Genomic DNA, 144,179 nt, shown 5'->3' with positions numbered 1-144,179 from the left:
TATCCTTTTACGAGTAGTTCTTTTGTCGTACCCTTAGAACATGGGTGCAGTATACAAAGCCTGCCTATTCGGAGCCCGTGAAATTTCCCACGGCAACTGTGTGGTGTGACACGCTCAAGCTCATGCTACGAGGAACCGCGCGCTTTTTGGTAGAGCGCTTTCTTGTTATCAAATAACTCTTTCTACCGCGACTGTCCACGCTTAGTCTCACTAAAGGCCACGATAGCAATGGCGTGTGACCTTTAGACAAACTTTTGAACGTTATCTTGAACGCCCGATATGCACGCCCAAAAAGCAGCTGTCTGTAATTTTCCGTTTGTGAAGATGGAAAAACAAATACCGGCAAAAGGTCTTCGGAACAGTGTCAGACCTCGTCCTTTAACATGCGTCATGGCCTCCCGTGGCTCATCTGCGCATCTGCTTCGTACGTGTGCATTCCCCCCCTCCTTCCTTCCAACGTCAATTTCGCGCCGCTAGACTAATCCTCACGTGAGACAATTCCGGTTAAGGGCGCCCAACTTATTCATCACCTACGTGCAAAGAAAAGCTGGCACTGCAGCGTGCGCAGCCGACAAAAATGGTGACAGAAAATAAAATTAAAAAAACGCTCCGCGGCTTTCCTCGCGGCTGGAGCTTTTCTGAGAACGCTGACACACAGAAAGGGAAAGGAACATTCACACGCGCACTGCACTCACGCTCGCTTGGCTGCTCAGCGAGAAAACAGGGCGAAGGAGAAAGTCGGGAGGCGAGGGGGGTCGAAAACAAAACACGACCAAATTGCGGTGTTCCCTTTGGAGCGCGCTTTGTTTTCCATCGTCGTTGAGCGTTGCCCCGTCTCGCGGACAATGCAAGCGAGCCGCGCGGAGGACCTTGCGCAAGCCCTTATACGAACGAGACCGGCTACTGAGCGCGGCTATTTGCAGTCGTCCCCCGATGCACCGCCGCGGGGGCAACAAAGGCTCACTTCCTGGTGGCGATATTATTATCGCACCGGCGCGGAAACAAAAGAGAGAACTAGCGCGTGCGCGTCCATATGCATGGCATATCCGGGCGCGCGTTTCCCCGGAAAGGAAACACGGGTGGACGATAATGAACGGTGGCCGACACCATCGAGTGCCGATAGCCCGTGCGCGCGAACGTGCAGTCTCTCGAGCCGACCCGGCTGACTGATAACGGGACCGAGTTTAAGGACCACCCGGGGTTCAAGCAACTCGGCGTCTCCTTGAGCGCTTTAAGAGAGCCTTACTCATCTTATTAAAATAACGGTGTCAATCCAGGAAGCACAGGAATTCGATGGCCGTGCGCTGCATGATTACCGAACAGACGCAGCTCTACGGTATCACTCTTGATGATGTGGCTACAGACCTGCCCACTGGTTGTCGCAGATCACCGCCATGAACTACTAATTCAACGGGTACCCGACTGCCTGTGGCCGTATATAAGTATGCCACATTTTAAAGCTAGCACACGAGGACGGCGAGGAGAAAGTGGATCTCGTCGCCACAACGCAGCTTAGTTTGCCCTTGATAAATCGCACCTCTGCACTACGGATTTGGTTTATTGATTCATGTGTGGGGTTTAACGTTCCAAGACCACCACATTATTATGAAAGACGTCGTAGTGGAGGGCTTCGAAAATTTCGACCACCTGTGGTTTTTTGACGTACACCCAAATCTGAGCACACGGGCCTACAGCATTTTCGCTTACTCCGAAAATGTAGCCACCGCCGCCGTGATTCGATCCCGCGACTTGCGGGTCAGCAGCGGAGTACCTTAGTCACTAAACTACCACGGCGGGTTACGAATTTCGTACATGGCAATGATGCCGAGGCACGCAATCAGGAAGTGTATTATTGCTACGGACGTAAGGCTACCGTAGTGAAACTGCCGCTCAATATTCAGCAGTTAACAAAAAGCTTTCATACACGGCCCCATGATCCAATTTAATTTATCATCTTGCGTCGTCGTTGTCGTCGTCGTCGTCGTCGTTGTTGCTGTTGTTGTTGTTGTTGCTGTTGCTGCTGTTGTTTGCAAAACATGTTTGTTGTTACCCTCTATAGCACTGCACTTTTTCTTCCGTAGGTTCATTGCTCGAACACTGCGAGGTATGTCCGTGAATATAAGACGTTCCTTACATTAATGAGGATTCGACGCGCCACATTACTATACGCATTCGCGTTCTTTCAACATTTACTCGTGTTTTCTTTCACATCGGTACTTGCACCCAGCAATGGGAATAAGTGTGTCATCTCCTTTATCACTCTGCCAGCGCTGACTCAAACCGGGGTTCGATGGCCTTGCCGACGAAGCATGCGGCGAAGTATTCAGCATTTCTCAGAGACGAAATGCGAACATGTAGCTAAAGGCAAGCTGTATTAGCGTTTGACCATATAGCTCAGCTGGAGAGGCAGGCTTCTGCATTTCAACAAGTGTTCAGGGCGCCTACTCAATCGAATCATGATCCCCCCCCCCCCTCCCAACGCCGTCTCCTACTGCCCCATGCATACACATAATCTTTATTTGAATTAAATTTGTTCAATGTTAGTGACGCATGACTCATTCTTTAGGCATGTTCATTTTTTACACAAGACACATTCTATCAGTACACATGTCCGAAAATCAGCCCGAATCTACATGTTACACTGTAAATGTCGTTGAAAGACGATAGTCTTGCATCTGTAGAGAGTGAACAAAACGTTTATTTGATGTTCTGCGCAAGCAAATCGGTGAATAGTATTCTGCAGGCGCTGCGTTAGAGTGCCTCGAGCGTGTAACGGAGGCGAACAAGCGCATCTAGGCACGTTAGATACGAGTGCCATCTGGCAGTTATCTTCGAAAACAAAGGCGTGCGTGACCGCGGAGAAAGATGCGCGCCAGTCTCGGAGGTGATAAGGTGTAGAATTCAAAGCGACGGACAGGTGCCACCACCGTGTCGTCGTAGCAAAGCGTTGGAAACACCTTCTTGAGCATCGCGTTGCACTGTCAGCGGAGCGCGATAAACGTTACAGTCCTTCAAGTTACTTGTGTGTGCCTCTTCTAGTATAAATTCAGACACACAAAACATTTACGTGCTGTTATGGTGCCTCAGATATGCGCAATGTTTGTTTTTTTTTTTTAATTGACAATCGCACAACTAGGAACGCTAAACCTTGAGCAATATAGGTGGGCGCTGCGGATGGGGTTGGCCGTTTGATGCCGTTTGGAGTATCGTTAGAGTGAACAAACAGACAAATGTACAGACAGACAGACAGACAAACCTTTTTTCGTCGAAGATCCCCAAGAAAGACTGTCGTCCTTAAAAAATAATGCAGCTGATAATTCAAGCGTCCTAGAGCTTCCGTCCCAGGCGAGAGGTGCTTTGTCCCAGCGCCCCTTCAACCATGGACAAGTTAGAGAGGGGGTGAGGTGGGACGGACTCTTGAATGCTGCAAATTGACGCGTCAAGCTGAATGAATTCTACCCTCGACACAATATTCAGCGTCATTCCCTTACTATATCCTAGTTAAGAGTAGAGCAGCTTTTCGCCTTCAGCAGACCCCCCTACGTCCAATGGCATCGTCGTGTCACTGTGTCGGCCGATCGCCTTCGCGCCGCGGTCACGAGAAGAATAAAAAGCGGGTTCTCCTGCGCCTATAATAACCTCAACAAAAGTTGCCGCATCCACTGTTCGCGACAATCAAAAGATGCCGTTTTATAGACATCGCGCTCAAGCAAGTTGACTTCAGTGCCCTTCGTTCATATCTCAATTTGGATTCCACGAAAAGCCTTGTTCGTGTCCTCTGCCCACTGTTCTGTTACAACGATCACCATGGTTGCCAAGTAGAATCAGAATCAATTGGTTTGAGAGAAAACCCGGAAAAGCAGAAATTTACTGTCAGCAATAACGCTTCAATTCTCCAGCTGACCAATGAACTATCTCGCGGGTTGTTACGAGCGGAGAAATAAAAAAAAACAGAACTAAACCTCTACCCTTCCCCGTAATGAAGGCTTCTAGAGGAACTACTTCACTGCGCGCACGCGGCCATAAAAGCTGAGGTACAAGCGCTTTTTGTCGGCGCAAAGCGGTCGGCCGTGACGTCACGTTGACGTGGCGACATTACTGGCTCAAAAAAAAAAAAGAATAGAAAAGGGCGAGGGGGGTGTTTTGACAATAAAAAGCCGCACCTTCCTTGACTTGTAACCGATAATAACGATAATTGATGGTATTTAACGTTTCAAAGCCACGATATGAATATGATAGACGCTGTATAGTGCAGTGCTACCGAAGTTTTGACCCCTGGCGTTCTTTGACGTGCTCTTAGAAATCTAAGCCTCGAGCATTTTCACTTCCACCGAAAATGCGGCCACCGCGGCCGGGATTCGTTCCCGCGGCCTGCGGGTCAGCAGTCAAGCCCCATGACCACTAAACCACTGTAGCGAGAGACTTGTAACCGGGTATACGCAGTCTGCATTGCTACTTTCTGTGGAAAATATATGCGGACAAGGCGTCGTACTGCTATCGCTATCTGACTTACTAATTGATTGATTTGTGGGGTTTAACGTCCCAAAACCACCATATGATTATGAGAGACGCCGTAGTGGAGGGCTCCGGAAATTTCGACCACCTGGGGTTCTTTAACGTGCACCCAAATCTGAGCACACGGGCCTACAACATTTTATCTCACTTACTAGCTGTAGTATGTATGTATGTATGTATGTATGTATGTATGTATGTATGTATGTATGTATGTATGTATGTATGTATGTATGTATGTATGTATGTATGTATGTATGTATGTATGTATGTATGTATGTATGTATGTATGTATGTATGTGTTTTGGGGATGTTGTTACTACGAAATAACATGTTGCTAAGATAAAAGGTCTATGGCTAACGAGTGTTGATTTATTAAGAAAGTGTTTCTTAATGAGTGAACGTTCCGTAAAAGAATCTCAGTAAATGTTTCTTACGAATAGCTTATTGAACAAGTAGAACTTGAACCTGTACTTCCCAGGCCTCAAAAAGACGTTGCCATTTGCTTTCTCAGGAGATATCAGACAATCTCGTCGGGCGTGGTTCGCTGCGACGTTCGACCAGCGTCTACTTTGCTCGGGCATAAAAACCCGAAGTTATTAGGGCAAACCTTGCCATGGACATCTTACACTTGCATTGTTTGTGAAAGAAATTTTCAGCCAGTCATCTGATGCCAGTATTCGACGATCATATGGCCAATGCCAGCCTACAGCTTACGCCCCTTACAAACTGGACTAAAGGCTTCGTCGATTCGGGCTGATAGTTTTATGCGGGGATGTTAAATCATGTTTGTTACTCATGCAACAATTTTGTAAATGGTTATTACTAAACATTTCGCGTAAAATAGTATTGCCAAAATACAATTGTACAGCTAAGAATTACACCAATTAGCCACTTATGACGTTTGCGCCGTGTAAGTAACACTTACAAATTATTTATTTTTGTTCTTTTGGAGATGTCGCTGATCACTGCAGTGTACTGGTTGCGTCTAAGATGCTCCCTACGGTGAATGCTAAATCGGGACGTAGGTGTCGCCACCATCTGGAAATACGAGCACAAGCACCCCGTGAAAACGTGCCTATGTATAATCTGGACCAATGAACGATTTCGTCGTAAAGAACAAATGCTAAGCCCCACAGCCGTAGTTGTCACTTGTTTCCTATATGCTTGGGTGTAGACAGAATTAATGTACTGATCGATCTTAATCGAATCTAAAGTAACGGTCTTTTGCTTTTTTTCTCATTATTTTTTGTGTGAGCAGGTTTTTGATAAATTTTCCTTTATAACACTGGCAGTAACAGCCGACAAAATTTTGAAATTCATAATACCACGTTGATACAATTGTAGCTGCCGTTTGTGTATTGTAATCAGGAAACCAGCCACTATTTCCTTCATTAATATTCTATCTTTTCTTCAATGCAGAAGTTCTAATACGTTATTGATATTATAGTTTTCTACTCGAAACCTTTTACGTAAACCCCATTTGTGTACCTCGCGAATCTGCCTGAAAAGCGACCAGTAATGAAAGAAAAAAAAACATTGGCATGATTATTGCCGGCACACCTCAAGGTTACTTCATGAGTGGTGGATATATATATATATATATATATATATATATATATATATATATATATATATATATAACCTAACAAAATAGGTGTTGCATTGATGCAATGCATAACCATGCGCCGGCTTTGTACTTGAGAGTGGTATTGAGTCACCGCAGTTTGGCAATCCTTTATTTTTGTCATGTTCTTACAAACAAAGTTTGCGATCATCTCAGCTCTAAAGACGTAAATGTTTTTTTTTTCATGCTCTTGAATCACTGAATCGTGGCCTCCAGAGCACGTCAGCGAGAACTTGGCGTTGTTCTCATTTTCAAGCCACCCTTTGTGACCTCCGTCTTGAGACCCCTGTGTCCCTACGAGCGCAGAAATCTGTGAACTTCCAACTTGAGGCTTCTTGTTTCCGATGGTGATAGCAGCTGAGTGTATATACATCAATGAGTTCTCACATCTGTTCTAAATATTATCATCATCACAATGTCTAGTTTAACGAAACACCTTCAGAAAAAGATGAAACTTAGCGATCAATGGTGGTCAACCAAGGGAAACATCAGCATGTAACCAACGTTCCAAGTCACTCACCATTGATCACCCTGCTGAAGAAGGCATCCTTAAAGAATATTGTCGCCAGCTAAGATTCCATCCCAGATGCACAAATATGTGAGTGGCGGTATATATATATATATATATATATATATATATATATATATATATATATATATATATATATATATATATATATATATATATATATATATATATATATATATATATATATATATATATATATATATATATATATTCCTTAGGTTGTATACGAGGGACTATTGGTCAGCTGCCAGCTCGTAATAAGTTCACGTGCTACGTGATGCCACACAGGCTCATAAAAGAGTGGGCCACACTCACCGCCATGGCTACAGATGGCGCTGACTGACACTCCCACATTTAAATTCACATATATAACCAATAAAGTGGCTGGGAGGATAGCCACCGTGGTGGCTCATTGGTACAGCATCGAATGCGTTATTCGAAGGTCGCAGGTTCGGTTCCTGCCCAGGGCAAGTTATCTTTTCACTAACTTTTCTTTCTGCACATTTACCTTACAATTTGGTTTAATAACTTCCCCTATACTTTCCTTAACATCATGGTCTGTTACTTTTTATTTATATTGTGTCAAAAGACGGAAAAACGAGCCCTTAAGTATCGACTTCTTTCCATCATATATATATATATATATATATATATATATATATATATATATATATATATATATATATATATATATATATATATATATATATATATATATATATATATATATATATAGGGAGGGAGGAAGGAAGCGCGCTGGCTCCATAGTAAAAACGGAAACGAGAAAGCACCAATAATCACATACGTCATACGTTTCGGCTGGTGGGCCAGCCTTCGTCAGTGTGACCATTATATATATATATATATATATATATATATATATATATATATATATATATATATATATATATATATATATATATATATATATATATATATATATATATATATATATATATATATATATATATATATATAATGTATGTGTGGCAAAGAGAGAGAAAAGCAGCGCAAAAGGAGCCAAAGCACTAGTGTTAAACAGAACATTAGTATCCTGTGTGCTTCTTCGCTTGTGTTTCATCTCCTTTGGCACTGTTTTTTCTATTAAGGAAATGCGATCGGTCGTAGCAACTTCTAGGGGTTGACGCCGTCGCACCATCGTCGATCTGTCATCGAGCTGTCCTGTCTAACCTCACCGTTTGGTATTTCTCTGGTATACCCATCTACTCATTCGTTGTTATTTTTCAAGGGGTATTTTACGTGCCGAGAAAACGTACGTGCCCCGAGTTATGTCAGCGACGATAAGCAGTCGAGTTTTCGCCTTAGCGGGATGAGCGTAACAGCCACGAATGCTGTGTGTCTCATCCCCTTCGGGCCACGGGACCCGGGCTGCCGAAATAGGCGGCCGGCGTGCCCCAAGCTGCGGGGCTCCCGCGGGCGAAGTGGAGCGCTCGCCGCAGCGTGGCCAAGGCTGCGGCAACCCGGAGACCCAGAAAGCGGCCAGCGACTCCCGCCAAGGTCGCACGGCCCAGATACGCGGCGCTGGCTGCTGGCGCAATGTGCTTACGTCCCGGGCTCCGGGCCGCGGCCCGAATTGGAGAGGGGGAAGAGGGCCGCCGAACCCACGCTGTCCTCGACGATGGCGCCGTTGTCAAGGGGGCCACCCACCTAGAGATCCTCACACGCCGCGGGAGCAGCTCCCCTTTGTTGCCATCCGAGGGACATCGCGAGATGACCATCCACACACTTAGCCGGAACACGGAATCTTGATGGCACAACGACCTTGTTTGTTGATGGTTGTCGCTATAGTTCCACGGGATTCGCTGTTTTCGATATTGCTCAGCCACAGGCAAGAAATGGTCAAAGGAGAATGGAATGCAAGTAACGATATACAGAATGGATCGAAGCATTGACAGATTTCGTGGGCTGCCAACATTTTATTGGGCTGTAGGCTGACACTGTGGGGCACATCATGTTGAACTAGAGTAGCTGACGGAAAGGTAGGACATTATTACCTGGCCTCGCCGGAGAAATTTTCGACCCCCGAGAAGCAGTGGTGTGTACGACGGCTATCTGAAGTGATAGAAGACAGCATAGTGGTTCGTGTGAAATTGGGGCAAGCCCCCCGTCTTTCAGTCTCGGTTTCCCTTTTAAAAATAACTATTCTTCAGAGATTCGCACCTTTAATTTGCGTTTAATTTTATGGAATCACCTGAAGGTACACGGAAAGACAACACCCTGATATTAAAAGCTTAAGCAATGGCCTTTAAACACGTGTAATCGCGTGATCCATGCATTAACGGTACCCTATGTTGGCAGCAAGGTGAACTGACAGAATGGAGGCGCATGATTTTTTCTCTGAATGTTTGAAACCCACCCCGGTGGTCTAGTGACTAAGGCACTTGGCTGCTGACCCGTAAGTGGCGGGATTGAATTCCGGCCATGGCGGCCACATTTTATATACATGTGGTCAGATTTGGGGGCAGGTTAAAGAACCCCAGGTGGCCCCGGAATTACCGTAAACCCCATTATACGGCGGCTCTCATAAGCCTATGGTGGTTTTGGGGTGTTAAATCTTATTATATTATTATTATTATTATTATTATTATTATTATTATTATTATTATTATTATTATTATTATTATTATTATTTCACAGTGTTCAAGAAAGGAATATAGCTGGAGCAGCTATGATCCCTTCTATTGAAGTCGCGTGACGAGCATCGCTATGAATGCCACGCTGTGACCTTCCACTGTCTCTGATAGATACGATAGTGAATCATGCCTGATGAATCGTGGAACAGAAATAGCGTGTGCCATTCAAGTTTTCGTATCTCCTGTCGTCGTTCAACGTAAATTTTATCTTTCGTGCTCTCAGCGTCACGACAGGGAGAGCGAGAAAACGAGTGGGTAGGGTAGTTGTGCTTGCCGACCGACTCCGCGTCAAAGGCCTCGCTTGAATGTGAAGGATTTCGGTCTTTGGTATATATTTCAATAACGGTCTGGCGATGCACGGTACGTGAATGTTGCTAGAAGGGAGGAAAACAACGAGAGACCGAGGAAAGGCCGGGACCGGCTCAGAACAACCGCCGTCCGCACTGGGGAAAGGGATAGATGAGTCACACACGTCAATGTCCGGCGCATGTGGGCGCTGGTGAATATCATATGTACTTTCAGTGCATTTATCAAATAAAAACTGTCAAAAAAAATTCGTCCAACAAAAAAAAGTGATCAAGTGAAACTAATGAAAGAACATTCTTGAAGAAATAGAATACAAAGACGTTGGCCGCGTATCTGCCAGTTCGCTGCGATTGGTCGAAAGACGATATAGGTTTCTGCCGGCCGTGATACACAAGTCATGGTCTCCCCCGCGGCCACCCGTGATGCTGTTCTCATACCGTTTCCGTCCTGCCAGGCGCAGCACTATATTTGTCGGCCGAGCGCTTTTTTGGGCATGGCGTCGCCTTTTGAGCGCAGTGTAAGAAACACTAGCGCGTCTATGTATTTTCTAGTAAAATATAACACACACCCGCGCGCTGACGTTGCACCTCCGCTATGCGTAATATTTGCTTTTTGATCGACAATGTTCACAAGTATGAATGGCGCAACCAGTTCAAGATGGTTGGGAGTTCAGCAAGTGCACTTAAACTTTGGCTGGTTGGTTTAATTGAGTGACAGAAAGACAGTCAGGAAGAGAGGAAGACCACAATTTCTGCGTTCAACTATCTCAAGAAAGACTATAGTATTTAACAGTTCCTTCTGGTGATATTTCTTCACGTATAGTATGGAACGTCGTGGTCTCTTTTACTCCACAGCTCGTGCCTGCTTACGGCCCTAAGCAAAGCCAACACTTCAACGAATACGTTACCGCTGTTCGTGCGCTTGCGCCCATTCACCACGCGGCTCACACTTGCTTTCCTGTTTTCTAAGGACGCCGATGACGAAGACAAATTTAGTCAGAATGGATACCTGCACGGCAGAAAGAAAAAGAATGGTTGGGAGTATGATCTCCCACGTTGTCTTCGCCTTTGTTTTTGTTTTTTTTTAAGAGTGACAACTGTTATACGATCATAATACGGGTCTCGTGCGGCGCCGTAGTTGTCCAACGCCGCCGCTGTCCGTAACCGGTATCGCAAGAAATAAGAGAAAAACTTACTAACTAAAAAGAACACCATGGACACAATGGAATTCGAACCCGTGTCCGCTGCGTGCCAACCCAGTATTCTACTATTGAGCCACCCCGGTTTTTGTTTTTTGTTCCTTTTCCTTCTTTCCGGTTAAACTTCACACACGGGATGACGTGGTAAATATATTACAATACACAGCAAACATGACATAATAATTACTACGACCATCAAGATATGCTAAAGCACATCACATGTGCACATTAATTTTTTTTTTCATAGTAGGCAGGGATTCTACCCTTTCTAACCACGAGGGAACACATTCACTTGTTCTTACTACCACGAGAAACATTGATATGCTTTCTTTCAAATGCTGCCTTGGAGGTCTCATGTCAGGACCACAGTGAAATCCAGCAATTCGACATCGTCATACACTGTGCGAGGCAGTCAACATAATTGAATCAAAAGGTAATCCATCATCATTCTCTATTCCTAAGCACCTGATTCTATGAGGGTCTAACGGAAACTCTAACGGAAATTGTCCTCCGTAAGACATGCCAAAGGTATACCTCTTCCCAACAGTGTAGGAAAATATGGTCAATTGTTTCCGGTTTGTTACAGATTACACAGTCAGATCCCTATGGCATATCCACGCCTCTCTCTGAAGGTTTCATCGAAGCAAATGTTCATAAAATGCGATACAGTCTAGAATATGTTGACTTAGTGAATCCGGTGCTTGGAACTCGTTTCTTAATTGGCCTTAGGCAGGCCTGATGTCAGGAAAAAAATTACGATAATATGAGTAAAAAAGCGTTTTAGAACATCAAAGGAACACCCGGGCGTCACGCAATGCGAATTGCGTAACGAGTGGCTCGTCCAATGCTGATGCTGATGCCAATGCTTCAACTCATTAGAAAACTACTTCCTAATCGCCTATTAACTGTGGCTCATACCCACTTCAGGCATAATTTTTTTATCGTCGTCAGCCACTGCATGAAAATTGCACAGAATTCCTAACAAGTGTGTGCATACCACGCTTCTCCAAAGAATGACAAAAGAATGGCATAGTGAATGCCAATCTACCATACACAAAAACTATGATTATTTATGGTGAGGTGGGTACCCAGCAAGCGTGCTTGTAGCAGTTACCCAATGAGTAGTTTAGAAAAGGCTCTGAAATGCCACTCTTCCAGCTTTCGCTGTGACTGTGCTGCGCGTTCGCGAAGGCTTGGTGGTTTCTTGTTTGTTTTGTTGTCGTTGTTGTTTTGATCTCCATGTTTTAGATCTGATTTTAAATCGTATCGTACATTTCAGCCGCCTTCTAAACCGTAATCCTGAGAGCAGCGTGGATGACATGCGTATTTTCTTCCACTGTGTATGTGTGTAAAAGACAATGCAATGCGCAGCGTACTAAGAATTTTTGTTTTCTAATTCTGGGAAATACGGAACATTCTTGGCAGTTGAGCTACAGCTTGCCAGTTGTTGTGATGACGCGCTGGCAAATTAAGGAGTATTGTTGGCTGACCACTGCGAAGTACGTACCTTAGGAACCCGCGTGTCCACGCTCTCACGTACGCGCGCACTCGCGCAAAGAACCATTGACAGCCAGCTTTGTGCACCCGTTGTCACCCTTCAAAACGACGAGAACAGGTGCGTAAAGGGCGTTCTCGAGAGGCACTATTTTAACAATGTATATACTACACACTGTGTGTTTGCTAACGGAACGTTTTCTAATGTGCCGTATTTATCTCGATTTTGTCATACGCATTTTATTCAATGTATAGGAGCGATGTTTTTTTACTGTGCCTGTCATGGACGCTTACGGTGTAATTAGCGTTCGAGGCAGTGGTACGTTACCATCACACGCGCGCTCAACAATAGCAATGGCTTCACTGTAATTCCCAAAATAGCATTGTCATGAAATAAATAACTGAACAAAGCGCTTGCATTTCATATGGTGTTATTTCCACGATGTAAAAAAAAACATATTAAGAATTCATATTTCATTATTATGAGTTATTTTGGCTACCTTAAATGGGGGCCTAAAAATGGTGCACCAGGCATTGAACTTATCACATGTAAGAAATTCATTACACGCTGTTAAAATATGCAGCTGTAGTGCGGGATTCCTGTAATGCAGCTAACATTTAAAAAAAAAAAAGCTTGGGCTGTGTTCAAATAGAACCTGTCTGACTTGTCCATAATCATTACAGCTAACAGTCACCTTTACACCTTTTACTTGGAACTGTACAGGCAGAACTACAAAAATTGAAAAAGAGCACTGAATCGCTGAAAATTGGCTATTTGGTTTTATGAATATAGAAATTCACTTGCTTGACATCCTATCTAAAACCAGCGTTCCACGGAGCGAGTGGTGGGGGGCTTGTTGTTACGACATGGTAAACACAAAACTGCGCCTAAAAACAGGACGCTAAAAGAAAGAAGCGGACGGGATCAGAACAACCTAACAAAAGTTGTTAGTCTGCACTGGTTCCTTCTACTTCTTCCTTCTTGTGTACAGTGTCTTGGCACGGTTTTATGTTTACCAGAATCTCACTATGCACTCATGTTATTCTGAGAAATATGTAAGCTGATATCGCACAGATACATTTGAATCAGGGGCCATAGCCGGGCAGGGGGGAGGGATATTTTCTTCGTAATTCCTGGGTACCGTGATGTGATGTGACCTTTTTTTTTTTCTCTCCATAGAACAGTCTAAGAGAGGAAATTTACCTTTCAGAACCGATACACGTTGCATAATGTACAACAGTCGATATCTTATTAAACTAATTTATTATTTGGTCGTAGACTTATAACTTAATTTGTATAATTGTATTAATTGTATGATGATGCACGCGATTATAGCGAAAGCCACATTTTCCTCTGTGTTTAGTGAATTTTAATTTAGTCTTTGCGATAGTAGCTATTGCGAGAGTCGTGTGTTGCTATACTGACACGCAGCCTAATAGTTCGAATTAAATAAATAAGTAATAAATAAGTTGATTACGGTTTTGTTGCGCTGCGATCTTTACAACCAAGCACGAGAATACGCGTTGTATGCAGTAACAGCCAAAGGGAATATTTCGCAGCACCTCTGACACACACACACACACACACACACACACACACACATTTATAAATATATATATATATATATATATATATATATATATATAAAGGAAAGAAGTACATACTTAAGGGCTCGTTTTTCTGTGTTTTACACAATATTATTGAGACCTAACAGACAATAATGCCAAGGAAAGTATAGGGGAAGATATTACACCGAATTGTAATGTAAATATGAAGAAATGTGGGCGAGAAGATAACTATATATATATATATATATATATATATATATATATATATATATATATATATATATATATATATATATATATATATATATATATATACGCAAATGACGTCATATTAGATATGTTGTTCAATTTTAACCTCGAACAACTGGTGCGCGTCCCCACACGTGTACAGGGCGTATCCAGCTCTATTCTAGATGTTGTGCTCGTTAGTGATCATTTTCCAGAAGACCAGGCGCGCATCGAAATCTTAGACGGAATATCTGATCACAACTCAGTCCTATGCACACTGCCTCTATCTGGTCTTTCTAGAATCCATAGCCCCGATAGACACGTTCTTGCCTTTAACAGAGCAGACGACGCTGCAATAATAACATATCTTAATCACGAATTCCTTGCCTTCTATGATCTTTGCATGGACAAAAATTTATCAATGGATCACATATGGTTACAATTCAAGGCACGTGTCATTCATTGCATTGAGAACTTTGTCCCCACACAGCGAAAAATTACAAGAAAGCATAATGCCTGGATCACACGTGACATAATTCATATAAAACGTAAAATCAGTAGGCTGAGGAAAGCTAGGAGGTCTAGCTCACGAGCTGGCTACACCGCTCAGATCGCCACTTTATCAAGAACACTGAAAAGCAAAGTACGCTCTTCAAAAATTCACTATTTTGGTACCACGCTAGCAAAATTCATCAAAACCTCGCCAGGAAAATTTTGGCGCTATGTAAGTGGCAAACACAGTGGCCAAAACGCCTCCCCCTCGATAGACACAAAAGATAAGGCAGACAATTTCAACCGCTACTTCCAGTCCGTCTTTACGATCGATAATGGGCTAGTGCATCATCCCGAGATTAGGCCACCCACTGACAAGAAGTTATCTAAAACTCCGGAAATAACTGAAAGCGGTATACTAAATCTGCTGTTAAACCTCGATGATAAAAAGAGTTGTGGTCCAGATGGGATACCGAACGCTTTTCTCAAACGGTATGCGGAACCGGTTAGTAAGTACCTGCGCTTACTATTTACAAAATCTATTCAAGATTCGCAGATTCCCTCTGAATGGAAACTTGCAAAAATAATCCCTGTGCATAAATCTGGGGACAAATCGACTCCATCAAACTACAGGCCCATTTCCTTAACTTGCACTAGCTGTAAGCTACTCGAGCACATTATCCTTAAATTCATTACAAAGTTTGTCGAAGAAAATAACCTATTACACCCCAACCAACACGGTTTTCGGAGAGGCCTATCGACCGTAACGCAACTAGCTGAAACAATTCACGATCTGGCCGAAGCCATTAATCAACACTCCCAAATTGATATAATCTTTATGGATTTTTCAAAAGCGTTCGACCGGGTTTCCCATGAAAAGCTAGTTTTCCAGCTGGCTTGCAAACTCGGGGATGGGCCAGTGACCCGTTGGATATCCAACTATTTGTCCGGTCGCCAACAATTTGTACACTGCAGTGATCACGTCTCTGACACATTAAACGTTACGTCCGGTGTTCCTCAGGGATCCGTCTTGGCACCGATATTATTTCTTCTATTCATAAACGATCTAACAGTCAACATTAACGCAAACATAAGGCTTTTTGCAGACGACTGCATATTGTACAAACAGGTTAAAAGCTCCAGAGACCAAACTGAACTGAACGATGCCCTGAACGACGTTGTACGATGGTGTTCTAACTGGCAAATGGTGATTAATTCTGATAAAACAGTCGCCATGCAAGTAACAAAAAAGAAATCACGTCTACCTTTCCATTACGGTTACAACAGCATCGTGCTACGAAATGTAAGCCAGTATAAATATCTTGGTGTGACTATAACTTCCGATCTCAGTTGGACAGTACACCTAGAAGACATAGCCGAGAAAGCCTTAAAAAAATTATTTTTCCTTAAGCGGACGCTGCGCCACGCTGACCGCGACACTAAGCTTCTAGCATACGTCACACTTGTCAGACCAATCTTGGAGTATGCGAGCATAATCTGGTTTCCATTCACGGATAGTGGTATCAGCACGCTTGAAAGAGTGCAGCGCAAAGCGATTAGATTTATTTTTAACCGGTATCGTCGCCTCGACTCCCCAACACAATTACTACGCCACGCAGATTTGCCGACACTCGAAAGTCGAGCAAAAATTCATCGCCTAAAGTTCTTATACCTGTTATTGCACAACTGTCTTAAAATAGACCACGCTAAATACGTGAAAACCAAGACAACAAGGCAAACACGTCACACACATGATCACACACTCCAAGAGTACTCTTGCAACAATAACACATTCTATTATTCTTTTTTTCCTAGATGCATTCGAGAATGGAATGCTCTTGACCGACTTATAGCCGAACAGCGTACAGTTGATGACTTTCTAGCAAGGTTGCAAAATACACATAGCACTTAATCATAACGCTGATTACATAGTATGTATTGTATTTCCATTTCCTTGTGTACTTCCTTGAATTGACTTGCTTGCCAACATTTGTATTTGCACCAACTTTTACAGCTATGATTTATTATCCTTCTTTTCTTTTCTACGGGTGTAAAATATGTTTAATGCGCCCACTACCACTTTAACTCGTACATGCAGCCTCCTTAATTTGAACTTGTTGAGAAAGACTGCTCCGTCCAAAATTGATTGCTACTATTGATGTGAATGTTTTCTGTTTTTCTTTTGTTCCCCTTCGCTCCCACTCCTGTAATAACCCTGCAAAGGGTTAACAGTATGTGAAAATAAAAATAAATAAAATATATATGCGACAAGTTTCACTCGCTGTCTATTTTTTTCGGCCGCTAGTCCCACATATGCTGCACTGCAAGCAGCTCTATTCTTTTCACTTGACATTATAAATTACACTCTAAACGTGGTAACCGATAAAAACGATTCTATGCACTGATTGTGAGGATTACCACGTCCATAATGTATGCACCCAGAGCTAATGTAGTCCTTACTGTGCAGGTGCACAAAACCACATTTATCGGTTACCACACCTAACTGTATCCCCACTTCACTGTCGGTTTGTCTCTTACAATAGCTTACTCATGGCGGTATTCTGCTCGGTTCAAGAGAGATCATTTCTGCCGCTGAAAGGCTAAGCACGCAAACGGAATGAGATTGACGTGTAATCGTTAATCATGGGTGGGCGCCATGTTTTTTTCACTATAGGGGCGGGGAGGGGAGTATCATCTTAGCGAGCGTCCGCCCTCCCTTCTATAGGTATCGCGTACAAGAGACAACATGCTTTACAATGGATGAATGAAGCGATGACGTGGTTCTCACAATGGCCTGCCCTTGGTCGCCAGCTTTCCAGGAGCAAAGATGGGAAGTACACAGTTATTGGAATGCAATATCAGAATTCTTTGACCGCCATTATCTCTTAAAACATGCGTGGGCTTAACCCTGCTCTTTGAACAATGATTCAGCACTTACAATACGAAGCCAATTGCATCACCACTAATAGCAACTTCTTTACTAATGTGTATCCCTTACTTCGTGACCACAGCCTATTACATATATCAGGCTTGTTTAGTTATCATCTCACTATTATGTTTTATAAACTGCTTAATTAACAGCTCTCATACATGTTTATTGATTCCAGTTATCTTACTAATAAAAATATTATCAGTTTGCCCGTTGTACATTCTAACTACGGCAAAATGACGTTGACATTCGCTGCCATAAAAGTGTGTAATGATTTACCACTACCTATTATAACTTTATCATTTTTTCATCAATTCAGATATGTAAATAAGCTTTTTTTATTTTCAAATGTAACTTTAAGCAATCCAGTATACCGCCACTTATGCAAGTTGCCCTTCTTTATCATCACAATACGTCACTTATTACAATTATTTTGGTTTCTTTTTCTCCCCAATTATTGTACTTTACCACTGTGTTTCAATCGATGTATTTAGTTTTGTATATTACTTGTTTTGGTAATATCGTTTCTGTTGCTGTTCGCCTGCTCACGATTTCTTTTTCTTTTTTAGACTTCGTGTTGACTATTAATAACTGAAGGTCCCGCTGCAGTATTCTACTTTGGGAGCCTCGTCTGTATTTTTTTTGTATTAACAAACTTATTGTGTAAAAATATTAAATGACTTCGACTTTTACGGGACAGGTCCTATGACGTCACAGTATGGAGCACACTACCCCCCCCCCCCCCCGCCTTCATTAGGTTTTAGGGGTGGTGCTCCCCTACCCTTCCTACGCACGCCTATGGTCGAATAAAAAGACGAAGACGCCACAAGAAAGCAAAAAAAAAATGTCATGAGACGTTTGAAAGGCCTTATTACATTTTTTTTTTCTCTTGTGGTCAGTGTTTCCGTCTTTCTATTCAATCATTCTTCCCGACCGGACGGGCATCCGTCGAAACCTTGATTTCACTTCACGCCTATGACTGTCATTTCAAAACTACCAGTGATGTTCACCATGGTTCTGCACGTCAATGTTCTACATGACGTCACTCGATATTTTAACCCCCCTTTTTCTTTTTTTTTTTCTGCACATGATCTTTCTATATGGCGGTCTCGGCTCCATTGTTCTAGTGTACCCATTAGCACTCTTCTGATATACAAATCCATACATTACGGGGCATATAGGCAGCACTTCGCTGACTGCTTGACGTAAAGTGGACTGCCGAAATGCGTGGCCGGATCTGCCGGAATTTCTCGGAATTTCTCGACGTCTTCATTCATCGTGTGCGCATATACGTCCCGCACTCGTGACAGCCATGAACTTCTGAAGTATGTGACGTGTGTGAAATACGGCAATGGCGTGCGAAATTGAGACAAACAACTCATTCACAAGGATTGGGGCTGAAAAATTGTAGTATTACTTTTATAATAGCTAATAGCAAATGGTAGCCACGATTAGTCAGCATTAGTTAACCCTTAATTTACCAGTTAGACAAAATGTGGAAAGACCTCTATTGAGCCAGAACTGGCTGACATTGTGAATCATTGCGCAAGGGCCAAGAAACACCGTAGCCAAGCCTGGTCAGTGCTAGCTAAAGTTAGTAGTCTGCGGGAGAATACGATAGGCCACGTCACCCGCAGTCAATTGATTGATATGTGGGGTTTAACGTCCCAAAACCACCATTTGATTATGAGAGACGCCGTAGTGGAGGGCTCCGGAAGTTTAGACAACCTGGGGTTCTTTAACTTGCACCCAAATCTGAGCACACGGGCCTACAACATTTCCGCCTCCATCGGGAATGCAGCCGCCGCAGCCAGGATTCGAACTCGCGACCTGCGGGTCAGCAGCCGAGTACCTTAGCCGACCACCGCGGCGGGGCCACCCGCGGTCAACAATCTAAAACAATGGTGAGAGGGATGGGGTGACGCTGTGCTTCATCAATGATGTCTAAATCTGTGCTGCATTTCCTTATTTCTATTACCGTTATTGACATTTCCAGCAGGTAATTGCGTGGATTCGTGTTGGCGCTCTCCACAAAACGAAATTTAGTTTGTTTTTTTTTTTCTACAACCGATGGCGCACGAGAGTTGTGAAAGAGCAGGACCAGTTACACGCTGTTCATTTTTCATATACATATACATGAAACACTCTGACGCGATTGCGCATGCTCTCGCAAGTGGACGTGTGCCTTTTTCAGTTACTGCCCTGTTGTCTAATCGCAGTGTGCGCCAAGCAGAGCTGGCTGGATTTTTTTTTTTTTCGCCCATTAGTTTTGTTGCCTCATGTCACTTTCCTTTCCTCACTTTCTCCTTTGTGTGCATCGTGAGTTGTGCTTTACTTTTTAAGCACCCCAGACTCGCAATGTTGATCTAGTGGCTAAGGCGCGCTGGCTGCTGACCCAGGGGTCACGTGATCGAATCGCGGCTGCATTTTCTGTGTAGGCGAAAATGCTTGATGCCCGTGTGCTTAGATTTTGGCGCACGGTAAAGAACCTAGGTGGTCCGAATTTACGGAGCCCTACGCTCCGGCGTTTCTCATATTCGTATGATGGTTTTGGAACATTGAATTCAAACAATTATTGCCATTATCGGCGAAAGGCGAACAGCCCAGCTTAATTCTTTTTGTCAGGCAATCTTTCTGCTACAGGAATGCAAGGATGCAAACGTTTTTGCCCTTCAGCCTGCTCCTCCTGCTACACCATATAGTAGCATCATACTCGAATAATCAAGCTTAATAATCCGCCTTGAGTTGACGCGGTTTTTTTTTTATACAATACATAGTACTACGAAACTTACTATCGATAGCACTATCGACACTGATAATCATATGGTGGTTTTGAAGCGTTGAACTAAAACACTTATTATTTAAGCACATTGGCACAAAAGGTGCTTAGCTGTTAATGATATTTTTTTTAAACAGTCTTTCCTTCTTAAACGTTTGAGTGGCTGATCACGAGGCGAGAGGTAAGTCACTGCGTGTAGGCACCAAAACCAGTACAAGAATACTCTGTTTTATCAAAAAAAAAAGGACCTTAAATGAAGCCGAGTTAATCTAGTCTCCATCTAGCACACATCTGCCATTCTTCATTGAGGGGATAGATGAAAACAGTTGAAGCAATCATTCTTATGCGACATTTCTTCCGTCACTTGCACTCATGGCATTTCACACATGCAGGCGCCTCAGACATGAAACAAGGCTCAGTGTAAGTACTGCCACCGAGTTTCTCGAACAAACAAGACAAATACACTACTGTTACTAAATGTCGCCCGATATCACTAATGTATTCCTTTCTTATTCTTTTACTTCCCTTCTTTATCAATGATCAAATTGAACGTTATTGTCGAGAAGTTCTTTACTTCCTCCTCCTCAAATATATGTGCCTAATTTCTTGATATGTTTTAGTACAACGAATATATATGAAGAATATTACTCGAGAATATGTGAGCAAAAACGTATCATTCGATTTCATTAGGCATGGTATAGTACGCGCCTGTGTTGTGAAATCATTTTAAATATGTACTTTTGCATTCTTTTCTAGTTTAATTATGAACCGAGAAATCCTCGGTCATACTCAGAATCAAAGCAAAGGAATCGTTTAAAAAAAGTGTCAATAGAAACACGCGCATGTGTTTTTCTTTCTTATTTTTTTTGAAATACAAGGTTTCATCAGTTTCGGACAACCACATTTGTGCAGTAAAATAAATATCGAACTGTTGTATGTAATGCTTTTTTGCAACAGATTCGGCTTTCTCGACGACGTATACGCTATCATATAGGGCAATAGTATTTTGCTGTCTTCTGTTGCTGTTGTTTTCCTTGTTGTGGTAATCGTCGTAGTCGTTGGAAATATGAGCAAAAATAAAAAGCAGAAAGAGAAGAAAAAAGAATAGTGCTACCTGATGCATGCCGATGGGGTGGCATAAGAAGCCATGCAAGCCCGTCGTCCTGTAAGGTATTTTTATATGGAACACTGCGTCGTCATTGCAGTCAGCCATGTAAGGTGTTCTTCGACTTCATCCTCGTGTACCTTCTAGCGGCATTAAAAGTGGTTCAACGTAAAATAAAAAAAAAAAACCGCCCGGGAATGTTTACTGCCCCTCATCGCGTGTTTGTCATGTCATGCCGTTTTGTGTTCTGATAAGCACGGTAAAATGTGCTGTACACACGTCAGAGGGACCAATTTAAAGGGGAACAGCGTATCCGCGGATCGAAATCGCCGCAGCTGATGTACCGCTGCCCATCGCAACAATATTGCACGGCCCCGTAGCATTGTTCCGCAATAGACGCCGCGCGAATAATCGGCTCCGTAACGCTTGGCGTGCGCTCGCGTAACACTGCGCCGTGCACACGCTTGGGCCCAACGCTTCTGACAGTTCGGTGCCGAGTGCGTAAGAAGAAACCCGTCCTCGCTTGGGCCTCCCCCTTCATTTCTCCGAGCGCAAAGCAGCGCGCGCCGCGGAGGCGCAGAGACGGATCGGGCCACGCGGGTTCTGCCTCGCTGGAAAAAAATGAACTGCCGCCGGAGAAGCCGGGGAACGAGACAACGCGGTCAAGGTTGTCCGCCCAGTGACGCAATTATGCACGCGCTCGCCAGGCGAGCAGCGTCCCTTTCACAAATTACCCGCCCAATTAGCCCGCCTCGTTCGGTGGTGAGGCCTGCTCGCGCGTCGGGCGAACTGCCGCTATTTACTCCGCGGCTCGTACGACGCAAACAATGCGCTTCTCTCGTTTGTTGTTGGACGAGAGTAGAAGGACCGTGCTCTTCGCGGCTGACAGTTGAATGCGAAAAGCAGCGCCGGTGGACCACCGCGCGCCGAACGATGGCGGAGACATGCGTCGAACGGCCACTCCGCGGGTCCACCTCAATCGGTGACCGAGACAGGCACCGCGACACCTTCTTTATCGTGGGAGCACAATGGAAGCGCTAATACAAGCCTCCCAGGCCAGCCTTTGCTTGCTGTCCGGTGGGCGGCGCGGGAGAAACGCGTTTCGCGAATCGGGGCGGCATTCGAACGCCGTTCAAGATTTTGCGCGAACCACGGTTTTTTTTGTCGGCGGCCGCGCTTCTTAATCTGATAAACTGCTTCTTCGGCAAGCGCCGATTTGTAACATGCCAGACAACAAGCGGGGCTCTGGTTTAGATGGTGAGTGCAGAGGTACAAAAAAGCTGGCAACGTGTTCCCCGGTGCGATGATATGGGTAATATCTATAGCCATTTTTTATAGAGATCGCCAATAATACGTTATGCATTCTCTTAGATGATTTAAGCTATTTCTCTCGACAAGAAAAAAAAACGAGAATTGAACGTTGACTTGAACTTAAATTGGCAGAAACATTGTCTAACATGGGAATATTCTCTCTGCACAGAACACCAAAACTAGGTTACGCGACATGGCCAAGCGTTTTCATGGAAGCGAAATTAAGTTAAAATCATTCGCCGTTCACGTAACACATTAAAGTATATCAAATTACAGATGTGTCGTCACCGTCGAAATAGAAATCCGTCAGATCCTACCCATCGTGGGTGTCAATTTCATGCGAAATGGTCATGCAGCAAGCAACCGATGCCACTTTTTTAAAAGTTTTTTTTTCTCACTTCGAGAAAAGTGTCACGTGCCTACTATGCACGTTGAGCACACTGCAGCGTGTAATGGAGTCATGGAACGACAAAACCTCGGTACTCACATCAGAGCACAGACGTCAGTTTGATGACCACGCAGTGCAAGATCCACGATGCGATTATGTGCGTACCATACGTACGCAAAGTGTATTCGCGCCACGGGGGTCTATACAGTTGTTATGGTGCCCAATTGCTGATCAGAAAATCGCGTGTTCGATTCCCACCGTGGGGGTCGCATTTCGATGAGGGCGAAATGCTTGATCTCGTTGTGCTTAGATTTAGGTGCATGCTAACGGGAAACGGATGGTCAAAATTTTTCCGGAGCCTTCCACGACGGCGTCCTTCAATATCATGTCGTGGTTTCAATTGAGACGTAAAGCCCTAACAATTTAAAATAGGCGTATTGGCTACGCTAGATTGCAGCTTGAGGATAGTCACAGACCTCTCATCTTAGTTGCATTCATAATGGAAATTGCAATGTTTGTTACATTAAACTGAACAGCAGACAATGCAACCCCACTGGCGTTTTCCTGGCATGACGCTTGTACATGTTCTTTTTCCGAAATTGTTTGAAGCACTGGCGTAGCTTTGTGGTAAAAAAGAAGACTGCCACGAAGAAAGCCGTGATTTTTATTCTTTGTTTCTATCGGGACATTACGTGGAGGCCCTTACAAAGAAGAACCTATGCGACCCTATTAACCCAGTGTTTTCTACTCCTGCAGCATGCGATAAATGTGATGACATTAAATATATTAGTCCACGCTCAGGCTTTCCTCCTCGTTAGGCAATGGCAAGGACAACTCTGAAGAGCGCTGGTACCCAGCTCTACGCAGTATCGCACTATAACGACCTCTACGAACAGTCCAACGGGCTCGCCAAGTGGCTCAAAGGCTATCATGTCTGTAGGGCCCCACGTGGGGGCAGCAGTGTTCGGGCTCAGAAACCGGCGTGACCTAATGGACCTCAATAAAGTACTTGCATCCATACATCCATCTATCGGAATATAATGTATTTGACTCATCGACAATACCACCAACCTCAGCAGCACATTTTCTGCGACACGGGCTCCTGAACAGTGTCTTGTTAAGATTTCCAAAGTTTGGGTTGATACACGCGGTGAACCAGCTGTGGCTCATACCAGCACACAAAGGCGAGCGCAAGGTTTTCCGTCAGTGAGGACGAAGCCCCACCGCAGACCTCGCCCTTCCACCCTGGTCGAGTGGGAAAGTAAACAAGCTCCGTAAGTGACGCAAAAATGAAAATAATGTGATGTTCTTCTCACAGCGTGACCTGCCACTTGCGCACCGCTTTCTGGGGGCAACGATGAGAAGTAAACAGTTCCTTCTTGATTGCAACATCAGGGGTCCATAGTCGTCACTGTGGTAAAAAAAAAAAACATGCGCAGCCATTACCCTGCGCATTAAAAATTTGCCGACTATTACGATTCTGCCTATAACGTGAATTCTTAGCGCACGTTGCTTCGTGTTGGGACAACAACAGCGTTTGAAGCTCTGGCTCTGCGCAAAATATCTACTATGCCATAAATCACTTTTTTTTTTCATGTAGGACCCAACCGACTACGCCATTATTCGTATTTGTGTGTATAAGCGAGGTACACTCGCTAGGCATCTCTAAGGTACTGTGTGCACTTCGTTGATAACGCATTCGGCTCATGACGTTGAAGAATTATGGCTGAACACTTTCTGGGGAGTGGAACGCATTAAACCACACATTCGTTGCGCAACTATCATTGTGTGATCACTCATTTTAACTCTTCTGCCACCGTATATTACATAGGTTAAGACGATTCGTTGCTCGACATGACGCCTCTATAGGGTGTTTTTGCATATGAGTTTGTTTCAAGCACCATCATAGCTATGTGGTAGAGTACACGACTGCTACGAAGAAGGCCTGGTTTCTAAATCCCATTGGATTCTAGGTATTTCTTATTTCTCGCGTCTATCGGCTATGCGACCGAGGGCAACGGCGACGCCACTCAACGCAAGAGGTGGCGCCTGAGAGCTGCGCTGTAGAGGAGATTGCGATTCCCTTTGGGTGACTACGATTGTTAGCCATCCTAAAGTCATCCTTGGAGTGACTAAGGCGACTAGGAGTGGTGTGTGATTGAATTTACTCCATGCCTGTGGCGCACACTCGTGTATGGTGCCCTCAAGCGTTATCGTGCATCCTGAACATAAAAAAAAAGTTCTACCCATCGGAACGACTTTACTGGTGAAATTAGGGGTTCCAGCCGATATCTAAGTCCAGCCACTCTTCGTAGCAGAGTACTGTTCGACCACCTGAGGGCTACCACCGTGCTTGAACGGCCTGGGGGAACGGGACAGTATTAGGTTGCCGCGTTTCACTCTTGAAGGCGAAGCTAAAACTTCCTCCAAGCTTTTCTTCGGCTTCACTGCGAGATAGTAGATAGATAGATAGATAGATAGATAGATAGATAGATAGATAGATAGATAGATAGATAGATAGATAGATAGATAGATAGATAGATAGATAGATAGATAGATAGATAGATAGATAGATAGATAGATAGATAGATAGATAGATAGATAGATAGATAGATAGATAGATAGATAGATAGATAGATAGATAGATAGATAGACAGACAGACAGACAGACGGACGGACGGACGGACGGACGGACGGACGGACGGACGGACGGACGGACGGACGGACGGACGGACAGACAGACAGACAGACAGACAGACAGACAGACAGACAGACAGACAGACAGACAGACAGACAGATAGATAGATAGATAGATAGATAGATAGATAGATAGATAGATAGATAGATAGATAGATAGATAGATAGATAGATAGATAGATAGATAGATAGATAGATAGATAGATAGATAGATCAAATATGAGATCTGAAGAACGCGTCCGTCGAAAAAGTCGACCCCAGACGTCGCTTATCTACAGGAATATTTACGCGATAGATTTCGGCGTCACTGCTTTAAAAGGGTGCCTCTAAGCACTTGCTTTTGACGCAGGTAAATAACAATACCTGGGCCCATATTCACAAGAGCGTCCTCCCATATATATATATATTTTATGTAATGTTTCAGCACACCCCGATGCGGGCCATATTATTGGCGAGGCCGGATGACCAGTGTGAAAGCGGACTAAAAAAGTTTTCTGGACTCGGTGCCCGTTTCCATCTTTGTCGACCGAAAGAGTGCCTATTTCTAGTTTAGAATATTACAGTTTTAATTCGAGACTCGAACAGTGACAATGCCGATTATTCATTGTCATTGCTTATCTAGTTCAGCAAATAAAAGGCGATCTGTATTATCTTAATATCTTTATTATTTATGAGCTAATCTTTTCTATATTGATTATATATCCACATTGCTCATTGTCGGCTTCCGATGAGTGGCTGCGGCGCCCTGGAAGCACGACGTTCTTTAATATATATTTTATAACACGCCACCCTCCATGTAAATTTATTTCAGTTTTGTTAACAGATCATCAAGCAGTTCTGTATTATAAAAGGCACTTGGCGCCCTGGGGGTTAGTTTTCCCAACGAGGAACTACGCATTCTATGTGTGCGCTGAAATTGTTTTGCGGCGTTCAATCATCTCCGTTTGACCAAAACAGCAGAGGGAGTGTATCGCGATTCTATTAAATCTTCATGCCATTCGACAACATTAGCCGTCTGCCATTGGTCGAAATTTCTGGGCCTCACCTTTTGATGAAAAACAGACGGCTAATGGGGACCAAAAGACATGAGATTGCTACGTGATGGCACCCCAGGTGGCATTAATTTGTGGCATGTTTACCCTTCAGACAACACTGCTCTCAACAATTTCAGTGTTTATGATATACCACCAGGACTAATTGAATCTTTGCAGGTTTTTCTGAGGTCATAGCTAAACATCTTAGAAGAACAATTCTGCTGGCAAGTTGATTGTACACGTCAAACGTCCAAAAGTGCAGCAATGACACAAATAATAGGAACCGTGACAGCCGACGAAGCACTCGTCTGATGGGTTGCTGTTTGCCTGCGTCATTTTTGAGCTGTTAGCCTTTAACAAATCAGCATATTGGTGGATAAAACTCACGCGCTGTTTAAAACACCCTCGCAGATAAATGCCGTTACAATTTTTATGAATCAAGGCTAAGCCAAGCGACTAGGGATCTTGTGTAATGTACTGTGGCCATTCCTGAAATCATTACACATGTGCAGAGGCCTTTTTTGTATACGTCGGAGCATGTCGCTTTGAGCAGAAACTAAGCGTCGCACTTTTCCTCTCATTTCATTTATTTTTTTTTTAATCGCACGTTACGCCTAATCAAGCAGAGAAGTGCACGCGCTATTTTCCAATAGTTATTGGTTATCTCAGTTGTTTGGTGCTCTTAACGACTACGTGGCTTAAAATTAACTAGAATACCTACCTACAAAACAGTTGTTTTCCTGCAAGTAATTTCAAAAGAAAAGAGACTCTAGTGAATTCTGATGCGCGTAATACTGATCTCATGTGTGCTCCGATAACTGTTCTGATTCAATGAAGTGCTGCTGGACAAAATGGTTGCATATTTATGTGAACATATAAAAAATGTGCTCCTCTCATGTTTACACGAATGTGCTCGATTGAAGGTGACTCCGCTGTCTTCGTTATTATTTGTGTGTGTGTGTGTGTGTGTGTGTGTGTGTGTGTGTGTGTGTGTGTGTGTGTGTGTGTGTGTGTGTGTGTGTGTGTGTGTGTGTGTGTGTGTGTGTGTGTGTGTGTTTTCGACTCAGAAAAACAAACACTATCTAACCCGCTTCGACGACTGCACGATCTACTACCTTCCATGCACGGGCTGCTAAAAGACCTTTCCCTACGCTCTTCGACCCGCAAAGCAAGTAAGCCACTCCCGAGTTTTTCTGAGGACGATGGGCTTGCGCGAACGCCTCTGACTTTTGATGTGGTCCCGCACGTGTTTTGGTTTCCTTCCCTTTCTTCCTACCCCCCTCTCTCTCACTTCTTTATATTCCCGTTCCCAAGTTCTCCAGTGTAGAGTATAGTCAATGGGACATTTTTGTGTTTCTTTTTAAACGTTGTTATTGATATGATGTGAAAATGTTCAAGGCACCCACTCATCCTTACTTTTTGAATGGATTGAGCATACAACACAAAAATACACAAATAGTAGTATAAGAAAAAAAACACAAAAACATATCTGAGAAAACACCATCCTAACGCAAGATAAAATATACAAAATACAATTAACAACATCCCTGACAATGAATTTAGTCCACTTGGAAATAAATCCTCACATGCGGGTAACATAACAAAGAACACACAGTAATACCTAGGACATACATATTGCCACGCGTACCAAGTAGGACACACATATTGCGCAAAAAGTGGCCCTAAAGTAGTAGGAGTATAAGTGGATAATATTTTCAGCAATGCCGCTATTTTCACGAAAGTATTCTAACGCTTTGAAAACGTACATTGGTCAAGCTCTGGTTGGCCATGGTGCCACGGTGTAAATTCCTTTATACTGAACGGTCTGCAGTTTACAATCGAACTGGTCTGGTTTAAGATGGCGTGTCGGTATGTCATGATGTATATATAGTCAAGAAGGAGGTGGCACGCATATATTCGTTTACAAACCCACACTCACATTGAGGAGTTTCAGTTCTGCCAATTCTGTATGCAAAAATGTTTTATGCAAGCAGTGCATAGCCTTAACTATAGAATAGGTGTTTTTATAGTTCTTTCCCTGCCTTCTGCTTTTCTGTTTCCTTTTCGTTCATACGATTTGTTGTTTGCAACAAAACATGGCTATTAATAAGCGCGAAGAAAGAAAGAAAGAAAGAAAGAAAGAAAAAAAGAAAGAAAGAAAGAAAGAAAGAAAGAAAGAAAGAAAGAAAGAAAGAAAGAAAGAAAGAAAGAAAGAAAGAAAGAAAGAAAGAAAGAAAGAAAGAGAAAAGATTACATAACGTTACAGTACTAAATTATACGTTTCTTTCAAGTTCGAGAAAAGATTAGAATGAGTGGTCCTGCACTGATGACTAGTTCGTTGACGTGTATAAAAGGTAATAATCTGGATACTCTTTTTTTAGGGGGACGTGGTCATAGGGGATGGAAGAGCGAGATGCTTGGGAGAGCTTGGCAGTGACCTCATGGCGGCATGCAACTCGCAACTCGCAAAAAAAAAAAGAGCTACAAATAAATAAACCTATAAAACAAAAGAATAAAAAGACTAGAAGTAGCGCGTACTGGAACAGTTATGAATCATTGCATTCCCGATCATACTCCATGCTCATTCATTTGAGTGTGAAGATTTTTACATTCTAATCCACGTTCGTAAGAAGATGGTAGTACATGTTTAACCCGAGCACTTAAGCGTGCTTTGTTGCCTACGTGGCATTGTGTATATGCCAGAGCAGGGGAGGTGTTTCACAATATAAAACGAAGTGTTTAAACATATGCGGTTAACCGGATCTTAAACCAACGACATAGGCTTTGCCGTCATCTTGTGCGGATTAGTGTATATGTATATGTCGCTTAATTGATTCGTTAACTAAGATCAAATATTATAGCTATTATATTATCAAAAATTTACAACGCTCAGTTTAGGGAAAAGTGAACTTCATTAGATTGTAGAGGACATTTCAAAACAACCAATCTGATTTTTTGTGACGTCGCACAAGCTTCCTAGTGAATTATGCCAGCGTTAGAGAAAAGCGCGCTAAATATGAAATGAAACCACGGTTCTGGGCTTATGCGCTACTGTGTTGCAGTGTTCTCAACCGGGCTTCGCGTGAGACAACCACGTGGTCGCGCAGTTATCTCGTAGTCACACAACTGTCTCACTCGAAGCGTGGTTAAATGTCACGAGCCCTGTACGTGGTCATGCAGCGCAGACGCATAGACAACTTTTGCAGGGCAACTGTTTATGTACCTGTCCTCCTTGTCTGTCCATGAAGAACCGAATGAAGTTGGCACGCTTTGAGGTAATGTCCCCACCACTACGCAACCACTTCAATACAGGCAAGCCCAGATATATTAAGCATGGTCGCACCCTTGATTTCATACAGATGCCTTTAAATTCTCGTTATTCTCTTTGGCGATCATAGAATGTGAACACGTGACTCCTTCCATTACCGGTAACACATGCTTAAGCATGTTTCTCTAAACTCACCGAAAGTGATTTGACAGCCTTGCAATCATTATGCTCGTATAAGTCAAGCGTCAATGTGCGTAGGCATGTGCATGGTTTGTCATTACGGGGGCGGAAAGGCGGTGTGGGGGGGGGGGGGTATCATTCATCACAGACCTCCCACTCATCCCCCCTTGGTCGAGTTCAGCGGACAGCAGGCTTCATAGGGGATAAAAATAAATTAAAATTAAATGGTGACGTGCTCCTCAGAATTACCTGGGGGTTATTAAAAATGCTAGAAACTTGCATCGCTACCAGAAAAAACTAAAATCACACATTATGCATGCCTATTCTTACTGTTTCTTACCATAGCGCTACCTTGTTTGAATGTCCGCATGTTATGTATTACAACTTTTTGTATTCTTTTTCAGTTATACTCTTCACATTATTCATTGATTCATTTTGTTTTATTTTATGTTTGTTTTCCTTTGGTTTATATATATATATATATATATATATATATATATATATATATATATATATATATATATATATATATATATATATATATATATATATATATATATATATATATATATATATATATCAATGTTATGTTGCAATTATGCTTAGTTTATAATTTTGAATATTGCTTGTGTTGCCTCTAACAGTGTTTTACCTCAATTTGCCCTTAACAGGAGGTCCCGATACAGTCTTTGACTTTGGGACCTCCTTTTGTATACTAAAGACATGTCACATTCTTGTATTCATACCAATAAAAAATCTGAAATCTGAAGGAAAAGGCAAGAAATTAGTGGTTAATCACCTAAATCCGGTAGTTATTGTGGTAACCTGTGTTACTTTATCCTCCATTTATAATCACTGTCGTGATTGACGGCATGCGTAAATAAAAATAAGTTACCAAGTAAACAAATAGCTGTGTTTGAACAGATGTACCTGGGATCTACAGACTTAGCCCAGTTTGCTTGGTTTCTAATTGGCTTTAATCCGCACACATTTAATCGGCTGCTTCAACTGTGCACAATTGCAAACGGCGTCTTAGAGCAGCTTTTGTCCTTTGTTGCAAAGCACGCATTTACCGTCTTTGTTAATACGTTGCGACCACCACACATTGCTGTCGCACCCATTGTAAATACGAAAGAGTGTGCGATATGCGCACCTAGAGCGACAGCATAGGGCGCTATAAGACCTACCGTGGCCTATACTATATCTGGCGTCGACTTTACCACATTCCGTCTGAGCGGCTCCCTCAACTCGTGTTGAAGATAGATGGAACTTCCTCGACACACAAGTTTCTTCTTTTGTATAATGTACTGCGTAAAAGATAGCGCACATGCCACCTTGAATAAATGATCGATCTAATACATCTCTCGTAGCGTCGCTTTACGCCACGCCTTAATAGTTGCCACGATGTTCAGGCGCATTGTGCATTCTTTAGTAGCGGCCGAGTTCTCGGTGTAATGGCAAATGATATCGACATCGCGAATGAATGACGCTTCTAATGAACAAGAACATAAGCGCGTTCCACGAAGTTCAACCGTCTATATTGCACAGCCAATTTCGGGGTCACGCTAATAAATGCGCGAAACTGCGATTTCTGTGGGTCGCAAACACATTCGAGCGGAGGCGTGCTATGGCAGGATGAACCTCAAGCAGCCTATAGATACACCACCTCTGTCCTGTGTGGCAGGCTCGCCACGAAAATAATTCTGATCGATCAAACGCCGCGTGTTCTGGCTCGCTCATTAGTTATCCGGCCCGGCAGATCATGCGTGGATGCGCGCGGCAGCCCCACAGCACCTCCTGCGCAGAAGTCGCGTCGTTCTCATGACAGCACGCACAATGCAATGCACTTCGCCTCACGGGTCATAGAGCCCTTGTTCTTGCATAGCACGCGATCAAAAGCTGCATGCCAGCGAGTCCCGCCGTTGCTTATTTGCGCGCAACTGCTCGCCGAGGAGTCAGAAGCACCTCTGTGGAGCTAGCATGTTTACTTGCATTATTTTGTTCTCTCTGCCCTGTGGCTGTGCTCGAAAGTTAAGCGGAAATGCACACAAAATCGGGGAGGAGGAAAGAATTCGAGGGAGACGGCCCAAAGAAGAGGAAGGGAGAGCCCGAACGCACCAGGCGAAGATCCCGGGCCGCCGTCGCGTGTCGCGCCTCCCTCCTTTTTTTGTTTTCTTTTCCTTTTTACTTGCCGTTCCTTGCGTAGCGAGATGAGCCGTACTATTTTGCTTCGGCCAGGTGTCGCTGACCCCGCGAGGTCGATAGCGACGTTGGCTGCTCCCAAGAAGAGGAGACGGCAAGAGAGTGGGAAGGGGAAGAGAATATGCCTGCGTGTGTTTGTGGGGGAGGCTTGGAGTACTCTGCTAGCTCCTCCGCCATTGGTTGAAACGGCGGGGTACAACTCGGTAACGTCACGCGCGGCCCCTCCCCGGCTTCTTCTCGCACCCGGGGCGCGTGCCCACGGTCTTGAGTGCATCGCGGAGCAATTGTGCGGTTGCGTCGAGCTTTGCAGCCGCCTTTTTTCTAGTGGGCGCCTTACGAGACCTCTCCCCCAGCTCATACTTTCTGGAAGCCTTACCTCCTAAAACCTCCCGTCACCCTGGGTTGCCGATGCACATTTCCCTCACTTTCTTTCGCTCACTTTTTTTTTTCTGCTGCTTCTCCCTCTCTCGACAGCTATGTTTGGCCTTAATAGGAGTCCCGGAAACGGCAGTGCGAAAACACGCCAAGCACTAATGCGTGCAAACATAGCCTAAACACGCGACTCGCGTAGGGTGAGAGAGAGGAAGACCCAGTTTTCTCTTCAGATTGTTGTGTTTTCCGCTGCTGGTTGGTTGCGAAATTCGTGTCTTTCTGGCATGCTTATATTAGAGTTGACTCGCTTTAGTAATGTTGCCAACAAGACAGGCAGAAAATGCCAGCTTACTAGCTGGCTTGTTTACAAGCAAGAACTAAGTTCTGTTTGGCACCTCGTGCAGAACGACGGGCTAAGTTCAAAGACCGAACGAACTTTACTCGTAAACAGGTGGGCATACATTGTGTACATTGGGGAAACTCGTACTTCAATAAACGCTTCCTTGATTAAATATATCAAGTGACTTCGCCATGTATATAAATTGAGGCAGTCAGATCGAGGCTGTAGGAAGCCGGGTTCGCAACTGATTTTGAGACATTCTGTCGCTCTCGTCCTTTTTTTTTTTTAAAGATAAAGAACACTCTAATTTCTTAGGGTACATGAAGTTGAACAACGCCTCGTTGTCTCTCTCTCTCACTAGCATTTTGTGGGTGTACAATTTACCATTTCATTTTCGCTGTAACTACGTTTTCTAACCACGAAAACAGCTAGCAGCATCACGAGTACCGGGAACATGAAATAAGTCACCTTTGAAAAATGAGAAATAAACTTTGTTAGTTGCTGTAAACAAGAATTCTGGAACGTCTCGCCTTCGTCTCAAGTCAAATTACCAAGCTTTGCACTTACCGAGACCTCGGTCGGCTCACGAGCCCTTTTGCGCAACTATTTTGTTAACGAATCATTAACAGACCTTTAAATGAGAGTGAACAAGTGGCGTACCTCTGCCTGCTAAGGAAGCTCCCAAGTTTGTGCATAATCAATATTAGTGCAAGAAGAGTCACGTGTGCACCATACGTGAAATACAAAGTCTGTATTTCTTTCATTTTTATTGCGATTGTCTAAGAGTTACCCGTTATACGTTGCCAGAACATCGAAGGAACTGGTCTCCAAGTTCGTGTTTTGGGGGTGTAGGAGTAACTTCGCAGGTATGAATGTTGGCCCAGCAAGTGCCCCACACTTGCAGGAGCGCTCACCGCGTCGTACGAAACAACGTCCTCTCCCGGCCGCCCCCTTCCCACGAAGCAAAACAAAGGGGGGCTTCCGACGGCAGCGCGCTCTTAATTTTGGTCGGCCGCAATCCAAGCCACGATGCGGTGGTGGTGCACCTCCCAGGCCCGATTTAGCACACCGGGTGTCCGTCCATCCGGGCCCGCAGCTTCCGCCCCGGGCGTCCCTTTTTGGCGCACACCTGCCGCCGCCCCCTCGCACGCAGAACTCGGGGTTCGTTCAACCCGCAGTCACGAAACTTCCGGGAGAGCCCGGGCAGCCCCCCCTCCTTCTTTGCCCCTCTGCGTGCCACTATGATTTTGACCTGCTTTCGCGCGCCCGATTGAAAAAGCGCAAGAAGGCGCCCAGCCGCCGATCCGGGTCACGCAGTCAACGACCGGCCGCGCTCACTTTCGCCGCTCGGCCGCCGCCGACTTCCGGCGCACCGGCAGAGGCCAGCTTCCGCCGCGTCGAGGAGGCGAAGCGCGAACGCGTGCGCCGGCTCCCTCTCTCTCCTCATCCTTTCCCAACTTGAAGAAGGCAGCGGTGAGGCGCTACGTCATCGGCTTCGCTCCCGGAAAGGCGCTAGGCGTACCGGCGCGCCGTTGCAGCCCAAACGCGACGGTCCCTCCGCTACTCGGTGCGTGTCACCGTTGGTCCAGGCAGTGATTGCCGTTGTACACGCATTGGAGATCTGGCCGGCTTGGCTGGCGCGCTTGACAAGAACACGCACGAGAGGGCAGGGAATCTCGACTCCCAAGGAGTCGAGTATTGTTCAATCATGAGGCACGCACAATCAATGGTGCTACTTTAAGCCCCAAGTGGGAATAACATAACCCATGAGCGAATTCTTAAGAGATAGTTCGTCGTTATATCACTCAGAAAGAAACGGACTCAAAATTTATCCAATTTCTTTTCGGCCAGAAGGGGCATCCTGGCACGCATTGGCGGTTTACTTCTAAAAAAAAAAAAATGCTTAGTAATCACATATACGCTCACTAGACCCCCTTGAATGCTTCTTCGTATGGGCGAAGTTTGTATTTAGCGTACACGCATGACACAAAATAGCATTGAAGTCATTGCGTTTAAAGATACTCATGTACTCTGTGCTGACGTCAGAAGTGCTCTACACCAGCGCCTCTCACAACTCACAGCGCAATTTTAAGGCGTCGGCTGACTATAAGGTGACAGGAAGAGAATAAACGATTAACTTTTATGGGTATATCTGGTCTCCCGTCGAAATAACCGGTCCGAATATTCATGTTACCGATGAGAAACTAGCGGCACACCTTGAAATGTCCTAATCACAGGTATACGAAACTAGAAGTGTTCTTTAAAACGAAATCCCGAAAATACATGACTGACTCCCTAAAAGGGAAAGCATGAAGTCCTTACCAACATGAATGCGAGTGTTTCTAAACATGAAGTGCACGATACATATCTGACTTCTGAAGACTTTTGCTGGTTACTATGCTAGGAATCTTTAACAGGAATGTGCGACACCTATATCGCCATACTTCGAACTTCCCACGCAGTCAAAAAAATTCACAAGAAACACAGAGGCTCTAGGACACGGACATCACTTTAAGTTTTGTGATTTACCTCCGGAAACCGCAATACGGCAACGCCTAATGACGGCGAGTTATAGTGTCGGTGGCATCGTTTGGTTTCGAAAAATCTGCATGGATGCAAACAATCAAAATCAGAGATTTGAGCCACAATCTAAGCCAGCCACTCTTCGTAGCAGGCAACTGTTGGACCACAGTGTTACCCCGGTGCTTTAACGGCTTTGGAAATAAAAAAAGAAACAAACCTATACAGGCATAATGCAGTACGAGGAGAAGCATTAACACACTATTATACTGCGATACAAGTGCGTAGAATGGCACCATACGTTACACCATGTGAATTTCGCTATGAGTGGGTGGTTTAAAGGCCCACCCATTACGCTGCGCTCCAGAATAACAGCCACAGCATGAACCGAGTGTGCAGCGGCGTAGGTGCACATATTTCATTACGAACCCGCGGGTACTTCGATATTTCGCAATATAAATCAGAGTGTTGTAGGCACTTCGCCACTGTTCTTTCTCTATGCACTCCAGGGGAGTTTGAAACGGCCAGTGTTACGCGCACACATGTTCCTTTCCTCACGGCATGGTTAAGGCGTCCACCAAGACGCGAATAGCGACAGAGGAATGAGATTGATTGATTGATATGTGGGGTTTAACGTCCCAAAACCACTATAAGATTATAAGAGATGCCGTAGTGGAGGGCTCCGGAGATTTCGACCACCTGGGGTTCTTTAACATGCACCCAAATCTGAGCACACGGGCCTATAACATTTCCGCCTCCATCGGAAATGCAGCCGCCGCAGCCGGGATTCGATACCGCGACCTGCGGGTCGGCAGCCGAGTGCCTTAGCCACTAGACCACCGCGGCGGTGCCAGAGGAATGAGAGGGCAATAGGAACGGGGCAGAATTAGGTTGCCCAGTTCCACTCTTGAAGGCGAAGCTAAAACATCCGCCAAGCTTTTCTTCGGCTTCAGTGCGAGATAGATAGATAGATAGATAGATAGATAGATAGATAGATAGATAGATAGATAGATAGATAGATAGATAGATAGATAGATAGATAGATAGATAGATAGATAGATAGATAGATAGATAGATAGATAGATAGATAGATAGATAGATAGATAGATAGATAGATAGATAGATAGATAGATAGATAGATAGATAGATAGATAGATAGATAGATAGATAGATAGATAGATAGATAGATAGATAGATAGATAGATAGATAGATAGATAGATAGATAGACTGATGGATGGATGGATGGATGGATGGATGGATGGATGGATGGATAGATGGATGGATGGATAGATGGATGGATGGATGGATGGATGGATGGAAATAAAATGGACCAACAAAACAACTAACTTGGAGAACCTGAGGAAGAACAATCGGATTTTCTACTCTGCCTTCAGCGTACGTTGAACCATCGGTCGTGTAAAGCGGCGGCTGTTCTGGCTATACGCTTTAATGTCTCCATGCACCCACACAAAAAGGGGATACAAACCTTAAGCTAGGGGTGGCCAGCGACACACACGGACGTCATGAGTGCCGCTGACGCTTGCAAAGGTTGCCTGCCAGTTAGTCCACTGCCTGCATCTGAGTTGCAATATCTTATGTTGGCTTGGTTTCTCCCGCTGAGTTCAGCCGTTGGGGGATGCCACAACATCAAACATCTCATTCAAGTAGGTCGAAAAATGTAAAAGCGCGAAAGTTGGTACCGGGCAGTCACCTATATAGTGCGCTGAGTTTATAAAGTAATGACCTCACGAATGCATACATTGCTCTTTATTCAGGTAGACAGCGTAAAGCCTAGACGTACAAGAAAGCAAACTCATGGGCAACGAGAAGGTTAATGCCGCGCGTTAGCCTTGCCGTTTTAGACTTAACGAAGCGCCGTGGGGTCTTTTTCTGTCTGTGCTTGTCATCTTTAAGCTTCTTTTATTATTTTAGATATAAGTGGTACTGACATGAAGATCTTACTGATTTATTTTAGTTTTATTGCCGCATGAAAGAAAATCCGAGAGCTCAAGATAAAAAAAAAAATAATTTTGCCGCTCCTTGAAGAATCGAAAGTAGAGCTTTACTACACACAGTTTTCTCTCTAGAGGTTATACATCTTTTGTAACTGCATGGTTACAGCTTTTGTAACTTCACGCATCAGTGCCAGAATCAGTGTGCTCATTAGTGCACACACACTATACTCCAAAGCTATGCGATCTTTCCGCGGTATACTTATACACCGTGCCGGTTCGATTCCGCCGAATACGGAGCCGCGTTTTAGCGAGGACAAAGTGCAAATGCACTCGTGCATGTGCTTAGACCCCCGTCAAGGAACGAGGTGGTCAAATTGATCCGGACTTCCAACTTTTCCGCAACCATGTTATTCGTAAACTGATAGGCGGTGTTCTAACAAGCAATTGAAACCGCTCAATTTACTGAGTTCTTATGACACCACCTACACACCGTCACGTCGAAATCTTATACTCGTGCCTGAAAATCTGCTTATTTGTGGGTCTTGCTGTTGGTGCAGGTGGTCTTATTTTAAATTCACGTGCGCCGCTATCTGTCGCGTGTTATACGAACAATTTCCCATTTTTCGGGAACACACTCGTGAAACAACGGGCGCCATTTGGCCAATCACTTACTCTCATGCAAATAAAAAAAAATATTCCGCTCACAAAGTAACTATGAAACAGCAGTGATGATATTACTTTAACGTTTTTTTTTTGTAAAATATAGTAATACAACAAGCTATCTTAGCCATTCTCTATGTATACGATACTCCTATTGCGTACGTACTAAATAGCGAAGTAAATACGATAATCACTTAGCTCTGTCAGCGGGTTATCTCTGAAAGTTAGAGGTATATATATAGTGATTTAAACACTTAAGTCTAAGAAGACCATAAAAGCGCGAAGAAGGACTAACCGGATGGCACAGGTTCTCATCCCCGTTCTCCGGACCTGAAAATTGTTAATTCATCATCATCATCATCATCATCATCATTACGCCTTGAGGAACCTGTTTCACGCCCATAATAAAGACTCGTGAAATGTCGCAGCGTATATACATACTGCAGAAATGTCGCTCGACCATTTCATTTCGACCACATTTTGTTTCATACTTTCGTAATTAACAACGCCCGATTCTCGTGCGTGCATTGTCTCAAGAAGTTCATAGTGCACATTTGACTCCTTTTCCGGCTAACATTCTATGATCTAACTTGTATCGTCACGTGCTTATCACATGCTTTACTTAATCGCACTGTCATTGGTAATTATTAATCATTATAGGTTATTTACCACAATGTGAGCCTTCGAAGCGCCCAAGATCTGTTGTGGTGTCTCCCACAAGCTCACATGTCAATCTTAGTGGGCACAAGAAGGCGCATCTGTCACCGTAAGCCCTGTGCCATAAAAATACTAGTTTGTGAACAGTTAATGAATGCTTGCATTTATCGGTTTCGAGCGCATTTCACTATACCTTCGAGGCATCTCTTTAATAGTCAGCAGCTAGTAAAGCTTAGCATTTTTCTCGTTACTTACCAGGGAGGCTTTCTTAGTGTTTTCACTAGTTACCTAACAAGTTACCTATGTGTCCAGATGATTCGTAGATTTCGCAATATTTTGTTCCGTGATTTCGACAGTCTCACACAAAATTTAAACAAGGCTCAATTTCCTTTGTAACATGTTAGCATCACAGTTTCGTTCTACGTTATGGCCCACATATATGCAAACAAGACGTTGCAAAATATTGCCCAAAATATTTGTGATTCCTCTAATTTATATGACTGCTAACCGGTGTGATTTGTGCTATCCCAAAGTTGGCACATAAATAGCCGCCCATCCACCGTAAAGGCAGGTGTAAAGGGAAACAGTCCCGATAAAGAAACAAAAGGGCGGGGATGCTGTAGCGTACTTGTGAATTCTTGAAACTCTTTGCGTGTGTGCTTGTTTGTGGTCCGTTCCTATCTATGTGTGAGTTGTTGTGTGTCCTAATCACATGAAGTAATTAGCGATTGGTTAGGGGAGGAGGACAATACGTTAGTGTTTCAGTTTTTATTTTAGTTCCCATATTCTTTTCTCGATTAATAAACCTGGTATGACAATGTATGCTGCACATATACACCAAACAGGCGCTAACCTTTTGATGCGTAACTATAATTCATTAGCGTCAGCATGGTTACTAAGTTGCAAGGGCTGTTACTAAAAACACAGCAAAAAACGAGCCGTCTGAGATGGTGATCTTCACTAGAAAACGAGTTGGGAAATTTCACTAGCCTGCATCTCGCTACTTCTATTTACTACGAGGTTATTTCTTTTTGTGGCAAATAAACGGTTATTATTTAGTTAGGGAAGGGGGGGGGGGTTACGCCGATTTTTTTGGTATAATCACGGTGTTGGCCACAGCCATTCTGAAAGGAGTTGGCATTTGTGAAGGCCACGCCAATCCACAGATGGCACAGAAGAATCTCATCCGTTTGATATGTTCCAGACGGAAGACGGAGTTGGAGATTAGTATAAAAGCTGTGTTCACGAGCGTGTGGAAAATCTGCCTACATGTGTCAACTTGAGATGCGAAGAAACGATTGTCCACCTTCTCTGGAAGTGCCCCTTGTTCAGTGCGCCAAGAAAAAAGCTCTGTGATTCGTTAGACAGATCTGATAATCTCCCTTTGTCGGAAGAAAGGCTCTTGAGGCACTGCTGGAGTTCGTCTCAGCACAGAAGGCGTCAAAAACGCTGTCACGCGCGCGCATGCGTCTCTCTCTCTCTCTCTCTCTCTCTCTCTCTCTCTCTCTCTCTCTCTCTCTCTCTCTCTCTCTCTCTCTCTCTCTCTCTATCTATCTATCTATCTATCTATCTATCTATCTATCTATCTATCTATCTATCTATCTCTCTCTCTCTCTCTTTCTTTCTCTCTTTCTTTCTTTCTTTCTTTATCTCTCTGTGTTTGTGTGAGTGTGTGTGAGAGTGTGTGTTATTATTTTTTTAAGGACAGCCTGGCTTGGAGACAGACTTCGGACAGTGTCGAAATCTACATCTTTTTTTTTTATTCCGTTGTTATTTTTGTGGCGTCTTCTTTCTGTTCTCTTTCATACTCTCTGTACCCCCTTTTTCCCAGCGCAGGGTGTAGCCAGCCGGCATAAGAACACGCTAACCTCCCTGTTTTTCCATCTCTTCCTTTCTTGCTTCCTTCCTAATCACGGTGGAAGATCTCACACCATGGTCCTAATGCAACTGCATGCTTTCTCAAGAGATCTAACTGGACCGCATGCCCATTCACACGGACAGTTTCACTAATTCGAACACTTTCACCTTAGTATAGGGTGTTCCCTTTGACACTGCCTCTTTGCAAATGAATTCCATTTCATTCAGTTGCGACATTGACAGTGTCGACAGCATCAGAACTCGGAACTTACGACTTCTGGTTTAGGCGCAATCAAGCACTAGCTCCATTAACTACCTACCCATTAGATTATTTTCCGTGATACGAAAGAAGTGCTACTATGCGTGCAGTTTGCACTACGTCATGTTACTATATACGAACATAAATAGTACGAAAAAAAATTGGCACATCCAACGTACAGTGGGAATCGATAATATGCAAAACACAAATGAGGAAGGATGATATGTCACTTTAAAATACGTACAACGGTACGAGGCGGACGTAAATTATACCGTACAATAAATGTCATGATTATCATGTTTGGACGTGTCATTTACTTTCGTCGTCTATTCACGCGAGCTCCCCATATACAAAATTTTGTATATGGGGAGCTAGTGAAACGGCCGCGAGCATGCTATGAGCGCAGCATGTAATGATATTTTACATGAGACGCATATCGTAAGTGTCATGTTTGAACGTGTCATTCACCTTCGTCCTTTATTCACGTCACCTCCACATATACCAAATTTGGTATATGTGGAGCTAGCGAAACGGCCGCGATCGTATCATGAGTGTGGTATGCTGTCATGTTCTTACATGACACACGTGTCATGATTATAATGTTTGCACCGGTCATATACTTTCGTCATCCATTGACTTCACGTAACACCAAATTTGGTACATGTGAAGCTAGTGAAACGACCGCGACTGCACTATGAGTGTTGCATGTAGGCATGTCTTACATGACATGCATCTCATGATTATCATGGTTGGACGTGTCATTTACCTTCATCATCCGTTCGCGTCGCGCAATACCAAATTTAGTATATGTGAAAATAGCGAAACGGCCACGAGCGCATCTTGAGCGTGACATGTAGTCATGTTCTTAGATGACATGCATCTCATGATTATCATGTTTGCACCAGTCAAACACCTTCGTCATCCATTCATGTCCCGTAATGCGAAATTTGGTATGCGTGAAGTAAGCGAAATGACCACGTGCGCACCAAATGTGGGCCGTGTCGTCATGATTTACATGACATGCATATCATGATTTTCAAGTTAGCATCTGGCACTTATCTTCGCCATGCAGTTATGTCATGCCAAGGCAGTTTTCCAATATGTCTGAACGAAAACACCACAAGAGCAGCAATACCATGAATGTAAATGAGGACATTCATGACGTACATGTCACGCATTTCATGTTATGACTGGTCACTTATGCTCTTCATACAGTCGTGTTATGCCTTACCAATTTTGGTATCGATACCACTATCGAAACGACCAGGAGAGCTAAAAGTCGTAGACGGCTAGATAGATAGATAGATAGATAGATAGATAGATAGATAGATAGATAGATAGATAGATAGATAGATAGATAGATAGATAGATAGATAGATAGATAGATAGATAGATAGATAGATAGATAGATAGATACATAGATAGATAGATAGATAGATAGATAGATAGATAGATAGATAGATAGATAGATAGATAGATAGACACGTAGGTAGGTAGGTAGGTAGGTAGATAGATAGATAGATAGATAGATAGATAGATAGATAGATAGATAGATAGATAGATAGATAGATAGACAGGTAGATAGATAGATAGATAGATAGATAGATAGATAGATAGATAGATAGATAGATAGATAGATAGATAGATAGATAGATAGATAGATAGCTGGATAGATAGATAGATAGATAGATAGATAGATAGATAGATAGATAGATAGATAGATAGATAGATAGATAGATAGATAGATAGATAGATAGATAGATAGATAGATAGATAGATAGATAGATAGATAGATAGATAGATAGATAAACAGGTAGATAGATAGATAGATAGATAGATAGATAGATAGATAGATAGATAGATAGATAGATAGATAGATAGATAGATAGATAGATAGATAGATAGCTGGATAGATAGATAGATAGATAGCTGGATAGATAGATAGATAGATAGATAGATAGATAGATAGATAGATAGATAGATAGATAGATAGATAGATAGATAGATAGATAGATAGATAGATAGATAGATAGATAGATCGCAAAGAAATGCTTCGCATTAATTAAGGCACATGGCACGCCAAGCGTTCGGGAAGGGGTTAAGCATTCTATTTCAACAGTTACCTTGCTACTGCAGAAATGTCGCCGACGGCAGCGCAGCTATGGACTCCCCTCACGACATTACACGAATATATTGGTTTAACATATAACATATTAGTGCAATACAGCAGTAGGGTTTCACGAATTCCCGCTTGTATTCTCTTGACCATAATTTGTGTTTTTGTAAGTACCCTTCCCCCTCCCCGCCGTTCCTTTATCCCAGGCGCTATCTGCCAATGGATGTGTCATTTTCATGGTCGTTGTCATTCCGCCTCCACCAGTGTCATGACTGCCACCAATTTCGTGTCATCGTTCTTTCTTCACAAAACTGAAAAACTTAGCACAAGGAATATCAGGATTGAGAACATTGCGGATAGTCGGCCGAGTCGACTGACGTAGCCAGGTGGAAAGACAGCATAGGGGGGGGGGGGGGGGGAGTTTTACACTTTTACTTAATTTGTTTCTATTTCAAGTGTGTATATACTGCATGCACACATATTAACAAACGCATCAAGAGATTTCTGGGTATGTTAGTACTTTAAATGTTTTTTTACATAAATATTGCCTCTTACGAACTGTACTTCACGGGGAATAACGGCCTACTCTCAATACCTCAATGTTCATCAGTTGAAAGTGGGGTATCTTTAATGTTCAGGACTTGATATAAGAGGACCATACAAATATTAACATCTAACAACAGAACTTCATTGAAATGTTCCATCGTGCGGTCCACGCGAACTTTCTGTGCACACCGTACCCCAAGCAGGGAAAGAAAGAACATCCATCCTGGGGAATGGTGACAACGAGTCTCGTGACTGGGGAACAGCGGGGAACTTTGGTGCTGCCTCGGGAAACGAAGCCGTCTGCTCGGTGAGTGCAATCGCTAGTTATCTAATACCTCACCCTGTATGTGGTATATCGGCGTGCTAGAATGTTGTCGACTTCACTCGAGACGTCTGTGTGCCGTGCGGGCGAACGTCCATAGAACGCTTTACTGCATGAAGCGCGCGGTTCACGTCGGTTCGGTGCTTAGGCTTAGGCGATTCGTCGACCTCGGCGGCGCTCTGCGACAAGCCGTGCTCCCCGCTGAACCCGTTGGTCGTTGCGCGCTGCTTAGTTGCGCCAACCCGGCTTGTTTCGGAGCGTGCGCTGTAGTGGTCGCACTGCTAACATCTGGATATTGAATGAGCTGTACAAATACTCGTCGTTCGAGGGGCATTCAAACAACTTTTGACGTACGGCAATCCGACGACGGGTCAACTTGCGCGCCACTCGCGTAACCGGCGCCTGACCAGTAAAAGCTTTACGATGCCTGCGATCTTACTGTCGACTCTACCGCGCATACTATCAACATTTTACTCACAGTTGTCGTTGTCATTTCAGTTGACGTATAGAGCATAGAAAGTTTATTTGCTTCAATAATATGTGGTCATCACAGAGGACTTATTTTTATGATAGACGTACGGGGGGGGGGGGGGGACCTTCAGTTAGCCTTTTGCTATAGGTCCGACAAGTGTTTGTTACCTGTACATAGATTATGAAAAAAAAACACATTCATTCATTGATTCATTTTTGGTACATCAGCAAACATGGTGTGCTTTTTAATCAAATTAAGAAGAATAAACGATGCTATCAAATGACATCTGCAAGGCACCGAGGTCGTTCTTTTTTTTTTTTGTAATAAGCTTTCGTTTGTGGAAAGGCAAATGTTGCAAATTAGATTAGTCGAGTACCAATAATTACCTTAAAGAAAGCAAGCTGGTTTATAAGACAAAAAAAAGAAATGACAAAGCTTTAATTAAATGGCGGCCGCCGGGAGGCATGAAACAGCGAAGCTGAACGAAGTCTCATCTGGTTGCGTCTGTTTCTGTGCCTTAGATAGGAGATGATAGGATACGTTACTTCTCAGCGCGTATAGGTTCGAGTTAAACCACAGACACAGACACTGATGTCCAAACTGCAGAAACTCGCGCTGAGACCAAGCGCTGGCAACTACCATAGATGCACGGGCTAGCCGTCGTTCGCGTAAGCCTTCCACAACTTCGGGTTCAGCCGCTGTTTTTCGCGTTCCCTAGTGTTCTCTTTTCGTATATATATACGCACCGCTGAAGCACTCCCTACAGATGCTTCAGCGAAGCTGAAACGTGCGGTCATGATGTTTACTGGGTTAACACCTACAATTTATTAAAGCTTTTCCCAATGAATGGTTACGTCTATCTAGAAATTCTAATTGGTGTTTCCCATCCGTATGTTGCCTTCTTCATTTTGAGTGCGCCAGTGGTGAGTAGTCGGTTTATAGGGCACGTACCTGTTAATGATGATGATGTTTCTGTACACGTATACGCACCAAAGTTTTTTTATTTTTTACGGTTACCTTAAGCAACTTCGCTGCTGAAAATGTTAATTTATATATGGCACTGAACGTTACATTGAAAATCGACATGTTAATTTAACATTTGAACTATAGCCCCGCCGTGGTGGTCTAGTGCCTAAGGTACTCGGCCGCTGACCCGCAGGTCGCGGGCTTGAATCCCGGCTGCTGCGGCTGCATTTCCGATGGAGGAGGAAATGTTGTAGGCCCGTGTGCTCAGATTTGGGTGCACGTTAAAGAACATCAGGTGGTCGAAATTTCCGGAGCCCTCCACTACGGCGTCTCTCATAATCATATGGTGGTTTTGGGACGTTGAACCCCACATATCAATCAACATTTCAACTTTAAAATTACGCGCAAGATGGTGCCATAGGAAGTGCTATCATCTATTGAAGGTGACTTGACATCTACTCAAGGGGACTTGAAACGCGGTGATAGTGGGGATGTTGGTCATGGTAATAATGATAATGGCATTGTATACTGGGTACCAGCAAGAAAATAGATTGTCGGCAAGCAGCAACTGCCACTTCATAAATGTAATCTCCGCTGACAGCTGGAGGTCGTCAAATATCTGCAAAAACAGAAAGCAATACTGTAACCTTAGGTATTGCGTAACATGCATGAACGATGTGACACATTGGTGCACGCATGTGACACAAATAAGCACCAACTATGTGCGCGTGTAATTGCCCCGTGGACTAGAGGTTAATTAGGCATAAACCTATACACACGCCGCGACTTCGTTACCGGGCTAAGGAACGTGCGTGGGCGTTCAAGATTTTCGTGTGGTGAGTCCACTTTCTCGAGGTCGATCTATATAGTATGATAAAGCGCTGACGAGTACTTCATTTCATGAAATGTCCTAATAATTGGGTACCGTTCTGTATTATTATTTTATTTTTTGCTGCAGAACTTTGTGATATGGAGTAGCCGAGGCAATAGGCACCTCAACCTCTCCACAGCAAAACAGTTAAAACAGAACAGAACAGACAGAGCAGGCTCATCCCATGTCTGCTTTCTAATCGCGTGCACCAATATGGGAGGGAAAACCCACACTCTCGTAATATCTGTTTTTTTGCGTTAGCACTTTCATGAGCCCACTAGCTGTATACACATGTCGCACACTCTACCTCATGGTGATGCCACGTCATTTTACGTAAGCGACAGAGTGCTCGAGTTGACATAGCTTGAAGTAGCTGAGCGAAGGTTGCATAAATTCATTACATTGTGAGGAATGCTGGACGCGGATATTCTTCCGTTTGAAGGAAGCCATTGAAGTGATTTCGATGAAGTTTGTCATTTTGAGTGACGATGATTAGGACTATCTTATTGACCAACCCTTTTGAAATAGGCGACTTCGTACCCTTTCACGCGTAGAAGAACATGCGGTAGTACAGCGGACTCTTCTTCTTCGACCTCGGGAACTGTTTTGTATACCTTCCGGTGGTTAAGGTGCCATCCTTGAGTGGAAGCTTTCTCTGTGGACGCACACTGTGATCGAGCAAGTCGACACCACGCGGCACACAGCCGTTATTTTCGCTCTCCTGCAGTGATCGTGACGCGACGATCCGCTGGCGAGTTAGTAAACCATGAACTGTGCTTGTTAACTTCCACTACATATGTCGGCGCGAGCTGCAACGCCTGACGTGGTTGCGCTCTGAGTTTTTTTGTGTGACGAGTCCCTTGGGAGGTTCTCTGTACTGCCACATGAACTTTTTTTTTAATACGCACAAAAAGGGGCCGGATGCTTTTTTTTTTTACCTTAGACAGGAAATGATCAGTGAGCCTGTGAAAAATTGGGAATTAAGCTACGAAGCTTTTTAGTAGGCAAGAGTGCAGTATTGTTTTAAAGACGAAGTAAAGACAGCCTAGATGTTTTATTTGCCAAGACACGCATTTATTTTCTCACAACGTGTCACTGCCTCCGAAAAAAGCACTTCGCAAGAAGTGGTACCAGATTCCTTGAAAGTAAACAACAAAGAAAAACAAATGGGCGATCTATTTTTGGTGTGTGGTTCCGATGACGTTGTACGCCACCTAACCAACCACACGAACCTTGTGAAGCTCGAAGGTCTTTTCGTGGATGTGAAATACCTATTTGATTATCTCCCTCCCGTTTGGTTGTGCGGGAAGAGGAAATCGACAAGCATGGTCTTGTGGCCTTTCAAAATAATGCATGTACCAGTGCCAATTTTTTTTTTTTAGAATTGTTGAACGTGCACTTGACGTCTACTTAGGCAATCTAGGGCAAAGGAACATAGCCGCAGCAACGGGGTATATATTCTTGGTTTCTCGATAGCGTCGGTCTACTTGGTCACCCCCCCCCCGCCCCCCCCCTTTTTTTTTGGTGGAACGAGATAGGGATCTTGTAGGCCGGTTGAATGGGCGAAGTATATATATGCTTTTAGATATATATGCTGACGACTTCTTAGTTCAATTCAATTGAATTAAATTTATTTGCCATCTTACAAACACATATGAAGGGGTTGTAGGTACCAGCTGCTTAAGGGCATCTTGACGAGCCTACAAACATAATGTACAACAGGGAGGCAGCTGTACAAATTACACAATTCAGAACATGTGCATTACATAATTACACTAGGGTCACCAGAGAACACGCGAATCAGCCCTATGTACATATAAGTAAACTTAAACTCAAGCCATTATATCTAAATACTTAGCCTCAAATTGTTGCGAAGGGTAAACAAATCAACGTCAGTCAGAGAGTATCTGCTCAGCAAAAACGGAAGAGTATAATGAAGGTGTTCAATTTCGATAATGTAATAATAATTATTGGGGTTTAACGTCCCAAAACCACCATATGAATATGAGAGACGCCGTGGTGGAGGACTCCGGAAATTTCGACCGCCTGGGGTTCATTAACGTGCACCTAAATAAGCACACAGGCTTCAAGCATTTTCACCTGCATTGAAAATGCGGCGGCGGTGGCCGAGATTCGATCTTGCGACCTGCAGATCAACTGCCGAGTGCCTTAGCCACTAGTTGGAACGATGCATTTTTAGCCATGTCTTGTTTGTTATACCACTGATTTGTTCCTTTGCTCCGCTATTTATTTTTCTGAGGTTACGTATATTCTTCCTTAATTCCGATTGAAAGAGAACATTAAGGCGATATTCATAAATGTTGTGTATTTTTATCACTACAGAATGACTAATTAAAGGTGCAGTAGGACATTGGTATAATGAGTTATATGTGTGTCAGGAATATCTTTTCTGGAATAAGTGAAGGCGTTCAATGTTATTGAACGTCGTAGTACTCCAACCTATCTGGCAATAATTTCAGTGTGAGTTGAAAATTGAGTTATATATCAGCATATTAGTTTGTATGGGAAGGATATTTTGAATGTCCTATAGCACCAGTAATTTTAGTTCTTCTTGAGGACCTAATTAACAACTGTGACTTCACTGTAGCGGTGCAATGTATACTTGATGTTTATAAAGGTGTTTTTCGTCTTTTGACCCTTTCGCATGAACTTCCACAAGAAATTAACTTTCGGATTTTAGACCTCCGCTTTCTCTTTTCAAGACATCACGTGTGCTGGATGTATGTACCCACACATGGTGAATAAGTCATTGCTGGCAGTTGGTCTCGCACACTCCCAGCTTCTCAAGAGAAGCGCCATGGTTTCTTGAGTTTCATCAATGCCTTGAGGAAGTGATGCGCCCACAACACATGAGAAAGCTGTCAGTATCGAGTTTGCCGCCTCACTGCAGGTGAATATGAGTTAATTTTGTCAATTAGTGTACAGTCATACTTAAAAAAGTAAAATGTGTTGGTGACCCACAAGGAAAAAATACGGAGTCGTGAAGCCGTGAAAATATATGAAGAAGGTTGCTCATTCGTATTTATATAAAATTTCGCATTGCTTTAAGAAGGTTTGGCACGACACAAATGTTGCTGTAGTTTTTTGCGGCACCTATAGGAAGCTTAACTCACAGTGCAGACAAACTAGCACAGGTTTCAAAGAAAAAAAGCCCAATGCAATACCAAGTACAGAGAGCGCTGCACATAATGTGTGTTGTATGCCAGATAGCTACTATCTCCCGTTGTGAAATTTCAGATGCATCCGCAACCGGCTTAGAGAATACTATATACGATTATCAATTCAGTTATCGATTATCGATCGAATATCAATTTTTGATAGAGTCAACAGTAAATTATTTCCTCATCTCTACGCAAACTTGATTACGCTTTTGTTTAACTTGCGCCCGCAAATTAAACAAATGTATTGGTTGCGTTGTTTAATTAATACACACATATAATGAAGTTGCTAAATGGAGATCAGCTTACTGAGTAGCTTGTATACGTCAGAAACTTCTCTCAGTCGCGTGACTTGATACTGACGGCAAAGTAGCAAAGGAACTACCCTGCTCGAGGTGAGCGCTTAAGAGTGTCGTGTTCGTCATAACGGCAGCCTAATTCCACGACGCCATTCATTGTTTAAAATTAGTGCGGGGTTTACGAGACTGACCGAATGATATACAAATTTATTTGCTTGCAACTAAACAAAGAACACCTATATATGACCATTTAACAAAGGCATATTCGTATTTCATTATTGGGAAGTATCTGGCACCGCTTGTCTATTTCTTACGTTCGATGAAAAAAACGCTGCCACACCTGCTCTATCTCATAAACGATGACTCGTACGCAAAGAACTGTTCGTACAAATTCAAGCAAATATGGATGATGCAGAATACACTATTAATAAAGCCTCCCCCCTCCCTGACCTACCTTCAGTCTTGTACCGAAATGTTATTGGCATCAACCCTGACATTGAATGTTTTTTTTTTTATTCACTCATCATACTCACTGACCTGAGTGACACGATAATAATCGCCATTTCGGTGGTACTTTATTATCGGCCAAGATGCCGAATCTTTTTTTTTTTACAGACAATCTCCGCATAGCAACAGGTAAGGGAACCCACTTTTCATTCAAATGGAGTCAGAAAGGAAATATACCGCACTGCGGTGTATCCATAAATCATCTGCCACATTCCGAACAAAACGTGAATGTGCCCACACTGATCTGCCGGCAGAAACAATGCGCACAAGTCAAGGTATCGATCGCGATCGTAGTATCCCCTTGTTTTTCAAGGGTGCACCGCTATTGATCCAAGATAGAAGGTCAAGGTTGAAAGTGTGGCTGAAACCAGCGGTGAGCGAAATGAAAGGGGGCCCCCAGTATACCGTCAAAGGACTGCACCGAGCTCCTAGAAACAGCGCCGCGGTGTTTGCCCGTCTCGTGGCGTGGACGTTGCGTCATTCGACAGCGGTATCGTTGCACTGACTTGGACCGCCTACATCGTCGGAAACGACTACTTATGATCAGGCAACACATGGAATGGGCTGCTGAATTTCGGCGCAAACATGGCGCACGTTGTTGAAAGGCGGGCGCCGACAAGACGTTGATTGATTGATATGTGGGGTTTAACGTCCCAAAACTACTATATGATTATGAGAGACGCCGTAGTGGAGGGCTCCGGAAATTTTGACCACCTGGGGTTCTTTAACGTGCACCCAAATCTGAGCACACGGGCCTACAACATTTCCGCCTCCATCGGAAATGCAGCCGCCGCAGCCGGGATTCGAACCCGCGACCTGCGGGTCAGCAGCCAAGTACCTTAGCCACTAGACCACCGCGGCGGGCGCCGACAAGACGTTCGCCGATGGCCCAGCGGCATACGCAGCTGCGTTCTGACGTTCGAGCAGTCTAGTCTTCCACGTACAGTGCTTAATTTCACGAATAACTGGGTCTATCTTGTGTGTCTGCATACACTGTACATCGAGTGACAGAAAGATGCCCGACCCACAGCATAGGTGGTGACCCAATCATAAACTTTAGCAAAAGTTTGTTCACTTGCTGTGCTTTCTTTATCATCTCGCGCAGTTTAGTCAGTATATACAGCCACGTCTCTGTCGTCTATACCTTTTAGGTCTCTATTGTATTGTTTCTGAGCCCTGTCAGCTTCAACGCACTAGACGTGGGCGTGGACGCAGTACTCGGTCGTAGACGTATGAAACGTGCCACTCGCGAAGGGTTGGATCGGAAAACGAAAAAAAAAATCCGCTAAGGGTCGTGAACATCCATCCCTACTAGTGGGCGAGCATGGTGCCCAGGCAATAGAAAATTCACTGCTTTGCTCAAAAAAAGCTTGTGTCATTAGGCGAAGCACAGTGGGTTAATTAAATGACGCGGATAGCCTAAAGTCACTGAGCTTGAATACACTGCCATGAATAATAAGGGAGATTTTTCTCGCCTGTGAGAGTTAATCTTCGATGGTACCGCGCAGACTATGATGGGAAGATGGTGATGCGCCAAGGGGCGGTGGTCGATGGAGAATACGCGCCGGATGTGGCCCGCCCTGTCGGCTGCAGTCCTCGTTCGCGCTTTACGACGCTCTCGAAAGTGCACCGGACCTAGTGGTAACTGCGTCAGTGGGCGCTGTCTGTCGCGATGGACGCCTCGCCGAGAGGCCACTGGGATACGGGTCTTTCGAGAGAGGGGAGCCAAGAACATCTGGGCATTTAGGACCGCCCGGCTCAACACTGCCAATAGACTGCTGCGAGTGGCGGTCAGCAAAGTGACAGTGAATGTACCGGAAGCATGGTATTGAAATAAAAAAAGAAAAAAAGACTAGGGTCGCTTTAGATGTCGTTTGTATTACGCCATTGTTCTTCCGCAACCATTATGGCGGCGGCACCGATAGTGTGGGGCAGTTATGTGTTATGCGTATAGTACGTTGCTTGGTATACTGTATATCGCTATGACATTCTTCTGCTGAACGCGTCTTCACTTCTTCGGTGTACTACAGCGGCAAACGCGTTCTGAAATGACACAGCAAGCTGGAAGACACCCAGTAGCATAGGTTCAAAGTAGCAATAATAATTGACAACACGAACTACAACGTTCGGATTGGATAGTTTTCACGAATTGTACAGACGCAAGCAAAGGCTTAAACTTGGGCGATTTGGTAAGAATCCGTTAAGAAAGCGTTTACAGCGCACACGTGATAATGAAATGGGACTGTCTTTGCCTTTTCTTTAGCATGGGCGCGCTGTAAGTGTTCTTCTCTAATGGATGCGTTGTCGTGGTTCTCATTCAATCATACCCATGAGCTGTACATGAATCGAACTAAATTAATACATCATCTCAATGATTTGTTACTTGCACTGCAGTCTGTTGTTGTACCAGACAGTCTTCATGCGTGCCGGAGGTTATGCCATGTCCGAATATAGGGAAACAGCCGCGCGCTTTGCGGCTTAACTCGTGGTCATCATGCGTATACGTTCGTTGCACATTGCGCTGGTTTTTTCCCAGCCTATATTATTCACGCACCCATGTTCTCAGCTTTGAAAATTCAGGGTTTTCCACAAGAGAACAGAATATAATAACTTTCTTCACGCTTTGTTATTTCGGTCTGCTGCCTGTTTTTCTGTTTCCACTGACGCTGTATAGTCTCGTACATACAGTACATCTCATATCGGGTATTTTCAGTTCTAGTTTAGCTGCAAGATATCTCGTAGTACGTCGCGTACGTATTGAGAGACGAGAGTAGGTGTGGTAATTCTTGCGATCACTACTAAACCTTATCCGTCGCAGTGGCTCTGTATACAAACAATGACGGTGTTCGGCGAAAAACGCTGCTTCGATTCTGGCCGTGGCGGTGCCGTTTTGGTGGCGGTGAATCGCTGAGAACCGGGTAGTGTTCGATGTCAGTGCAGCTTGAAGAACGCCAAATGGTGGAGATCATGTGGAGCTCTACACTACTACGGCGTGTCCTTTGGGATGTTGATACCCATTAGCCAAAACCAACCCAACTCGCTCCTGAGGTCAAGCTTTGGACCGTTCTACTCCGCTTGCGCAGGATCTCTTAGTATATTTTTTTCCTTCCTGCGAGCCCTTTTGTGCTAAGGCACTGCGGGAAAAAACAGAGCGAACGATATCCAGACTTTTCAATGTTCAACTTTATAATTATTATTATTATTATTATTATTATTATTATTATTATTATTATTATTATTATTATTATTATTATTATTATTATTATTATTATTATTATTATTATTATTATTATTCGCGGTCATCTTTGGTCAAGGACCCAAGTTGTGAAAAGGTGTTCATGGTGCATACAGGGTGCCTTGCACCCATTTACAAAGCATAACAATGCTGCATTCGCGTCTTGCCGGTGCCCTGAAGGTAACAATAACGGGTCTTCTTGCAAAGCTAATGGCGTATAACGGGCGCTGGCTTTCTGTGTGGACATATTTACATAAAGCAACCTTCTCTGATCCCTAAGAAGTTATTGGCGGATAACTGAAGGACGAAGCTATTTTACAGTGGTATATCGACACAGTGGAAGATCTCTGAGTCGGTCTCACAATTATTTTGTGGCATCATGAAAATGCCGAACCATTTGCCTTTCTTCTTTCTCTTTCCTTGCAATGTGCTTGAAATGGATATCTTGCATCAGCTCAAAGCAGATCGTCGGTCATTGGGGCACCGCGTCAACCTACGCAGACCCGTTTCTTCTGAAATCGAGGTACGCCATTTCATTGTATGAATGTTGGTGCGAGGTTATTTTGTAGTGTTTCTCAAGGGACACATACTTATCAAAGCAGCTGGAATATTGCGCAAGACGATAGGGTCAAACTCTCGTTTACAGTAGTAAACGCAGGTTTTCAGTTGGTCAACAGGCATAGCGTTGAAAACAAGCACGTCATTAACGCAACTGGCGTCATAACTTACGGGCCTGTCAAGTGCAGCACGGAGCAGTAGCGTCCTTGAGGAAGAGGGACAGAAGGCTAAAAAACCTAAGTGAGCAAGGCCTCGCCGGCCTGGGTCCAAAGTATTACATTATTAATCATATTTTCACCAATAAGCCTATGAGCCATCTGCCGGAATATTGAGCCTACAAATCGAGAAACTTTATATAGCGTCTGGAAAAATGAACTAAATCGGCTGGTTAATACTAAGGAATACGTAATCATGATGAATCTGCACTGCAAAGCCCTTGATGAGCTGAAAGGTGTAAAAATGTTTATTTATTTATTTATTTATTTATTTATTTATTTATTATTTATTCAGTGAAAGGCGATACATACAAAACCTAACAGCAACGTACAAAAAACGATGAACAGCAACAATGTTTGTACATTAATGTTATTGCAGTCGACAGTAAACAAACAACAACCATGGATAAGTACCGCAGCGTTATTGCGCAGCCTCACAACATGTTTTACAAGGAAAATTCCATTCGTGTATATTCCTTGGAAAAAAATAATGTAGAAGAGTTCACTACTACGTCCAAAGTATGGCGTTACAATGCATTCATTTTCTTGGTGATGCCGGATAGGTCAGCTAGTTCTAGGTGATAATGATGGTGATGAGTGTGGACTCACTGATTGTTCTAAAGTTGACCAACAAATTCCAGCCTAAATTGGTACTTTAGTAGTTGTAACAGTCATATTTCACCAGCTTCAATTAAGATAGGGGGTTATTTTAACGCGGATTTATTTTTCTACTTTTCTAACGGCCTTGTTTTGGATATGTTCAAGACTATAAACGTTACATTTAGTACATTGATTTGACACAACGCTTGCATATTCTAGTTTGGGGCTTCCAGCAGTAGTATAACGGAGGAATTTAACATTATTGGGAATGATTTTAAGCGTATGTTTTAGTAAACAGGTTTTCGGAGGACATGTAGATGAGCAAACGTTACCAATATGAAAATTTTGAAAATTCGAGACAGTTTGGTGATATATGTCACAAGGAGGTTGTAAAAAATCACCTGTTGTACTGGAGGTGGTAAGGGCCCCAGAAGGTGAACATACAAAAACGCCATATTTTTTTGTGGGTAGCTGGAAGGCCAACGCATTTGCTCGTGCTTAATTCATCCCCCCCCCCCCCCCGCCCTGTTTACAACAGTTCTCAAAGTTGTTCTATCTGCTTTGGATGTTATTGTAATGATCAGTGTCATTCATTTAAATCATTAGTGCCAGTCTAAACGAAACGCATTCATTATCGAATAATTTAATTTCTACACCAGGGCTGACAACACCAACCATACCGTTAATATTCGAAAGGAAGGGCAATGGACGCCCTGCGGTACACCTGGTATGATCGCAAGACATTCCGTGCGTTGAACGCCTACATTTAAGCATACTTCGGGATTAGTTAAATTGGCTGAAATCCAGCAAACAGAACATTTCCGGGATGTCTATGTTTCACATGTGGAATACGTCGAGCGACTTAAAGAAATCTTTTTGTTTGTTTTTTTTGGGGGGGGGGGGGGGGGAGGATATATATCGGACCATTTATCAAGGCCTATTTCAATACAGTGATACATTGTGACAAGCTACGTCACGGTGCACTATCCTTTCTAAGCCTGTTGGTGCAAGTTTAGGCGCATGGACTAATAGCTAAGAGTGCAAAATATCAGTGCCATGGAAAACGCCTTGTTTTTGTACGTTGGCAGTTGCAATGTTGCGATTAACTCGTTTGGAACCTAGGAGAAAATACAAGTTTTAGATACGATGTGTCACCAACGCAAGCATCTCAGGTTGCACCGCATGGCATCTGAAGGCTTATACAAACCAAAGAAAAGTATATTTTCAGAGAGAGAGAGAGAGAGAAACTGAATCAAACTTTCGAGTACCGTGTAGAGACTGCACTCTGATGGCAAAGAACCTTTATTAAATGTTGTTCTCATTCGATTAAACATGAAAAGTTTCAAACGTCTCCACACCATGCCCCAATCACAAATAACAATTCCCCCGTCTAACTTTATGGTGTCTACGCAGCAGCTATCCAGGCTTTCCACGATCCTCTCCTTTCCGTCCACGTTTGTTTGTCAGACATACGAGTGGAGTCATACTTGTTGGCGCCGTTACATGTTTGCGACCTTTCCTCCGTACAGAAACAGAAAGAATGGGAATGCTGCTGAATGGAAGCGGACCCCGTGGCCTTAGGTTCAGTACAGTGGGCGGTTTCTTTCGGCATCGAGAAGTGAACACTTCACCGCATATTTTGCGACAAGTGGTAGCACGACCACGGCGAACGTGCAAGCGACCACAGTAAGAGTACACGCGCAATATATTCGCATTACTCTGCGACGACGATAAATCTCGCCGCTGAGAGGTCGCACTGGCCGAGGGCACCAGGCGACGTTTCGGAAGAGGCCGCGGATCGGCACACTTTCGGTGCTGAAGTGTGCCAGAAACGGCCGTCGTGGTGTGTGTGACGGGTGGCCGAAGGGTGCATACTTGGCCAAGACGGCGGCTATGGCTAATAGAGTGTTCGCTTTCGCGTCGCTAGATGGGTATAGTGTTCCTGGCCAGAAGGAGACATCCCCCGAGCGCGTAAAGGCGCGTAATCTGGGCCTGTATTCGCAAAAGCATCCTGCGCTGAAAATCTTCGTAAAACAACATTTCATCCAATCCTTATGCTGGACTCGTCATTAGAGAAGCCGGCTGAATAAGAAAGGGCACTTACGAAAGAAAACATTTTTTGTGAATATACGGCCTTTGCACTTTCACACGTGCATGCACAAGGTTGTTGTGCTGTCCCACGCACGCGCTGTTCGCTTGCCTTCGCAGTCGGGATAGTCGTGGGCTGCGCTAGTTGACTATATCGTCTTCGACGGTATCCGAGAGCGTGAGCATTGAAGCAGCCTTTAAAAAAAAGCTGAAGAATATATGCTATGGGGCGCAGTAAGTTTCATTGTTTCAGTATTGGAAACCTACTTTGGAAGCGCTGGAAGGGTTTATTTCGGATAAGTTTGCTAAAAAAAATTGCTACATCATCGCGAGGAACTGTGCTGCAGCCAGTAATTTCGTATTATGTTGCTTCCGTCGTTTGCATACCAGGCGTCACAGAGACAGCTGACAGAGTTGTACGGAGGCGCTCTTTATCCATCACGTGGCCCTTATGAAACACCACACGTGACCAGAGTTGTACGGAATGCCTTATAACTGAGACCAAAACCGTAGACTTTAATAGGCCTTGAGCTGCCCCTAAATCGAGCCGGAGTATTTCGTTTTCATTCTTTAGAGTTGCCTCGTCATCAGACCTGAATGACAAAGGGGTTAACTCAACTGAGCAGACCAGAAGCCTTCCCGTTGTATCGCCTTCATGCACACGAGTCATTCCCTAAAACTCGAATGCCTCTGGTATAGATCGGACTCGCCGCGCCACCATCATGTGCAACTTGCAAGGCTGCATGGTAACATGTTCACTTTGTGAGATTGTACAAGACTTATTACAGAGTGCAAATGTCTTTTGGGTACACTTCAGCGTCTCTAGCTTTCCGAACGCCAGAGGAAGCGGCATGCGTGCAGGGTGTTTCCACGTGGACAAACATTCAGGAATGAAATGCCTCGGTACCCCGTGAAGTGAACCAGGCCTATGACTGCCAACGGAAAATTGGTATGCTTATACGCATAGGGACATATGGTTTGAGAGATTTTGCTGCCAGGCTCTGCCACTCAAACCCTGTGTTACGTTGGTATAGGCCTATAGATGTTAACCATTTTCTTTCGACTTGAGCAATGAACATTTTTATTATAATTTCAAGGATTTATGTTTGAGAAACACCGTGTCCGCGATGGTTAACAGGTTTCCGGATTGCACTGTGCTTCTCTCTGCGCATCCCTTAGTTCATTCATTTGTATACTGCCCTCTTGAATGATGATAAACTGCACCGTATACTTTCTGAAAGGAGGTGCCACGCAGGGTAACTCCCGGAATACATTATAAGTCCAACAACGTCCTTCTTTTCCTCTCGTGTCACACTGGCAAATGGCTAAGTCTCAGAAAGTAAAGCTAAGCCCGCAATCTGTTATATATAATGATCCAGACTGCTATATAGAGACACCTTTCTACGGACATAATATGGTCATGCATTTTTCTTATGTAGCAGTTTATTTTCGCCGTAGCAACTAATTACACGAAAGCTCTGTAGGCACGTTCACGCCGTCAGTTGCTCCGCCTCCATCCTGGTATGCCGCTATAGACGATGAATTTGATGATTTAAAAAAAAATAAATATATGCAGATTCTGTTTGCTGGCTAGCAAGTGGCTGACCAACACAGCGGCTGCTGGCCAGAAAATGCATGTACTGTGCAGAGGTGGTTACGTCCTCCGCAGTTGCTCGGCACGATCGTGTAATCGTGTCTTGTAGCCAGGCTTACTGATTCCCTCAAAAGAAATCAAAGTGGGATGCACCATCGGCGCCCAGCTGAATCAGCTCGTTAGCGGAGCCAGGGGGCCATTCCTTATTGCACAGCTGGTCTGAACATCGTATACGCATGCCAAATGTAGTGTTTTTTGTGCACGGTTTCGTGCGTGTACTCTCGTCAAAACTGGTAGTACACGTTGATAAACACTACACATCGATATAACGGTACTTATAGTTTCTCACGTCCATAATGAAGTTGTTGGTCTCACCTCGTACACAAAGGTGCACCCGATGTGCGACGCTTGGAGCGCCATTGGTATCGCACTTCTAATCACGCAAGCGTTCTAATTCAATTGCAGTTAAAATCGTTCGAGGAGCTCAAGTTCTCAGCTTGGCCTAAACTTTGCTGTCTGTGTCAACACTTCCTTCGCCTTTCGAGGACAGCCGTTATCTCTCTCATTATGTCCTTCTGTTACGCAGAACAGAAGTGATGTTTGTTGACCTTATTTGACAGTCAGATTATAAAGGTAGCTAAGAAGTTTCCACTTTGCTGGTACTTGCATTCGGCGCACCTACTTACCTTTAGATATGCTCAGCACACATTAATTCCACTGTACATTGTAGGATTTATTGAAAAGGAATGTTCCTTTCTGGAAATAGTTTCAACCGACATCGCCCTGCTGGGCAGCTGAAGTGTAGCTGAAGGTGACAAAGGCACTACTGAAGTTTCTAAGAAAAACGAATTTGGACAAGCGGCTAGCTGTGACAGTGATGCCGCGTACTACGCCGCAGTGATGGACTGTGGCTGACTGCGTTTGTGGGCTGCGTCTTGTGCTGTCTTTCCATTCTTTTCTTTCCCCTATTCCGTTCCCACGTGTAGGGTGGCAAATAGAATTGTTCTACAGTGTTTAACCTCCCTGCCTGTCTTTCTCTGTTTCTCATTCTCTCACTTCCTTTAACGCCCCAGAGTTACTCAGGCTACGAGAAGCGCCATGGGCTCCGGATAATTTCATCCACTTGACGTTGCACAGACATCGTACTTTACATGAGAATTTAGCATTTCGCCTTTATCGAAACGCGACACCGTAGCCATGGTAACGCCGTGGCGGGAAGGCAAAGAAAACTTCTTTTTGAAGTCACTGTGGCGCTGGGAGACTAAAGTGTGGAGGATCCTGAAACACTGACAACAGATCGCTTGTAGACTAACAGTCTACTAGTGGATGGTTGGGGTTGTCTGCTCGCGGTATGATCCTACCGTCCAGTGTCAAACAGTTATCGGTCGCTGTACGCATCCGCAACAGGTCACCGCATCTGCGAAAGCTCGCCGCGTCTTCACCTGCGGGGTGCTTAACTAAGAGCAGAGTTAGCAGAGTAAATAAATAATGTTTTGCAACATCTCATTGGTGGTTACAGCGTGACTGTTGCAAAATTTATGGCTAAAGTATATAGTACCATGAACCAATGTCTTCAGCCGTCCACCATAGTCTGCTGAAGCCTGACTCTGCATACAGGCGGGCCTCACTAGAAATGGCATATCGTATACGTTCAGCGCAACTTTCCACACACTGTATTGTTTGTAGTCTGCATTATATTGCTCAAATATGTGGTTGGCTGCTTCTGGGCCCGTATATTAAAAAAAAAACAACATCCTACGTTAAAGCTTTTCGTCACACACGCACACACACACACACGCACACACACACGCACGCACACGCACAGAGAGAGAGAGAGAGTTTATTAGAAACCAGAGAGGTCGTCATGAGCTTGTGCCCTCTAGCCTGCTACTCTACACAGGGGATATGGAAAGGGGAAAAAATAGGGATGAAGGGCGATGATGGGGGAAAAGATGGGCAGTAGCCATTTAGCGCAGTGCCCTACCGCTTAGCGTCTGGTCCAGTGCTTTTGATAAAATCTAGAACATCCCTTGTAGCTGTTTCTGAGACTGTTTCATCATATGAGTGAAGCCAGTTGGCCGACGGAAAAGCGCACTTTCGAAAGAGAAGTTCTCCGAATTCGAACCCTCCCTCACTCTACCGATCATTTTCCGCACTTTCGATGCCATGTAGCATTGCTCGCACCATATTCAAACAGTGTTTCTCCTTTTTTCTACAGGTGCGCATACACAACGCTATCCGCAACGCAAGCGCGTAAAACACATCACCAGCGTTCGAGTGATCAAATGTGGAATTCCGAACGCATTCGTCGGCGCGGCTTCATTCGCGAAACAAAATATTTACACTGCGGGGAACGCCAGCAGAGAACGCTGCGCTGCAAAGGAGAAGTGTGTAGAGTGGAAAGGGAACGTGGCGAAAGCGGCTGCGTTGCCCGCACACAGCAGAGAGCCGGTATTACCACTGCAAGGACAAGCGGAACGACGAGGCGAGGGAAGCGAGCAGCACGCTTTCCCCTCGCCGTCGTCCTTCAAGGTCACCCACTGCCTGAAGGAGGAAGCACGCTTTTCAGAAAGTTTGGCGGAGGAAGAGAACTTCCTCTCCCGGACCTCCGCCCTGTTTACGCTGGGCGGCGGCGGCGGCTTCGCTCTTGCTTTTGTGTGTGCGCCCTATACTGCCGACGTGGTCGACAACGCGATAAACGCTCCAAATCACCCGTTCGGATCTGCATTTGCTGTAGAGTAACAAGGGATTCTGGTTCTAGGTACCGTGGTCCGCCTGCGAAGGAACGCAATTACGCACGCAAGCCGCTTGGGACTCCAATAAAAAGGTGCGCGCCCGCAGTTACGATTGTTGACCGGACGGTGGGTTCTGCTCGGAGATTTATTCATCTTATTTTATTTACGTATTTATTTGGGCATTTTGTGAAAACGCCCAAATGAATACACAGGTAAACCGGTTCGCTTATGAAAAAGTGAGTGGGTGGTGTTTTTTTTTTTTTTTTTGCTGGCTCAAGGGGACGGATATCACCGCGGGATATCTGAGAGACAATCCTTACAAATGTTCTCGTGTTGATTGGAGTGCTTTGCACCATATAGCGACAGTGGGTTAAGGCGCAACACCGTGGTTGCCAAGCCGAGTCGCAGGCGAATCTGTTTCGCACTCATACACCACGTAGGTTGACAGGTTCTGTAGTCGAGAGCAACCGCAGGCTCTGTTTTCGTGCTCCTCAGTCGCGCGGCGGGGGACGGGCAACTTGCCAACGCTCTACTCGAAAAAAAAAAAAAAATAGACACACAGACACATGCGGCTGCTGCAGCGCTCATCCAGCCCGCAAGCTTGTACGAGCATCCCGATGCGGCACTATAGTGAGTTCGGCAGCCGTGTGCAAAGTACAAAAGTACCGGGGTAACCGGCGGTACAAGACAGCTGCAACAGAACGCTTTCTGTATGAAGTCTTCGTTTGCTTTTGTGTATAAACGCCCATCGGACAAGATGTAAGGCTGACGCGTACTATACTGGGCATAGCGAAACTTCCGACGTCACGAAAAATGTTCATTTCCAGCAAAACGCAGGAGGTCGCAGGTGGTCGTGTGATTCGCCTCCCAAGGAGCAGCTCGGGGTGCATGTTTGTATGTGCGCAGTTTTCTTATAAATTTCGCTTCGAAGAAAGCGCTGCGTGAATTCTTGCATCTCTTGCCTATCGTCTTGTGTTTACGCTTAATGACAGCATTGACTGAGATTGTAGAGTATATACGTATAGCAAACTGAATGATTGCTAAAATTCTATTCGCTGTGGTTCACATGGAATGATTTGCGTGAAATCGTCGACCAGCCAGCGTGCAGATTGGCCAAATTATTCAAAAACTGCGCAAAATATAGGGATTTCTTAGAAAACCGAGCACGCATAATTATGTATAGGTATAAATAGGTTGGATAAGTGCATCAGACTAAGTTCATACGCGGCAAAACCATAATTTCAAACGAGGGTCTTGCCTTTGCGGGCAAGCTCGGGATTAATTTCAATCATTTGAGGCTTTCAAACAGACACTAAAATCAAACGCCGAATCAGTTCAGACGGATTAAACGTTGTTCGAGAACTCTACTGATGTTGTTTCACCATCATGTTTTCATTATTAAAATAGAAAAAAAAAGAAACAGAAGTCACAGTTTTGTGTTCAGATTGCACAGCGAAAGCTTCAGCGCTTTCATTTACGTGTGGCGTCACAGAATTGCTTTTTTTCTGTTTTACCCATGTTCGCTCCAATAAAATTTCCCCAAACATTATGTCTTAAAGGGGTACTACTGACAGGAAATTTCGCGGCCACGAGAGGGCCTTCTGGATCGATTGCCGTGAACATGCGTATAATCCTCTGCAATAAAATATCAACACCTAATGTAGCTCGGAATGTATTTTACATTAATTTTCAAGTTTGCGTGCGCGCGGGATTGACACCCTCAAAAGTGACCCCACAGTGACCCCCTCAGTTCCCGAACCACGCTGCAGTCATTCAAGTTACTATGACGTCAGAACTGCCATTTTTCTCCCCTTTTTGCCGCGTTTACTCTAACAGACAACTACATTGAGGCTGCATGCTCGCGAGTCCGTATCCATGGCACACGCGTTGAAAGTTTTGTGTTTGGCGATATTTTCGTTCCGTTTCCTGTTCGAAAGGACTTCTTGATTCGGACCGTGCGTCACAGGTCTGCGATCTGACGGGGTCCAGTATTGTACACGCAAAGGTGGTTACAGTTGCATTCGGCGGCTTGTCGTTTTCGGAGCTCTGTGGAACCGAAACTGAGACTGGTCGGTATTAGGGAGCCTGTAATGAACTATCTGTCACGCGCAGCAGCAAACGAGTCTGCCGTGCTGTGACTAACAGGCCCCTAGCTAGCAACACATTGCTGCAAGAAAAAAAAGTGAGGCGAAAAGTTTTGTGTCACTACCCCTCTGCAGCTTCTTTTGAACACGTAGTAATTTATTTTGAACGATAAAGACTCTTCTCGGCAGTCTTTATCGCAAGCCAGTGCAGACGCCGTCAGAAGCTACAGGCAACACAGCGAATTGGTGAGAGAAACTACACAGACGGCTTAGCCAGCTGGGCTTTCTTGCTGCGCTTTTGTTCGGTTAGCGAGCGTCTTCTCGTGGTAGGAGTGGTGCGTTTGGCATTGTGAGACGGTAAGTTACTAATTCGAGGAAAAAACTTTTTCGCTGCGGTTTCTTCAACGTATGCCCCTAAGCATAAGTATTACAAGAGTTTTTTTTTTTTTTTTTGCGTTTTCCACCTATAGAAATGCAGCCGCTGCGCCTGAACTCGAAGTCGTGACCTCGAGGTGACAAAGTTTTATGTCATATAGTCAGAGATATACTGCGTCCGGAAAAAGTGCTCATATTAAACGGTACGAATTAATTTTCCGTTCCAGCGCTCTCCGAACTTCTTTCGTTTCCTATTGTTGGCTTAAAACTTCAGTCAACAGCGTGTTAAAAGAAAGCAGAGACTCGAAGGCCTTACAATCTCTGTAAAAAAAAAAGGGGGGGGGGGGCGCAACCACATTTTCCAACTGTAAATATAAGTTGATGGTCAGCATAGATATACTTTTTAATCTGGTCTATTCAGATTAGGTCAAGAAGTTTGCGGGTGTAACGTGGCAGCAGAAAGCACCGCACCAGGTTGACTGGCGGAACATGGGAGAGACCTTTGTCCGGCAGTGGGCGGAACCAGACTGATGGTGAATGTTGATGATGATTCCATTTATGCAAAGATGGTCATCGATACAGGACAGTACCACGACGCGTCCAAGCGGGATAGACGCAGAAGCAAGCGCGTATCTGTATATACCTTGGCGCAGCCCGACGCCCCAAAAGGATATGTAAGCGAAACAGTTCCGGTTGCAGGTGGGTCACGTGACCTGGAAATAAATCGCGTCGCGTATGACGTCATTGGTAGAGTGTAACGTTGTTGCCGACTCTTGTTCTGGCAGTAGCAGGGAGAACCACGAAGCATCATCTCGTAGGTTACTGGAGCCCCGGTGACAGGGGCCAAACACTGCACTGGCAAAACAGCGATACTTACGCAATGCCAGGCAGAACATTTCTCTTTCATTCAATTCTTGGCGGTGCTATGACGTCATACGTGACGTTACTACTCTGGTCACGGGACTCTGCCGCATGCGACGGGGACCGGAAGTGTGGCTGCTGTACTCTTCAGAGTACGGAAACACGCTTCAGCGTTCCTACCGGAATCACAATGCGCACTGCTGTCTCGTCCACGTGACGCAAACGGCAAGAGAGGGTAAAAGGGCGACACTTGACTTTGAAGCGAAAGGCTGGTGGACATCAGCGAAGAGTTGAAAAAAGCGTTGAATGTCGCTGGAACAAACATTTCGACGAGGGACATTGTTTTCGTCAGTGCAAGTGCCTTCCTTACAGCAGCGCCTTTATGCACGATTTAAGTATTCCCAACCACAAAGCCCCAGGCGTATTAGACATACCATCGGACTAGGATACGTTTCTCCTTCGTTAAGCTCTTTCTGTTGCGCAGCTGTTTGTTATAGTTGCCAGAACTACGCGAATAATGAGAAAGAATGTGATTTATATTCGGAAGTAACACGAGAGCTGGGTATACCTGGTGCATATTCATTCTAAAAGTCAGGGCGCATTGTAGTGCATGCATGCGTGAGCCGACCGTCAAATAACTTGCTGAAAGATTAAATGAAATACCCTAGCATTTATCTTTCACGTAGACCCCACGCGTGCCTGGTTGACAGCCTGTTAGGTATGACGCCTGAGCTTACGGCTGGCGGCCAATATGTCCGCCATGTATTGTCCAAGCGAGGTGCCTTGCCGTCGGGAGACGACGACGGCTGCAACAGCTTCCTTGGAAGAGACAGCGGCCCTCTAATTGAGCGAGCGGTTCGGACCCTTTTTGAGCTTGTTTTGCGGCGGATGTCGTGAGCGTTGGACCGATCACCCCAGCGACCTTGCCACGCCAGCCAGGGGACACCGTGGTGTCGCAGTAGAAGTGTGGGGGTGGTAGTGGTTAGAAGGGGAGAAAGGCCCCTGCAGCCTGGTAAAGAGAACGGCACCGTGCCTATCTGAAGTGTGGTGACTCATTCCCCAGTCAAGGACGCTTGGATTCGGACAGATACAATTTGGGGCCCTGTCCCTCTTTCGAGGATCTGGGGAAACCAGACTGTTTAAAATAAGCCCTCGCGGGCTGCTCGGTTCTTTTTCGATGAAGTGCTTGTTCGATGTAGAGCCTTCGACGAGATCGTCACGATGTAGGACGACATCTTCGTCTGGATGATCGTCATGTGGCGAGAAACGCTCGCTCGTAAATAACGTCAAGTAAACCTCTGTAAATATCTCGCGAAGAAGGCGCCTTCCTCCCTGCAAGACGGGCTATAAGCGGGTCCGGTGGCCCCACGACGAGACCCGCCGGACCCGAGCCGCAACGACTGGCAGCAGAGATGGTCAGAGCCCGGTCATAACAACTGGTGGCAGCACAGGTGGGATGCCGTCGAGTCGCAGTCCTAACAAGCCTAGCATATTGCATGGGCAGGAAACTTTTCGCGCCTTCTCTCTTTTTGTCGCTGTAACTTCAGCAGCTAGAAGGTATATATTCCGTGTCCTCACTTCCCAGTTGTCCGCGTTTGCGTGCCCTGTCTTTTGAGGGACTTGTACATTGCCGAATGCCAGTCAGTACGGCTATTTCCCAAACAATGAACGGCTGTTTTTCGCTATTACAGAAAATTGATGTTCACACGCAATCTCACATGTCAGCACGTTCCTGCCGCCGCAGTGGGCGTTATCAAATACCGGTACAAATGGAGGTCTAGGAACCAAACGAGCTGTTAATAATAATAATAATAATAATAATAATATGTGGGGTTTTACGTCCCGAAACCAAATCACGATATGAATATGAGAGGGGTGCGGAAATTTCGACCATGTCATTTTTTTAACCTGCACTGACATCATCGCAAAATATACGCGCCTCTACCATTTCGGTTCCATCGAAATATAGGCGTGAATCGAACCCGCGACCTTTGGTTCAGCAGCATGAACACCATATATACACTATTCCACCGAGGCGGACCAAACGAGCAGCTGATTCGCCTATATATATAGTCGAAAACCATTGGCGAGTACGAATAGTGGCCAGCTTAGCCAGAGAAATCTACCACCCTTTCAAAAACGTGAATGCTTTCAAGAAAAAAAAATCCTTCGAGGCCGCAGCTATAAAATTCATCGCATTGTTGCTCCAAGTGCATTGTTCATCACGAACATTAGTCAGTTTGATATAGTCGAAAACTGTTTGCATCTACTAGTAACAATAGCTAGATTGAGAGATTATTTGATTCGTTAACCAGATTTTTCCTTCGTAATCAAACACGTTGGTTTCCCATATGCCGTTGAAGAGTATTGGAGTGAAGGCGGACCATAAGTGGGCATTGAGAGGGAAGCGCATAAAATAAATCCGCTCTTCTTGCAATGAAAATTGGGGATTAAATTTCCAGCATTTTTCTACACGTTTAGAGCGAAGTGCCACCGCTGGTTAGGGCTGCTTAGGTATGCGTCCCTTGGACTCCCGTGCGCTTTGATTTAGGTGTACGTGAAGAAACTCCGGTGGTCGAAATTTCCGGACTTCTCGATTACAATTTTCATAATCATGTACTTGTGACTGAACGTCACAAGTAAATGACGTCCAGTCACAAACTAAATATATTTCTTTGTATTGTTATATCTTATGACCTTATCTTACATATCTTATCTTATCTTATATCTTATATCTTATGCATTGCGTACATTCCAGCACACGATTAATCCGCTTAACCGTTCGCTTAACCATGCATCGTATGTTGCGGGCTCCGACGAAGCGCGCTAATAAGTGGCACACTGAACACTGTGTTCCTGATAAAGTACTCGTAGAGTACGTTTATAAATGCGTCAGTGTAAAATAGTTAACATTAGTTGGAAACGTAAGCAGTCATAATCTGCTAATTAGTTCAGGAGAGCTCTTTTTTAACTATATTAAGAAAACTCTTCTAAGACACAAGTACAGAATTTAGCGACTTCTTTTATGTATGTGGGTGTATGTGCTTGTGGTATAAGACATCCTTTCACCATGTTAACAATTGGTAGTGGGTTCTCATCATATGATCAATTTTATATCGTTCGCGTTGTCACTGTTGTAAGTCGATTATATCTGTCTGTCCATAAATAACAATTTCTATCTATTCACAAATAACGAAGCCAAAAACCTCACAGGGTGCCGTATGCATTCGCCAAAAACTACTCGAATGCGAAAGGTGTCTTCTTTTCCTTCTCAGTCAATGTGTCGGCTAATCTCACCCTAGGTGACGAAGTCTTGCGATGACGTCATCACCTAGTATCACATTATGGAGGTCATAGTGACAATGTATGACGGCATCACGCGATGATCTTTTTCGCATCACTAGTGTTAATGCTGACGGTCAATTTTCGCGTTTGATAATATATGTAAAGCGTTCAACTTTAATTTTATTTTTAAACTGCGATAACAATGTGTTCCGCCGCAATCTTGCAATACTAAAATAAATGAACGGAGTTTGTGTTTAAATACACTAGCACCGCATTGTAGTGCAACCATTGCGAGGACGCTGGGTGAATATCACTATTAGGTTTCCTTTCCTTTAGTTTAGTTTTTATGGCGTAACTTCTAAAATTTTATCAGTATTCCTTATTATCATTTCCTCATGCTTAGCATTTATGAAGACCATCGAATCTTAATTCTGCTTCAATCGTGAACTTGGCAAGGTGTGAAAGTGTGTGCTGTCTGAAGTTATGTACGTTGAGGCAAACATTTCGCCATAACGTATAGGCACTGACGTCCGTGCAGACGTACACAGATGCAATATTGTCGAAAATCGGAAACAGGAGTGCGCAACAGGTTGCGCGAGGGCGCGAGGTTGTCCGCATCGTCTTAAACAAACGAAGATATTGCACACACGTGTGCTGCCAAACTGAGTTAGCACTCTCATTTAGCTCGCGTGGCGCTCCCAATCAGGTCCTGAAAGCGCGCGCCTGATTGCGCGCCGGGGGAGCTCGCCGAGGAGACCCGAGCCCTCACCCCGGCTCCCCTCTCCTGCGCCGGGGCTCCTCCGGAACGCGGGCGCTTCCTCGAGCCCGGGAAACTATGTCAATGGGGCTGGCAGCGCCACCGCGGCCGACGTCAGCGGGTCAACGTCCTGGGCTCCCCTCCTCTCGGTCTGCCCTCTCTCTCGCTCCGGCGCGCTGCCTGCGCGAATCTAGGTGGGCCGCCGAAGTTGGTCGAGCCGCCGCCGCAATCCAACTTCCGAGCGGCCGCGAGCAGCTGCCGACTTCCGCGACCGGATTCTTAGCGGCCGCGCTGGATCGCCTTGCCTGCCGTCCGCGCACATGTGCCGCCGAGACGGGCCCGGGGTCCAACGCAAGTGAGTCAGCATGGTGCAAGGACTCGTGCAAGCCAAGCCGCCTCACGAAGGAGCGATTGGTGAGTCCCGCAAACCCCTTCCGCCGACAGCGTAACTGCACGCGCAACAACCGCGCGCTTCTTCCGAGCGCCGGAGCTCGCGCTGCTGGTGTGCGCCCAGGTTTCGTCCGGTGTGCTGCTGTGTGGTGTGCGTTGCTCTGTCACCGGAGAAGCGTTTCTCGGTTTTGTGCGCGGGAACTTTTGTGCGTCGCATCGCGCGGTGTATCTGTAGAAACCGTGCGGTGTGTTGACGCATGAAAGCTCACCAGCTTTTATGACTGCTTGGGAGAGCTGCTTCTCTGGTCGGAGCGCAGTGGGTTTGAACGTTGTGAAGCTGTTTGCATGAATTCGTACGTATGAGTCTAATGATCGCTCTGCTTATTCATCTTGAGTTTCGATTTCGTAGTCGTGGTGTGCAAAGTTGCCTAGTTTTCCCAATGACGGGAGGCCTACCTTGTTTTGTGCGCCTTCACATTTGCTCCCGCTACTGATTTCTCGAAGTCAAAATGCATGGTGGGATGCTTCATGATAAAGGGCTCTTTGGTGGGAACGAATTACGACTTCGCAGGTGATTTCTCACTCAGTTGAATGACTGTTTCAGCGCATGCCGAGCTTTATGTCTATACTGCTGTGCTTTATTCGCATGAATATCTCATTTGCTTTACGTCTCTGTCCGATTGTATGTCGCATGCTTCGGTATCGTTTGCTTGAGCTGGCTTGCTCGATGGCTCAAGCGTTCACGTCATTGTTGAGCGGTTGCTGAAAGACGTTCGCCATAGGCTTACGTTTTCGAGGCTTTCTGAAAGGTTGTTGTAGCGCTACACGTTATGCTCTTTTAGCATGCATGTGGCTAATGCATGGTTAGATTTTGAAAAACAGTGGACATAGATGTTTTGTTCCTTCACACAGCAGGATCAGAAAAATAACGTGCAGCTTGCTTATGAGCGTACATGCCTCTGTATGATTTTGAGATAGCATGGCACAAATGAAGATGAATTGGCGCACTGGTGGGAGGAGCTTTCGCATGTAACAAAGCTTAAATACGAGCATGCAATCATCATATGCATAATACACCGAATGTTATATTCAAAAAGTGAAATACACCACGTCTTCTTGCCAAAGTGTATAGTGTTGAAGCGCTGACTAACAAGTAACAGTGAAAGTGTAATGAAGTGGCACACGCAGCATTTTTTTTTACATGAATTGCGCGAGTTGGCGTCCCCTATACGGGTGTATTCAATCGGGGCGACATTGTGGTTTTCTTATGCGTAATACTGCGGTGTTCTACTGTTCTATGTAAACGTGCATTGCTACATGTTGTAGTGCCAACGTTCTTCTGTGAGTTAGGACCGTGGTTGACGAGCTCGAAGTTTTTTGTTTTATGCACGAGTATTGGCGAAGGGGGGGGGGGGGTGATTCTTAAATGAAAAGAAGATAAACGTGAGCCTCGTAACTGTCTCTCAGGGGGAGGACACCTCAACAGTAGCTCACGAGGGATGGGGGTAAGGAGGGATTAAAAGTATAGGGAGGAATTAAAGGTATAGAGATAGAGAGAGAGGGGCAGGGACAGCCACATACGGAAGTAAGGAGAAGATAGGAAGGATGGGCACGGTCGCAAGGGTCCGAGGACGGGGCACCACTCGGCGAGAGCTCTTGTCCGCGTCAGGAGATGAGGGAGCCCAGTCGGCCAGAGCTGCGCTGTCGTCGGAGATCGCGGGGGCACAACCGGTCGGCACGAAATCCCGCGAGCTGAGTGATGTTGGCGAAAAGCGGTGCTTTATCCGTGCACCTGTTACGTGTGCCTTGTTACGAGACGTGTATGTCGTAGCGTCCGAGTAGGGTGGGTATCAAACTGAGGATCCGGACCTTGGTTCGTTTACGACTAGCGTGGTACGACGGTGGTTGCGCAACGGAGCTGCCTGCATGAGGCAGTTTGCTCGCGCGGAAGTTCCGCCTGGAAGAGGCGGCGCGACTTCACTTTCTCCAGGAAAAGAAAAGAAGCCAGGAAGAAAAAGAAAAGGAGCCTAAGCGCCATCTTTGTGGTCTGGAGCAAGGAGGTGCATCGCCTCCTCGCTCTACGCCTAACACTTACGCAACGCCGGTTGTGAGCGGGCGCTTGGCCTCTATTTTGGTAGGCCCCCTTCTCCGCTCGAGCAAGCGCGCGGAGTGGGCCACCGCCGCGGATACACCGAGGGGCTTGTTCCTGGCTGCCCTTTTTGTCGCTGCCCTTTTACGAGGCACCCGTGCAGACTTTGATCGGCGACTTCCGCGACGCATGGGAACAGGATCGCAACACGGTCATGAGCTGCAGGACGGCGGCGGTTCCCGGCCGCCCTGCTCGCCTCCTTCGGCCGATCGCGAAGTTTCGCCACAGTGGCCTCCGCCAAAAAAAAAAGTCGCGGGGAAATGCAGAAGGAGCACTTTGGCTGACCTCAGCAGGTGGTGCTTTACGTCGCCGCCCCAGCAAGAGTGCAGCTGGGCATGTGCTTGTATCACACGCACATTCGCCTCTGTATCCCCCGTGGTAAAGGCATCCATGAAATGGCAGCCTTATGCGATGACGGTGGAAGTTCTCTGCGGTATTCCATGGAACACACAAAAAAAAAGCGCTTTTCTTGAATTTTATGCTGATAATGTGGAATCGGGCTGGTCATGCCCGTATTTCCTCGTATCTAATTTAATCGCCGCATTTATAAAACTATAACTTTCCTGTAGGTGGAACCTCGAGTTAATATTTTGTTTTAAAGTTTTTATTCAACACATTTATTTTCTCGTCCCGCGAGTCACTGTTTGGAAAAGCTTTTCAATTGGCACGAGAGCCACTTCGAAGCGTGTGTACCATGCTCATTTACACAACACCTTTTGGACGCAGCTTCCCTTGTCGCCTTGTAAGCCGGTCAAGCCTGTTCTTCGGCAAATCGATAGCTCACGTCCAAGCGATCGATGTTCGGGCAGTGGTAGCAGCAACTTATGCGCTTGTCATTGGGGGCGTTCGGGGTACTGCAACGAGGGAGTGGAGGAGGGCACCGTGTCCCTGTTGCTGCGACGAGAGAGCGCCGAACGAACGGGAGAAAAAAAATGGAGAGGAAATCCCCAAAAAAAGCAGTTGCGGCGGGGCAAAGAGTGGCGGCGCTAGAACCAAATCGATGCCCGTATCAACGACGGCGGTGGGGAGAGACGCCTGCCGAGGGCGAGGAGGAACAACCTTAGCGCGCGGGAGGAGGGCTGAGCGGCGCGTGACTAGGTTGGCGGGTGAACGACCCGCGCGGCCCATTCTAGGTCACTGGTGACGACATCCCGAGGGAGAACGGCGCTTTTCTTCGCCGCGCGCACTCCCCGAAACGAAAGTGAGACCCCCCTCCCGTCACCATCCGATCCTTGCGTCACCGGCTCAGCAACGGAAGCGTTGGCTTGTTGCGGGGCTGCATTCGGCCCCGAGATGGGCCCCGTCGGGTTACAGCCGGCTGAACGGGCGTGCCTGAACCCCGCGCTGCTTCCTGTGCGGAAGCCGCCGCGCTGGGATGCCTCAATGCTGCCAAATTGAGCAGAGCGCAGCTGAAATCCGACTCCCTAACGGCAGAGACGCGTTACGTTTGTTCAGCTTCTGGGGATTGCGCATTTGGCATTTTTTTTTATCTTTTTTTCCCTTTATGGTATTGTACGCGTAATTCTGCATTTTGTTCGGGGTTCTGTGAAGAATAAATGATTTACATGTTTCAAAGACCGTGTGCTTGCGAGTCTTCGTCACATCCTTTTGGGTTGGTTTTGTCTCTACCCGCGTAAACGCTGTGTTAAATGCGTTCTGTCGGGGCGTTCCTTCAGAAGCAAGCAAGCAGTAATGCTATTGAATAAACTGCCCCGCCGCGGTGGTCTAGTGGCTAAGGTACTAGGCTGCTGACCCGCAGGTCGCGGGTTCGATTCCCGGCTGCGGCGGCTGCATTTTCGATGGAGGCGGGAATGTTGTAGGCCCGTGTGCTCAGATTTGGGTGCACGTTATAGAACCCCAGGTGGTCAAAATTTCCGGAGCCCTCCACTACGGCGTCTCTCATAATCAAATGGTGGTTTAGGGACGTTAAAACCCGCAAATCATGCTATTGAATAAACTGGCGCAATGAGTGGAACGAATAGTTTAATAAGTTTAGCACATTCATAGCCCGTTCTTGTAGCTGTTGCTACCGAATTACTGTTGATACTGGGTGATTGGAGAAACGTTTATTAGCGTCCCTGTATGAGTGTTCTTTGTTCCGGCCGTACCAATTTATAAGTTACCCCTCTTTTGGCTAACGTTATCAGACAGAACAAAGCCTCAGCCGCGTTTATTTCATTTCTACGAAAAAAAAAAAATGCACGTTTAACTCGCCCCAGGCCAACGTTTTAATGTGAGCTGAAGAATGTGTTCGACTGCACGATATCGGCGTTCGACTGCACAACGCTGTGGATTCGCGAATGCATCATAATCGCACGTGTAAAATGTAGGAGCGTGTGTGTGGCGGGAAGTGTGTGTGTGTGTGGGGGGGGGGGGGGGGGGGGTCGTAGTACTTGAATGCGTTCGCGGTGTTATTGGGTCACGTGACCGCTGCGGAGATTTCAGGATACTAAAAATATTTTTGACAATGGCACGGGAGGTAAAACCTGACGCCGTTGCAAAGAAGTTTTAGCGCGTGCGAGCCAACCATCTGCGCGAAACAACAGGTGTTCTTGCAATGCATCCGTTTACATCTCGCCGGCGGACCAATCAAACGCTGCGGAGGTGAGAAAGGGTGCAATGCGCGCGTTGCAAGCAGCGTAGGCGAAAGTGCTGCTGGTAAGCGCACACCCTCGCCTCTTCCCCGGGCTCTATCTTTAGAGGAGGGCGCGCGTAGTGGTGTTGCCGGGCGCCCTCGCAAACTTGCGCGTTTCTGGGCAGCGCGGTAAAGGCCGGCAGGTTTTTTGCTTCTCTTTGCGCTGTCTCCTCTCCGACGCCGTTCTTTCTCATTCGCCTTGAACGGTGCGTCACAGCTCTAGAGTCTCGCCACCTTTGTTTCTTTTTTACGCCCTCGCGCTTTTGTCGGCGGAAAGGTTGCCGCCGCTTAGCGCAGTCCTCCCAGCGTTTTGCGCGCGCGCGCTTAGATGTGGGCGCCGATACTATCAACCCTACTGGGAGATACGTGGATATCAAAATAGGGTTATAGTTTTCCGTTGTATAACAGAAGGCGGAGCGCTATTAGCCGCTTCGTGGAACTACCTTGCGGTGGAATAATTAATGATTTAACGCAATAGAATAATTGTACACCTTGATCCACAAGGAGGACTCCATATAACATTCTTTTTTTTTACGTATATCTTTTTTTTATCTCATGTTGAAGATTGAATAGTATGCATACTGGTATAGTCACGGTCTTCATCAGTCTGCAGGGCGATATTCAATCTTTAGTCTTTTACACTAATAATTGCGTTTAGTGTAGCTCTTATAGCTCGACGACAGAAACATTCACCACAGGCTTATCACATCTTCGCCAACCGCAGTGCGCCCCCAGCCGAAATGTCTGGCCTCTGACTGTCTTCTGCTGAGGGCGCTCTAAAACACATGCGAGGCACGTCAATGCTGTGCGCTCACCAGAAATGCACACAACCGTTCTGACAAGGCTTATCGCGGTACGGTTTAAACTAACAAGTCGCCTATCGATAACGACAGTTAGAGCGCGAGAACACAACGACGACACAGAGACAAGAAGGACACGAAAGACACGAGCGCTAACTTCCAACTGAGTTTATTGCGCAGAGCACGAAAATATATAGAGGAGACCGTAACCATGTGATAAAAACCATATGGCACAAAGAGCAGAACACGAGTAAGAATAAACAAAAACAAACAACACAAAAAAAGCACTGAAAAACAGTAAAGAAAAATCTAGAATAAAACGTGTCGCCGTTTTGTTCTCGCGCTATAACTATCGTTATGCCATATACAACTAGCCCAAGCTGCCACACTTCTAAGTCGCCTATCGAGTCAGGTCTTGTGTCGATATCAGGCAGAGGGAATCAACACATGCGCAGAGGATTCTTATATAGTCATCGCGCACGTTCAGTAATTGATTGATTTGTGGCGTTTAACGTCCCAAAACCACCATATGATTATGAGCGACGCCGTAGTGGAGGGCTCCGGAAATTTCGACCACCTGGGGTTCTTTAACGTGTGCCCAAATCTGAGCACACGGGCCTACAACATTTCCGCCTCCATCAGAAATGCAGCCGCCGCAGCCGGGAATCGAACCCGCGCACGTTCAGTAGCTGGCAAGCCTATTTCGAAGTTTGCGTGACAGCGAGATTCCACCATCTTGTAACTCATACCAACTCTGGCGCATTCTATTACGGCGAGTCGAGTAGTGCTGTGCGGAATCTAGTCGGGCTGCGATCGTAGATACCTCGCAGTAAAGTACGCACCCTACTATTCGGACGTCCGTGTGTACACGTATGCACGTACAAGCTTTCTCATCAGCAGCTAGGCGAGGATAGCCGCTAAGGCGAGCTGCGCAGTGCCCCGCTCCGTTAGCGCGTTCAAATGAAGTCGCGGGGGCTGCAGTCCTTGCGTGCAACCGGGCTGCTGCAGTGCCCGAAGGAATGGTGCTGCTTCGGCGAGACCTTGCCCCCGCCGTGGAACCGAGATGTGTGTTACGTCAGGCCTTGTCCCCAATGAAAAGCCGCATGCGGCGCAGGTGAACGCTCCCCGTCACGGCCGTGTGCTAGAAAAAAAGGCCGCTGCCTGCTCTCTCGCCCGCGTCCGAAAAAGTTGGGGGTCGCGCCCGCGGGCTTTGCGTGTCACTGGCTGTCGACGATCTCTCCGATACTGGAAACCCTCGCACGTCACATGTCCCCTGTGTCAAACTGCAGAGGCAGTCGTGTGTGTGTACACACCGATCAGAAACACAGCAGGAACAACAATAACAGTTGCTGCGCTGCTCGGCATCTCCTGTATTCGCCATTCATGCGTAGTAATTCTATTTGCGAACCTTTCTTTTTGCGTTCGTGTGTGCTTCGGAAGATGCTTGAATAAATCTACTAATATAACCCTGTAGCGCGCATGTCGGGTGCTCCAAAATGAGTGGCTGCTGACCCGCAGGGCGTGGGTTCGAATCCCGGCTGCGGCGGCTGCATTTCCGATGGAGGCGGAAATGTTGTAGGCCCGTGTGCTCGGATTTGGGTGCACGTTAAAGAACCCCAGGTGGTCGAAATTTCCGGAGCCCTCCACTACGGCGTCTCTCATAATAATATAGTGGTTTTGGAACGTTAAACCCCACATATCAATCAATCAATCAATCAAAATGAGTGGTGGCGTGTGTTTGTATTCAACGTTGTACGTATACTACATTTGGCACTACCTATGCGGTCATATGTTCTAACAGTCATATAATATCTGCCTCAGGAGCAAAACTTATCGATAGCTGAAGCGGTCGATAGATTACTTTTCGTGTTGTGACAATTAGCAGTACGCACGAAAGTGAGCCATAAACGTGGGTATATATATTTTGATAGCTGTCAAGACGTAATGTAGGCGGGTATGTAACCACTGTGTTGTTGTTGTTTTTTTTTTCTTTTTGTAAGAGCAACAAGTTCGCTAAAACTGTCATTGTGTGGGAACGATGGAACTATAGAAATACGCATTTGCAATTGAGACTACGGCTAAATGATGCACCACTTGATAGAGTAAACTAACCTGGGGCATTCACGAGCATTCGCTTTCTCTCTAACGAAAGTGTCGTATGTAATATTGGCTAATGAAGATAAGAAAACCACTTACAAAAATCGTAATATTCGTCGGCGATACTGCATTGCCAGAGCCGACACGTGCGGATATATTTCCACGCATGCTGAATATGCTCGCGGGAAAAAGAGGCAGCTCGTGAAAGGATGAGCCGCTTGTTCGTTTTATGCATGCAGAATGCGCGACTTTAGGTATTGAAATTCGTCGCTTCACGTTTGGCAAAGTGGCTGACTGGGCTAGTTGGTTTAGCATACTTAAGGTTTGGCATACTTAAGGTTAGCATACTTACGATATTAACAGCCTTCTTGTCAATAAAAATTTAGTTGGAAGCCAGCGCTTGTGCTGTTCTTTCCCTCTCTGCCGTGTATATTTTTTTTTCTTTGCGCTGTTAAACCTTAAGTTCACTTTTGGTTCGCTGTGCCGTATCCGCTGCCCCTTTAGCGTTCTTGCAACAGCTTACCATAACGAGGCAACAGGTCTGTGTCCAAGTAGATATAGTTTGTGGGAGAAAATACAGACGTCTGTTTAAATATTTCGCTGACTGCTGAAAGTGAAAACCTACAAAGGCGGACCAGTCCGGCCTGCCTTTAAGTTTGATAAACAAAATTGTTTCGTGGAAAATTTGTTGTAATAAAAAAGGGAGGGTCAGGGTATGTCAGTGACAGTAAAAGTGGAACATAACAATCGTTATTTCGGGATTCGGGCCTCGTTGAGCCACTCGGGTTCTACAGAAGCAGCATGTTTTTTTTTTCCGGATAATAATGAGGCTTTCGTGGGGGGGGGGGGGGGGGGGTAATATGAACAAAGTGGCATGCTATGTCGGGAACGATAACGCGAACTACGCGGCAGCATGTATGACGTCACTACGAGCGTGGTTAATTGAACGGATACCGCCCAGATTACTACGGCGAAATTGAGTCATATACAACAAACCGCAATGAACGTTTTGTGGGAAATCTTGGCTGAAAAACGGTGTCAGTGACAAAGCGTGCCTTACATATTCTTCGACTATTTTAGCATCAATCTCGGCTTCACTTTTTTGAAGGGCAACATAATTCTCAAAAACCAACATTGCTGCGACGAAGTTGCATGACATATCACAACCCCCAGATCTCTGATCTATCACACCTAATGTGTAAAACGCTTTGACTGTGGGATGATAGCGGTTATCGGAATTCGGATTAATGTGGTTGAATAAAGATAAGGCATGTGGAATATAGCATTAGAAAAAGTGGGTACAACACACGACGTTTTAATGAGATATTTGGGGATTAAGATAACTTTCGAAGGCTGGGATGCGGGTTTTTTTTTTTTTTTTCCTTCGTGTGGTCTGTCATTCACAAAAGTGGCTCTGTTCGAGTGATTTGTATTCACACCTTGCTGCAATTCTCGTACACTCAGAACATCGATGTATCATCGAATCGCCCCCCCTTTTTTTTTAATTTGATCCAAGTTTTTTTTGTATGACGCATGTACTAACGCATACTTTTAAGAAACAGTTCGCCACGGGCATGGGCGCTAACTTGTGGCAATCACCTTCCAGCAGTACGCCGCTTCCGCCTGACAAGTTGACGAGTGTTCGGTATTTGTGCGCGCTGGCTTCTGTAAGGCGTGTTCGGCCCGTACTTCGCCAGTGGGCGGAGAAAGAACAGCGTCATGTCTCGTGAGCGCCGAACACTACTAGTCGCGTCGTACATCACGGCAGACAATCGAGCAGCGGCGGCCGAGGAAGGGCGGCGGCAGCAGCTTCAGAGCTCGGCGGCCTTCCACTTTCGCTCGGCCCGGAATATCCTTGGCGAAGGAAAGTGGGACTGGAGCGGAGGCGAGAGAGGGACGGGCCGAAAGTCGGCGAAGGGCACCCGTCGCCCCGGCAACGCGCGCGAAGTCAACGAACCCGTCCTCGTTGGTGGAAGGGGGGAGCAGCGCAACTGGGACAGCCGAGGACGCGCCGGAATCGAAAGCGAGAAATGGGTTGAGATTAAGTTTCGCATTTCCGGATGCGGCGGCCTCCCTGCGGTCGCGTGCCCTTTCTCGGCCCTTCTGTTTCCCACTTCGCTCTGTTTCCTTGGTGTTTTTTTTTTTTTTTTCTGCTATCACGCGTAACCACGGGCTCTGCGTAGCTATCGAGAAACAGGGCCAGCGCCGCGGCCCAGTAACACCCCTCCCCCTAACTCTGGAGCTGCCAGTGTTGATGAAGCACGCATCATGTTCCACTTCGTCGTCGACGCTTAACTCGATCTGGCATGTGCTTCTTGTCACGCTTGTGCGTGTCTACCGTCATCACAGCCGTCCCAATTAGTGCTCAGTTTCGCAGCTGATCGGGCTTCCCTCGTAACGGAAAACACTTGCTGAGGTATACGTGCATGTTGTTTGTCATACGATCGCTGTTTTCCTTGTATCCTTTCAAGAACTGATCGCCCCAGAAGATTACGAAAAAAAAAAAACACCTTTCCAGGACAAAAGGTAGTGCCGCATTCGTTTGGAAAAACAAGTTATCACACTCCTGATTGTTGATACTTGCAGATGCTTGTGAATACTTGAATGTATATAATAACGAAGACTATTAAGTGCAAAATACATGTGAACCGTGGTATAAGGATGTGTTATTCACATACTCCGGAGTGTCGTGTGTTGTAAAACGTTCATTCAAATCGTTATGAAATTGTCTCAAGGCTTTGTCGTAATTTCATTGCACTATTACTGAAGTTTGACGAGGCAATGAGACTGCGAGCACAACAATAACAAAGGACGGAGTCTTCATTTCTTTTCGCACCAATTATTCGTTTTTTCGCCATATGTCTTAAATGGACAGTTCCGTTTTAACGGGGAAGTATAGACCTATTTCATGTTGGTAAACAGGCGCCGTCGACATACTGGGGCGCTTGTAGCGATGCGTAGGCTTCGCCCAGCCCAAAGTTCGCCATCGTCCTCTGTGGCCACGTCACAACTGGCACAGCAGGTACAAAGCTGCCTCCGAGCACAGCTCGTTGGGTAGACTTCCGAGTGGCGAGCTTTGGGCTGGATGGAGCCTGCGACGTCGTTACAAGCGCCCCACTATGTTGACGGCGCCTACCGCTGTTTACCCACATGGAACAGGCCTATTACGTTACTTCAGGGGAACACTTTGTTTACGACACCAGTACCCATCAGTTTAAGGCTCAAGTGGAACATTTGGTACTACACCGATGACGAAAACAAACGCCATTGAAACAACCGCAAAGCTTACGTATCCTTCGTCACGTGCGAGGTGACTTGCATGTACAGCCAGCGCACTCTGAGTACGACATTGAATCGTTACTTCCGTGGATTCACCAACAATAACACTGAGATTCTCGATACCCTCTCTTCGTCACCTTCTTGCCTATCGACTTTCTGCAACGCACAACACTATTCACGCAATGGGCGCTTCCTTATTTCAATGATAACTTGCTGTCGCGCCACGTTCGATAATTTTTTCCTGCTTTAGTTACGGCGGCCGACATTCAGCGCGTCACTGGAAGTTTTGCGGAGGGAACGTGCTAAGTGGCGGTAGTGTTCTTTATTACGCTACACGGAGGTGCTTTTGTGGCAGAAATGCAATCGGAATTCGTGCTCGAGGGGATAGCCATTTCTGCGCGCCGGACGCAGCACAGGAAGGGCAACGCATCAAAACCAGGTACCGCGACGCTTGCCGAGATTCGACTATAACAGCGATCGAGTCTCAGCCGAGGGAGGCGTGGTCTGCGGCGAAGAAATGAAAGGATTGCGCAAGTTACCAGCGGCGGCCGGAATTTGTGCAGAGAAGGTACGATTTCCTTCCTGGGAACCGCCAGCTGCGTTCAGCGGAGCAACTGATCGGTAGTAGGAAGGGGGCCCTTCTTTTTTTTCGGCTGTGACATAATTGCGGATTTGGCGCTCTCCTCGCGCGTCCGCCGCGGGTTGCCCTCTCCACTTTCGGACCGGGTGACCCAGATCCGCCGGGGGCGACGACCCCGAGTTTCGCCGGCGCGCCGCTGGGGACATTGGCGCTGCGGGCGCGCCGCTAGTCAAGCGCTTCAGCGCGGCTTGAGGGTTCGCCGCTGCTGGCGCCATCTTTTGAGCAGCGTCGCTCCAACTGCGCTTCTTGGGAGATAAATAGCGTCCCCCTCTGCGATGAGACGCTGTGACGAATGTGCCGTTCCGTTGTGCAAAAGGGTGCATTTGAGCGTTTAGTAAGTGCTTTGCTGAGTATGTAATAATGTTCAGCTCAATGGGCAAAATAAATAAGCATAACTTCCGGCTTGCAGCTCGCAATCAGAGTGACCGTATGACGTGAAAAAGCAGGAAATTTATTTTCCCAGTAACGTTGTGCTAGAGTTACGAAATATCGTTTTTCTATCTGTTGAATATATAGTTATCCGTATGCGGGAACTAGTATAGGGCGTGCGCGAGCCAAGAAACGTGCTACGACGTGGAAGTCAGTTGTTATTTAATACTATTTTTTATAAACAAGTGGCTCACTGAAGCCACTCTACGGGCGCGGGGGGGGGGGCAGATTTTAAATACAGGCGTTTGAATTTAACATTGTGCATTTATTCAGTCTACCATAATGCGCATATTTTGCTCTGGAAGCCTTGGTAAGCCAAATGCTGCGAGACATGTGGTTTCATCGCTGCGTTCAAGCTGTAGCGAAATACTTCTCTTTGATAAGTCAGATGACTCAAGTATTAGAGTAATAACATTCAAAAATAGGCAATATCATCGCTCATTCTTATTGCTGTGACAGTTTGTCATAACATGGCCAACTCTTAAACTTTATTCGCACCACCGTTTATGACGACTAATCGTTCTAACGAAGTGACAGCAATGTGCGAGTTACGTCAAGAAAAGTGCCAGCAGACTCACTGCGGGCGAAAACAAACATGTCATTTCAACCGCCTTCTTTTAGTGCGTCACTGGGCTAGTTGTTTTCACTTTCAGAGGCATTTCGTTAACCTTTACACGAGGACAAAATATCACGTCCATATCACCCGAGAGTAGTGTTCAAGGGCGCTGAATTCGGCTACCGTTTGAATGACCTGAATTTTTGCACGAGCGCTGCTGAATTAGATATAACACGTGTATTATCAATACTTCATGACTTACGGCCCTGTTTTAGTGATGTTGATATCAAACGGAGCGGCGCTCGAGTCGTTGATGCAATTACACGAAACGTTTGCCTACTGCGAAATGATAATTGAGCGAATCGGTCTTGATTCTGTTAAACCGCGATAAAGTATCAGCGCTCAAAAGGAAGTCGGGCTCTGTATGCTTGCTTAGCTGTTATGCCACAGCGCAAAGGGAAGGAGAAAAGTAGAGTCGGAACTGAGCGCCAAATAGAAAGAGGAAGGCTTGCGTAATGGTTGCTCTAAAGCGCGCCACCTTCTTGACCCCGTTGTGCGGGCACGGCGCATGCGCGAAGCGGCGCGGTCAACGACCCGACCGAAGGGAGCATTGGCGTGGCGGCGGGTGGTGGCGCCATCTAGCGGAGATGCAATGAAGCTGCAGCGGATGCGTGCGTGGCGGAGCAGAAACAATAATCTATATACGTAAGTATGTATATACTAAAAGTGACTTTTCATGGTGCACAGCTTTTCGAAGGCAATGTTTGCTTTGAAGTATTATTGATGCTCTATCTTAGTTGCGCGCGAACACAATCATGCATATGTGTAATGCCGATATTGTGGGTGTTTGTTTACTCTATGCTTTATTTGTTTCCCTCTCATATCGCATCTGTGATCTTCAATCGTACTATCGAGCTTTGCAATGCTACGTTTAACGTCGTGATATGCACATTGCTTACTTTGTTTAGTAGTATGTCACACATGCTCTTTTTTTTTTCTTAATCCCACATAGAAAATGATTGACTATAACCGTTGTGATCGACAAACCAGTTCATATATGCGAAATTGTCAGACTTATCTATCTTGCCAGCTATATAATGCCCAGCGTATGAAGCTGAGCATGAAAAAACATGTTTTGAAAAGCCCACGTACACTTTCACCGCCGTAGCAGGTGATCCAAGGCATCGATAATGTTGAATTTCTGGGGAGACATTTATATGGTACACTACATCCCTGACTGGTGTGTAATAGAAGAACATAACAGTGTTACGGCAGATAAATATGCTGGCGTGCACCCAAACCATGTCATTCTTGTGTATCGATGTAATAGCTCCAAACAGCCCGTCCGGATAAGATCACTTTTACGAAGTATCTTAATTTGAACGAGTGTCGTGTCCTTGAGCAGTGTACGCGCTACTATCGAAAATATACCTGAAGCGCGGTCATGGCGCAGATATTTTCGAGACTACTCTCAGCTAGCTTTCACTGTGAATTCATGGTCGGATTTCGTGTATGCTCAGTCATATTACCGCATGACAGATTAATTGGCTGTGTACGTCTATGACGTGCTTAAATGCATGCTGTACATCAATTGAGGGGTACTAACTTCGCTTCTGTGCGCGTAGAATCGTCCTACGTGAGGCTGATGGTGACGTATGTTATATTCTCTAGATAAATAAAAGAAAAGAGTGGAAATATTCATTTATTTATGTGGAACTAATTTTAATGTAATCTATCCTCATATATCGCTAGTCCATATGGTGTGTAGAGTCTAACTTTCCTTATCTATTAGCTCGAACACAGCTGGTGTTTATTTAGTATATTTTATTTTTATAGTGTCACTATCTGTAACATTCATTGTTAGGTTACTTTCAATCATGATCGTGTTTCATTTCCACACTTTGCTTGACAGGCTAAATGTTAAACTTTCTCGTTGTCGAAAACGCTTCAAAGCAGAACCTTGCCATGCAATTGGCATTAATCTTCTCTCTGCCTAACCAGAATGACGTCAGCGAGTGTTTTGCACATTAGGCGTTCCGAAAAGAAGTGTTGGCGCCCGTGGAATTGGCTGCGACAGTATATTGGACTCTAAGAGAAGCGAATCAATCACTGCCTGTGGGCCATACGACGCGAGCGCGTTGGTCGGCTGCACTTGGTGTTGTGGTGCGTTGTGGCGAAGGTCGCACCGCGGGGGCTCTCTTGGAGAACCGTCGAGTAGCGCTGCCCTGGCGGCTAAGGCAGGTACTAGGAGCTCGCGGCGTCGTGGAGCTGAACTTGACCCGGTTACGTCTCCATGGCGACCGCGGTCAATAAACGCGCGTGCGGCGCCGGGAAAGCCATGCCCTCCTCCTCCTCTGCGGGACGTGTCGTCATCCGAGCGGCCGGCGGACGGGGGCTTTGTTTTGTCCCTCTCCCGGTGACCGGCGTTTCCTTTGATGCGCTCTCCTGGCTTGTTTGTCTGCATGGAGAGCGCCGTATTTTTAGCCGCGCCACGCGATCATCATGGCGACTCGAACGTCGTCCCACCACGTGCGCTGCGGCGCGAACGTGACGCTGGTGACACTGTTGTTCGGCCATGCCGGAAACGCCTTCGCCTGTCACGTGAGCCGTCGTAAACAGCCCCGCTTGATCGGACGTTCGCTGAGGAAATACGCGAAGAAGGAATAACATTGTCCTCCCGCGTGATACTCGTCGAAGCGGCCATTGTTCGGCACGGGCGTTGTAATGACCGAGTCCCGGCGCTGAGCTTTTTCGCGGCCCTTACTGCGCTGACATTTCTTCAATAGTATTCAGCCATATACGCATTGCTCGCGTTTTTTTTTTTCCTTCTCTCCCGAATGTCATAGCTCATCTCAGAATTGTGCCTCTGCGTCTCGTTATTTACGGGATTATCTTATTGATGTCTCTGTGCTCGTTTCCGCTGAAGTATGAGCATGACTGGCGGCTTCGCTGTACAGAAGCTGGTTGTTGGCAAGCACAAGAGTTGACACTGAACGGCTAGCGATTTCTACTTGTCTTGTCAAAAATTGAAGGCTTAAGCCGCGTCGCTTGCTTGAGAACTGTACGTTGATTTATTACGCCATTTCAATCCCACAAAGCCTAACGACACTCTCATGGAACGGACAGTTGGCCTAATGCGATTCTACTAAGACAAATGGTGACGTAACAGCCCACCAGCATGTAGTAGATGTACATATAAAGTGGGCAAGCGCTGCATTTTTTGAACGGGGACCGTTCATGTGCCTGCAACATACATCAGTCACAGTAAAACAATCAGAAGTGTGCGTGTAGGACACCTGTTCTCTTAGGGTAGAATTATTGGTATGATTGGATGCCAGCCGATAGTGATGCTATAGCCTCATCGTAAGCGGAGGATATATCTGCCAATAGTAGGAAACAGTGTTTACTTACGAAATCCACACACACACACACACACACACACACACACACACACACACACACACACACGCACGCACGCACGCACGCACGCACGCACGCACGCACGCACGCACGCACGCACGCACGCACGCACGCACGCACACACACACACACACACACACACACACACACACACACACACACACACACACACACACACACACACACACACACACACACACACACACACACACACACACACACAGGTTGCACGGCGGGCTTGTTGGTTATTCATGTTGATCGAGGTATAGCGCATCCAGGACGGGACAGAGAAGAAGACACAGAACACATACACGGCGCTAACTTTCAACAACTTCAACTTTCAGCGCCATGTATGTGTTGTGTGTCTTCTTCTCTGTCCCGTCCTTGATGCGCTATACCTCGATCAACACACACACACTATATATATATATATATATATATATATATATATATATATATATATATATATATATATATATATATATATATATATATATATATATATATATAGCGGAGTGGTGCGCTCTCTACGTGCGAGTCCATCGGGCGTTATTTAAAGCCAGCGATTGCGGACGTGACTAATGGGCGGCGTGAACGAAGAGAGGGAGGAGTGGATGTCAACGTACGCGCCTTCCCATGACGTGTCCGCAAGGCCAGCCCGTATTCCCAGCACAGTGATCCACTGCGCTTGCGGGGGGTCAAAAGATGCGCGATACCGCGAACCAGTGCAAGCGGCCGAAGCGCCCGGGGGTGGGAAAAAGGTCCCTGCATTTTCAGTGGCAGCGGCCTTCAGGATGCCCCGTTACACCAGTCCGCGTTTCTTTTTCTTTCACATTTTCTTTAGTTTTTTTCATACCTGCGCGATTCGCTTGCTTGTTTTTCGACGGCGGCTGTTTTCCGAAAACACACATACGTATGCGGTTCGCGAAGTACAAAGGCACTTTCTTGAAAGTCTCCGGCACGAATTGGTCACATGCGAAAATCCAGGTGAGCCGTGGTGTATCGGCCCGCAAGTAAATGAAATAAATATAAATAAATACAACTGCGTTGACGTAAGTGTAGCATGTCTGCGTTGGTGCGTGTTTGAATTCCACAAAGCCTACTCAGTTAACGCGAGCACTCGGCGATGATTTATCACAAAAAAAAAAAAACATGAAGGCGGGTAAAATGAATAACGACAATATTCGTCGCCCAAACAAAGGAGTCTCTGTTCGGGCTCCGGTGTTCGTATAAATAATACTCGAATGCGCTGCTAATATTGTGTCGGTCTTTTCAATTGCTAATACTCGCTAATTTTGCTAATAATTAGAGACATATTAAGGCAATACGCCTAGAACCCTTTAAATGCGCGCGTAATCATTATAAACAGTAGGGAGGACTCAGATCGTGACGAAAGCTTCCTGCTACGCAATTTTCCTCATCCTTCCTTTCCTTTTTTTTTGTATCTATTTTCCCAAATAAACAACTAATTCTGGGCATGTCGATACACACGCGTTCAAATCTGTGCGGCAGCAAACGAAACTTCGTTCGGTGGCGCGCCCATGTCTTCCTTCTTTGTACGCATAGACGTGCAAGAACTGAGCGCAGAGCCCCCCGCATGACGCCCCCCTTCCGTTTATGTCCCCCCCCCCCCCCCCCCTTGTGCGCGCGCCCATGTTTTTATGCATCGGCAATGTAGTGATGTATTAACTTCAACGACGACGAAAGTTCAACAATGTTTTCCAATCAGATTTGATTCATTGATATGTGGGGTTTAACGTCCCAAAACCACGATATGAGAGACGCCGCAGTGGAGGGCTAGCTCCAGAAATTTCGACCACCTGGGGTTCTTCAACGTGCACCCATATTTGAGCACATGGGCCTATAACATTTCCGCCTCCATCGGAAATGCAGCCACCGCAGCCCGGATTCGATCCCGTGACCTGCGGGTCAGCAGCCGAGTATTTTAGCCACTAGACCACCGCGGCGGGGCATGTTTCCCAACCAGATTGATTCGGAATGCTAAAGAAGCGAAATATGGCGCGTTCTGCAATTGCGTTGTAATATCAAAGCCTGTTTTTATACTTTTATTCGAACGAATGTATATGCAGCGGCATATCGTCTTTTCTGAGACGGAATATTCTGTAACAGGTTATATGGTGACGATAACTGTATACCGCTGCTTTTAAGCACCGGTGGAGTAAATGTGGCATGCTGGCTGTTTTGTCCCTTGATATCTACAGGGAGCTTGACGGCGAGATCGAATCAAATGGAATATGTGCAAACATCTTCAGACCGCCTTAAATGAAAGCGGTGCCACGTGTTATGATGCATCATGCCGCGAAAAAAAATATTATTCATAACTACACTAAATGCACACAGACAAGCCAGCCGAATCAACTCTATTCATTGGAATTTTTTTTCTTGTTGCCGGCGTTCCCGCCAGCTCAAGGAGAGTGCTTATGGCTATTGGTGGGAGATTAAAAATATATATCGTGTCCTTTTCTGCTTTGAAAAGTATTCATATCTTCTGAATGTACATAACGAAGAGCAGGGTTGGTTATCGCAGCGTGACGTTCTTTATGATCACTTCTTCGCGAAGTCCGTTGTTAGTTAGTTTTTTTTTTTTTTTTCATGCCACTGTGAAAAGAGCTTAACGATGGCACGCCGTTGTATATGCCATTGGGCATCTAGTGGGGCTTTTCAGTTTTCTTGAAGGGGGGTCCTAAATAAAACGCTGCAAAGGCTTTTCTATGTGTCGTCCATTAGCTTCAAGGGTAGCCGCCATGCCGACGCAATCCAGTGTACTCGTGTGGAATCCGAGGGTCAGTGACAAGGACTTGAGCGTGGGCCTATACTCATTTATTTGGTCCAGTCTGTCGAAGTCGCGGAAATATCACGGTTTAAATGATTAGCTATCTTGATAAGATTGCTTGGCATGGGGTCTACGTCGTTTAGTTTGCAATTCGGCTGTATAGCAGGCGCAGCCATTGAAGCTCTCGAAGCTTTGTTTGCCTGGAAGGCATTTCGCGCTATAGTATTTGAAAAATATGCACTTACAGTACGTACATGCTATAGTATGCATGCATGCATGCATGTATGTATGTATGCATGTATGTATGTATGCATGTATGTATGTACAATAAGGAATTGTGACGGCCCCGCCGAGGTGGTCTAGTGACTAAGGTACTCGGCTGCTCACCCCGCAGGTCGCGGGATCGAATCCGGGCTGCGGTGGCTGCATTTTTGATGGAGGTGAAATTGTTGTAGGCCCGTGTGCTCAGATTTGGGTCCATGTTAAAGAACCCCGGGTGGTCAAAATTTCCGGAGGCCTCCACTGCGGCGTCTCTCATAATCATGTGGTGGTTTGGGGACGTTAAACCCCACATATCTATCTATCTAAGATTTGTGACGGAGAAGAGTTTGATAGGTGGGGTTTAACGTCCCAAAACTAGCATACGATTATGAGAGACGCCGTATAGTGGAGGGCTCCGGAAATTTTGATCACCTGGGGTTCTTTAACGTTCACCCAAATCTGAGCACACGGGCATGCAACATTTCCGCCTCCACCGAGGATGCAGCCGCCGCAGCCGGGATTCGATCCCGCAACCTGCGGGTCAGCAGCCGAGTACCTTAGCCACTAGACCACCGCGGCGGGGCTGACGGAAAAGAGTGACAGTACCGAAGTGGCAATAGCGTAAGCTGGTTTGTTTCCGAAGGAATATCGTCAGAAAAGCTAGAAAATATAGTCTATGTAGCAGCAAGTATTTAGGAGTATAGCGTCTTTATAGCTAAGGCTGGCTGCGCCGTGATTAATTGCAATGGATCCCGTTCGTCGTGTGTGTGTTCAGTACGTGCTGCAACTCGATCTGAGGGAGCACATGCGACGGAACCTGTTACCTCGTAACGTCCCGTGTCAGGGACGACGTAACCGAACCGCTAAAGTATAGCGCGCACGTCGCGCTAATAAGTAGTTAGCGCGCGTCACGTGCGAACCTTCTGTTACGAACGGTGTGTCAGGCTTGCGTTGGCTCGTCGTCAGCCGGCGGTAGTGCGCCACGCGCGGAGTTTTCCACTGCGCCGGGAACGGAAATGGCGCGGCGGCCTTATAACCATGGCGGCGGATTGAAAATGCGCCGAGGTTCGTTCCTGGGAAAGGTTAAACACTGGCGCTCGCCCCCCAGCTGGGATCCTGACGGAGCGGCCTCAGCGGCGGCCCCCAAAAGTAGTTCACCTTTGTCGGAGACGTGGCTTCCCCCCGTGTACGCCCTTGCCTGCGGACCGCGCCAAGGATTTTTCCTCCGTGCATATTCAGAGGAGGCACGAACCGGCTGACAAGGCCCAAGAATGGCCGCCGCTGATTATGCAGGAAGATGGCAATAATACGCCCTCCCCCGCCGCTTGTTGACGGACCCCCCTCCTCTCCGTTAGTCGTCGCATGCCACTCAAGGAGCTCGTGTGTGCCTCGTGCATCCTCTGCTATACCGCGTATATACAGCTCACGTTCGCGGCGGGGCGCGTCTTTGGTCTCGGCCGTTTTTTTTGTCGCCATCCAAAACACCGTTAGGCTCGCTGCACGTTTGAGAACGGTCGTGCACTTTCTTCTCCTCGTTTTTTTTTTTTTTTTTTTTTGGTCTCCGCCTTCTTTGAGCTCGTTGCGTGTCCAGAGAGAATTGTTTATCCACTATTCGTAGCATCTGAGTATGACATTTATAATGTGCCGTTCGGGCCCGCCACATTTCCCGGTCCATTGCGCAGCCTGCACGCCTTGACATTATCGAATACGCGAGCTATTCTATAGGCGGACACTTGACTTGCTAGTCTCCTAATTTGGCGAAAAAGCGGTCACACATAATTTTAGACCTGCAGTAGATGCGTACATTGATGCCTTTTAAGCGAATATTTATCCGCCTTACTGATTACCCATCGCGCTTATTCCAATGGATCGATTGATATGCGCAGTTTAACGTCTCAAAGCCACCATATAATTACGAGACACGCCGTCGTAAAGGGCTCCAGGAATTCCGACCACGTGGGGCTCTTTAACGTGCGCCCAAATCTGAGCACACGGGCCTACAGCATTTTCGCCTCCATCGCAAATGCAGCCGGGATTCGATCTTGCGACCTGCGGGTCAGGGTTTGCTTATTCTACATTCCTTGTTTTATTCTTAGAGGCTTTGTACAGAGTTTATAAGGTGCAAATGCCTCACTGATGACGCGTGGCGGGGGCGGCCATGCACGCGCGCTCTTTTGCGTCATCGCCTTATTTTCAGGCGGCATGTGTCGGAGGATTCTCTGCCTCTCTTTGTAGGGTAAAGCGAACAATAAGTGTGCCGAAAGAAGCATTGTCGAGTTCACACAGTCGGTGCAAAAAAATTTTGCGTGTTTTTTTTTTTTTTCCTGCATGACGCGGGTGCGAACCTTTGCTCGCAGCAGCAAAAAAAAAAAAAAAATGGCTGCCTGCGTGTCAAAACAAATCGGCGACAGCTCACGGTCTCATGAGGGCCATCCATCTTTTGCCCAATCTGCGTAGTTCAACGCGAGAGGAATATGCGGCGAGGTTGCAGTGTGTATACACGGCCGATATGCGCAGCTGCGAAATGTCGTCATTGCAGCGGCGCGCGCAAAAATCGCCGTGGACTGTGTTTGAAGCAACGCGCTCCCAGCCTCCCCCTCGCACGCCTCTGCCCAGCAAACACCAAAAACACCGTTAAAGAACCCCAGGTGGTCGAAATTTCCGGAGCCCTCCACTATACGGCGTCTCTCTTAATCATATGGTGGTTTTGGGACGTTAAACCCCACATATCAATCATCAAACACCAAAAACACGTGCGAGCCCTGAAAAACGCCCTCGCTTTCTAAAACCCTTACGTGTTTGTTCCTGTATCTCGCCTCTGCACATTCTCGCCCCAACCAGGGAAGAATATGCACAGAGAATGGACAATGCCGCGGAGGGCAGTTCTGCGCACCGTAAACAAGCCCACTTTATTTTTTTGCACCACTTATTTTTTTCTCTGGGTCACACGGCGCAGTCACCGACAGCCGCACTATCGCAGGAAACGCGCCTTATCGTGGCCGCCGCGCGCTGCAACGGCCCGCGTTTTCGTCGTCGAAGCTCTTTTCCCCTCTCCCTACTGTTTTTTTTTTCACCCTCTGTTCCGTTTCTGCTTGCTGTTCGGCCGAGGCTTCCTTTTAGCCTCGGCCCCTGTACGGCCCGTCTCGTTTTGAACCTCCTTCCAGGGGCCACTGTACTCCTGTGCCCGAAGTCTGCAGGCGTTGCAGCTGCGCAGCTGCTGTAAATAGCGGCGATATGGCTGCGCCCACGCGCAGGTGAACGGTCGTCGGGCGCCCGAAATGAGCAATACGTGATCTTCACCATAGCGGTTCTCCTGTACGTAAAGTGCTGCGGGCGGTGTATTCGCGGTATCAGTGATTTGCGCTAGGCAAATGTCGGATCCGGGCCAGCGTGCTGTTTACGCTTGCAGCTGCTCAATGTTTCTGGTTCGTGTTGAAAAGCGATAACATTCAGTGCATCTGTTGAATCTTGGGATGGAATTCACAAAGCTGTCCGTCAGACGGGCGCTTTCAATATTTACATCTCCATAGCATTCAGGATCATGTAAACCTTACTCCAAACCTTACGCGAGGCTTACGAAGCATCGCTGCATAGTGACTCTCGTTGTTGATTGATTTGTGCGGTTTAACGTCCCAAAACCACCATATGATTATGAGATACGCCGTAGTGGAGGGCTCCGGAAATCCAGACCACCTGGGGTTCTTTAACGTGCACCGAAATCTGAGCACACGGACCTTCAACATTTCCGGTTCCATCGGAAATGCAGCCGCCGCAGCCGGGATTCGATCCCGTGACCTGCGGGTCAGCAGTCGAGTACCTTCGCCACTAGACCACCGCGGCGGGGCGACTCTCGTTGTACACGGGCCCAGTATCGTACGTGAAAACTTTAGCCTTGTAATTCGTGACGGTGCATCGTCTTGGTTCCGCCTAGCCGCTTCATCCGGTATCTGTTTATAATCGAGGTACAATAACAGCTAATGAAACCGCGGACACCAATTTCTTTCGTAATAATTTGTTTGGTGCGTTCCAGCATGGGACTGCAGGCAGGCTGGATGGAAACTTCAGCGTATTGACCTGGCTCACTTATAGGGTTCGATATACACTCAGATTTATAGCTTCCTGAAGAAAACTCGAGTAAATAGGTTTATGGCCAATTTCGGCATTGCGCGGCATTTTACAGAGCGTTCAGTACACCTCGCACCCTGGCCGAGATCTGGCGCCCATTGGTGTGTGGCGCCGCGTGTAACCTTGCGCGTGACCCCCCCCCCCCTTTTTCCCCCCATCCTTATCGTGAGCCTAACGCGGGGCCGATGCACCCTAGTTCGGGGAGGGGGGGGGGAGGCAATTTGTCAGCAGCGAAAGGTCTTCCTCCCCTCCGTCTCGTACCACACTGCTGATTCGTCGTTCCTGTGGTTTTCATGTTCGTTTGTTCTTTTTCTCCTTCGTACCCGTTGAGCCGGGCATGTCACGTAGGGCCAGGGAACGTCTTTTCTCGGGATATTTTGTCCCTGCCAGATGACGGTGGCCATTTTTTTCTTCTTTTGCCTCGCGCAGCACGAGAAACGAGTGAATGAAGACAAAAATTTACGAGGTGTCGACTCGATAAGGACGTCTGCGAAGCGCAGGAGTCTTTTTTGACGCCTCGAGCAACAACTAATGGCAGCACGACCCACAGAATTTGTGCGACATACACGGGTGAGCACCCTCGATTCGATGGCAACTGCCTCTGCAGGGTTTATTTCTCTTATGCACGTACATTATAAGGTGCCTGAATGTACTTTTATGCACGTTTATTGCCTTGTTGGCCGATCTCTTTCTCACGCAGTCGCAGCGATAAAACAGGTACTCGCTGCCGGTTGACGGCGGATGGGCGTCACAGACGTCAGCCACAAGGTTAATAAATGTCATGACTCATTCTTTGCCAAATGCGAACAGTTTCGCCCGTTTCATTGAAAAAGACCGAGCACAAAAGCAGTTTCGCTCATTGCGAAATTTGTGCAACGAATTTCGCAGTCTTCAATTAACGAGTAGATCAGTAGATTCAGTCTACAATGAGAATGTGATAGGATTCGCATTTTTCGACGCTGATCGTGTGGACTCACTTTTGCCACGTACATAGCATTGTGTGTGTGTGTGTGTGTGTGTGTGTGTGTGTGTGTGTGTGTGTGTGTGTGTGTGTGTGTGTGTGTGTGTGCGTGCTGCGCGCGCGCGCACTGTAACAGCCACGGGAAGATAAAAGGAAGGGCAGGCAGAGTGGTTGACCAGATGCGAGTTTTCATGTGGCTACCTTGCAGTGTTACAAAAGTAACGGTGGGAGAGAGAATGCAAGAAAAAAAAAGGAAGGGACGAGAAAACATGATAATGCGCATGCACGTGCGTCGATCGCTGCTATCTTTGCATATTTCATATCACAGCTGTCCACCGTCGACAAGCTCGGTGTTTGGAAAGCGTTCGGGTTTCTCGAAAAGTTGAGGGCAAATAAAAGCAGCTGACTGATTGACTGATATGTAGGGCTTAACGTCCCAAAACCACCATATGATTATGAGAGACGCTGCAGTGGAGGGCTCCGGAAATTTCGACTACCGGGGGTTCTTTCACGTGCACCCAAATCTGAGCACACGGGCTTACAACATTTCCGCCTCCATCGGAAATGCAGCCGCCGCAGATGGGATTCGATCCCGTGACCTGCGGGTCAGTAGCCGAGTAACTTAGCCACTAGACCACCGCGGCGGGGCAGAAGCGGCTTACGGGAACGCTTCAGACTTTAGCTGTAGACCACCGTTTACTCGGGGATATTGCAGTGAGCGACTAAGTGACGCCAATGCCAGCTATGGGCTTTCAGTGCTGGCCGACCCGACGTTCACACGTCTAAGCCCAGGCAGTATTTTTAGTGTGTATTCCGAAGTGCAGTTCAATAGAGAATAAGAAAGAAAAGTCAGGTGGAAAAAGGGAGAACTGTTTTTCGGTTTCTTTCTTTTGACGGGGGGGGGGGGGGGGAGGTATGCTAATCTGTTATTCTCTTGAGAGTGATATTTTCTACTGGCTGTTCTTTTCCATGGCTCGGCAGGAGAAACGTGGGGGTGGGGAGAACACCGTTTGAACGGCACAACAGTCCTCCTCGCCCTTTTTTCTTGTCTTAGCTATATCTCTTTATCGCACATTCGCCTTCGTTGGCTTTCAAGGACAAAGTGTCCTCCCTTCCCACTCGTTTTCCGCCCTGATATACGTGCTCGCGCTCACTTTTCTTTCGCGGGGGCCAACCTGCAGCCGTCCACAACGGTGCACGGTTTCAGGGTCGTCTCGGTGCAGAGACACTATCGGGCGCTTTTTGTTGCCGAGGCGCGCATTCCAAGCTGCAGGCGCCAGCCTAGCGGGCTCTCGGTTTGTCCCGCTGCGTTTTCGCGGCTTTTGTTGAAGGTGTAAGCGCGACATGCTACGCAACACAACCACTCTTAATCCCTTATAGGGTCGCTCCGGACGTTGCTCGAAAAACGGTGCTCGAGCCAGTTTGTGATTATCAGTCAGCGTTACGTTAGGGTGTGCGTAAGGGCCCTGCGGTAGAGTTTTGCGTAGCACAACGCTTGGCTGCCGTAATCTAGATCACAGTAATAAGCCGTTGGATTGTAACGTACGACTCAAGCCACCTCCCGGTAGTTATAGCGCGAGAACAAAACGACGACACAGAGACAAGAAGGACACGAAAGACACGAGCGCTTTCTTGTCTTTCGTGTCCTTCTCGTCTCTGTGTCGTCGTTTTGTTCTCGCGCTATAACTATCGTCATGCCATACCAACTAGCCCAAGCTGCCACACTTCTAAGCCACCTCCCGGGTAGCGTGAGGTGCCGTGCACTGGAGGTGCTCCGTATTATTCTTTGTAGGGTTGAAACACGTTCACGCGCATCGCAGTGACTTGAGCTGAATCGTATTTACGTTTACTCCCTCTTAAGTGCAGTCACCGCGGCTGAGAATCGAACGCATGACAGCAGGACGTCACCGCGATTGAGCGATTGCTGGCGATTCCGTTTCACAATGGTCGAAATACTATCGCTGCATGATCTATTTATTTCCTTCGCTCCGGGTTCCGCATATATTGAAAAGGAAACAGCTAGACTTTTGCAGACATGAAAGTAAAAAAAAAAACATTGGAAACGACACAGACGTACAAGCGGTAAGCAGAACCAACTAGCCCGAAAACTTTACATTACTAGCCCCGCCGCGGTGGTCTAGTGTCTAAGGTACTCGGCTGCTGACCCGCAGGTCGCGGGTTCGATTCCCGGCTGCGGCGGCTGCATTTCCGATGGAGGCGGAAATGTTGTAGGCCCGTGTGCTCAGATTTGGGTGCACGTTAAAGAACTCCAGGTGGTTAAAATTTCCGGAGCCCTCCACTACGGCGTCTCTCATAATCATATGGTGGTTTTGGGACGGTAAACCCCACATATTATATCAATCAATCAAACTTTACATTACTATAAGGTACAAGTCCCGCTATGTGGTTAGGTTCTGCATTTCCACTAGCCACTTCATATGTGGCACTGATCTGCCACCATCGCGTGCCAATAATGAGAAAAATTGCTAAATGCGCAAGTGAGTGATGCCTCGATGCTGTGACGAGCCCATAAAGTATATTTATATACTAAACAGAGAGGTGGAAACACAGACGATTAGCAGTGAAATCGGGACGTCTATAGACGCGCTCTTTAAATGTCTACCAGCATCGATTTCAACTGATATCGGTGATTGATTGATTGATATGTGGGGTTTAACGTCATAAAACCACCATATGATTATGAGAGACGCCGTAGTGGAGGGCTCCGGAATTTTAGACCACCTAGGGTTCTTTAACGTGAAGTGATATCGGTGTTCGCAATTACGACGTTATACCCGAAGCGGCGAATAGGCCTCCGAGACAAACGTACGTCAGACTGGTTCACGTTTTGTGCTCCCTTTGCCTCGAGCGCCTCCGCTGGCGCATTGGCGCTGCTGTGCGGTTTCGTGTGCCGTCTTCACCGACAACCGAAGCGGCACTAACGACGGTAGGCACCGGCCGGGGGCGGACGGGGTCGACGGCTTCGGCGGTTGCCCCGGCGACCGTTCCTCGTGCAGGACGCCGCAGTGGCCACCGGGAAACTTCGCCAAGAACGGAAGGGGCGGCGAACACCCACTTACTTTCGCGGCACTTTTTCGAAATAGGCCGCGCGGGAAAAAAAATGAAAACAAAGTTCCCCGCACTCTGAGAGTGGTCACTGGGGGTCTGTCTTGCAACAACCCTCCATTCGATGGCAGCACTCAGGGACTAAGTACGACCGAACTGTGGCCCTTCGCTCCGTCCCGGCAGCGTATACTTTGTGCAGCCATTTGTTTTCGGTCGCTGGCGTCACAGCTTTTAGGCCCTGCCCTTACGGGTGGCAGGCTTTTCCTTCAAACTCCGAATGGCCACCACGAAGAATAGGTCACGTTTGTCTAAGCGCTCCAGGTTTCCGGGAAATAGGCCGAGAAGGGAAAAAAAAAGAGAGACAAAGGGACTCTTTGACCATATATGTATATATACGTGTCATAACCGCCTGGATGAGTAGCACGAGAGCGTCTTTTTATAGTGTTACAACACACGGAAACGGGCACTGTATACGAAACCTGCGCTGTGGTACTACCACTGGCCCTTTTCGTTTCATGTGCGTTTACGTGATATCCAGGGGATAAAAATGATGGCCTCGGGAGAAACGCACGACAGCTACCGTACAATCGCTTCCTGTATTCGAAGATCGGTTCGACTTCCTACAGAACAGGCGTTAAGCAATATGACGTATAGAACTGCATCAGGCCGAGAACTATGAATATTTATTGCGAATGAAAAAGTTTTATCGGTTCAGCTCGTAACAGAAGCCATGTTATGAAAACGGAAGTGGCTGCGCTATGTAGATATTGTGTGCGTGTTCCGCAGTTTTACTACCCTTCTCGTGTAGCCTTGCAATCGCATGACTTACTCTAAAACGCGGCGCTATGGCTTCGTTCTTGACTTATCAAATGCAGAGCTGCAGTATTTCTTGGCCGCGCTCGAGCTGACGCGAGTGCCCATGGACTCCTAAGTCGCCCCGTAACGTTATTAATTTTCTCATATTGCACGCAGTGCTCACTCGAGTAACACCGCGGTTTCGGCATACAAAACACCAGAAATCGTTATTAAATCGTTTTGATCGCGGCGGCTCGCAAAGCCAATCTTGTCTTCTTTCTCATTTGTTTTTATTTCTATAGTTTATGCCACTTGGCATTAGTCATGCGCTATATTGTTGTGTTTATTTTTTTATTTTTTTCCACAGCCTGCCACGCGCTTACTCATCGCTCCCGGCAAACGAGACTGGCATTTTCTTATAACATTTCTTTTTTTTCTCTCGTGAAAGTCTGTTGTTTTCGAATAGGTCGTGTTTACTTCACCGCCCCGCTGCGCCCGCTTCGCAACTGGAACCCACGCCGTCCTCGGCATTGTCACCTCGAATAAAAAAAAAAAAATCAGAATGAACGCGACTCGACGCAGCTCAGCCTTTTCGTCTTTGATGGAACGGGCGTGGCCAAATGGTAACGTGCACGGTGTCACTATTTGGTGAACTTGATCGCGGATCACGTTTCGCAAGGCACTTATACGACGCAATTCGTGGAAGAAAAAAAAATAACATAAACAAAAGAGCAAAAACCGTATCAAAGCTATGCCACGCTCCGTCCTTCTTGGCAGACGTCTGTATTATAGTTTCGAAACGGAACTTCGCAGGGAGGTAAAAATCTCATGGGAAACATATTACTAACGTGTAATCAACTTCATTTTCACTTTTTTTCTTTGTTACGAGTGTACTTGCTTTACCGTTTTTATTATTTGCCAGCATTTTTTGTTGCCTAGTACTATATAACGTCCCATTCATGCAGTAGTCCTTATGGCAGCAGTATTTATAAATAAATAAATAAATACCACAATTCATATGCGTTCCAACCTTTTGTTTCCTGCTTGCCTTCTTCAACCACGCATGCAAGGTGCTGCCCATGTGCAATAGTGGCTGCATTAGTTCCGTGCAGTAACGCATTGCCGTGAGCAAGAGCCACGGAAGCGCGCGAGCGGAAATCGCCGTCAAGTCACGGGCCGGCCTGCTGTCATGAGAATCGCCGTGACGGAATTGGTCAGAGAAACGCTCTCGACAACAGGCGGCTCGCCACGAGGCTGCACAGAGACGGAAACGATGCATACACGGCAATGGTCCATATACTCACGGATGTGCCCGAAACTGAACTAAACTGCAGAAAAAACGAACCAAGACTATAGGGTGATTGGAATGTACCTATTTGCATACTTTTACCGCCTAGGTATGTGTGCGCGTATAGAACGAGACTACATGTGCTCGAGGCAGATATATTATTCGCATTGAATTACACGCGGAGGACCTTCACTTGCGACATGCGCTGTTCCGGTTCCGACCGGCATTTGACGCGATAGACACGCGCGACTCGAAGCCTATAGAATCGTGTGTATACGGCTACGGCCTATGCGTGAAATGCCGCGTCTGTTCAGTAGGTCACCAGGAGCCGATCTTCGTGTACGACTCTTCGCGGGCGCCATCAATTCCAAATGGCAACCTTCTCGCTTCACCAAATGCGAAGAAGTTTTCATCTTGTAGTCTATATCTTGAAGCTATACGACGTGTTCCCGTTGTGTTTATTGCCTTTTTTTTTAAACAAAAGCAAGAAACTCTTGATAATAACTAATACCTAGTTGTATGTTTGTTGTTATCTGTCGTTTTGTGCTGGAACATGTGCCAACTTGATGCTTAGTTAGCGCAATGTCATTTGGGCGGATGACAGTGGTGACGCATTAGCTTGATATTCGCACTAAACCGGCTGTCATTTTTGTTGTGTGCGCCAGGAAAGTAACTTTGTTCTTTTACTGGAGTTGCTGCGTCGTAACACAGCTGCCACTATCACGCAATATCCCTGACATGCACAGAAAAAAAAAAGGAAGAAAAACAATGTAAAGAACTAGAGCTGTGAAATTATCGGACAAGTAAATCTTATGGTATAGAACGGTCTGTGTTTACGCCCACATTATAGGCTTTGCCTTCGTCATCGAGATTTCGCGTGAACGTTCAGTGGAACCATACCGGGCTATAAATGAGAGCCAGTTCCCGGATTTGTATTCTTCGTCACAGTTTCTTCATCTCTCGTCAAACAGACGAGCTGTCCGGAGCCGGGTTATTCAGCGCCCAAGACTGAACGGCGGGCCTCAAGCTGACACCTCGGAGGCGATGCGCCGCTGGTCTCCAAGAGGGCCCCCTTTCGTACGGGGCCCCCGGGCTGCTTCTCCGGTGACGAGGTCCTTCTCCTCGAGGCGGTCCTTGCCCCGTGCACGACTTGGGCTCTCTCTCGGGTCGTTGGCACGCATTCCGGCGGCGCACGACGCGCCGAACACCCCCTCCTTTCGAGATTGCGCCACCCTTGTGCGGCCGGGCGCTTTCTCAGGACGAGAACTGTGCTGGTCGCAGGAGCTAGTGGACGCCGGCGACCTTTCGAGGAACGACCTTTCGAGACACGTATCACTTGTGCAGTCAATGCCGGCAGCGCGAAGGCGTTCTCAAAGTCTGATCGAGATTCGCCTCCGGAGGACGGAATGAACTTGAGCGGAGGCTTGAACCTAACAGTCCTCGCTCACCTTCGCGAGTGACTCAAGAACGTGGCTGCGTATACTGTGCGTAGTGCACGGATCTCTGGCTGACGAGAATACACCTTCGAATCGGATTGGGGAAAGGGCATTCCTCCGCGATCGGAGCGCGAAAGGCAGCCAAGGTCGAGCGGGGGAGCCTTGATGGGAGCGCGCGTTTTCAAGGGCAGCGGCCGCTGCTCATTATGCATAGGCCGTAGCAGGAAGCCGCTCGCTTCCCTCCTCCTCGCCGTCCCGTAATTGTGCACGCGACCGGCCGAAGAAGAAAGTGATTTCCGCGTTCGCTCGGCCGTCGACCCAGCGCGGAACCAGGGCAGGTGTTGGCGGGGTCGCACAATGTCGACCCTCGCGCGACATCTGTGGGCCCTCCCTGGTCGGTCTGCGGTTCAACGACCGACGGCCAGTAACGCCCGCCGCTCAGGATTATGCGGACGGCTCGTGCCGGCAGCAGGACCCCGGGTGCTGACCTGAAGCACGCCCCCCCCCCCCCCCCCCCCGTCGTGTGGCGGAAGTGGGCGCCCAACACGGCTTCGTTTACACAACAAGGCGGGCGTATTCGCGAATGCTCCTTGCTGGCGCGCCTCGTGGTCGACGTTTCGTTTCACTTCGTGGTCCACGATTATGGAACAATGAAATGGAGGTGCCTTTACGCATTGCCGCATGTTCGCTTTCTCCTCCTCTGTTGTTTCGAAACAAGCAGCTACGGACGACATTAGCTTTGGCCAGCTGTTACATTGCGTTATACCACCTTCCTTTGTCAAAGTTGGTTCCATTGTACACTTTACTATGGACAGAATAAAGGCTCCAGTTGCACGCGAACTCGTCCGGGGCTCGGCTCGCCGTCCCGCTCATCTCGAGCGCTTTCTTGTTCGCTACTCACCATTACGTCACCTAGAGTCTAAAATGGGGGGAGGCATCGGAGTGGTTCGTGGTGTCCTTGTCACTGTGATAGTTGTGGAAGCTGCTCAACGATACGCTTTCCAAAAAACATTGTACGTACATTTCGTATTTCTTCCTTAGACTGGAAAAAGAAAAAGAAAAAATAAGCTTTTTTTAAACAGCCATGCTCAAAATAGCTATATTTATGACCACGCTACTCTCGATCATCAGCGATGATGAACTACACCAATCCAATATGGGCAGCCGTAAGCTAAGATTGACGAGCCGTGAAAAAAGGTTGACGCAATAATTAATAAATTTCGAGGATATTACCTCGGGCTTCCCCAACGCGTTTCTTGGTCGTGCGAAGTTAGCGGAGACAGCTGTCGAAGCGGGCACCCGAATGGTACTGCGTGGCAGCGGCGCGAAACGGAAGTATAACGTCTCGGAACAGCGGCCTGCAAATAATTTTGGGAGGGGCTCGATATAGGGCCGCGCTGTCGTCGATCTCGCAGAGACGCACTCGACACACAACACCGCCCAGTCAGGTGACGCAACGGGGAGAGCCCCCTCGGCGCTGTAATTGGCGTCCGCGAGTGGCGCCGCGGCAGAGCGGCGGCCATGTTTGGGGGCCTCCGGTGTCATTGACTCGACCAGTGGAGCCTCGTGGCTGCTGCCGCTGGAATGGGTCAGCGGTGGAGGCAAAAGAAGAAAGTCCCGTCGTCGGCGCCTCCTCGCTCTTCTTCTGCTCGCTTCCTCTGCCAAGGGCAGCGGCCGCCAGCCGAGCTTCTTCCACCAGGAAGCAGCCGCACTTCCTTTCACTTTCCGCTTCCTGCGCAGGAAGGAAGGAAGCGCTGGCTTCCGCGCGCGTGCTCGGCTTTGTTGAACCGCGCCCAAGGGCGATGCACCCCGCACTGCTCGTCCACCGAGGGCGCTCGGTTGGGTGCCTCCATTGTGAGAGCCATGCTGGCACGAGCCGCCCTTGACTGCGGTGTTTGTCGGGACGTTGTCATCTCACTGTAAATCTATAGCGGTCTGTGTACTACGAAAAAAAACGAGTCGTCGACCTTAGTGTCTTTCTTTACTGGAGCATTATTATTATTATTATTATTATTATTATTATTATTATTATTATTATTATTATTATTATTATTAATCGAATTCTTCACTGAATTAGGCGCGATGAAGAATCAGATCGTGAAAGCGCATTAATCTGAGAGACATTCTGAACTGCCATAGTGGTTAAGTCACTGAATCAAGCGGTCCTTGCAAACATACTCTCTACTGTTGACTTTCTCTAGCGTTCGAATCAAATAAAGCATTTGCCGTTTATTTTATTCGTTTACTCTCAAGTGCACCGGCTGCAGCGTGAGCATTCCCGCGAGGCCATTTCTTCGAGCTTCGGAGCCGGACTAGAAAAAAAAACAAAAAGATAATAATAACGCGTGCACCGCAGCCGGACGGTAATTGTTTTGCCGTGCTGCACCTCTATAAATCAGGCGCGCAGCCCGGTTCGCAACCCGGTTTTGCGTCCCTGCAGCCATTCATCCGCAGGTGGACGGATTGGAAGTGCCTTGCTTGGCGAAGCCCCGCCGGCGGCGAGGTTATTGTTGCGGTTGGAACGCGAGGGCGGCTGTGCTTTAGCGCAGGGGCCGATGCCCTCCGCAGTTCGTCGGCCCCGCTGCGCCACCACCCGGGCGCACGTGCGCCCTGCTGCAGCACTGTCGTTGCGGGCCACGATTTTGTTCGGCCAGTAGGGCCGAAACCTTTCTTCTTACTAGATCATGTTCTCGCTTTGCCTTTAGTATCTTGAGACCGTGTCGACCACTGAAACGAGTACATTTGTTCACGATGTTTGCCAGCAATGCAAGAATCCGCATATACTCTCTTGGTATGACGGCGCCGAGCTGCATAAAAAGCGGACATTTAGTACGTGTGTTCATCTCGGCGCTGCATACGAACAACTGTATCTTGCATATTTGATACTGAAACGAGTATACACTTGTTCACGATGTTTGCCAGCAATGCAAGAATCCGCATATACTCTCTTGGTATGACGGCGCAGAGCTGCATAAAAAGCGGACATTTAGTATACGTGTGTTCATCTCGGCGCTGCCTACGGACAACTGTATCGTGCATATTTGAACTCACTTTCCCGCCACATCGCGGCTGTTGCATTGCGGAGAGATGGACATTATTAATAATCCATTCATTTTAGTGAAAGGAAGGACGCACATTTACGAATGGCCTGGTTTACTGACGTAGCCTTCGTTAGGCTGAATGTTGTAGAGGCGTGCAGGATTAGGCCGTTGCTTTAATAAATGACCCAGCTCCAAGCAGTGCACCGAAAAGCACTGCGTGTTGCTGACAGTATAATATCAATGCTAGGCGCGACAAACTGCTTGAGAACTACACACACACGCACACACACACACACACACACACACACACACACACACACACACACACACACACACACACACACACACACACACAAACGAAGTCGTATTGCGTTGAAGACGGTTATCGTATTACTCGAAAGTCAGTGGAAGAAGGCACCAAATGTTCATTAAACGCAAGACATTGGTCAAGGCGCATTGAGGGGGAATATAGTGATGATATGAAGGGTTTAACGTCCCAAAACCACCATATGATCATGAGAGACGCCGTAGTGGACGGCTCCGGACATTTGGACCACCTGGGGTTCTTTAACGTGCACCCAAATCTGAGCGCACGGGCCTACAACATTCCCGCCTCCATCGGAAATGCAGCCGCCACAGCCGGGATTCGATCCCGCGACCTGCGGGTCAGCAGTCGAGTACCTTAGCCACTAGACCACCGCGGCGGGGCGGGGAATATAATAAGTGTTTATTAATTCTTTGAGGCAGTGTCTCTGCATGTATTAATTGGCTAATACACAACATGAACACTTCGATGTTCTTCATACCACGCGGAGTCTTGCTCGAAAATAATGAAGATTTATACGAAAAACGCGTGGAGATACTTAGTCAAAGGTTACTGATTTGATGTGCGCTTTATTGCTTGTAAATAAATGCCAGGGGAAATGTTTGACCGTATTCGACGACACTTCTAAGTTGATGTGGAAATAAGTATAGTCTACCGCGTTTAACGATTCTATACAATGCCCTCATGAGATCACTGGCACTTCAGGCATGTTGTGACTATGCACGGCACAAGGTCGACCTCCTTGTGCTCTCGAACATCGCGCTCGGGTCTGTCGTTGCCTTCCGGTTTCTCCCGCTGAGAAATCCGCCAGCTCGATGTTAAAAAGTAAATGAAGGAAGTGGATTAACCTGTCATGCAACGGTGAACGCTTGGCTTTCTGGTGGTTTTGCAGTAATTGGAGCGATAATACAGCTGTAAGCGGCTTTGTTGTAATGCCGGCTAAATGTGATTATACGAGCATTGCGATTCTCTATTTTATATACCGCGACGGCTGTTATGATCTTTTCTCCCTCTCGATGCATTCCAGTGCGCGGAATGCGCGTTGCAGTCGAGTATAGCTGTCGGAAACGACGAATCAGCGTTCACGCCGAGACGTGGGCACACAGGTGTTTCGGTTACACATTGCTTCGGCCGACAAGTGGCTGTTATAACCTAAGTGACGGGAGGTTATCAAACTCGAGGTGAAGCGTAGGCGGGGAGAGGCTATACGTAATTTGCATATGCGATGCCGCTCTTTTTAATTCGTCTTTGGCACAAAAGTCGAGGCTTTGGAGAAACTCTTTTCAACCTAATGGGCGGATATAGTCGGGTGACTGGTCTCACCGAGAGGGGCTGTGTTTTGGCGAGCCGCGACAGCGGAAGACGTGCTCGGCCTCTGCGGTGCCCAGGTGGACGGCCGCGGCCATTGACCTCGGGGAGCGCGCTCCCAGCGGATCGATAGGGCTGAAACCCCAAATGCCGCGCTGCACTCGGCTGTAATTGGCGCCGCTACACTTCCCGCAAGATGTATGTGGAGAGAGAGAGAGAGAGCTAGAAAAAAAGAAGGTATATCGATCGGCGTCGCTGGGTGAACGAACGACCCCCGTCCTGACAGACGCGGCCATAGCGAACAGGTTTCCTCTTCGGATATCCTTGCGGATGCGAGGCGTGCTCGGTCAGGGAGGGCGCGAGAGTCGGCGACGTTTACGCTGCAGGAATGTTTACGGCGCGAGAGAAAGCAATGCGCTCTTGGCGTCGTTGTACACGACTGGGGTAAACATATGACGATCGTCCAGCAAACGCGCTGAGTGGGTGGCGATAGCTCGTCAAACGCGTTATGAAAGTGCATTTTGGAGGCGGCATGGGCAGTGCAGAGGGTCGCACGGCTACGCTCATTCATAATGGCCTTGAGAAAAGCGCCGCGCTCACAAGACCGGGCACGTTGCCATCTGTAGGCGCTGTTCTGGGGATCGCGGCAAGCGTCGCCTACGTTTCGAAGCCACAGCTTGGCCTCCAAAAGAATGTGTTATTCGTGAAACGGCTTTGAGCACGGTATGCTGGCGGACGTCTCGAGCGAATCGCCTCTAGGAGCGCTGTGGTCACTATATTTCATGTTTTTGTTTCCCCTGAAACCCCGTCTGGCCCGGCGCCACTGCGGCGGCCTTCGCCAGCACGTCACCATGGGAGGGGCGAACAAAATAGCGAGCCGCGTCATCGGGCAGGAGCAAAGAAACCCATTTAGACAGAGGCAGAAGCACCCCCATCCGCACTTTCGAGAGGAGCGTTTGTTTCTGCAAGGTGTCAGGGTCACCAATAACTACACGTGCGACCCCCCCCCCCCCCCCCGAGCTGGTTGCTCCGCAAGGCGCCGTGACGTCATGAGGGCCGCATAGCTGCCCACGGGGCGGCGCGACGCACTCGCCCATTGCCCCAGTGACGGTCGACGGAGTATCGACCTCGGGCGGCAGTCGCGCGCCCTCACGCCTCACCTCCTCTCTGCATCCGCGCCCGACTCGTCAAGGCCATGCCTTGGTGTTGCCTGGCGCTGCTAACATGGCGCTGCTGTGTGACTGCTGTTTCAATCGCTTGTGCCGCGCCACGTGACATTTCGGAGCAAGCAACGTGGTTCGATTGCAGCTTTCGAGCAGAAAATGGTGTCATGCGATGCGAATGCACTCTTTGTGGAAATATTGCACAACGCTAGCCCTTTAATTTGCGTCATTTTCGAAAAACAGCGCGATTACTGGCAATAACCGCACTTTGAGCGTAGGAATGGGGGTGGCGAAATAAGAACTCTCTATTTTTCATGCATGGGGATTAATTAACACATACCTCAGAAAGAGTGCTAAGTACTTGCGCGCGCGGTGTAAGGGAGGGGAAAGTGGCCAGTTATGTGAGCTGTTGAGTAATGAACACATTGCGAAATATTTTCTTCCATAGTATGTGGGAAGCGCAAGGGGTAGAGGGAATCATGATAGAGAGGATGAGCGCGGAGAGGGAAACACGGTCAACAGCGCCGTACGCCATTACACAACGTTCTCCGAACTCTCAAGGTCAAGCTAGGGAGAGCAGCGCCACGACCCATGGCGGAGCCGAAGCTGTGCCTAGGGACCAAGCTTCCCTAGTGCTCCCTAACTGGCTTCCGACCGCTTTTTGTCCGGCGGCGCGCCGCCATGACGCTGTGGGTGCAACAACCGCCCGTGACCTTGATTGGCTCAGGGCACTGCGGCAGCGAGGGCATCGGCGGACCCGTCCCCCTCGGTTACTCGCTAGCCGGCAAAACACAATCGGGGGAGCCCACCGCATTCCAGCCTGTGAGAACTGAGGCTCCTCGCCCACCAATCCTCCCGCCTTCTTGCAAGGAACGCTTCGGTGGGGACAACGAGTGCAACGTCAGGCGTGTGGCCGCGACACCTTCCGGGCATTTAGGATTAACCGTTGTCTTTTTTTTTAAAGGCTTCTTGAATCAATGAAACTTTGTTTAAGGACACGTGACTTCCTGAGCACTAAGCTTAAATAGCTAAGTTAGAAATGCAAGTATTTCAGCCTAAGTACGCACTACAGACATACATAACTAATACTCATGTTCCGTGCACTTCGTAAGTGAGGTTGCCTGTTTTGCACAATCGCTCAGATACTCGCCACTCAGGGTTGACGCGGTTTCAGGCGCGTGAGCGAAATGCGCTTTTATGTGGTTGGAGAAACTCGCTCATAGTGGTATAGTTGCCGGGCCTCGCTGGAGCTGACCCAGCTGCAAAAAGTGCATTCTCGGGGGGAACTAAATCGTAGGAGGATTTCGAGCGTGGGAGCAAAACCCGACACTCGTACGTGGTTCGCGTCGGTGTTTTCGGCTGTCCTTCCCTAGGCGGCGGCGCTGCTTCCTGTGCGCCCAGGAATCCTGGCCACATGACCCATTTCTTGGCAGCGGCTGGAGCACTTTCTCCCGGCGGCGGGCCATCGTCCGCCCGAACGGGTCGCTCACCCCGTCGCTGCATTCCTCGTCCGGCCGCTCGGAAGGGGGCGCTTATGCAACGCTCGCCCAAGCGCGCCCGCCTGCTGCTCGTGGTTATTTATATAAACACTGTGACGCAACCGTGAGCCGCCGGGAAGGGAGGACACTGCCCCCGGCTGCGCAGAACCGGCGCGTTTCCTGCACCGCACTTCGCGCTATTTGCTTCTTCTTTCTTTTTCTGGAAACCGTTCTGATTCCTGTGTAGGCTGTAGGCGTAACGTCGCGTTCAAGGAAATTTCGCCGGGCGACCGGAAAGATGCACAGGAAAGGTGCGATACAGATAGCTTGCGGCTGGTTTCTGAAAAAAGTATACCTTCTCGAACACGTGACCTCGTGATGAGTCTTGACTCCGTCTTGAAACAGTGCATTTTATTTTCATTCTGCTTTCTGGCCATGGCAATATCCTCATTGTGTGCGCATGGACCCCAAAACGGGTAACGATGCTGTATTTCCGCGTGCTAATGGGTATACTATACTGATAACCTAGGGAATGAATGATTGTTCTCTCTGTATTATCTAACGTGCTGTCATTTGACTCTTAATTCGCGTAAAGAGTAGTGACAAATATATATATATATATATATATATATATATATATACGTGTGTGTGTGTGTGTGTGTGTGCAAGGCAATCTAGCTGTTTCCTGGTGATGACAAAGCAGCAGTAGTTCGTGAACAGAAGTGAATCTGCTATGCATTCTATGCAGCTCGAAACACAATGTAATGACGCATCCGGCAAATTAGCAGAAGCCGAACAGTGGTCTCAGAGGACGAGCACCTGCACCCACGCTCGCGTGGTCGTTGTCTTGCGACTGCATTCTCTGATACATTCCCCTGAAGGCAGCAAACAGGAGGACTGCCAAAGCAAGACTCTGGCCGCGGAATACGCGCCTCGTTTTGGGAGTGCGCGTCGCACAGTTCTATGCTTCGCGGGAGCGTTCGAAGTTACTGGCTGCTTACGGCGGAAAGTCGTTGGCAGAGGGCGTTGTCATTTCATTCGCCTTTAGCAGAAACTCGAAGGCACGAAAGCGCTTCAGACCACGTGTGGCGTCGCTCAAGACGCAGTCGAGTGGGACATTCGCGTCTGTGGTTGATATTACTGCAGGTAAAATCGTAATGAAAAAAAACTGACCGAAATGGATTACGAACCATTGTGTGCCGCAGAAATCGCTTAAGCGTCACCCGTGCTCACTTATTTATATGTGGGGTTTAATGTCCCAGAGACACGATTATGAGAGATAGGGGAGTGCTCCGGGAATGCTTGCGGTTCCTTAACGTGCACCCAAATATGAGCGCACGGAACCTACACCATTTTCGCCTCCACCAAAAAACGCAGCCGCCGCAGCCTGGATTCGATCCCGCGACCTGCGGGTCAGCAGCCGAGTACCTTAGCCACTAATATATAGACCACCGAGGCTGTACGTGCTCACATATGGCGATGTCGGCGATCTCGGGCAGCAAAATCGCTGGGAAAGTATTCTATAAGTACTATTTGAAGCGTTTTTCTAATAGAACTTCCTCGAAATTTTCAAGTACGACTGGTTCCCTCCAGTGCTTGTAGATAAGGTTTCACGAGAACCCTTTTCCGTTGCAGCGCTAACCTGTCTCTGTAAAAACGTGCAGCTCAATGACCACAATGTTGTCTACGGACAATGTTCTAATCAGTGTCTTTATTATAGAAGAAATACCGTTTTGTGTCGACTCTTCATTTTTTGAACGCGGTTTACTTCTTCCAACGTGATAAAACTGTACCGTGAAAAGGGGTAAAAAATTACCGGAGCATACGGCAAATGTGCTATTTTGTTGGCATCCAAAGCCACAGAAGTAAAGCGGGGAGGAAATACCGGTGGGCCATTTGCCCCGGTGAGAGGTGCGTGCATGCATGTTGAAGCATTTCGATCTATTGTGCGAAAGTGGCGCTGATTCATGGTTGTTGTTTTTCTTGTGCAAGTCTGTGAGATGGTGGAGATGTTTGCCAACGTTTATAGGCTCTGTGCCGAAAAGTGAATGAAGGAAATATAGTGTGAGAAATAAGAAAGAGACACTACTTAGCGCGGAAAGCTGCCTGTGACAAGTGCAGATTTCAAACGGTAAATGTCGCACCGATTTCACGAACAGCAGCAGCGAAACATGAAGTGTGCTCGATTTGTGGTACAGCCGACTAGGCGCATTCTAACGCTTTATATCGTCAAAACGGTGGAATGAAAGGAAGCTGCCGTAGACGAACTTAACCGACTATGTCGCAGTGTAAGAAGTGCGATCTGGGACTTTATGTAGCTTTATCATATGCTTCTTGGCGAAGACATCTGTATAGTGATTCAGGAGCGTTCGTTGTGCCTTTGACTACCCGCATTGAAGTGTTTAGGTGTAGGTCTGCCTTCGCGCTTCTCGGGTAACTTAGAAGTGTGGCAGCTTGGGCTAGTTGGTATGGCATGACCATAGTTATAGCGCGAGAACAAAGCGACGACACAGAGACAAGAAGGACACGAAATACACGAGCGCAACGTCCGGGCAACAAGAGGGAAAAACCTATGCCATTAGCAAATGTCACATCCATGTGTAGTTGCGTATGCGTCATTGTACATGTTCCGCGCATCGAAGAAGTTGTCTTTGGACTAAATGTCATGGTATGGTAGGATCCCAAGTGAATTAAAAATTAGAGGACTGCTCGTTAGCGTACGCGTAATGAAGCGTGACAGAACAATGGTAATAACGATATACATCGAGAACCTTCTATTAACCGACAACAAAAAATAGCAGTTCGAAAATTGTAACATAAGGAAGGGACACCAGGTTGACGCATACTTTCTATTCGTGATGGAATGCACAAATCATTTCTGTTATTATGAAAAAGAATGGCGTTACGCACTCCATGCTTTCATAAAGTGCGTCACTGAAAATAACTCCTGTTAAGTTCGCATATAACCAAGATGAATATGTGGTATATATTTCTCCTTTTGCGTCGCTGCTGTGAAACGAAGCTTTGAAGTTCTGTATCGCTTCGTTTTCTTTATCTTCCTTTTTTTTTAACTCAAAAGCAGATTTCGTATTTGTTGGAACAGCAAGACCACGTGGTTCTTCTCATTAGCGCAAACGTCGTACATGGCGCTGTAGTTCTGAATTTTATGCATAATTGTATACTCATTGTCTTAACACACGGTTATGTGTAAGTTCATTGACGAGCTTAAATATTCGGCACTTTTCTTCATTCCTCAAGTTTCGATGCGCAAACGTATATGACTTGGAGGTACAAATTTTGCGTAAGATAAATGTACTATTCAATATAGCGGGAACAGATTTATTGGCGCTACGTTTCTGTTGTGTTTGACTGCGACACAGCAAGGCGAAGCATCGTCTAGAAAGATGACAGCAACCATGCAAGAATGCGCGGTGCACGAGCCCAGCTCGTTGGCGATGCCGCTGACCAGAGACGCGTCTTCTTCACAATCGTGTAATTATACGTGGCCAATAGAGATGTCTGCTGTAGTGCAAGAAGAGAAAGGAATGAGCCCGTTGGCATTGAACGTTTTGTTTCAGCGCCTCTTCTAGCTGAACAATAAACCGGGCCACCTCACCGCTTCCACTTTTATGTGCTACGCTTTGTTCGGTAGTATATACGAGTGGCTCATAGGCTCTTCTAAAAACAGATCGCAGCTCCAGACACCGAGTGGATTTTCGCCTTTCCCCCGTGGCGCGATCGGCGGTGCGGCGGAATGCCGAAAGCTGCGCGTTTTCTACTGCGCAGGTCATGGCGTAACTGTGGGCTGCCTTCGTTGGTCCCCCTGACGCACGCTTGCAGAGCATCATTATCATCGTCGGCGGGAACAGTCCTTCCAAGAAGCTTCTCGCGTGCTGCCCAGGGCCGCCAGGTGTTTCGCGCGATAATGCGCAGGACCCGTTACCGCGGCGGCGTCCTCGAAAAACAGTGCGCCCCGTATAAGCAGCATGCGGCAGCTGTTTACCACACCGCTGTGTCCCTGACCGCTTACGTGTCGGCCAGAACAGCGGTCATTTACCGACCTGTCGCCGCTGCGCAAACGGCATGCGCCGTTTTGTATACCCTCCCCGACGAGGACTGCGCGCAGACATTGAGAGATTGGGTTTCGAAAGTGTGTCTCGCGCGTGGGCCCCCGCTGTAAACAGGGGCTTGCGTCGAGGCCTTCGGGCTCACCAAGGCCGGGGGAAAGGACCGCTGCTGGCCTTCTATGCGCCTCGTGTAGTCCCCCCCTCTAAGCCCCGCGCATGTGCGGCCGCTTTCCGGCTGTCGTTCTTGGCAGGCGTGCGCAAAGGGTTCGTATACCGCCAGGGGCACCAGACTGCCACGACGGCCTTGCAATAGGTCGAGGCGATTGGACACCCCTACTGCAATGCGCAGTCTCGTGTGCCGCATATGTGAACCAGAGACTGGGTGCAGTGAAGCGAGAGCGTTCCGTCACCTGCCATAAAGAGCGACTTCGAGTGCATGTGTATACGGGCAACGAAGAAGGGCCGACTCGTCGCCAAGTCCTTATACGGTACTTCACTTCGATCGAACGGGGGCCGTTTTATCGCATTTGCTTTGAGTATCCCTATACAGGAATGATGCGCTGCGCAGGCGTCCTGTCCGACGTAGCATTTAACTAGCGCGTGACGTCATTAATGCCATATTTGTACAACTTTCACCGTGGAGCTAGAAGTAACTTGAAGCTAAGCTAATCAGATTCAAGATCAACTTCTTTTTGTCGTGCTGTCAGCGTGCCAATGAGGCCGCGATTACCTCAGACGCATACTTTGGATCAGGCTAGGCGCTTTCGGAAACATTTTGTATCGGCCGCAACGGCTAAATTCTGCCGACCGTCTGCTGTTCAACACAAAGCTGCGAGTATACGGTTCCTGGCAAGTTAATGCGAAAACGCTGGTGTGCTCGAGTTTACGTGTCCGCTTGAGGGATATTTGCATAGCCACTATTCATAAGGAGGTGCTCTCGAGCTCCTGCGCCGGTTTACGTATAGCTACAAAAAACTAATTCCTATCAAGGTTTCTTCGCAGGCAGTCGAGAACCGGCGCATTCAGCATGGTATGGCGGGGCGGCAAAGACATTAGGGGTCTACGTTTTCTCAAAGAGACAACAAAGAAAACGCGTTGGCATTAACGCTCATGAACGTGTAAAATGTCTACTCGATTGTTTTGACTGCGTTCCATTTGCCAAAGAATATGTTGTATTCCCTTTGGTCTACTTCACCCACCTCGAGCTTTCGAGGCGACGTATAGGTTCGTATGCTGTCCTTTGACGAGTAAAGCATTTACGGAAATAGTCTGTGAGCACATCGTATACTATGCTGCAGACTTGTTATTTCAAAGCTCGTCGTTCGCTTTCATTCGTAGCGAGTATAAGCGTCGCCGGTCTTGCTTGCTTCCGGCCTTTAGACGCCTTTCGCGTGAGTAATTTATCGAAGCACATTTTTATTTGAGTTCTACGCTGACATCTTATACGACAGCGTGTCTTTATTTGTCGCGCACACAGTTCTACCGCGTGATCGAAATGCTCAGTGCGAAAGCATGTCGCTCAACTGTTTTAATAAAACTCGTTGCTGTCGTGCATCGTGCCCGGATTCTCAAAAAATTATTAGGGCTAGCGATGTCCCACGTAATTAAGGTCTCGCATATTCTTAGCCGATGAGTGGCAATGCGATTTACGGATGCTTGCGAATGGACGGAACAAGCATTGCAATAGGCATGATCAGCACGTAATGACAGTTTTGTAGGTTCTAGGGGAGCTGTCGAACAGTTGGAGACCCTATTAGTTGCTATCTTACGAGCGCTATGATTGAGGTATATCAACGCTGTTTCGGAATGCGCCACCTGCAGCAGTGGCCGGCGTCAATGTTACGCGTGTGAGGTATCATAAGAGAAGGATCCCATCGATTGGAAAATTAGCGCAGCAACTGTCTCACCAATGACGGACACTTCTACCACTTTGACGGAGTGTTATAATAGACCAGGCATTGTACGGCCCCGTGTTAGTACGCGGAAACTCTGGCAACAGTGTTAGAAAGCGGATGTCAAGGAGGTTTCAGTAACTGTCCCTTCTGCGCAGACAATGTGGTTAACCGGTGCGTAAAAAGGTGTGCGGAACTTTGCTGTCAAAAAGGGCTGATGATTCGGAAAGCGCGCTGAACCAGCCAGCTGCAAGGTCTGGGTCAACGAAGCACTCCGCCACAATGACCGGCTGTCGAGGAAAGCGAACGTCGGACGAAAGTATCTGCGCTTTTCCGCTTCCCCTTATTGTGTTTCTGTTGTTGACTTACAGGGTTGCGTTCCGCGACAGCGGAAGTGGTAGTTGTCCCTTTCGTCTGGGGCGGCGAGGGTCCTCTTTGTGCCCTCCGGTCGGCACTGACCATATGCCGAAACCGCATGTGCGGCCGCCAGCCACGCGCCTGCCCCCGTCCCAGTCCAGACAAGCGAATCACACACAAGTCGGTGAAAGAAAGAGGTTGGCTCGCGCCACGAGAGACCCCCACCACTTTGAACCCAAACAACAGCTGCGTCCAACAAAAGGCGATCATCGAGACGAGCGTCCAGAAAGAGGCCGTAACGGCATTCCCCGCCGCCAGCTGCCTTTGGTCTCCCGTTAGGGCCAAGGCGGAAATAATCAGCGGGCTGCGCGGTTTTGTGCACGTGGGGGGGAACCCTGTGCCCGCGGGGGCTGCCACTTCCGCACGTGCGGTGCGCGCGCCGGGGGCTTGGTGAAAGTTGCCGAAAACAAGACCAGCTGGCGGTCGTGGCAGCGCGCTTCCGGGTTGATCGCTATCGAGTCGGGGAGAGGGGCGCAGTGGAAGCCGGCAACAACTGGCGGAAGGTCGCGCAGACCGGAAGAGTGGCTCGCGACCGCGAAAGTGAAAACCTTGGGCGTCGCGTGGCTCGGCCAACGACCCCCCGATGCAAACAATGCGCCCAGACGTCATGTTCGATGGGGGGGTCGGCCGGGTGACACGCGCTGTACTGTGTGTGATGCGGGAAACCAGTGGGAAGGTCCCGCCCCATTTGTTCTTGGTGCCCGCTGGGTCAGCAGACGCCCGCTCTTGCGCGTTGTTTTGACCCGGCTCTTCCGGGTGCCCTGCCCATGGCTCTGTGACGTATAGGGCCGCCGTCATGCTTCACTCAACTCCGAACTCTACACACAAAAAAAGGCTCACGTTTCATTGCCAAGATCAACTGAAATCTGTCGGTTATGACGCTTTCTGTCATATATTGCGTCGAGAGAAAAGCCGTTGCTGTGGGCGTAGAGTATATGACGGCGTCTTCTGAGCAGAACGTTCTCAATGCAACTTCGATGCTTGTGTACCGCCAATATTCTCTCCGTGCTAGCGAATACCATTCGGCTCGGCGGTCCGGACGGACGCGTATAGGCAAGGCAGCGCTTGTTTACCGCATTGCCAATGCAAGGTCGTCAGTACGTCATCAGGCCAGTAAAGCGAACTTGCGTGGCGTCGCGAGGACAGCAGCACGTCACCCGACCGGCTTTCCGTTTTCCTTGCAAAATTTCCGCCATTGTCCATCTCTACTGTCACTGCCAAGGACGCCTGACGCCTTTTTTTTTCCACGAGTAAGCTCTGTTCAGTCGGTCGACGTGTTTCTTTATTTGTGTTCTCTTTGTCGTCATTGTTCTTCATTTTGTCTTTTTATTAAGCCACCCTTATGGCAGCATTTTTTACACCCCAGTAGATAATTCAAGCGTGCAATTTGAGAAGCAGGTCCGGCAATTCGTATTCGTGTAGTCTGTCTCACATGAGCCCTATCGCTGTGTGTGTGTGTGTGTGTGTGTGTGTGTGTGTGTGTGTGTGTGTGTGTGTGTGTGTGTGTGTGTGTGTGTGTGTGTGTGTGTGTGTGTGTGTGTGTGTGTGTGTGTTCTATTTCTTTTGCCAACGTACACACGTATGCATGAAGGTTAGATCGCTCTAAGAATGAATGACGTCCTTTTATCATTTGTCACGCTATGTGGCCGCTGACTAGGAACGTGCGCAAATGTCGATACCGAGAATTCCAGCAGCTCTTGAATACCCTTTACCGGGAATAATAAAGGCAGGCTCCTTCTTAAAAACACCCTACGAGAAAGATGAATGAGCTCTATGTGCGTCATTGCCGAATCCTCTATGGCGCCTCCAGTCGGCATCTCAGAGTAAATTTATTCCATTGCCACTGTGTCGACAGCCACTGCTGAAAAGAAAGGAAGAAATGCCAAAAGTTATGACGTGCAAATCAATTTCTCCTTCTCTCTCTCTCTCTCTTTTAAGATGCTTGCAAATTAGAACCTCTGAGACTTGTCTGTACGGAGCCGCTTCGGGAATGACAATAAGCGCTTCTGTCTCAGTAGGGAGCATCATAATTTTCGCATCAGTGGCACAAAGGGCTGCCAGGACTGTTCGGCGAAAATGAACGACCAAACAAGGTTGTTCGAGACTGTATACTGCTCATTTGGCGCAATTACGTGGCGCTCGGTTATACGATTGTTTAGTGTATGACAAGGGGGGTGAAGCTTTTGCGGCTATGGTCCTGGGAACACACGAGGAACCGAAATTATCTGCAGGCTATGGTTGTAAACGCTTTTTTAATCGATACTCAGATTTGGGTGCACGTTAAAAAACCCCAGGTGGTCAAAATTTCCGGAGCCCTCCAGTACGGCGTCTCTCATAATCAAATAGTGGTTTTGGGACGTTAAACCCCACAAATCAATCAATCAAATCAATCAGCTTTTTTAATCGAGGGACAAACGTTCTCACGTACGCGTGCGTGTCTCGGTAAACAGTGAGCCAAATCATTTTGCGTCCCATGTCGGTGGTGTGTCCCGTCCCCGGTGAAACGGGCCGAAATTCCGTGCGGCATCTATCAATACGCGTCAAGGTGCGCCACTCGTGCGAGGCGCGCTGGCGGGTTCCGGAGGTGGAAGGAGGGTGCCGCCGAGGTCGACGAGCGGCGGTCAGCGCGCGCGAGGCATTGACCCCGGCGAACTGGGTCAGGCTTGGCGGCGTCGGAAGGGGCCACCTTCCGCCGGGTCAACCACCGGCCGGACGACGCTCCCTGCGCACTTTCGCTCCCGACTCGGCAGTCCAATGGCCTCCTCACAACCAGTCCTCCGACAAACCCATTTGCTGCAACCATGCGCTGAGCGAGAATCCCGGTGGCGCGCCCCTGTGTGCACTCGCGGCGGTATCATTCAGACGCCCTTGTCGAGCCGCTCATTTTCATTTTTTTTTTACGAAAAAAGCACGGGCTTGTTCGTTCCTCGCTTTCGTATTAAGCCTCGCACGTCAATCGAACGGTGAATGCGCCTTTGACGCGTACCCGTTTTGTTGAACCCACACGTACAGTACGTCAACATTCCTTACATTAACGAGGACTATAGCTTGTCGTGACACGTTTCGTAAGGGACCAATTGTATCCGCGTACATTTACTTCTGAAATATGAAGCAAGGTGCTCAAGAATCTACTATAGCCACTTCTTGCATGTCCGCTCTTTATCGCGCCCTTTTCAAGCTGCCTGGAGCTTACTGTAAAAACAACCTGGGTCAGCGGAGACAGGCAAACGCGTGCAGTTGCTAAGTACAGTGTACTACGCTAACTTGCGGAAGAAAAAAAAAAGGTGCCCTTGAATGTTGGCAGCAGCGCTCAAATGCTGTCTCCGACGCGTCCTGGCAGAGCGAAAGTTTCAGGAAGCGGAAAGGGGTCAGTGAGGCCAAACCGGTTGGCCGCCGGTCGATGCTCCTTCCGAATCGAAATCAGTTGCGCAACCGAGGAAGGCGGTTATGCCACGCGACTCAGTTGCGAGACTTGCCGCGAAAGTGACCGCGAGGTTTCTCGACATGGGGAAGCGTCCAACTTATCGCCTGACGAGGAAGAGTGTATCTTCATTAACGATAAACGCCGCTTAAGCGGGATAGACGCCTCTCGGCTACTTTAGCTTTAGAAGCTTCGTAGACACGCCATATTCGGCCATCGTCGACTGGTTGTAAAAAAAAATTGTAGGCTTTTTTCTGTTTGGGGATGCTTAACAGGCACCTAAATTTTAATACGCGAACGCTTTTTTTTCTATTTATGTACGTCACCCCCTATCGAAATGCAGCTGCAACGGGCGGGATTGAAGGCGCGACTTCAAGATCAACAACGCCGCCATGTAGCCACTGGGCTACCGTGGCGCGTAGTCCCTTGAGCGTGTACACAAACCGTGCTGTGGAACTCGGCCGGTCGACTAAGGAGGGAAGAGGGCGCTGCCCCGTTACATAAGACGTGGCGTTTCGGTGGTTGCGCGCGTATTATTCTTTTTCTCCTTAGGTTATTCAGCTTCCGCGGCGCAGGCTCTCGCGTGGGTTGTTGAACCTGGCGAAATGGACAGTGCTCTCCGGCCGGCTCGTCGACCCGCGGTTGACCGGAACCCGATTTGGGTCAGAGGCGCGGTGCGAACAGGTTCCGGAGCAGACGCACTTTCCTCGGTCACGCTCCTGGCCATCGCTCCGCAGGTCACTGGCCGTGTCGTCCTCGCGAAGGGCACTGCCTCGTTCGGGGAAGCACTTCCGATCCGAACCCTTTGGGGACCCTGGTCTCCGCTTTCACTTCCTGCCCGTCGCGCCACATGCTGTCGCACAGACGGCGGACCCGGTGTCCGGTTGCACGGCTGCGGGCCAGGAAGTAACAGCGACGTTTCTCCCCCGAAAAAGAAACGTTACTTCCCTCGAGACGCGCTCCAATGGTGCAAGATTTCTGGCTGCCTCTCGGGACGCGCCTGAAGGGCGACGGCACGCGCCATCTGGGGCGCGCGGTCTCGCCTGTGCGAAGAGCTGGTCCTTTTCGGGCAACTATTGCACGGTGATGCCTCGCGGATTAAACGCCCATGTTAGTGAAGGGGCACCCGCCAAATACTCGCGTGTATTCAATACCTATCTCCATCGACGTTGTTTTCCACTACCTGCATGCTTTGTATGTGACCGTCATCGCTTATGAAAAGCCGCCAAGGCCGCGCACACACTAAGATTCTTTTCTCCACCAGCTCCAGCGTCAGAAAGACTAGATTCTTCTTTCCGTCTAGGTACGCTTTCGCGAGGCCGTGGCCAAGTCAAAGCACGGCAGTCGGTCCTCAAGGCCAGCTTGGAAGCCTTACGAAATCTTGTTTTCCACAGTTGGTCGGGCTGTTCACACGTCTTTGCTCTCTCAGATATTCGCGTATCTTCGTACACATTTTTGTTCAGTTGTGAAATGCTGTAAAGGTTGCTTAATTCCCGCATCACGCTTAGTAACTGAAGTGGGCGCACTATACTCGTGTACTACGGGGACTATTGCGTACGGGTCAAGCCTGTTGGAAACTAAGACGGAGCTACAACGCAACATGACTGCTTGGGAAACTGCAGGGTTTTGCAACCGTTGCGCAGTGGTGCTGGCTTTTTCAGGCGCCTGTGCTCTAAGCAACTGCATATTGCACAAATCCAATATTGTGTGCGTCACAATGTAGTCATACACTGAAACTTACGGCGTTTTCAATATATCACAGCGTTGTCTCATGCAACGCTATGATAAATTGGTTCACAGTAAATTAGCTCACAGAGTGTCAAGAGGGTTTCTTTTTTCTTTCGCGTTCATTCTCCAGTGAATAGTTCGCCCGCTTCCGTGACATTTCCGCTTAGTGTGAACATTCGTCTTCCAGTGAACGGAAATTAGTAGTACCACGCCTGTAGCGCCGCCATTCCAGTCGTGGCTTTCGAGCAGAGAAGACGACGCCGTCAGGAACTATTGTTTTGCTCCCCTTGCCTCATTCTCTCCGAGTTTCTGACACGGGTGCGCTAAGACCGGCAACGCAGGCGCTGTCAACACGGGCGCGCACACACACAAGGCGCGCGCGTGTTCCTCGGACTAGCGCGAAAGACCATGGCGACGGCCGCTGGCACACTGCCAGCCGACCAAGAGTGTCGTCTTGGGGGCCAAGGTCGGCGTTCGTTCACCCCGCCGTCTCCTTCTTGACTTTCTCCGAGTGAAGGAAAACAAGAGTGGGGGATCGTTCTGGTTGTTCGACCCCCCATGCTCGGAGAAAACCGTGCGACGGGGTTCTTCGGGCATACAGAGGCGGCCGAGATGGGTGCGCCGTCGCCGAAGAAAAAGCTTCCCCACATTTTCCCCCCGCCGCCTCTTCTTTGCTTTTCCCTGAAAAAAGGAACGCTTTCGCCTTCGTCGTCCCACCTTTTTTTATGTTATTCCGTGTTTCTTCCAGTCTCGCCGGGACAGACTTGTAGAAAGGGAGAATTTCAGGTTCCCCAGAAGCCCAGTTCGACGCCCTGGAGACCTTGCAGAAAGTGGCTCTTTGTTGTCGTTTTCTTTTGCTTTTGTTGGGACCCGCTGTGTCCATGGCTCGAGAGCCACTGGCCTCGTGAGAAACAACCTGCCTTCGAGAAGGTGGCGGCTTGCTCCGATGGCCCGAGCTGGTGGTTCTACTACAGGGTCACTGTACGAGACCCTGGGCTGGTTTCCGGTATTCGCGATGCATATGGGGTGTCTGCCATAGTCTGAGCTTTTCTTGGCTTTGCGGTGTTTTGTGTGACCCCACCTTTGGTCCACCCGCTGTTATAAAGCGAGCCTGTCTTTTCCAGCACTCTTCCTTTCAGCTCATCTTGTCGTTACTGGCGCTTGTAAATCTTTACTGTTAGGTTACTCTACTGGATTTCTTCACGAAGAGGAAACAAATATGAGCTGTGCAACGAAAAACTCCCCGGTAGTCTGGCTGGTTAATCACGAAAGTGAGAACTACAGCTGGCTGGCCTCGTCACTGCTCTGCAGAAATGGTGCTGTAACGTAATACTGCGCCAAGTATGCAGTGTCATGCATGCAATCCGGACAGTATCCCTCGATACCCAATTGTCTGCAAGACTTGGGCGAAATCGCTTCCGCGCCACGACATCGCTTCGAGGAGGATGCTGACAAACTGCAATCCCTCATATCCACCCAAACCACATCATTTCTTTTCATTGTGGAAGATATTCGCCGGCTGCGTCTGTACCGATGAAACCAGAAGTGTTCCCTGCGAGTACAAGTCTGTTGGCTGGTAGCTCAATCGTTGAAACGCGACAGTTTCGTTCATAGGTGGTGAGGAAAATAGCCGCGATAACGTTCGTGGTGTAATAGTTTCTAGATCCGCGGACCACATCTAATATCATGCGTCTTGACTGTATTCAGTGCGAACATTGTGTAGCGTATGCATCATCATTGTCCCCATTGTGGCTAACTCTCCTATAGATTCATCACGCGATCGCCAATCTCACTGCTGTTGGATGCGTCGCAGAGTCGTAAAATCCGATGGTCAACAGCGGATTCGAACCCTCCCATTCACCCGGAGAAGACACTCGCCGAGTCCGCGCCCGGAGTCGAGAATATGGCAAAAAAAGAAAAGAAGGGGCGAGGGAGACGAGCTCGAAAATAGGCGCCGGGTCGTGGCCTTTCTAGCGCTGTCATAGCCTCGTTCGGAGAAATCCCGGTTGACGGAACGAATGGCCGGCCTGCGACGGGCGCGCTATTTCGGAAAAAGGCTCTTCGGTTCGATGACACCGGGCAGGCAAGGTCACGGCGGCGGCGGCGGCTCACCCGCTAAGGGCGTGTGTGTGTGCGAGCGCTACGGACGCTGGCGTCGCCGCTGACGCTGCGAAAGTGCGCGCGTCCCTCGTTTTCCCCGCCAGTCTGTGACGCCCTTCCGTTCTTCCTGCTTCCTTGTGCGTGGAAACACGCTGCCGATGCCCCGGGAGACGCGGTTTCCTCCCGTCGACGACGACCGAGAAGAGAGATTTGCGTCGTCCGGAAAAGAAAGATGGCCAGCAAAACGTGTCGCAGGCGCAGGGACGCGAACGGCTTGGCCCGGAGAAGAGGCGGCCCTATATACTGCGCGCGCGAGGCTTAGCGAAAGCAAGCCTCGCCCGAAAACGCACGCTCTAAGACAGATTTATTTGTTTATTTATTTGCACATACTACAGCGCTATGTGCGCTATGGCAGGAGTGGGTGTACAAAATACGCGGAATTTTAACAGACAGGAATGAAAATTATGTAAACAGGTAACATAATACAGATGTGTGGTTATACAGGGTCAAAAGTGCACAAACATGTGATTAATATGAATGAAAATAGAATAAAGAAACAATGCAACTCAAGAGCTAACACCAATGGCAAATAGATGAGGGTATGTTACAGACGCATGTCATGGATGTCGGCTTGAAAATTGGATGATGGGCGTGAACCGTACCAGGTAACGAATTCCAGTCTTCAATAGAAGGGGGGAAAAAAACTGAACTTGAACATGTTAGTTCGAGCATAGTAAGGCGTTAAGTGATGATCGCTCCAGCAATGCTCGCTCCAGCAATGCATGATCGCTCCAGCAATGCATAACTTGTGCGCCGCGTGGCCAAATTATATAGCAGCTGTACTTCCTCTCGGTCTGCTGTTTAGGAAAACTGTTCGGGTTTCGAAATGAACGTCTGTTTTTTTTTTTGTCCCCTATACTTCTTTTGTCCCCTCTCAAGCGGCGCTCCCATTCATTACGCAGGCGGTGAGCGTGGCTTCACGAGGCGTCTAGCTGACCTTTTTCTTTGTGTGTGTGTGTGATCGAATCTCCGAAGCAGATGCAGAAACTTCTTTCCAGAGTGAGAAGTGCTGTTGCTCAACACTGTCTGTGTCGTGGCATTAGACTTTTATTATTTTGATCACAAGCATAACCACTTCAAGCAAACTAAAAGAATAGCAAAAAAAAAAGGGGGGGAGCGACACGTTCGAAATTACCTGCAGTGTTTAAATAACGCGCCGTTTCCCTCAAAATGTGCACCGTTGAATACGCTGTTCTCAGGCAGGACTTAGCTCTTGTGGGTCATTTGCTGTTTAACATTACATGTCTATAGAGGTGCCCCATAGCAGAACTTTCTTCTAGGAATGAGACATACGGTTTTCCTGTCACTGCCGTCGTGTTGCAGCATCTAAACTGCAACCTCTCTTCCACATTAACAGACGCAAGGTCAGGGATGTCTCCCATTGAAGAATACCAGTTTTAAGCTACTCTCTAACCGGAAGCCTACACTCGGGCGGGAATATATACAGTTTGTCCTTAAGCAACGCCGCATTAGAACCTTACTGTTACTCCGCATGGTCGAAACACAAATTTTGTTCCGTGAGGACGGAGCCTAGGTGCGTTGGGGGTATTTTTCATATTTTTTTCTTTACTCCGCCTATATGGTATTTTTGCGAAGTAGACCAGGAGTACCTCATTTTAAGTAGTCGTTATTCTGATTTTATTATGTTTTTTTTAATTTGTTGTTGTTCCCCGTCCTGATGGTGTCACACTTCTCGGTCGCTAGCAGTATATGCTCACTAAGGCAATTTTTGTGGAAGCAGTTCTCTGGAGTTCCTGTAATTTCTTGTCGGAGCTGTCGCAGATGCCATTTAAAAAAGCCCTCGAGTTCCTATAGTATTTTATTTATATACAAGAAACTGCAGTCCTCGTCTGAAGACAATCAGGTAGCTTGGTGATTGATTTGTGCGGGGTTTAACGTCCCAAAACCACCATGTGATTATGAGAGACGCCGTAGTGGAGGGCTCCGGAAATTTCGACCACCTGGGGTTCTTCAACGTGCACACAAATCTTGAGCACACGAGCCTACAACATTTTCCGCCTCCATCGGAAATGCAGCCGCCGCAGTTGGGATTCGATCCCGCGACCTGCGGGTCAGATACCTTAGCCACTAGACCACCGTGGTGGGGCGACAATCAGGTAGCTAGAGATATAAGAGCGAATAGATAGCGGAACGCAGATCACACGAGAGAAACGCGACTAAAGTTTTAGATGCCGCAGCAAAAGAAAGTGTATACAGTGTATGCAGAGATCAGGAGGAACCCCAATCATGTGAGCGCGTCGCGGACAATTGGAGTTCCCGCGACGGAATAGCTGCCTTTCGATGGCAACTTTCGTCCACGCTTGACGCAATTGTAATATTTAGAAGTCACACGAAACAATTTTCTTTTTTTTTTTTAAGGCGGCCGCAAGCTCTGTGTGGGTCTCGGATCAGTTCGATTTGGATGGTGTGACTTAACGCAGCGTATATCGACGTAGCGATGTATATACCGACATCAGTGGTATACGTGAGGCAAGGAAAGCCGATGCGGCATTTACCGCAGAATCGCGCAGTGAAAAAAATAAAGCTTTATTCTTGGACATTGGAGTATAATCAGGCAACGTCTGCATGCCACACTATATAGGTCGTGGAAAAAGAATACGCTATAAAAAAGAAGAAATAACATCATAGCCTCGCTGTGATACTATTCCTTATTTGCAGTGCCTCTTGATTGTAAAGAACGTTAGTTATGTATATTTAAACAAAAAAGTCAATGGGGTAAGTAGTCATACTTTGCGCCAATCGCGCTGTTTTATTTTGCTTCTTTAGCATATATAATAGTTGCTTCAATATGAGCCAGCATTTGGTATTGATTAAACTGGCGAGTATTCGGCAGCTCGAAGACGTGGGTGCACGGTGGCACCTATATAAGTCGTCTCTCGTGGTTACGCTATTTAGACGTCCCCGATTTCTCCCCATCTCTCGCTTATCTTTTTACCATGCGACTGCAGCAGTGCTTGGCTCGAAGGATATGACTATACACTGCTATATAGCTGGAAGGGTGGGGGACAAACTTACTCGTCAAATGAAATTGCACGTGCTCAATTTTATGTCGTGGCACTTATCATGGTGATGCCGTTCCAATAGCACGAGCAGCGAGATACATCGTACAAAAATGATGAAGGGCCGCTGCATGACGAATGTCTGAGAGATTGCGTCAAACAATCGTTGCGGGGCGCATACGCAAGCAGTTTGTTTTGTCCCTGCAGCATGTGCCGCTATATTCGCGGCCATTTATCGCGCCCCCTCGAAGGATGCGAGGCACGTCCGCATTGGATTTTCTGCGACACCGTGCCGTCTCACGTGTGGAGATGTTGAGCGGCCGCTGACACACTCTGTCGTTGTGTCGCGGTTCTTGGACACACAATAGCGCGCGCGCTCTTTAAGGAGATCTGGGGAGAGAGTCGGGCTCACCGCGCGCACTGTTTCAGAGGCAGCCATTTGTCGCGCAACAGCTCTCACAACGACGCTCTGCTTCCGGAGACCGTTGCCCCCGAGCGCGGACCAAACGATCGACCGGCCGCGCGCGGGAGCATTGCCCGGTGCCAAAACACGCCGCTTCTCTCTCCCCCGCGCGAAAGAAGGGGCTTCCAGGAGCAAGGTTAAGGACCGCGCGCCGCCCCGGGTTCAACAGAACCCGGGGCGAAACTTTCACGGCCGCGGTCAGCGACCCGCGCGGTTATCGATCGAGCGCTCTCGGTCCTCACCGCCTAATTGGAGCAGCAGTCGCGGACGGAAGCGGCCGCAAACCGAGCAGTCGCGCGCTTCCCTTCCTGTACGGCGCGGACTCCGCAGGGCTTACGATCTTGGCAGGGAGTGTCGTTTACTGCTAACCGGGGCTCTTCTATATTTTTTCGGTCCCGCTTGGGGTGAGACAATTTAGAATAGAACGAAGATTTCTTTCCTACTGCCTCTATTATCAGTGCCACCGATATGATTAGTAAGCATGCACAACCTATAGGGCGTTGCTGCTTTGCATTAACGCTATGCTGCCTTATTTCGATTTGTCGAAGGGGGGCAGTGGTTATTAAAAGGAGCAAAATCAAAAGAAGAGCGAACCCTACAAGTGTCTGCATCAAAGCGCTTCACCTCAGAAGTGGTTCACAAGGGATGGGCCAAGAGGAGGGGATAAACGAGAAGCAAAAATCGGGAGACGGTTGGAGAGGTCCGCGGGCCCACAACGGTGAGCGGTCGTCGAAGAGAGGCGGACGGTGCAACTGTCAGCCACGAAATCCACCGAGCGTCTCTTCTGTCGAGTCAGGACTCCGTCGCCCTCCGAGAGGAGCGTCGGTTACGTAAGACGCTTGCGTGCGCCGAGTCCGGATATAATCGTGCGGGAAGTTACTCGGGGAGAATGTAGCGATGTGGCTCCTTACGTAACGCCTTTCCTCGGCCGACGTTGTAGTGTACAATAACGAGGCCTCTTTCCACCTGGTGACAGCATTACGTGGTTACAGGAGGGGACGACGTGACCGGGGGCCGTTGCACCCTTTGTCCTTAAGCGCACACTGAGCGCCCTTGAAGTGCCAGTCTTTGTTGACTCGCTTTTCGCTCTTGCTTTTTTTTTTTTTTTTGCTTTTAGAGCGCCTTGTTTTCTTGGACACTTGGGAAGCCGGCATCTCGAGTGGGCCGCCAAGCAGGTGTCGCCCATCTCTGCGATAGCGGCCGTTTATTTTGGTTCAAACACAGACCACTATAGCAGGAGCGGCAGGAAAGCATGCACTGCCGATAGCCGCGAGAATACATGCCACGCGGCACCCCATGCTCGCGGCTAATCAACTGGTTGCTCAGTCAATAGGGTCGATACCGATGCGGCAGAGTCGTCGACCGTGCTGATTGTTCCGGGCCCTTTTCTTTCTTTTCCTGGTCCCTTATGAATGGCGTGGACGGAAGGACAACACACACAACTGCTGCGAACACTTGGGTGTGACATTTGTGAGTTACGCGCACGCAGAGAGGGGCTATAACACTAGCTTAGCTCTGTCTGCAAAGGCTTTAGTGTAAAACAAATACTCTTTATTCGCTCCCGCAGTCCCTCACTGGGAAAGCTCCACATTTGCCCCAGAAAATACTCATGGTCGTCTTTGTACGCGGTGTAGAGTGCGAACCAGTTTCTCAGAGCATTTTTTCTTTTTTCGACGGGAGCAGTCATTATGACATTTGGCCGCGCGCATCTCTAATTGATTGCATTCTTATCACTGTTGAAATTATTCCTTGAATCAGAGAAAGTTTTTTTCTTTGCTTGATGGAAGTTCCGCTATATAGCATTGTCTATAGCATTGTTCTACCTACCAAGTGGCTGCTGGTGGTTTATAAGAGCCGTTTCGTACCAAGTGGCTGCTGGTGGTTTATAAGAGCCGTTATAAGAACCGATAAATTCTCGGTAGGGAATTTATCTTTCCAGCATTCGCCGTAAGCTGTGTTCTCCGTACAGCACGGTTTCGTTCGACGCACCTTGTACGTCGTGATTCAACAGTGAAATAATGCGCAGATTATCGGGCTTACGAGACCGCTTCGTAAATACGTACTAAGCTTTTTTTGAAGTAGTACTTCAGATGAAATGTCTTGGCCTCGATGAACGCTATGCGACGACGATCATTTTCCCGCGAACAAAAAGTCAAACGCGACACAAGTGCGAATGTGGCGCAGCTGCTGTACAGCAGCGCACGCTTCCGAGTCCCCAGCGCGCTGTCTATAGTTCTCATACTTGTGGCAATGAACTTGTTAGCTTTCCGGGCGCAATGCAGCCGAGCTGTATAGCTGATAATGTCGAGAGCGTCTTCTAAATGTTCCTCCTTGTGGACCGTGTAAACGGTGATCCCCAGTGCGAGTTGCCGCGAAGAATGTGCCGTTAAATTCAAAGCCAGTTGACTAGTCCAGTACGCCATGCAAGAGGAGGATTGAATAAAATGAAAGAACGCATTGTTGAACTTGTTCTATCTTTCCGCTCAGCCGTGGTTTATATACCGGTGTTCGCGCCTCTTTCGTGTCCTCGTCTGTGCGGCCAATGTTACTTTCTCGTTTGCTCCTCCCAATTTCGAGTGTGTCGATGTTTGCACCCCGTTCAGTGAAAGTCGGCAACTTCGTCGCAGGCTGCCGGCCCCCAGGTCTAAATAAGGAGGGCAGGCGCGTATCTCGCTCGAGTGCCGATAGCACAACGGGCGCGTTGAGGTCACTGAACCACTCGACGCGTCCAAACAAAGGTCGGCAGAGAGATGAGTGCCGCGCGGTCAACGTAGCCAGGAAGGGGGGAAAATATGCGGGGATGGGAAGCGATTGGGAACAATCAAACAAGCTGTGACGATCTAGCGCTGCAGCGTACACGAACAGCTAGAAACGGCTGAAGCATGCGTATCTTTCGGGTGCTCGCGCAGATGTCAGGGTGGGCATCGCAAGAGGAAGTCCGGGGCCCGTACTATGCAACAGAGGAAGTCGTCGTCTCAGACCTGGGCGCTCAAGAAGGCGCTGGCACCCTTCGGAGAAAGGGACCGGGCGCACCCACTTTGCGCACTCGCCGACAATGCCTAGACTGGCCGCACACTGCGGGCCTAGAACCGTGCGACTGCCCCCTTGCTTCCTGTCCCCGCATTATGACCGACTCCCCGCCTCGTCAAGCGTTAATCTTGCATCCGCCGAAAAAATGCGCCAGGGAGGCTTCGATGAAAACTCACGGCTTCGGATATTTATCGCATCTGTGACGTTGAACATATTCGAGTCAGACTCGACAGTGAACGTCAGTTTGGTACGGTGCCTACTTGTTTGTTTGTTTTTTTCCAGACAATTCTTCTAGTGTTTATACGGCGCATAGGACGTCTGAACGATGTTGGTAATATAACGAGATCATCGCGAACAAGTGCATTATTGTACAGGATGGCGAACGTGGCGTGTAGTGTCGTAGCTTCTCTTGAAGCTGTGGTTGGGGCTAGACTGAAAAAAAAAAAGTGTACTAAGAGCAGGTGAAAGTTTGCAAAATGGTAGTAGCTACACAGAGTACCCACACGATTCACTACACACGGTGTCAAGTGTTTTTTTTTTTCTCTATGGCAATGGCATGCGTCTGAAAACACTCGGCTAAGTATCGGAGCTACGCGTGGCCTCGCCGTGCTGCTAGTCGGAACCCGGGTCGGAACCCTGCGGCGAGGGGAGAGAGAGGCGCTCACACTTTCTCCTGCGGCTGGATGGAGTTCCTCGACCTGCGATTATCTTCGGCCCCTGACAAAAGGCGCCCGGAGGGAGAGCGGCCGGTCAACGGCCGGAAGCGCGAGCGTTGTCCTAGTGACGGGTTCACTTTCCTCCGGACGACGAACCGAGCTGCTCGGTCAACGCGCCGGCTTCTTCCGCAAGGTCGTCGGCACGCGCTGCAGCCGCCATGGCTCCCACACTTTCTTGGACCGTATCGCCACCAGATAGGACCCAGTGGGTCCGTTTTACCGTGCACCGAGTAGCCAAACTTGGGCCGTCCTGCCCCGATAACCCCGCAAAAGATGTCCCATGTCGAGGCTTGGCGTCGGACGCTCTTCGGGGAAGGGCGCGCTCGTATCAATGAGCTGCGTACATCTGAAAACGTACTGATTCATATGACGGGGAGAAATAATGGATGGTTCGTTCACAGAATTGTAGTGCGTATGTCTGTACGAGAGTCTTTAGAGTGACGACGTAGTACGTGAATTCCTAAAATGCTTAAAAATACTCGACGTGTATGGGCTATAGTGCCCATAAAATCATCAATGAGAGCTTCTGTCCTCGAATTTGTTTCGCTGACGAAATACATTTATACGCCGCGATGATAATATTTCTAGTTATGTTTATTTAACAACTACAAAAGAGTGGCTTCGGTTAACCAATAAAGCGACAGTTTTGATAGCTTAGGAAGCGTTCTCAGCCCCTGAACGAGGTATGGTTCAGTATTCAGTTTCACTGATTCAGAGACAAGGTCATTTTCTTTTTTAAGTGCTTTACCACTCTTGCAGTCAGTGACATAACAGAGAATGTCATCACGTGTAACAACTTGGGATGTGTTCGACTGTTTTGCAATTCAGAGCTTCGTGTGGCTAGAGGTCGGCTTCGCTTGTATCACGCCGTTACTGTACAAGTGGGTTCGTATCTGTAGGAATCGCAGGCACGCATCAGGCGACAGTGGCCGCGATGCGTGCTATTCGAGCCTTGAAGGCTGTGGGAGCGCGTCACAAATGCGCGGACGGACTGTCCGACGGAAGGCGCCAGGGTTTTCCAGTTGGCCAGGGCCGCATTCCGTTCGCACCTGGGGGCGCGTGCGTACACAACACGGGGCTCTCTGACCGAGTTTCAAGGCTTCCCAGCCGAGCGAGGCAGGCGAGCGGCGTCCAAGGTCAGCCGATGGCAGTGCATCGACCTGCGGCCTTGAACGGGCTCTCTCGCGGGTCAGCCCCACGAGGAGGGGAACTGGGCCATAGTTGAAGTTCTGAGAAGCCGGAGGGGTGTGGCGGTGCGCTCACAAAAACCAGCGCGGAGGCGGCACACAAAAGGACCCGCAAAAATGCGGCCGCCTTCCTCGAAAAACGCGCCTTTGTCGGACCCCCCGCACCTCTGGACACGGCCACCACATCGGCGCCTTTCGACCAACTCCAGAGCTTGGGGGGCTCTCCGCGTTGCGCAACGCGCGCTTTTTTCCTGCCGGGTTACCGACGATTGCGGGCGCTCTGTTTCTGGCGGAAAACAAAAGCGGAACACGGCTCCCAGATGGTAAATAACGTGGGGACGAAAATATTCACCCAAGAAAGGAAAGACAGCCGTTGCGAATCCGGCTGTGCTATCTGCGGTGTTAGTAACCGATAAGAAAGTCCGTTGCGGCTAAGCGCCGGTGAATGAACACATAGCTGAAGCTGCCAGGGAGGATTAATGCAGCACGTCGTTTGTGGTTCAGGAAAAGGTATGCGTTTTTGTTATGACAAGCTCCAACAACCTAGTAGCGATGCTTCTCAGTATAGGCGTATACTTTGTTTTATAATCACATCTGTCATCAAAAGTTAAACGCTTGTTAACTAGTTTGCAATTTTAGCCTAAGTGAGTGTGGTTGAAACGCAGAACCAAAATATTACGTGCTAACAATAATGTTGAAAGCTCAAAAGTTGAAAGTAAAGTAAAACTCAGTTATGTTCATCGCCAACTGCACTCGTAAATTTTAAAACTTTAGGCAACCTGTAGCGACGACAGCACACAAATACAGTCTACCACGGCAACGAGTAATCAGTACAACCGCTGTCGCGCCGAGTAAAGGGTTTGATGCGGCGCGCGGCGAAGACGCCAAACAAATGACACGCCGAAAACGGCGCTAGAAACAGGTGCGACGTGCCCTAGGCCTAAGAAGCGTCACGCGGGGTTCAGCAGCGCCGCGCACCAAGAAAGGGCAACTAGGAACGGCAACGCTTCTTTCTGCTATGCAGCCGCGCATCGAGGAAAAACACGGAGCTCCGGGTGCCTGACCTGAGGCGCCGCGTCAACCGGAGAAAACGAAGGCGGGAGAGAGAGAGTGGAGAGGATAACAACCCCGCAAATAAACAAACTAGAAAAAAGAAAAAAAAAAGGCGCGAGAGAGCCCAGGGCTCAGGCCCCTGGGCGGAGACAAGACCGTCCACAGCAATGGCTGCCATGTCAGTGACCGAGCCGCTTTTGTGGCAGCGGGAAGTTTGCACCCTTGAAAAAAGTATTTCACGTGGAGCGTTGACACCAAATATTGATCCATAAAACGCGAGGTTAGCGACACACTGGCGTAGTGGCTGGGTCATCGAACTCCTAAGGGGGCGGGCGCAGTTCCGCCGGGCCAATCAGCTTCCGGCGCGGCGCGCTCCTATTGGCCCTCGCCGGCGCTCACGTCAATCAACATGGCGAGGGAAGGAGCGGAGCCCCGCGCACAAAACTAGTAGCGGTGAACTTGAGCTGTACGATTTGGCCTGCTTTCTCCGCGCCGACAAGTCAGGCTGCGTCGTCGGCCGCGCTGAAACCGGTTTGCCGCCCGTCTACTTTCACTGTCACTCGGAGGAGCGGAAGGAAGCGGCAGTTCTCCGGCGGAGCGCTCTCGTGAACGGATGTGCTGAACCGCCGCTCGCCATGATTCTCACCGAGAAGGATCTCCAGCTCCTGGCGACGTTGCCGTTCCAGCAACAGCAGCTCGAGCGAAAGGACGCTGATCTCAAAATAGGTGTGTGTTCGGTGGCCACCGTCATCGTCTTTGGCGCACAGGATTACGTACCGACGGCGGCTGTGTGTGGCGTGATGATGTCCCTGCGTGCTTCCCGTAAACAGTAAGGTTTTTGCGTCGTCACGCGAGCAGCAGTCGCCGGAGTCGTACGCTGCCGCCGTGGCGCGACCAGCCGCTGGCAGCAGCGGGACTCCGGCGACGGCCCGCCCGAAGTCGCCGGCGATGCCCCGGCTTCGCCGCGCGGCTCCGAGCAGCGTGCTCCTAGGGACATTTGTTCCCCGAGAGTCGTTGACCCGAATACCCGCGGGTTTCCATGGCGACGAGACGAAAAAATGTTTATCGGAGGAGTTCACTGACCCAGTGTGCAGGCTCGGGAGAGGGAGAAAGCGCGCGCCCCGCGAGTTCGTTGACCGAGTGAGCTAGCGCCGCGCGAGCGCCATCTTGGTTGCTCTTGGCAACGCCAGCGTGGGGAATGGGGAGCGGGTGGGCTGGGGAGCGTCCACAAAACATCGCTCAGAAAGCACCGCTCTGAACGCCTGCCCGTTTTTTTTCTTTCTTCCTTGTTCAGAATTCGACGGGACCACCGTGTTGTGCCGAGTATGTGGGGACAAGGCCAGCGGCTTCCACTATGGCGTTCACTCCTGCGAAGGATGCAAGGTGAGCGTCTCCTCAAAAATGAGGCAGTAGTGTTGAAAATCATGTGACGGAAGGCATTTGTGCTCTGCTTGTTTGCGACGGGCGCTACGCTATGTCAGTGCACCCGCATACTTGCAGCTACCAAGTGTCACTCGTCAAAGTGCCTTACAGCGTGAAGCCGTTGTTTGTGCCGCTGATATGACCACAGCGAAATGTACGAAAGTATATGTGCAAACAACTGCTTCTCGTGTGACTCTTACACCGCAAAATATTTTTTATTCGGAAAGCCCTTCTCCCCTCCTGTTGCGTAGATAGGAACAGCATGAAAATAAGCTCGCAAAAAGTTCCGTGAATGACAGTGTGTTCATTACTACGCACGCGTGATCCTTACTGGAAAATTCTTGAGTTCAAGTTACGTTGTCCCAGTATTTCACTTTCTACGCACCACGCAACCTGTCCCATAAGTTTCATAAAGGAGTTCCTCCGATCAGGGCGCACCCAAAGGCGAGGAAGCGAACAAAGCGCTCCCCGGCAGCTTTGTTCGCCTCGAAGCCTTCTGTGTCCCTTTTGTGAACTAGTTTCGCGTTCCCCCCAGAATTTGTCCCCTGCTCCAGTTCCCAAAAAGTGGTCCGCCACCCTCGTCGTTCCCATGGCGACGAGCAGGTGTGTCCTTGACGCGTTCATTCAACTCTTGGAGGTGAATGCTCCCGCGAGACCCAAAATCACATATTCCAGTGCCGCCATTGGTCTGCCGCCGCGCTCTCCTATTGGCTGCCGTCAGCAGAGATGGAAAGTTATTGGCCCTCTCTTCGCCGGGCCGGGTTGAACGCCCTCCAGGTCATCGAACCGCGCCATTTTTTTTTTTAGAAGCCGGGGTCACGGTCAAAACAACCCTCCTCTCCTCGGAGCGTCGGAAAAACAAAACGGAGCCATTGGGACGCGGAAAGCTTTGCTCGTCCGGTCACTTCCTGTGCGTGGCCCTTGTTTTGGTGCTTGGCACATGCCCCGGAAAGCGGTGCCGCACTTGGCCTCTGCGAGCACGGCCGCGCCGGATCTTTTGTGTCGCTTTCGTGGCGCTATTGTCGCTGCGCCGACGCTTCTCGCGACGCTACTCCACGTAACTATTGCGTTTCGGGGGCATGCCACTTACAACCGAAATAATAACAAAAAAAAACAAATCTTCTAGCCCAGTTTTGGTGTCGTTCTAAACGGTCAATGTGTTGTTTGTATTTGCAGGGCTTTTTCCGGAGGAGCATCCAGCAGAAAATTCAGTACCGGCCCTGTACCAAAAATCAACAATGCTCAATTCTTCGTATCAACAGGAACAGGTGCCAGTACTGCAGGCTCAAGAAGTGCATCGCAGTCGGCATGTCTCGTGATGGTAAGTGTATTTTAGATTGTCTACACGAGACAACTGCAAACCATTTGTGTTTGGAGTTGACCTCGTGCCATACGTTCTTTTTAATATAGTGTTGAAGTTGTCCGAAAAGTGTTGCCGTGTCGCGAGTCCGCAGTCGTTTTAATGCGCCTCGGCAGAACCTTGCCCAACGACAAACTTCGCGGGCAACGCGCATCGACGACGAGCGTTTTGGTGCTCTCTCGATAGATGGCGAGGCGCTCGTCGGAAGTTCACTGCTTCCTGCGGTAGATGGCGCGCCGTCAAGGTCGACTCAGAAGTAGGTCGCCGCGCGGGCGTTATTAAACAAGTTCAAGGGCAGGAGCTCGAGAGGGAAAGCGGAAAAGGAGTGACGTTATTTCACCGGCGCTTGGCGCTCTTCCTTGTGGCGGCAGCATCGATGGGTAGCGCCGATACGCAGTAGGCACATGAGCTCGGACCGCGGGCCTGGTATGACCATGATGATGGCTCCTCGACCGGGTGGTTACCTCTACTATGTGGACGGCAAACGTAAGGCCCAGTTTACGGGACTGTTCCATCTGTTGATCGGAAACGCGTAGCAGACACTTTCGCCGCGCGGTGTCGCTCTCGCGTTGGCCGCCGGAGAGCAGTGCGGACGCTGTTCGGCGTGCTCGACGTGTGCGTGCCCTCGGAAGTAGCGCTACGCCGGAGTCGCCGCCGGGACAGTCGCCGGTGCTGCACGTTGCTCGCGCGTTGCGCTAAGATGGTCATGCGGGGTACGTCGGCGCTTCTGTTCCGCATTCGATCTCGTAACGCCAGTGCTTGTGTCGTGGGTAAAGCAACGTGCGCGCTGACGGGCACGATGCTTACGCACACACGTTTTTAAACGTGCCGTTAAGTCAAATGTGCGGGGAAATGTTGGCCCACGGGTTTTCAAACGGGCCGTAAAGTTAAATGTGGGGCAAAAAAATTCGGGGTTCCGAGTGCGCGGTGTCTAACCGTAGTTCTTTTTTTTTTTCTTTCGCATGCAGCCGTGAGGTTCGGACGAGTGCCGAAGCGTGAGAAGGCGAAGATCCTCGCTGCTATGCAGAAGGTGAACGCCAGCTCGCAAGAAAAGGCGTTGGCTGTGGAGTTGGAAGACGAGATGAGACTGTTTGACACTGTGGTGCGTGCACACGAGGAGACCTGCGATTTCACCAGCGACAAGGTTGCCCCACTTCTGGAGCGCGCCCGCGCCCACCCCGTCTACACCTTGTGCCCTCCACAGCTGGTGCGTAAATTTCACGTTTCTTCTCTTTTCGGTAGGGTACCACGAGCGCGCTTGCTAGCCCTGGTGTGGGCATGATGCAAGTTCGTGGTACTCCGCCATTGCACTTGATTGTGGATTGTCATGATGAGTCTTCAGTGATTGACATATGAATGGCGCCGGGTGACTCGCTCTCTCGCCAGTCACCTGTCGCTATGATAATTAATCTTGTATTATCCGAAACACCAGAGTAAAACGAATATTGGATGTTAATATTCTGTTTGGCGCTTTGTCCGCAGGCATGTCCTTTGAATCCTACTACGCAACCAGCCGAAGGCAACGGAGCCCCGCGGCTAATGGAAGACTTCTCTGAACGCTTCTCCCCTGCAATCCGCGGTGTGGTTGAGTTCGCGAAGCGTATTCCTGGCTTCAGTCTCCTGGCACAAGATGACCAAGTGACGCTGCTCAAGGCTGGCGTGTTTGAAGTACTCCTGGTACGGTTGGCCTGCATGTTTGACAGCCGCAGCAGCTCCATGGTGTGCCTCAACGGCCAGGTTCTACTTCGCGAGTCACTGCATTCGGCCAGCAATGCACGGTTCCTGCTTGACTCCATGTTCGACTTCGCCGATCGGCTCAACTCCTTGGGCTTGTCGGACGCCGAGCTGGGTCTCTTCTGCTCCGTCGTGGTCATTGCACCTGGTGAGTATTGCCCAGAAGCCGCCTTTTTCAATCTGCCTCATAGGAGGACCTCGAGTGACAAATGTTCCCGTTGTTCTTGCGCAGACCGGCCCGGACTCCGAAACGTTGACCTGGTGCAGAAGATGCAGCGGCGCTTGAGCGAGGTGCTGCAAAAGGCCGTCGCCGCGGGCCATCCCGACCGGCCGCAGCTCTGCGCCGAACTGCTCAAGAAGGTGCCAGACCTGCGCACGCTCAACACGCTGCACTCGGAAAAGCTTCTGGCCTACAAAATGGAGCCTGCGACGCCTCCGTACCTGGAGCAGTGGGGTGCCACGGAAGACTGGAGCCCGGCCAGCCCACACTCGGTGGCTTCGTCGACCAACTCGCTGGATGGTGCCAAGAGTCCCGTTCGCTCGGGCTCCTTCTCAAGCAGCACCACCGACTACTCGCCGGACAGCCCGGCCAAGCCGTTCGCCAAGGTCCGCAGGCTCGACTCTCCCACGGACTCTGGCATCGACAGCGGCAAGGAGCCCGGTTGCTGCACGCCCAGCGCATCGGTGTGCTCGAGCCCGCGTTCGCTGGACGACAAGCCAGCCGACGAGCCGGACCGCGCCGACGAAGACATGCCGGTGCTGAAGCGTGCGCTGCAGGCGCCGCCGCTCGTCAGTCCGCACCAGCTCATGGAGGAGGCCTACAGACACCACAAGAAGCTCCGCGCGGTGCGCAAGGAGGCCGCCTCCAGCTCGGCAGACCTGGCCTCGAGTCACAGCACGCTCGTGGGCCGGCTGCAGCAAGCGCCACGCTTCCTCAACGAGCAGCAGATAAAGCGCACCGACCTCATCCACAACATCATCATGCGCAACGAGGGTCCGCAGGGCTTCTTCCAGGGCTGGGGCTCGCCGCCACGTTGCCCCTACAGTCCGCAGCCCAGCCCGCCGCTAGTCCCGACCCAGGAAGGGCCGCAGCCGCTCAACCTGTCCAAGAAGCCCCCCACGCCGCCGCTCAAGACCGAGACGTAGGCCCCTCCCCCCACCAGTGTATATAGGGCGCATGGACGCATAACTTATCACGCGAGGAATGTACAGAAGGGTAATATAACTTATGGTGGGACACCATCCTCGATGGCGCTGCTGTTGCGGGAGCCAGTATTATGTGCAATCATTTGTTGTGTCTGTCTTGGTGTGCTTTCATTATTTATGGAGCTCGTCTTTAGCAAGGTGTTGTAAATTATCGAATGTATGTATGTGCGCGTGCATGTGTGTGTGCATCTCCGGTGACTCTGTCTTAGAGTGTTGTCGGTACTCTCCCGTTTCATCATTCTGTACAAAGGCTCCTTTCAAGCCACTTCTTCAAGAATAAAAAAAAAGGAATGGTACAGCCTAATTATGTTGTAGTGTCACTTATTCGTCGGTTTTTGGAGCCTAGTGGGAGGCATAAGAATAAAACCACGGGCGACAGTGGACCCCTGACCTCGGCCCACCGTAACCCCAGGTTGCTCCAACTAATTACAGATTTTGTTTTCCGGAGAGCTGACGCTGGTCCCAGCGGCCAGCTTCGGCTCTCCGGATGATTCTTCTATTCACACCGCCCAGAATGCCGCTGTCAAACTATTTTTATATCATAGGCACACTAGTTACGTCTTCGTGGGAGAAAAAAAAAAGCGAAAGCCAGGGAGGACGCACGTCTGTTTGGTTACCCTGTACTGGAGTAACGAAAAAAGAGACGCTGAAAGGAAGCAGTGATAACGAGATTGAGTATGGGGCAAATCTCATCTGATGCATTTGGCACCGATAGATTTGATTTCTACATATTCGTAATTAGTAGGCACGAAATGTGCATTATTGTATGTTAGCTCCTAATAGCAAGAAGAAAAAAGAAAGACGCCAGGCCTGCGTTGTTTGCACGAACGCAAATTTTCAATGGATAGGCACACTTCTGTTGCTACATTAGTTATGATTCCCTGTTGCTGACTAAAATTGCATTGTTTAGTTACACGTGCGAACCTCGAAGTAAATAGCGGAATGGTAAGCACAGGCGTGTTGGTGCAGTTATGTGATGAGTATATGGAACGCAATGCTAATCGCTAACCATATTATTACTGCCCGAAATTTTCAGATGAGAAAGCATGCATGCGCCTAAGTGACTTAATACCATTGATAACTTGGGTGGGCTGGCATTTTTTTAAATATGTCATGGTAGCGCAAATGTTGAAAGTAGAAGAAACTGTGTAGTGTGTCTATCTCTTTCGTTATCGTGCTTTCTTTCACTTCCGAGATTAGCGCTATCAATTTGTGCCCAAGTGTCTTGAGCAAACATGCTGTTGGATGCATCGACACTCACATTAGTGGACAGGAATTGATTCGCTGAAATCTTGCAAGCTGTTCTTATGGTTGACATTTCGCGGCATTATTGCCAGTACTTTTATACGGCTGACTTCAAACGTATATAAATGTTGGCAATTGACATTTACAAATTGGGTGGGCCTCCATATGTTCCGCCGCAGACGAGGTGAGTTTGACGACGAAGCTGTGCACTAGCATGTATCACGCATGGGTCAGGCCCGTAGCTAAAAGGTGGACTAGGAGCTACCCCCCTCTTTCTCTCTCCGAAAAAAAAAAAAAATCCTGGCTAGAACCTGACGTGGGTTATTCACCGACGGCCGAAAGGAAGGAGTGGGAATTCATCACGGCTGAACGATATTTCACGCGGTGAGCCTTCTAGGCTATCGCAGGGGGTGGCGTGCGTATGTGAATAAGTGTATTCTAAGTTATATGCCATGACCTCGCCCTTGGCTGCAGAACAACGCTGCCATATGGGCAGATTGACGCCATGTTATCACACGTGGAGCTCTGCGAAAGGTGTGTTGACGCACTTACTTGTATTTATCTCTGAAGATAAAAATGTGAGGTAGGAAGTGTCGAAAAATCTCACTATATGTTATAGTTGTGCGATATATATATATATATATATATATATATATATATATATATATATATATATATATATATAACGCAGAAAAAAGAAGAAAAAAGCTTTAGCAAGAGCGTATGAAAGTATCAATCGTTCAACCCAAAGGTCACGTTATTATTCACTGCTATATACTTTCTGCACGAATGAAGTATGTTCGTGCGTTTCTGACACCACATTTTACCATTTTCATTGGCATACTGTCGAAATACTTTAAAAACTATCTTCCTATAAATTGACTTCGTTTTTCACCACTGTTGAGGCAAGCTCGTTTGAAACATAGCTTGCAGCGCGGCATATAATAAATATTGCATCATCCATACCATGGGTAGTGCGAATGCAGAGTACAATAAATTATAATTTATTATTGAGGCATAGTGTGAATTCCAGTATAATTGGTGCAGAGTCCAGACTCGGCTTATGCGCCTTTAAAACAGGAAATTAATTTTGCCGTTCGTGTATGCTATGCGGATATGGAATAGTCCATTCCTTCAAACTCTCAGCTCCCAGCTGTTCGTTTCGCCTATCTGTAACCACAGTATCTAAGATCGAATCCCACAGGGAATTATCAGAAAAAAAAATTGCCGCGAGTCTTCATCGCCCAAAAGGCACAACTACTAAAGTAAGTCAAGGAGTTAAACAATTTCCGCTTGTGGCTTGAGGGGCTGAATTCACAAAGTGTTACTTGTCACTGGGCAGTCGGCCCATTCAATCCCAGCATCACGATTGGATGAGGGCCACTCTGGGGAATAATTCTAGCGCAAGACGTTTTTGAGTACGGGGCCTTGGAGTACAACGTAATGTGTCAATGAGCTCAGGGAGGCAGTGTCTACGAAGCTGCGATAATGGAGCAGATACAGCTACCTCGGGCGATGTATCCAGTGAAATAAAGATAACATGATATATCGATCAGCATGACTTTCTATGAATAAATGGAAGTGTCTTAAATACAAAAAAAAAAAGAAACATGCATACAGCTCCGCCGGGCCGGGCCGTACCTGCGCCAGCGTAAAACGAATCGGAGCATTTGCCGGACCATGGAGTAAATGCCGGAGCCTTGCCGGATCTCATAAATCCCTGTTTCGCAATGAATCCAATTCCCCAGCTATATACGAAACGATAAGCTTGGAACAATCCGATACTACAATCCGGCACTTGGAAGAGGGATGGGATTGCTCAAATACTATAGAGCGTGGAATAACTTCGCGTTGGCTACCAAAGACTGCTCTGTCTGCAGGTAGCTATGCGTCTTTTGCGAATGTCATGAACGCAGGGGTGGACTCGAGAACAACGCGGCACTCTTGAGCATCCAATCGTCCATGCGACCTGCAATAAAAGGAAAGGAAGCATATCCGTCGTCGCATACTTGTGCCACAGTTCACTGCATGCTTACGTGTCCCGAACTTTGGTATACCTGCACCTCGGCTCTCATGCAGTGCGAAGGTCTCGAGAAGGAGCCATGGTTCAGGAGCCGGCAGTCCTTGTGGCAGGCCGACGCCAAGGCCTCTTTTTCATGATGCATGCTATGAGCACTTTTCATATGTAGCGCACAGCTAAAGAGTGAAGAAAATGAATAAAACGTGCAGCTCGCTTTAACCGAAGGACGTTGGCCGCGCGATCCTATAGCCTCGTGAGAAGACGAGCACGTCTATTACGGTTGTTTGGCACCCGTAAGTTTGGCTACCTGGTCAGTACAAGGGTGAGCCAAGTGAATTCAGAATGGCTATCGGCTCATACGGAAAGTTTCATAGCTCAACAAACACCGAACAGTGTATACGGATAAGTTTATACGCTCGGTCGTTTAGTGTTGGTAAAGGATTTCCTTTGGGTATCATTGCAGAAGCCGACGCACTTAAATCTATACAATAGCGTCCAATGCAAACGAAATACGTCAAGTGTGGCTGCAGCCAAAGGATACCCGCCACCCCCGTATGCACAGTATTTGTCGCTTGAGCGGATAGTGGTTGCTAATAATGTGCCTAACATAAAAACATGCCTAGTGCGATATACAAATCGAATATACCGCGCTATTCGGTCGCGGAATTCGCTCTTGATGTTATTCGTAACGACACTTATTAAGGCGAAAGCCTTTGATGTCTCACGCCCCTCCGTCCGTTTGAAGAGCCCTATCACGGTATCGGGTGGACGCCGGTCGTGTCGGTCGCATGGACCTCGCAGCCCGCGCTTTGCTTGCCCAGCGGCTCCAATCACGCAAAAAGGGAGACGAAGCTCGCATCGCGTTCCAATCTGACTAACCCAAAGTCTCAATGACGTTCACCAAATACACTGTGGAATTCACAAAGTGGTCCTTCACTTTTGGACTCGTGAGGGAGACTGACCCACGGATGTGGGACTGCCTTGAATGAATCTTCTGTATGGGACTCCGTTATTTCACATATATCGGTGTTTACTATACGTGCACACATATATGCATCACGTGACCACGCATACACACGAGGCATTCAGCCACGTCAATCATCGTGCATCCATTTCACGTTATGTCAAACGTCCCTTGCGCAAGCCTCGTAATAGTTGCCGTTCAGAAACGTGAGAATGTTCAATATAGGAAGCGAACTTTTCTTTTTCCCTCGATTATCCGATAACGATTGAAATTTTGAGCTCTTCGCGCTCTCCGACTAATTAGCTTTTTTACTGCTCGCCTTCGCACCTAAAGGGGGTAATTCTTAAAGACAAGTTTAAAAAAAAAAAACTCTTGTGGTAGAGTTGTTCGAAAATGGCCCCATTTCGCCTATTTTGGTGAACGCGGCCAGCGAACGGTGAAGAACGTCTATAAACGCAGTGATCTCCGAACCAAATTTAAGTCAACGTAATAGACAAGCATTAGTATCTGCACAATGGTGCACTGACAAAAAGTGACCTCTCAAATAACACATATGGTTAACCAGCGAAGCTGAAACGTGCGAAGTCGCTCTTTTTTTTACCCCACAGTTTATTCGGGTCTTGTCCAGAAATGTTAATTCGTGTTAGCAGCCCCTGTATTCTTTTCTTAATGTTTAGTGGACGCGAGCAGAGGGTCTTTCGCGATTCCTGTGTTACAGAAATCCCGCGGACGATTTCTCTCAATTTTCGTGGGCCAGCTTCTAAGGCGCGCGCGTACATGCTGAGAGTTTTATTCACGTATAGGACGCACTGATTTTTGGTTTCGCATAGACATGCAGAACTTCGCTGTATATTGTACCACGAAGTACGTTCATTGCTATGCCTCACACATTTGACCAGCGGTGCACACGGAGGGGTTTCTGGACTTGTAAGAAGCACAACGGCCATGCACACACTTTGGACTCGAGCTTGTGGACGATGACCTCAAAAATATAGCACTGGTGTAGAACAAGCTACCATTGGGGACATGTCTTGATAAGTATATTGAATCGTTCGCACCCGGATTAATTATTTCATTCATTTATTGCTGTACGCTTTCAAGACTGAAGGCGTATCATTTCCCGAGTCAGGCTCCGGGCACGCGAGACGCACTCCCGCAGTCACAATAAACAAAGCACATTTCACACATGGCCCCTGTGAGGTACACAAACATCAAAAGAAAACGGAAGGAGAACTTCATTCGTACGGAATTGGGAGAGGGGCCATGAGCTCGATGGGTGGGGCTGTAACTTAGCACAGCTCCATTGGCGTGCACGCCGGTGCTCGCTTACGTAACCCTTGTTTCGCAACTAAGCTGAAGACCGCAAGTGCATGGACCTCGCGATTCGCGGAATCAGAAAGAAGACGTCATTCATCAGTGGCTCTATAACAGGTGGCAATGTTATTACTGAACGAGGAATACTTTTTTTGTTGTTCAGCTGCCCTCGTCGACGAAGAGAAAGAAAAAAATACAGGATAAAGTGAGTGTAGAATTACTTCCAGCTTAACAATATCGGATTTGAACTTTAGTGCCATCTTGCATTTTAGTCTACTTATGGATATTGCTCGCACTGCGTTGAATTAGGAACACTGTAATTGAATGCGATGCACCGTATAGAACGAGCGGCAGGAACTGCATGGCAACAAGCATTCGATCACGTTGCATATGCAAGATGAGCCAATTAACGGGCAGTTAAAACACGTGATCGCCATACACGCGACATTTCGTGCGATATGCGCCAGCGCACAGCTGGAATGACTAATTACTGTATAGTTCCCAAGACAGTGACCACTGCTCAGTGCGATGCATTATTTGTGCCGCGATCGATAATCAGAAAGTATCTTGTATTATGCGAGAGCGTTAACAAGAACAACGTTGCACCCCGTCATGATCAAGACTGGAACAATGTTCCTCTGTGAGACAAGGTCTTGGACAGGATAATCTGCGGTGTAGCGTTTATTTATATGCTGGCTATATATATATATATATATATATATATATATATATATATATATATATATATATATATATATATATATATATATATAATATATATATATATATATATATATATATATATATATATATATATATATATATATATATATATATATATATATATATATATATATATATATATATATATATATATATATATATATATATATAGTACACGACTTGCCAGGAAAACAATATGTGAACACGGAAGAAGAACAGGGCCTTACGCCTTACGGTAAATATTTTTGTAAGAAGCTTTTGGAGTTAACCACAGCGTGGCACATATTAGTGAAGCTGCCTCACCATTAGAAAAACGCACTTGCGAAAGAGGAGTTTTGTGAACTGAGCATCTCGGCGGTTCATTATGTCTTAGCCGTCTGACAAGCTCTTTGCTGCATAGTAAATCGGAAAATTATTATTCCCATATATATGTATATATATATATATATATATATATATATATATATATGTGTGTGTGTGTGTGTGTGTGTGTGTGTGTGTGTGTGTGTGTGTGTGTGTGTGTGTGTGTGTGTGTGTGTGTGTGTGTGTGGGTGTGTGTGTGTGTGTGTTCTATAGTATTGAAGGCGAGTTATGAAATTGCATAAACCACCACAGTGAACAACACCTTCCCTCCCCACACACTATAAAGAAAAGCAGCTTGCACATCAATACTTTTTACCGAGAAACACGCGCTGAGCCTTGCACGTGCTTATTACGCCTTATTTATTATTTTCGCTTATAGTAATACTGCCGGTCTCATAAAGAAAAAGACAAATATTTCAATCAAAATTGCGTACATTATCATCAATCATGGGGTTTGGATGCTCGTATTTATACTGCTTATTCACTATCCAAACGAATGCTGCGCTCTACGTGATACCTGATCATAGGCGATACCTAAGGACCTTTCGCTTCTATCCCTGATCTCTTTGCATTTTCCACGTACTCGCTGTTGCGAGCAATCCCGGCTGACTAGCGGCTAAGAGCTTCGCAGTAAAATCCACTTTCATAACGGTATGGATTACGACGGAAGATTTTTGATCAACCAAATAAGCCGCTAACGGTCGGAAAACAAAAGCCCACAACGTTGACAGTGCGTTCTGGTGCAAGCAGTGCGGCTGATAATGTAACCACTTTTCAACAAAAGGCTGCCACGCGCTCTTGCTTCCATCTCGGCACTATATACATGTTTTTCTTCAACGCTGACTCATTTTTCCCCATTTTCCTTATTTTTTTCCCCTTCAGTATTTAGGCACACTTGCGACATCGATCGCTGTCTGCGAGTGCTCGCCAGTGCCGTCCTGTACGCTAAACCACACTTGCGCAAGTGCCAATTTGGTCACTATTGAGAGAGCATGTCGATGTATGATTTTTCTTTGTTCAGGTCCCAGATTGCTCAAGCGCACACGCGTCTCATCTGCGCAGGCCATATACTCTTTCGCGCGCTTACTTTTTTATAAATGTCATACCACTGGATCTCATTTCTCAAAGCGGGAGCTAGTGTAAGTTTGACAGTTATGACTTTAGTCCGCTTCTGATTATGACGCGCACATCGTCACGATTGGAAGGGTGCGGTCGATCAGACGATACTTCAAGATTGGAAGCGATCCGGGGATAAAGGTGTAGTCCGCGTATGTGGCTTAGAAAAGCAATGGCCGAATTCGCGAGTGAGTTCTCTTCGTAAGAGCTCTTTTCCAAAGCCTCGGTGACGTACACTAACAATACACCGATACTTTTTTTTTTCTCTGTCGCCATTCACCTGTCCCAGCACTTAGGCGAATAGATCTAGCGTACGATGTTTATGGTGGTTGAT

The 144,179-nt window shown here is 47.5% G+C and overlaps 1 protein-coding gene across 5 annotated transcripts; it reads left to right on the top strand.

Annotated features, from left to right (window-relative positions):
* Positions 1-44,075: 44,075 nt before the first annotated feature.
* Eip75B (Ecdysone-induced protein 75B) lies at positions 44,076-136,404 on the top strand. Of its 5 annotated transcripts, none has more exons than XM_075876660.1 (6): positions 44,076-44,092; positions 131,673-131,761; positions 132,977-133,121; positions 134,129-134,367; positions 134,643-135,042; positions 135,127-136,404. In XM_075876660.1, exons 3-6 carry the CDS (start codon positions 133,109-133,111, stop codon positions 136,038-136,040), a joined length of 1,566 nt encoding a protein of 521 aa, XP_075732775.1. In that variant the 5' UTR covers positions 44,076-44,092; positions 131,673-131,761; positions 132,977-133,108; the 3' UTR covers positions 136,041-136,404. The 5 variants fall into 5 exon arrangements, with proteins under 5 accessions (XP_075732775.1, XP_037283064.1, XP_037283063.1 ...); XM_037427167.2 differs by lacking the exon at positions 44,076-44,092 and adding an exon at positions 69,044-69,202; XM_037427166.2 differs by lacking the exon at positions 44,076-44,092 and adding an exon at positions 130,834-131,104.
* Positions 136,405-144,179: the final 7,775 nt, after the last annotated feature.

The sequence above is a fragment of the Rhipicephalus microplus genome, chromosome X, assembly GCF_043290135.1.
Source record: "Rhipicephalus microplus isolate Deutch F79 chromosome X, USDA_Rmic, whole genome shotgun sequence".
Lineage (NCBI taxonomy): Eukaryota > Metazoa > Arthropoda > Arachnida > Ixodida > Ixodidae > Rhipicephalus > Rhipicephalus microplus.
The sequence above is the reverse complement of the archived record's forward strand: the minus strand, read 5'-3'. Positions and strand labels throughout refer to the sequence as shown.

Coding starts and splice junctions, on each gene's coding strand:
- Eip75B (XM_037427166.2), top strand. CDS start 131,014: ATGATTCTCACCGAGAAGGATCTCCAGCTCCTGGCGACGTTGCCGTTC. Junction 131,105..131,672: donor GGACGCTGATCTCAAAATAG/GTGTGTGTTCGG, acceptor TTCCTTGTTCAG/AATTCGACGGGACCACCGTG. Junction 135,043..135,126: donor CGTCGTGGTCATTGCACCTG/GTGAGTATTGCC, acceptor GTTCTTGCGCAG/ACCGGCCCGGACTCCGAAAC.